The sequence below is a fragment of the Phasianus colchicus genome, chromosome Z (assembly GCF_987193195.1).
Source record: "Phasianus colchicus chromosome Z, bPhaCol1.hap1.1, whole genome shotgun sequence".
Lineage (NCBI taxonomy): Eukaryota > Metazoa > Chordata > Aves > Galliformes > Phasianidae > Phasianus > Phasianus colchicus.
Window position 1 is genome coordinate 2,371,992 of NC_143476.1, and position 141,211 is coordinate 2,513,202.

The window sequence follows — 141,211 nt, forward strand, 5'->3', positions numbered from 1 at the left end:
AGACAGGGGCTGCAGTGTGAGCAGGCCTACACAGACAAGGCTGTGCCCACACAGAGTGACAGCAGCTTTCGCTGTGAGCAGATTCCCAGGGGGCCTGAGCCATGGCAGTTCTTGATGGCAGCATGTTCCAATCAGCCCTGGAAGTCTTCTCTGGACGTCTGTCGCATTCTGGAATCCACACTGAGGACGCAGTCGCTGTGTCAGAGCAGCTGGCAGAGTCACGGGGAACCGTGACGTAGTTGGCCCAGGGAGCAACAACAAGGCCTGCACTGCTCAGCCAGCCCAGGGCAAAGGGGAGCACGAGAGAGAGCAGAGGAGAGAGGGGGGAAAGAGGGCCAGGAAGGAAAGGCCTGTGCCTGAATGGACGTGTAGCAGCAGCTGCTGACAGCAAACTCGGTGATGGCAGGGGCACAGCAGAGCAGTGCAATGCTGGCAGCTTCCTGTGTCTTTCACACAGGCACTGCAGACATGGCCAGCACTGGGAGATCAGCAGAACTGCTGCACACCTCTGCCAGCCCAGGCCAGAGGAGTGCAGAACAGTGAGCTGCTGCTGAGGGGAGAGAGGATGGCCTGAGAGCTGACCTGAGAGGCAGGGCTGGCTGTGTGACAGCAGCCTCTGTGTCCTCCTCCTGTGTCTGTGAGGGCCAGAGGGCCAGAAGAGAACATGCCCAGACAACAAAGCCCTGCTGTCCTCTGCTGCTCAGCTGGAGAGATGTTCCGCCTTCCTGAAGGACGCTGATCCAAAGGGAAGGAATCAAAGGAAGTCCAGGCTGGCTGTCCTTGTGGGCATCAGCTGCTGGCAGCTGCCTCTGTGCTGCCATGGGCAGGGCACAGCACACACAGTGTTTGCAGTTCCCTGTGTGACACTGGCCCTGGTGACCTGACAGCCATAGGGAGACAAGAGAAAGAGCTGCCTCCCTCTGCCAGATGAGGCAAAGGTGAGAATCCCAGAATCACAGCATGGCCCGGGTTGGAAAGGAGCTCAAGGTTCATCAATCTCCAACCCTTGGCTCTCCAAGGGTGCACAGGGGGCTTTGTTCTCCCTGTGGTGCAGCTTCAGTGCCAACTCACAGCTGAGCTGGTTGGCACACTGTGACAGCCTGCCGCTCTGAAGCTCTTGGGGCAGTGCTCAGTTCTTTCTGAAGTACTCTGGAAAATGCTGCTTCTCCTTCACCAAGTCTGTTTCCAGACAGACGTCTTTTTCTCCTCTGTACACACAAACAGTATCTTGTAACTCCCTGGCACAGTGCTCAGAAGTGATACTTCTGGAAGCACGTCAGAGAAAAGTGGCCTTGTCCCAGTGGACTTTCAGAGCAGATGAGAACAAGTCTTGGTTGACGGCTTTCTTCTGCTTCTGGAACTGCACAGGCAGGTTGTGTGTTGTCATACTTTATGCCAGAGTGCCAAACTGAAGCAGTTTCTGCAACCTCTTTTTTTCATACTTGTCACTCTTTGCTATTTCTGAGACCTTAACTTAGTCATTTTTAATGCGCTCTCATCTAAACTACTGTGTCCTCCAGTGTCAGTGTTGTATGAATCAGGACTGTGGGATTTCATCAGTGAAAGGATTCTGCTCTAATGACTGTCATTCTAAAGCTGATATTGTTTCTACCGCATCAGGCTTGCAGGAAGCATCTCTGATCAACAGAGAAATCAGAAAAATTGCTTTTCCTATTGCAGTTTCCTTTTAACTAGTGATGAAAGCTGTCAGTTTATTTTTGGCACCAGAAATCCTGGGATGCAACCAGGTTAGATAAGAAGTGACACTGAGTCAACAGTAAAGGAACATAGATGAGATAGCATCACACAGCTCTGGAAAAGATGTTCCAGCTCTGTGTCTACCTACACCTTCAGGAGATGAAAAGTACTGGCTTACTGAGGTGTCCTGGGTTGCAGGTTCTGTTAATCTCCATTTTTGGAAGAGCTGCTTGCAATAAATACCTTGTAAGGTGAATGAGCTTGATAGAAGTAGGGTGTGAAAGAGATGGATTTGCTGTTTCCCTGAAGGTGCAGGAGTATTGCTGTGCCTACAGTCAGTAAACAAGGCAGAAATCACTGTGTTCCTCAGAATGAAAAACAAAAGAATAAAAATCTTTTGGTGAGTGACAGCATGCCTGAATGAAGCACAAATCTAAACATTTAAAATAAGGGTTAGTGTCAAAGGGACTTGCAGTATTTCTCGTGAAGAAATATTTGATGCTTCTTCATGAAAGTCATCATAACAAAAGTGTCCTGATGTCTTTGCTGAGGATTTCCTTGGTTCCAGCCTGAAGGTGTGCGCAGGCATGAGCAGGCAGTGCTGAGCTGCAGGTGAGTGCCTGTGTCCCACAGCAGGAAACCCGTGGATGTCTTCAAGGGTTTGAAATGGGCAGAGCTGTGAAACCTGTAGGCTTTCACTGACATTGTCCTCTGCTTTATTTTGTAATCTTAGTTTCACCAATGCTTTCCAATATGATTTTCGTATGAATGCAGATACATGGGATAGGATTTAAAGTTTTTATGGTGCTGCTGTATAATTTTCTGTGGTCATCATAAGCCAATAAAAAAAATAAATGGTAATCAGGCAATCTATTAACAACCTGTGGCACGTGTCAAAACAAGGAAAATCCTTGCAGGAAGACAATATTGCTATATAATAATGTGGCTATCCAAAACTGTTAATTATACTTGATGAGCTGCAGATAATCCTGAAATGAAGGACTTTGATCTTAGCCAAGAATAATAAACCTTGTTATCATTCTTAAATTGGCAGCTGCTATCAAAAGCCTGTGTCTTATTTCCCTTTTGGTAACACTGGCTAAATCAGAGAAACTGATAAAAGAATTTCATGATTGCAGCTTAGGAATTCTTTCCCACTTGACAAGAAGTAATCTATGTCCAGAAATGTCTGTAAATACTTTTTCTATATTCTTTGGCCAGATGTATTGATATTTGAGATGAATGGCAAAAACATTTTGCGTACATAGATAAGCAATGCAAATTTCCTGGATTGTTTTAGAGAAAAAAGCTCTGGTTATCTGATCGTTTACATACAGAAATAAGATTTACAGTAAAATTCTCATTATTATTATTCATGCATGAATAAGTTCAAAAAAGAGATGTGGGGGATGTTGCTTCAATTCCAAGTGATTGTAGGAAGGACTGTCAGGATGGAAAGGCTAGTGTCTGCCATGGGCAAAGAAACACTTCTGGTTTTCATGTTCCCTTTGTCTTTGAGTGCAAGGGGCCATGAGGAGAGAGTGCCCTAAACTTGGACCCTTTTTGACCATTGCAGCAGAGATGGAGAAGTGTTCAACCTTCTAGAAGGACTTCAGGACAAAGATATGTAATGAAAATAAGTCCAGGCTGGCTGTCCTTGTGGGCATCAGCTGCTGACATCTGCATTGCTGCTGCCATGAGCATGGCACAGCAGGTAAAAGATTGCTTTTCCTTGTGTGATACAGGAGCTCTTGACTTGACAGCTAGAGGGATGTAATAGAAACAGCTGCAACCTCTGCCAGACATGGCAAAGGTGAGTGGGATGTTGTTTCAATTAGTGCTGATGTCAGGAAGGACTGTAAGGATGGAAAGTCTGGTGTTTGCCATGGGCAGGGAAACACATCTGGTTTTCATTTTCTCTTTCTCTTTGAGTGCCAGATAAACATGGGAGAGTGTGTCCTCACCTTGGAACTCTCCTGCCCTCTGCTGCTCAGAGGGAGAAATGTCCCAGCTTCTAGAAGGACATCAGGACAAAGATATGTAATGAAAATAAGTCCAGGCTGGCTGTCCTTGTGGGCATCAGCTGCTGGCATCTGCATTGCTGCTGCCATGAGCATGGCACAGCAGGTAAAAGATTGCTTTTCCTTGTGTGACACAGGAGCTCTTGACTTGACAGCTAGAGGGATGTAATAGAAACAGCTGCAACCTTTGCCAGACATGGCAAAGGTGAGTGGCATGTTGTTTCAGTTGCTGCTGATGTCAGGAAGGACTGTAAGGATGGAAAGGCTGGTGTTTGCCATGGGCAGGGAAACACATCTGGTTTTCATCATCTCTTTGTGTTCCAGAAAAAGAGGAGAGTTTGCCTGCAACTAAGACCCCTCCTGCCCTCTGCTGCTCATAGGGAGAAATGTCCAAGCTTCCAGAAGGACATCAGGAGAACGATATGAAATGAAAATAAGTCCAGGCTGTCTTTCCTTGTGGGCATCAGCTGCTGGCATCTGCATTGCTGCTACCGTGAGCATGGCACAGCAGGTAAAAGATTGCTTTTCCTTGTGTGACAGAGGAGCTCTTGACTTGAAAGCTAGAGGGATGCAATAGAAAGAGCTGCAGCCTCTGCCAGACATGGCAAAGGTGAGTGGGATGTTGTTTCAATTAGTGCTGATGTCAGGAAGGACTGTAAGGATGGAAAGGCTGGTGTTTGCCATGGGCAGGGAAACACAGCTGATTTTCATTGTCTCTTTCTCTTTGAGTGCCAGTTAAAGAGCAGAGTGTGCCCTCACCTTGGACCCATCCTGCCCTCTGCTGCTCAGAGGGAGAAATGTGCCAGCTTCTAGAAGGACATCAGGACAAAGATATGTAATGAAAATAAGTCCTGGCTGGCTGTCCTTGTGGGCATCAGCTGCTGGCATCTGGACTTCTGCTGCCATGAGCATGGCACAGCAGGTAAAAGATTGCTTTTCCTTGTGTGACACAGGAGCTCTTGACTTGAAAGCTAGAGGGATGCAATAGAAAGAGCTGCAACCTCTGCCAGACATGGCAAAGGTGAGTGGGATGTTGTTTCAATTAGTGCTGATGTCAGGAAGACTGTAAGGATGGAAAGGCTGGTGTTTGCCATGGGCAGGGAAACAATGCTGGTTTTCATCTTCTCTTTCTCTTTGAGTGCCAGAAAAATAGAGGAGAGTGTGCGTGCTTTCTACCCCTCATGTCCTCCTCTGCTGAGATGGAGAAATGTCCCAGGTTCTACAAGGACATCAGGACAAAGATATGTAGTGAAAATAAGTCCAGGCTGGCTGTCCTTGTGGGCATCAGCTGCTGGCTTCTGCATTGGTGTTGCCATGAGCATGTCACAGCAGGTAAGGGATTGCTTTTCCTTGTGGGACAGCTGTTAAGCCATTCTGATTCACCCTTTGCATCCACAGCATACAGTTTTTTCCCACACTGCTGTTTCTATGCAGCAATGTGCATATGTGCAGTGGTACAGAGGTTGGTGGCCCTGCCTGTGGCAGGGGGTTGGAGATTCCTGATCCTTGAGGTCCCTTCCAACCCGGGCCATTCTGTGTGTGTGTGTGTGACTGGCTAAACACCAATTGTTGCTAGCTCAGCAGGTATACTGCTAATTATTGAACGTCTGACAGCTGCTTATCAACACTTGGCCACTATTTCTGGACAGCTGCTCATCCCTGAAGAGAGAGAAGTTTGGAAGGAGGACAGAGGGGAGTCTCTTGATGCCTGCCTGTTGCATCCCAACCTGCCCACAGAGTGAGTCAGTTCGGCCTTGTGTGGAGGCCCTGGCTTCTTTGGAGTCTGTTTTTCTTTTGCTGAGCTTCTCCTATCCAAACAGAATGGCCTTACAACATGCTTTCTGGTCCTTAATACTATACCCATGCAATTTGTAACTATTACAGTTCTGTAAGTGAGAATTGATCACATGATTGAACAACTGTATTTCTAAAACATGTTATGAAATAGCTTCTTTTTACTAATACTAATAAAGTCTTTCTACTTTTTCAAACTGTTTCTAAGGGCAAATTACAAAACACATGGTGCTGTAATGCTTCAGAGCAATCCTACATTTGATAGCCAGTGCAGAAACAACATTCCATCCTACAGCATTAGCTAGTTCAGAGGTACCAGGCGTGTATCTGGATGTGGCTGTTGTGCGTAACTGGGGCTGAGGGATCAGAAATGACAGCTCCACTCTTGGAGACCACAGAACTAAAATGGAAAGATAAAATAGTTGCAGGGCAATTGTTCTCTGTGCCTGAAGCAGGGACCGATTTATGGGGGAGAGATTTAACAGTTAAATGAGGATTACAGCTGCAAGTCTGTGAAAAAGATGTCAGGTGTCAGTGAATGTGTTAACAGCTGGTGATGAAGAAGAAATGAATCCAAAGCTGTGGGCAGGGGTAGGAAATCGGGGTGGACTCACAATTTTCCCTTACAAATAACTGTCCAAGGAGGGAGTGGAGCTGTGAAACAGCAACAATATCCCATAGCCTTAGAAGGGAGAGTGGGTCTAAAAGCTGTAACACAGACAGTGCTTAAGGATGGTCTTCTGGAACCTTGTCTGTGGCCTTATAACACCCCAATCCTGTCGGCACGGAAGGCAGACGGCACGTATCGGCTGGTGCAAGATGTAAGGAAATGACTGAACCCGTTCTCAAAAGACAGCCTGTGGTTCCTAACCCCTATACCCTAATGAGTCAGATCCCACACGGACAGCAGTGGTTTGGTGTGAGAGACCTCAAAGATGCTTTCCGGACAGCCTTTGGACTCCGCGAGAAATGGCTGCGTTTGTATGAGGACACATTGTAATCCTATCGTGATTCGTGATGATACTGTAGATACTGGAACTCGTGCTAATCCTTGTCTTTGCAGCATTTGAAGCAAGCAGCTGGTGCTGCTGTCATGCAGAAAGCTCCCTTCCAACCACTCAGCAAGCATTTGGATGAGACAGCTTCCTGCTGGGAGCCCTCCGACATCACTGCTGCCTCCTCCAGAACCATACCTGCAGATGCTTCAGAGCTCTTCAGCATGGACTTCCTTCCTCCCATCAGCAGCTGCTCCTGCACTGACCTTCATTCACACTGGGATACCATCTGCTTCCAGCAGGAGCTGACCTGCGAGACAGAGAAAGGAAACGTGGGATGAGCACCAATGCAGAAGCACAAGGCTGTGTCACCACCACGTCTTGCAGCCTTGGGAAGTCAGCTGCAACTGCAGCCTTGGTCAGAATTACAACGGGCACCGTAAATTAAGTGTGACCTCTGAAGTTGTTGCCATGATCAGAAATAGACGCTGAAATCGCTCACATAACTGTCGGTGGTTCCCTCCAAATTCTTTTGCTTTGGGGAACAGATGGACTCGGAATGGAAGGACACGAGAAAAATGACATCTGTTTGAGCTCAGCAGACTTGAGAGGTGGGCCTGGGTGAACCTCATGAGGTTCAGCACAGCCAAGTGCAAGGTTTGGCATTTGGGCCGGAGGAATCCCAGGCATTCTTTTGTCATCGTGGTGGTTTCCAATAGACCCCAACAATGAGACATCAGGTCGCCGTGTGGGCTCCTGGGTGACACTGCCATTTCCCAGCCATTGCAGCCTCGGGGCAAATAAAGTAACTTACTTTGAAAAGATCTCACACTGATTGCATATTTTACTGTTCTTTTACACAAAACAGAAGGGGAGGGCAGCAGATGCATGCAGGTGCATCAACACCCAGGCGGCTAAAGGAATGGAAAGACAGAAACATCAAATATCAATACGTAATTCTAATGCAAGGAGGGAAGCTTCTATCAATGTTACTTTTTATCATTTAAAATAAGCAGTTGGCACTCTTAAAGGAAAATCCTAGGCCCCAGGTTCTGACAGTGTGGCAATCTGGCACGGACTCAGCTGTGAATGATCCAATCAGTCTGTTCCAGATTTTAACATCCCTTCTATGCATTCACAAGCTTTCTCTCTTGACTTCCCCTTACAGCCGTTAGATGCCAGCAAAACATCCCACAAACACTCCTTACCTCTGTGCACACAGGCACCCATCCAACCAGAGCCATCAGTCATTCCCAGCCATGCGCTCTTCCTCCAATCATGGTCAGCATCACACAGCCGTCACGCAGCTCACTTGACTCAGTTTTTCTCTTCTTTCTGGAGGTGTCCTTGCTTCTCAGCCTTACCTTCTCGTGATGTTTATCTCGCTCTGCAGCTCCTGCTCTGAATAGGCTTTCTTGGATTCCCGCATGACAGGCACAAAATGCAGCCACAGCCCCTGCCACCAAGGTCAGCTCTTCAGCACACATTACCTGAGGAGCACTTGGCAACTCCTGCAACCTGAGCAGTGCCAGGAAGACTGTTTCACTTCTGCTTCTCCTGGCTCAGAAATTCATTTTCCTACCTAGAAAATGGAAAAAGAAAGAAAAAAAATCCTGACATAAAGCAGACACAAGGGTTACTATGGAATTCTGGAAGGCAAGGGATTTGCCCCCTATGATGAGAAGTTGAGTGCAAAGAACTCAGAAGAGCCATGAGCAGGTTGTGAACTTGTGGGTAAAATCAGGAACTGCAGCAGTGCAGGGCTTCTGGAGGTGAGGGTCTGCTACAGCCGCCTGGAAAGAGAGCCTGTTGGTGGGAGCTGCTTACTGCAGCCAGCAGAAGCATCGCACTCACTGACTCTCATCCTGATGGGGGATTCCAGTCAGTCTGGGAAATCAGCATGGCTGGCTGCAAGCAATCTGACAGACTCCTGGAGTGCAGTGAGAATCACTCTGTGGTGCAGGCATTGGGCACAGCAAGCAGAAGGGAAGCATTGCTGGACATGGTGCACACCAGGGGTTACGACAGGAGGCGGTCAGGGCTGCAGTGACCATGCCCTCCTTGAGTTGGTGATCTCAAGGAATGCGGGCCTGGCAGGAAGCAAAGGCAGGAGCCTGAACTTCAGGAGAGCCAGCTGCAGGCTGTTCCAGGAATTCTTGGACGAGATGCTCTGGACAACTGTTTGTAGGGGCAAAGGGATGGAAAAGAGCTGGTCACTTTCTCAGAAAAAAACGTGCTCAGGTTGCACGCTGAGCTGCAGGAGAGGAAGGGGAGGAGGTGCCAGCACGGCTCTGCACGATGCTCTGCCACACTGGGCAGCTTGATCATGGCTCAGCAGTGGGATCCGACGTGGAGAAGGGGAGAAGGAAATCAAGGATGGGAGGGAGCCATCAGACACAGTGGGTGAGTGTCTGTGCAGTCTTGCAGACCCAGAGATTCCCAGGTTGTTTCTGCTTTTGTAGCATTTGTGTGCTGCAGGGTGAGCAAAAGGTTCTGCTTCTTGATTCTTCTGCAGGAGCCGCCTAAAAGGGAAATGGCCACTGAGCTGCAGACCAAGCAGTACTGCCTGACGTTGGCCAGGGGGAGCTTCTCCTGCCGCAGTGTGCTGATGACAGGTCTGGAGATGATCTGCACGGCCAGCTCGTAGGTGGGAGCCAGGAAAGGACATGATGGGAGGAGGGAGGTGTTAAGCAACATCCAAGGCATCAAAATGCATCAGAAAGCCCTGAAAAGCATCACAAAGCCACAGCCAGGAAGCTTGGGAGTATCATGAGCAGCATCCAGGATGCGAGAGATTATTTGCTACCATGCCAAATGGTAGCAGAGCTCCCCCTGCAGACATCCCAAAGCAAGACAAAACAGGAACAAACCCAGAGCTGTGCTGCACGCACCCCACAGCCACAGCATTGCAAGCTGAGGTGCCTTGCTGTGTGCTGCATTCATCCCAGTCCGTGTGAATGAAGACTCTGGAGGCAGTCAAGGCGTTGATTGAGCACGAGTGTGCTTTTATTATTATATAAAGGACAGGAGGGTGTGAGAGGTCCACGGTGATGATGGGACTCATCCTGTCTTGTCATGGAGAGAGTGGCTCAGAGCTCTCAGTGCTGCTGTCCGGTGCCTGGGACTGGAGGCCTGATTGAAAGTCCCCCTGCAAGAGGCTCTGCTCCTCCTCACTGATGCTGACCTGCTCCTGCATGGAGGTGCTGCTGTTGGGGCACTCACACTGTGCTTCAGATGGGCTGCACTGCAGAGACTCCTGGTTAAAATCCACACTTGTGACTGTGGTGTCTGGGAGGCACAGGTCAGCAACTTCAGCAGAGCCAGGTGTAATGAGAGCATGGACTTCGATGAGCTCCTTCTCTCCATTAATGTTGTTAGATGGAAGGCTGCTGTTGGAACTGCAGCAATTTGTGCTTCCTATGAGCTCTCCACTGATAGAAGCACAGAGAGCATCCTCGCTACTTGCCCTGGATCTTGTGGGTTGGCAAGGGCTCGATTCACCTAGAAAGGATACACAGGGGTTAGTGTCAAACTTTCACAAGCTGAATTACGACAGTGGTACTTGATCAGGGGTGAAGATTTAGGCACGGGATTGAACGCTAGAAAGAGATACATGTGCAGAGCAAGCTTGAATTCTATGCTCCTGAAAAGCAGGGATTTGGAAGCTGCATTTGCACCCTTACCTGCCAGGACTACCACTGCTGTTTCTGAGGGCTGCCTGGCATTGCGCTGCAGTTGGCGTTTGCTGCCAGAGGATGGCTTCCTGAGGCTGAAGCAGCAACACCAACTGCTAGCTGGTGATTCCTCAGTCTTGCTGGGTGGATTTTGTCTGGAGAGAGAAAACAGCCAATGCTGTGAGTCGTGCGTGGTGCAGGGTGAGGGAAGAGCTGCACTGAGCTCTTGGCAGCAGTTGCTTGTTCCTAGCACTGCCTGGTTTCTGCAGGAAAACACAAAAACCCACCCAAACAATGATGCTAGGTGCTGGAAAAGAAAGTCCTCTTTACCTGTCAGATGGAAAGTCAACGACGGTGTGGAATTTGCCCTGCCCAGCTGCAGGGCTTTCTTCCACTTCAATGTCCCTGCTGCTCTCTGTTACCACAGGAGAGCTGCTGTGGCCTCGCCTCTGTGCCTGTGCCTCCTCCAGGCTGAGCAGCTTTGTGGCAGCAGAAGAGACCCCCACAGACTTGGGCCCTGGGAGAGAACTGTGCCCTGTCAGGGAAAACCACAGGTAAGAGCGAGGATCAGAAAGCAGCAGCACAGCCACCACAGTTCTGGGGGAGGTGCTGTACTTTTCTCAGGCTTGCTTATCCGAGCCACTGGAAGAAGAGGAGCCCAAAATAACCATGTGGGAAGAGGTGTGTTTATGGCAAAGGACACGGTCATAATGAAGAGCAGCTTACTGTATCAAAATAGGCAAGGAAAAACCCAAGGAAATGGGGGCAGGGAACTGAGAAAGCTTCGCTGCCACACTTGCATCAATCTTCTCCTGCGTGCAAACATAATAATGACAGTTTCCTCCTTGTGAAGTTTGGGCTTGGACATTCTCAGCATCCAGCAACAGGATGCCATACCCTAATGGAAGCCCAGAGGTCTGCTGTCCCCTTGATGGTAAAAGAGTATCTCAAAGGTCCCGGAGAAGGCCTGCATTTGGTCAAGGTGTCAGGTCAAGATCAAGCTAATGGAGGAAGACACTTACCTGCTGCATCTGTGATGTCTGCTCTGGATTTGGAGCCGAAGAGGACGTCTGTGTGGTTGATGAGAAATTCCACCACATCTGACTGTGTCTGCAGCTCCATGCAGGCAGCTCTTCCGCTGGCGCAGGCAGACTCGTTCTGCTGTGATCTGTAGAAAAGGCAGATTTTAGAAGTCATTTCTCCAAGACCGTTTCCCCGAGTCTGAATTGTTGCAGCCAAAAGCTGTCAGCTGAGGCTCTGGAGACTTCCGCAGTGGGCAATCAGTGATGCCACTGCAGAAATGCCCCTGGATGATCAAGGACACGTCAGTCCCATCTCAACAAGACTGCAGAAATTGTCACCTACACATTGTGCCCGTGGGGTTGGAGAACAGCCCAGGCTCCTGCTCTTCTGTCAGCCACAGATTTTACAGGAGAAGAGCACATTTGATGGAGAAAAAGAGAGGACTGTTTTTCTTAACTGGAGAACAGAGGAAGTGTTGAAACAGAACCAGAAGTTTACCTTAAGAGGTTTGGAGCCCACACAATGGCTAGGTTCTTGGCATGCATGTTTGTGATGGTGGAGCTCCCAGCCAGACACGCCAAGTGTCTCATCAGGAACTCCAGTGTCCTGGAAAACAAGAGAGGCAAACGTTCAGCAACAACGAGCATGCCGTGCTGCAATTCAGAAAGACAAAGTCTGGAACCGCATCGTTGCCCTCTGCAATGCAGCAGGGCTGAGCTCAGCAGGCTGAGGGCAGCACTGACCTGTAGTGAGGAGCGGGCAGCTGCTGGATGACGTCCTGCATTCTGAGCAGCCGCTCCTCCTCTGTAGCGGCACCAACAGCATCCTGGAGTAGTGCAGAAAGGGAGCGAGACACCAATCAGGCTAGTACACCACTGCGAGTAAACCTCGTGGGGCTGACAGCAAAAGGGCCTCCGAGCTGGGGCACTGCTGCAGCCATCTGCCAAGAGGCCCAGGAAGAGGGAAATGAAAGACGTGGCCTTGTGCTTACCGAGAACTTGCCGTACAGCTGGTGGGTGAGCAGAGGGTTCGGGAGCTCCCTGAAGTACATCTTGCAGAGGGAGCTCACGCTGTGAATGTCACGGACGGTGAGCTCAGGAATCTGCTCCGACTCAAATTCCTGCCTGGAGAGAGGGACGCAAACCCGGTTGAGCGAGAGGAAGGCAAGCCCAAAGCCACACCAGATGCACTCAGGCTGTGTCAGTCGCAGCACTCTTACCGCAGTCTCTGGATGTTGGACGCGACGCCGGACAGGCGGTATATCCCCTGCACCACGCCGTGCTGCTCAATGAACTCAGCGCAGCTCTGGAGGACCTGGGGGACTGAAGAACACGTGCCAGCCGTCAGTGGAGCTCCTGATTCAATCGTGCTGCAGGCTGTGCTTCACATCCCATCCACTAAGCCCAGCCAGGCTTGGCTGAAGCAAATACAGATGTGCTTGTCTCTTAGGAGCATCCGCCTCACTTTATCCTTCAGCCATCAACTCCCATTACACGTGCCTCCACGGCTATCAGCCTGCCCCCTGCTAGATATGAGCTCCCTTTCATCTTCTTTAGATGCCCAGCAGAGGAAGATCTCAGGAATGGGCTGCTCCTTACCATCACGACCGGAGTGGAGAAGATGCTCTCCCAGGTCACAGCCAAACACCCTTTCCTTCTCCACCTCCCGCTCGGTCGGCTTCTTTGGGCGGGCCTTCACCAAGGAACGAAGGAAGGTGAGGATCTTGCTGCGTTTCTTGGGCTCTGCACAACAAAAGGAAGAAACCAGGTCATTTCAGGTTTGGCTCCGTTGGACGAGGCCGAGCACAGCACATTCTACAGAGCACGTCAGAACGGGAAGAACATTACCAACCAGTACATACAAAAAGGGATTTTCCCCATCTCTAGAGGAGCCCAAGGCCAGGTTAGATGGGGCCCTCGGCAGCCTGATCTAGTCTCACATTAAATGTGGGGGCTGGGAGACCATCCTGAGGAGGGTTGGAGCATGATGATCCCTGAGGTTCCTTCCATCCCAAGCCATTCTATGAAGATTCTATACTTTCCCCAAGTCCAATCATAAACACAGGAGGATTGGGCCAAATCTCTGCCCCATGGTGTGCATGAAGAATCATCAACCCAGAGAACAATGTGGGATGGATAAAGGAGGTACTAAACATGGAACACACCCCAAAAAAGACTTCATTTTGCTTCCCCACACCATCAACTGCAACATCCATACCTGGCTTTGGCACTGAGTTGATGAGTGCCTCAGGAATGTTCTTATTAATGAGTTCTACACACTCCCCTGGGAAAAATCCAACCTGTAACAAGAAGAAAAGAGAGGCCAACTATTGCATGCAGCACTTCTCAGATCTGAACTGTTAAACCAAAAGCCACATAACATTTCCTTCGGAACGTGCTTGCCTGACGTTCCATAAGACTATCCAGCAGAAAATGGCCATAGTTCACAGCATAAAGGTAATAATTTTTCAACATTTGCAGCCAAAGGCAAGGTCCTCTGACACCGACACAGGGAAACTGTTTATGTCCACTAGGCATCCTGAGCAGGCAGAGCAGCTCTAAGCTGAGATTCCTGCCTCTACTGAACTTGCACTCTCCAGTCTGAAGCTTGTGCCTACCTGGAAGCCGAGCTTGCCTCTCCACCAGGGGGTCAGCTCCTTTGGTGGCATGTCGATGACACACACGATGTCTCCCACCTGCAAGAGATTGCAACGTCAATCCCAGCTTCAGCACGGCTGGGAGGAAAGCACAGCTCAAATGACTGCATTCTTCTGCACTGCCAAACATCGCCGAGCATGAGAGCACTTGCACCAGTGCAGCTCTGAAGACATTTGCCATTGTAAAATTGAGCAACAAGGAACGCCTTGAACTGCTTACGTCAAAGGAGAGTTCATCCACTGCCTGGGCAACGTATCTCTTAATAGCATGGGCAGCAGCAATAGCTGGAACATTCACAGGTGCCACCTCATGGTCCAGCAGGGGCTTCCCCTTGTTCTCAGTCTGAAACAGAGAGCACAGGCCACAGTGAGGAGCTGGGAACCAACAAGGAGGATTTCAAGGTGAGGAGCACATCTGCAGAGAAAGCTGCAGGAAATGCACTCGGTCCTTATCGTGGGCACTTCAGAAGGAACTGCAAGTCTAATAACGGCTGTTTCTCTCCCTGGTGTGCAGCAGGCACACGCCAGCAAAGATGCATCTCTCCCCACCCAGACTAATAAGCAATGGCACTGACGCAGACAGGTGGCCTTGTCCATTTTGCCCCCTCCTTTCCTGCGCTCTTTGTGCAGGAAGGCTGACTGTTTCAGATGCTAGGAGACCGTGAAGAGGGAAACCAAAGCTACGGCTGCAGTTACAAGGTGCAAACAGTGCCATTGCAAGCACCAAGCAGCTCTCTTGAGCAGTCCAACCAACAGCGAGGCCAAACAGAGCAGAGAATGATTGTTGTTTCTGCAGCCATTTCAAGGGAAAAGTCAGTAGAGGACAAACACAACAGCCGAGATGGCTCTGGTACTTTGATAAACTTGCCACGCTTGCACTACTGTCTTGCCACAGAGGAGCTCTCTTGGAAAGCAGGAGAGCACATCTGCGGCTCACTCTGCTGGCTGCAGTCAGGGAACAAAGACCAATCAGAGCTTCATACTCTACCTCTGTCCATGCCAGGTCAGGCCCACAGCTGATCTCGCTGCACGCCACAGCCATCAGCGTAGGTGTGACAAGCTGGAACTGAAAAGAAACACACTTTTATCTTCTCTGTTCACATCTCTGCTGTGCTCCCTACAGCTGTCGGGCACACTCACACAGCCCAAGCACGCCTGCTGGTGTCCCTGGTGATGCTGTGCAGCTCTGCACAAGCTGGGGCTGGGACTCTTTGCCTAAGGGATTGGTTTCCTGTAGACCAGCTGGTCACAGCACCACAGACAGCATCCTTCTGAGGGCTGAGCTGCAGAGCACGTGGAGAAAACCCACACGTGACCAGCGTCCCATCAAAGCTGGATGAGGCTGTGTTACTAAACACGGGGCGTCACGGGCTGCTAAAGCATGTGGGGGGACAAACCATGGCAGGTACCTGGCAAGAGATCAGAACGAGGGAGAGAAATCTCACGAATCCGCAGCCGTTCCTTGTCACTTTGCTCTGATCTTCCACGAGCAAAAGCTGCAGCAGGGAAGCAGGCAGAGGGTGGAGAGAGGAGAGAGAAAGAGCAGGTCAGTTTGCTTCCACGGTTTAGCAAAGATTACAAGGGAAAAAACAAAATCTGCCCTCCCTCAACTTGAAAACTTAAGTTTTCAACTTAAAACCATTTCCCCTTGTCCTGCTGTTATCTACCCTTTCAAAGAGTTGATTCCCCTCCTCTTTTTAGGCTCCCTTTAGGTACTGAAGGCTGCCATGAGGTCACCCCGCAGCCTTCATTTCTCCAGGCTGAACAAGCCCAGCTCCCTCAGCCTGTCTTTGCAGGGGAGGTGCTCCTGTCCCCTGATCATCTCTGTGGCTTGCCTCTGGACCCTCTCCAACAGCTCCCTGTCTTTCTGGACACTGTACTGCAGCTGGGGCCTCACAAGAGCAGAGCAGGGGGGGACGATCACCTCCCTGTCCCTCATGGCCACCCCTCTGCTGATGGAGATAATGTGATCCTATGAGCTCCGCCAGCCAGCAGTTCTCAGCACTCACTGTCCCCCCGTCTCTCCCACACTGTCTCAGCTTACCTACAAGGTGCTGCACAGGACGGTGTGAAGACAAAGGGACGCAGTCGGTGCACAAGTGCAACAAGCGAGCTGCTCAGTCAGAGCTCCAGCGCTCCAATGAAGGGACGCAGCACGCACTGCTCCTCCCCTCATTCTAGCCCTTATGACATCACTGAGGGCCACCAGGCTGCTCCACCACGACGGACAGGGTGGGGAGGCAAGACCAGTCACAAGGGCAGAAGATTCCAACAGCCCAGCCCAACGTTCTGGAATCAGGGGCTGCTTGGAATTCTAGCCCAGCCAAATCCTGGAGAAGCTGGCACGGGGTCGTCATGACCAAAGCGCAGGACCTGGCGCTTGCTCTTGTTGAGCCTCGCACAACTGGCCTCAGTGCATCCCTCTGGAGGGCCTTCCTGCCCTCAGCCAGATGGACGCTTCCTCCCAGCAGCGTACCTTGCAGTGCTGGGCCCATGTCAAATCCACACTAGAGTGGCTTTTGTTACATTCAAGGGCATGTTGCAGCACCCATCTATTTCACCTGGAAGGAAATAAAGGAGGAGATGGGAGAAACACAGAACTGCTGCCAGACTGCTTTATCCCTTTCTCAGCCCAACTTCCCTTGCCTCATCCCCTACCCCAACTCCTGGATGATGCCCACAGGCTGATAGTTGGATCTCAAGTCCATAGGGCTCCTTTCACAGGGCTCCATCAAAAAGGCTGTCACACTTGTTCCGTACACTCACACTGACCCAGCAGTGGTATCACAGTCACTTAACACACACACAGCAACCAAACCCCGAGCATGCACATCCCTTCCTGCGTGACTGCAGCCCACAGCTCCCCTTCACACCTCCGTGGATCTCTGGTGTTTTACACTGATGCAGCCTCGCTGCAGCTCCGTGGCTGTCACACAAGGCCTGCAGGACCTCTTTCTCTGCAAACCCCGTCTGCAGGCATTGGTTCACGAGGTTCACCTCCTGCCCTCCTGAGCAAAAACAAGCACTAAGAACAAGAGCAAAGCACACTGGACTCGACCTGGCTGGATCCCCAACCCTCAGTCCTGTCAGACGGACCCTGGTGTGGAGACTCATCCCCAAAGCAGGCTGGACATCAGCACAGGCATCATTCTTCAAACGCCCCATCCAAGCAGCAAGGGATCAAAGCGTTGGCACAGCTGAAACAGAAATGCTGTGTGAGTTTCCTGTTAGCACTGAGCAGGAACAAATCTACCGCTGAGCAGCAGGATGTGAGACAAGCAGCAGAAGACACCCAACCTGCAGAACCAGCTCGTTTGGGGTCGGTCCAGATGTTTGTCTGCTCCCTTCCCTGGCCCAGGCCAAGCTTGTGAGCTGCTCCTCCTTTGTGCAGGGGGAAATGGTGCAGATGCCATGTGGTGGCTATGCACAGCATGCCTTGCACTTGCTTTTCCTCTCTCCATCTTCCATTAAAAAACAGCATCTCAAACCTTTCCTTGCTAAAAAAAAATCACTTAGTTAAAAAAGAACTGGCAGGCTTGCTTTTTAAACTACCTTACTTATGCAGCTTGATCCTTTAAAGCAGAAGCTCCCCAAGCAAGGAGCTACCTTAGACAAGCTCAGCCTGCAGGGAAAAGTGATTCCTCTGCGTCTGCAGACTTTGCACACATTTCCAGGTGCAGCAGTCAGCCCAGTTCTCAGCACAGCTTTACCAACCACAGAAATCCAGCTGATTTTTTCTCTCTTCTGAAACACTGCACTGCTGCAAGAAGCAAGGATTAAAACCACAGAATCACAGCACTGGGCTTGGAAGGGACCTCCAGAGATCACTGAGTCCAACCCCTGCACAACGGGCTCCCTACAGCAGGCTGCACAGCTGGGCGTCCAGGCGGCTCTGGAACATCTCCAGAGAAGGAGAACCCACAGCCTCCCTGGGCAGCCTGTTCCATGCTCACCGTGAAGAAGTTCCTGTTCTTACAAAGAAGGAAAATAGGACACCTGTTGGGAGTGAGGTCACAGAAATCTCCAACCAACAAACATTGCCCTCCAAACATTTCAGATATTTGGACGTATAAGAACAATGTAAGAGTTCTTTCTTATTGGTATCTGATACCCCGAGTTTAGGATATTTTCCTAAGAATAGTGACAAAAAAAGATATGATAAGGGGTACTTAAAGCACAGCATCTGTAATCAGATCAGACTCCTGCATTGTGAAGACTTCCATGAGTATTCCTGCAGAGTGCATCACTTAGTCTCTCTTTAGCCTTGTGTTCATGGTTTTCCTGTAAGAGCTTGTCTAAACACTGCCTGTAATCGTGGTTATGCTAGAAGCATTTGGATTTCTTGATCCTCAGTGTGATTTCAATAACAAATGCAGATGTTTTTTTGTTAGGGACAGCTTTCAATTTCTCAACTGAAATTTCAATATTGCATTAGGTGTTGACAACCACGGGGCTGCAGTACAGAGAATTACAGGAAGATTAATTTCTCCATCTCCATGCTCCTAGACATTTATGATTACAGTGATGTAGTTATATACAAAGTTGCAAGATACCAAAGCTAGAATAACCTCTTGGTGCAGCAGGATGTCTGGAGCCCAAGTGCAGAGTCTCAGTGTTCCAAAGCCTTGAAGAGGTGCACCGTATGTGCTGGGGCTGATGACACAGACACTGGAGCAAGGCCAGTGTGATGTTAGAAACTTGACCAGCAGCTGATCTGTTGTCAGCCATTTCTGGACACAAACGGGATCTGGTCGACTTAGGACATGACCTTTGGACTGGAGAGCAACTCCCCGAGGAATCACACAGCCACTGCAGACCGTTGGCAAGAACCCCATACCAAAACAGCTCATCTGCAATCAGTTTTTAATCTGTGCAGCAGTGATTGGAACAGGCGCACGCTCTCTGGAAGTGCAGGAATGCTCACAAGTGGAATGTACATCACCTGTGTGCTCCAGCTCTTCTGTGTGCATGCTAGGAGCAGTGATCCCCCTGCACCCAGGGCTGCAATAAAGTCCTGTTGGGTTTCTAACCTGCCAGCCAGCAGCCCAGGCTGCCCAGAGCCACATCCAGCCTGGCCTTGGTTGCCTGCAGGGATGGGGCATCCACAGCCTCCCTGGGCAACCTGTTCCAGTGCCTCACCACCCTCTGGCTGAAAAACTTCCTCCTCACATCCAACCTAAACCTCAACACCCCCCGTCTCAGTTTAAAGCCATTCCCCACTTGTCCCATCACTATCCACCCTCCAAAACAAAACACCTCGGCTGTTCAACACTGAAAGAGCAAAATAACCCACAGCTCTTACTTCCACTGTATGCAGTTAATTCCAAACTTAAGGTCACAGGTTAATTACTCATGTGATCCTTCCTGACAGAAGAACTACTCGTAGTGATGTGTAGGAGTAAGGAACAGTTTGAAAAGGTCATGGACATATTAGAACTTGCAGCATTTATCTTAATAGATGCCTACATTGCAAAGCATTTTGTAAAACACACGTTACAAGTACTGTGCATTGGATTACACTATATCAAACTCTAAGTAACAATACAGGTTGCTTTTAAATCTACACTTACATGTTTTCTTCTAACTCCTTGATAAAATTCCTTACTACCTTCAGTTTTATAGCCAAAGCAGTGTTTGAGCTGGTAATGTACTCTTGAACAGCACTGCTGCCTTTAACATTTGTATGTTTAGATCTGAAAAGAGAAGTTGGTCATTACTTCATGATGAGAGAATCTTATATGACAAAACAGAATTACAAAAATCTGACAATACTGTAAAATGCCAGCGTAAGAATGTGGCTTTGATTTTTTTTTTCTTTTCTTTCTTTTTTTTTTGAAATGGTGAGTGTACCATTAATTCAAGACAAGAATTTTGTTTGTAAGTCGATCTCTATAACTGTTCTTGGCATCATTCTGTAGGATGAACTAGATACATGGAATTTGGCACTGACTCCCCAGGGCAGTGGTTTGGCACTGAGCTGACAAAGGCCAAAGAGCATTTGCACAATGCTCTCAGACACAGGGCTTGACCCAGAGGAGGTCCGGTGTGGAACCAGGAGGTGGAATACATGATCCTCGAGGTCCCTTCCAAATACAGATATTCCATGATCCTCTAATACTTATATTCCCAAGTCCTGTACACAGTGCTCAGGTGCTGAATTGAAAGGTTCCATGAAACAGTGAGGTATCTATGTCCCTTTACCACTCAGTTAGTCAATTTGCCACATGGATCTTTTATCCAGTCACATTAAAAAAACACTCAAAGTATTTCCTTCAGTCTTCCATTCTGATAGAGCTTTCTAGAGCAAATAAAGAGTTGCAACTCAGAATGTCCACACCTCCCTTCCTGCACCCTGCATACTTTTTTCATTGCACTGTGATTACGTACCATTCTATTGTCACCCTCATTCTGTCCTTATCTAGGCAGTTTACTGACATTAAATTTTCCAACAACAGATGCCCACGAGTACAGCCAGCCTGGAAATATTTTGATTACTTACCTTTGTCCTGATGTCCTTGTAGGAGGTGGGACATTTCTCCATCTCAGCAGCAGAGGGCAGGAGGGGTCCAAGGTGAGGGCACGCTCTCCTCTGTTTTTCTGGCACTCAGAGACAAAGGGAACAAGAAAACCAGATGTGTTTCCCTGCCCATGGCAAACACCAGCCTTTCCATCCTTACAGTCCTTCCTGCCATCAGCAGAGATATTTTGCTTTCTTGTGCCACTTCATCCCTTTAGCATCTGGCATTCTAACAAAAAAGTACTGTAACACAAGAATTTTAATATTTTCATATTAAATGTCAGAATTAGAACCATTATGTTTACCAAATATTTAAAACGTTCAACCCAGTGAGAAGTGAATTGATGTTGTATTTAGCATTCAGATAAGAACTTGTAAAGGAAGTAAAAAGTGCTGCTTTCATAAACTATAGTCTCATTGTCAAGCCTTGCGCTGTCTCAGCAGATTATTACAGAATGTTCATTCAAGCAGGAATTCAGAGATGCGTCTGAATTGATAACAACAACGAATAATTAAGAAAGCTTGACTGCAGTCTGCTTGAGGATTCCAGTCTGAAGTGTGTTCCACCTGATGACAACTGGGAATGTCTTTCTCTCACCATTAGAACCATTGCACCTCTGACTAAACACATAGCTAATCACCACTGAAAACCTAGATGCAATTTCTGCAGTGCACAGACCAACTGCATGTTGATTAACATTCAGAGAGATTGTGCAGGTGTCCTTTTAGGAACTGGCCTACAGTATGCTAAGAGGGATGGATGTGGGGACATTAGGATAACGTGCCCTCTGCCTGTTAAGACAGCCCCAGCAGAGCAGGTCAGCAGGCTGAAGAGCTGCGTGGGTCACCAGGGCTCAGAGACTTCACTCGGCCATCTGAAAGTGGAGGGACTTCAGCCCAAGCTGCCCTTTTCCATGCAGGCAAGGAGGCCAAGAGAAGGTGGATCGGCACGGTTCTGGTGCAGACAGGGGCTGCAGTGTGAGCAGGCCTACACAGACAAGGCTGTGCCCACACAGAGTGACAGCAGCTTTCGCTGTGAGCAGATTCCCAGGGGGCCTGAGCCATGGCAGTTCTTGATGGCAGCATGTTCCAATCAGCCCTGGAAGTCTTCTCTGGACGTCTGTCGCATTCTGGAATCCACACTGAGGACGCAGTCGCTGTGTCAGAGCAGCTGGCAGAGTCACGGGGAACCGTGACGTAGTTGGCCCAGGGAGCAACAACAAGGCCTGCACTGCTCAGCCAGCCCAGGCCAAAGGGGAGCACGAGAGAGAGCAGAGGAGAGAGGGGGGGAAAGAGGGCCAGGAAGGAAAGGCCTGTGCCTGAATGGACGTGTAGCAGCAGCTGCTGACAGCAAACTCGGTGATGGCAGGGGCACAGCAGAGCAGTGCAATGCTGGCAGCTTCCTGTGTCTTTCACACAGGCACTGCAGACATGGCCAGCACTGGGAGATCAGCAGAACTGCTGCACACCTCTGCCAGCCCAGGCCAGAGGAGTGCAGAACAGTGAGCTGCTGCTGAGGGGAGAGAGGATGGCCTGAGAGCTGACCTGAGAGGCAGGGCTGGCTGTGTTACAGCAGCCTCTGTGTCCTCCTCCTGTGTCTGTGAGGGCCAGAGGGCCAGAAGAGAACATGCCCAGACAACGAAGCCCTGCTGTCCTCTGCTGCTCAGCTGGAGAGATGTTCCGCCTTCCTGAAGGACGCTGATCCAAAGGGAAGGAATCAAAGGAAGTCCAGGCTGGCTGTCCTTGTGGGCATCAGCTGCTGGCAGCTGCCTCTGTGCTGCCATGGGCAGGGCACAGCACACACAGTGTTTGCAGTTCCCTGTGTGACACTGGCCCTGGTGACCTGACAGCCATAGGGAGACAAGAGAAAGAGCTGCCTCCCTCTGCCAGATGAGGCAAAGGTGAGAATCCCAGAATCACAGCATGGCCCGGGTTGGAAAGGAGCTCAAGGTTCATGAATCTCCAACCCTTGGCTCTCCAAGGGTGCACAGGGGGCTTTGTTCTCCCTGTGGTGCAGCTTCAGTGCCAACTCACAGCTGAGCTGGTTGGCACACTGTGACAGCCTGCCGCTCTGAAGCTCTTGGGGCAGTGCTCAGTTCTTTCTGAAGTACTCTGCAAAATGCTGCTTCTCCTTCACCAAGTCTGTTTCCAGACAGACGTCTTTTTCTCCTCTGTACACACAAACAGTATCTTGTAACTCCTTGGCACAGTGCTCAGAAGTGATACTTCTGGAAGCACGTCAGAGAAAAGTGGCCTTGTCCCAGTGGACTTTCAGAGCAGATGAGAACAAGTCTTGGTTGACGGCTTTCTTCTGCTTCTGGAACTGCACAGGCAGGTTGTGTGTTGTCATACTTTATGCCAGAGTGCCAAACTGAAGCAGTTTCTGCCACTTCTTTTTTTCATACTTGTCACTCTTTGCTATTTCTGAGAGCTTAACTTAGTCATTTTTAATGCGCTCTCATCTAAACTACTGTGTCCTCCAGTGTCAGTGTTGTATGAATCAGGACTGTGGGATTTCATCAGTGAAAGGATTCTGCTCTAATGACTGTCATTCTAAAGCTGATATTGTTTCTACCGCATCAGGCTTGCATGAAGCATCTTTGATCAACAGAGAAATCAGAAAAATTGCTTTTCCTATTGCAGTTTCCTTTTAACTAGTGATGAAAGCTGTCAGTTTATTTTTGGCACCAGAAATCCTGGGATGCAACCAGGTTAGATAAGAAGTGACACTGAGTCAACAGTAAAGGAGCAGAGATGAGACAGCATCACACAGCTCTGGAAAAGATGTTCCAGCTCTGTGTCTACCTACACCTTCAGGAGATGAAAAGTACTGGCTTACTGAGGTGTCCTGGGTTGCAGGCTCTGTTAATCTCCATTTCTGGAAGAGCTGCTTGCAATAAATACCTTTTAAGGTGAATGAGCTTGATAGAAGTAGGGTGTGAAAGAGATGGATTTGCTGTTTCCCCGAAGGTGCAGGAGTATTGCTGTGCCTACAGTCAGTAATCAAGGCAGAAATCACTGTGTTCCTCAGAATGAAAAGCAAAAGAATAAAAATCTTTTTGGGAGTGACAGCACGCCTGAATGAAGCACAAATCTAAACATTTAAAATAAGGGCTAGTGTCAAAGGGACTTGCAGTATTTCTCGTGAAGAAATATTTGATGCTTCTTTATGAAAGTCATCCTAACAAAAGTGTACTGATGTCTTTGCTGAGGATTTGCTTGGTTCCAGCCTGAAGGTGTGCACAGGCATGAGCAGGCAGTGCTGAGCTGCAGGTGAGTGCCTGTGTCCCACAGCAGGAAACCCGTGGATGTCTTCAGGGGTTTGAAATGGGCAGAGCTGTGAAACCTGCAGGCTTTCACTGAAATTGTCCTCTGCTTTATTTTGTAATCTTAGTTTCACCAATGCTTTCCAATATGATTTTCGTATGAGTGCAGATACATGGGATAGGATTTAAAGTTTTTATGGTGCTGCTGTATAATTTTCTGTAGTCATCATAAGCCAATAAAAAAAATAAATGGCAATCAGTCAATCTATTAACAACCTGTGGCACGTGTCAAAACAATGAAATTTCTTGCAGGAAGACAATATTGCTATATAATAATGTGGCTATCCAAAACTGTTAATTATACTTTCGGAGCTGGAGATAATCCTGAAATGCGGGACTTTGATCTTAGCCAAGAATAATAAAAGTTATTATCGTTCTTAAATTGGCAGCTGCTATCAAAAGCCTGTGTCTTATTTCCCTTTTAGTAACACTGGCTAAATCAGAGAAAATGATAAAAGAATTTCATGATTGCAGCTTAGGGAATCTTTCCCACATGACCAGAAGTAATCTATGTCCAAAAATGTCTGTAAATATATTTTCTATATTATTTTGCTATATGAATTGATATTTGAGATGAAAGGACAAAACATTTTGCGTACATAGATAAGCAATGCAAATTTCCTGGATTGTTTTAGAGAAAAAAGCTCCGGTTATCAGATTGTTTCCATGCAGAAATAAGATTTACAGAAAAATTCTCATTATTCTCATTCATGAATGAATAAGTTCAAAAAAGAGATGTGGGGGATGTTGTTTCAATTCCAGGTGATTGTAGGAAGGACTGTCAGGATGGAAAGGCTAGTGTCTGCCATGGGCAAAGAAACACTTCTGGTTTTCATGTTCCCTTTGTCTTTGAGTGCAAGAGGCTATGAGGAGAGTGTGCCCTAAACTTGGACCCTTTTTGACCATTTCAGCAGAGATGGAGAAGTGTTCAACCTTCTAGAAAGACTTCAGGACAAAGATATGTAATGAAAATAAGTCCAGGTTGGCTGTCCTTGTGGGCATCAGCTGCTGACATCTGCATAGTTGTTGCTATGGGAATGGCAGAACAGGTGGAATCTTGCATATCCTTGTGTGACACAAGCACTGGTGAATTCAAAGCCAGAGGGGTATAATAGAAAGAGTATCACCCTCCCTGGAAAGGCTGGTGTTTGCCATGGGCAGGGAAACACATCTGGTTTTCATTTTCTCTTTCTCTTTGAGAGCCAGATAAACAGGGGAGAGTGTGCCCTCACCTTGTAACTCCCCTGCCCTCTGCTGCTGAGATGGTGAAATGTCCCAGCTTCTAGAAGGACATCAGGACAAAGATATGTAATGAAAATAAGTCCAGGCTGGCTGTCCTTGTGGGCATCAGCTGCTGCCATCTGCATTGCTGCTGCCATGAGCATGGCACAGCAGGTAACAGACTGCTTTTCCTTGTGTGACACAGGAGCTCTTGACTTGAAAGAAAGAAGGATGCAATAGAAAGACCTGCAACCTCTGCCAGACTTCACAAAGGTGAGTGGGATGTTGTTTCAATTAGTGCTGATGTCAGGAAGGACTGTAAGGATGGAAAGGCTGGTGTTTGCCATGGGCAGGGAAACACATCTGGTTTTCATTTTCTCTTTCTCTTTGAGTGCCAGATAAACAGGGGAGAGTGTGCCCTCACCCTGCAACTCTCCTGCCCTCAGCTGCTGAGAGGGAGAAATGTCCCAGCTCCTGGAAGGACATCAGGACAAAGGTATGTAATGAAAATAAGTCCAGGCTGGCTGTCCTTGTGGGCATCAGCTGCTGGCATCTGCATTGCTGCTGCCATGAGCATGGCAAAGGAGGTAAAAGATTGCTTTTCCTTGTGTGACACAGGAGCTCTTGACTTGACAGTTAGAGGGATGCAATAGATAGAGCTGCAACCTCTGCCAGACATGGCAGAGGTGAGTGGGATGTTGTTTCAATTAGTGCTGATGTCAGGAAGGACTGTAAGGATGGAAAGGCTGGTGTTTGCCATGGGCAGAAAAACACATCTGGTTTTCATTTTCTCTTTCTCTTTGAGTGCCAGATAAACAGGGGAGAGTGTGCCCTCACCTTGCAAGTCTCCTGCCCTCTGCTGCTGAGAGGGAGAAATGTCCCAGCTTCTGGAAGGACATCAGGACAAAGATATGTTATAAAAATAAGTCCAGGCTGGCAGTCCTTGTGGGCATCAGCTGCTGGCATCTGCATTGCTGCTGACATGAGCATGGCACAGCAGGTAACAGATTGCTTTTCCTGGTGTGACACAGGAGCTCTTGACTTGAAAGCTAGAGGGATGCAATAGAAAGAGCTGCAACCTCTGCCAGACATGGCAAAGGTGAGTGGGATGTTGTTTCAATTAGTGCTGATGTCAGGAAGGACTGTAAGGATGGAAAGGCTGGTGTTTGCCATGGGCAGGGAAACACATCTGGATTTCATTTTCTCTTTCTCTTTGAGTGCCAGATAAACAGGGGAGAGTGTGCCCTCACCTTGTAACTCCCCTGCCTTCTTCTGCTGAGATGGTGAAATGTCCCAGCTTCTAGAAGCACATCAGGACAAAGATATGTAATGAAAATAAGTCCAGGCTGGCTGTCCTTGTGGGCATCAGCTGCTGGCATCTGCATTGCTGCTGACATGAGCATGGCACAGCAGGTAACAGATTGCTTTTCTTTGTGTGACACAGGAGCTCTTGACTTGAAAGCTAGAGGGATGCAATAGACAGAGCTGCAACCTCTGCCAGACATGGCAAAGGTGAGTGGGATGTTGTTTCAATTAGTGCTGATGTCAGGAAGGACTGTAAGGATGGAAAGGCTGGTGTTTGCCATGGGCAGGGAAACACATCTGGTTTTCATTTTCTCTTTCTCTTTGAGTGCCAGATAAACAGGGGAGAGTGTGCCCTCACCTTGCAACTCTCCTGCCCTCTGCTGCTGAGAGGGAGAAATGTCCCAGCTCCTGGAAGGACATCAGGACAAAGGTATGTAATGAAAATAAGTCCAGGCTGGCAGTCCTTGTGGGCATCAGCTGCTGGCATCTGCATTGCTGCTGACATGAGCATGGCACAGCAGGTAACAGATTGCTTTTCCTGGTGTGTCACAGGAGCTCTTGACTTGAAAGCTAGAGGGATGCAATAGACAGAGCTGCAACCTCTGCCAGACATGGAAAGGTGAGTGGGATGTTGTTTCAATTAGTGCTGATGTCAGGAAGGACTGTAAGGATGGAAAGGCTGGTGTTTGCCATGGGCAGGGAAACACATCTGGTTTTCATTTTCTCTTTCTCTTTGAGTGCCAGATAAACAGGGGAGAGTGTGCCCTCACCTTGTAACTCCCCTGCCTTCTTCTGCTGAGATGGTGAAATGTCCCAGCTTCTAGAAGCACATCAGGACAAAGGTATGTAATGAAAATAAGTCCAGGCTGGCAGTCCTTGTGGGCATCAGCTGCTGGCATCTGCATTGCTGCTGACATGAGCATGGCACAGCAGGTAACAGATTGCTTTTCCTAGTGTGACACAGGAGCTCTTGACTTGACAGCTAGAGGGATGCAATAGATAGAGCTGCAACCTCTGCCAGACATGGCAAAGGTGAGTGGGATGTTGTTTCAATTAGTGCTGATGTCAGGAAGGACTGTAAGGATGGAAAGGCTGGTGTTTGCCATGGGCAGAAAAACACATCTGGTTTTCATTTTCTCTTTCTCTTTGTGTGCCAGATAAACAGGGGAGAGTGTGTCCTCACCTTGCAACTCTCCTGCCCTCTGCTGCTGAGATGGTGAAATGTCCCAGCTTCTAGAAGGACATCAGGACAAAGATATGTAATGAAAATAAGTCCAGGCTGGCTGTCCTTGTGGGCATCAGCTGCTGGCATCTGCATTGCTGCTGCCATGAGCATGGCAAAGCAGGTAAAAGATTGCTTTTCCTTGTGTGAAACAGCAGCTTTTGAGTTGAAAGCGAGAGGGATGCAATAGATAGAGCTGCAACCTCTGCCAGACATGGCAAAGGTGAGTGGGATGTTGTTTCAATTAGTGCTGATGTCAGGAAGGACTGTAAGGATGGAAAAGCTGGTGTTTGCCATGGGCAGGGAAACACATCTGGTTTTCATTTTCTCTTTCTCTTTCAGTGCCAGATAAACAGGGGAGAGTGTGCCCTCACCTTGCAACTCTCCTGCCCTCTGCTGCTGAGAGGGAGAAATGTCCCAGCTTCTGGAAGGACATCAGGACAAAGATATGTTATAAAAATAAGTCCAGGCTGGCAGTCCTTGTGGGCATCACCTGCTGGCATCTGCATTGCTGCTGACATGAGCATGGCACAGCAGGTAACAGATTGCTTTTCCTGGTGTGACACAGGAGCTCTTGACTTGACAGCTAGAGGGATGCAATAGCAAGAGCTGCAACCTCTGCCAGAAATGGCAAAGGTGAGTGGGATGTTGTTTCAATTAGTGCTGATGTCAGGAAGGACTGTATGGATGGAAAGGCTGGTGTTTGCCATGGGCAGAAAAACACATCTGGTTTTCATTTTCTCTTTCTCTTTGAGTGCCAGATAAACAGGGGAGAGTGTGCCCTCACCTTGCAACTCTCCTGCCCTCTGCTGCTGAGAGGGAGAAATGTCCCAGCTTCTGGAAGGATATCAGGACAAAGATATTTTATAAAAATAAGTCCAGGCTGGCTGTCCTTGTGGGCATCACCTGCTGGCATCTGCATTGCTGCTGACATGAGCATGGCACAGCAGGTAACAGATTGCTTTTCTTTGTGTGACACAGGAGCTCTTGACTTGAAAGCTAGAGGGATGCAATAGACAGAGCTGCAACCTCTGCCAGACATGGCAAAGGTGAGTGGGATGTTGTTTCCATTGCTGCTGATGTCAAGAAGGACTGTAAGGATGAAAAGGCTGGTGTTTGCCATGGGCAGGGAAACACATCTGGTTTTCATTTTCTCTTTCACTTTGAGTGCCAGATAAACAGGGGAGAGTGTGCCCTCACCTTGTAACTCCCCTGCCCTCTTCTGCTGAGATGGTGAAATGTCCCAGCTTCTAGAAGGACATCAGGACAAAGATATGTAATGAAAATAAGTCCAGGCTGGCAGTCGTGGGCATCAGCTGCTGGCATCTGCATTGCTGCTGACATGAGCATGGCACAGCAGGTAACAGATTGCTTTTCCTGGTGTGACACAGGAGCTCTTGACTTGACAGCTAGAGGGATGCAATAGACAGAGCTGCAACCTCTGCCAGACATGGCAAAGGTGAGTGGGATGTTGTTTCAATTAGTGCTGATGTCAGGAAGGACTGTAAGGATGGAAAGGCTGGTGTTTGCCATGGGCAGGGAAACACATCTGGTTTTCATTTTCTCTTTCTCTTTGAGTGCCAGATAAACAGGGGAGAGTGTGCCCTCACCTTGCAACTCTCCTGCCCTCTGCTGCTGAGAGGGAGAAATGTCCCAGCTTCTGGAAGGACATCAGGACAAAGGTATGTAATGAAAATAAGTCCAGGCTGGCTGTCCTTGTGGGCATCAGCTGCTGGCATCTGCATTGCTGCTGACATGAGCATGGCACAGCAGGTAACAGATTGCTTTTCCTGGTGTGACACAGGAGCTCTTGACTTGACAGCTAGAGGGATGCAATAGACAGAGTTGCAACCTCTGCCAGACATGGCAAAGGTGAGTGGGATGTTGTTTCAATTAGTGCTGATGTCAGGAAGGACTGTAAGGATGGAAAGGCTGGTGTTTGCCATGGGCAGGGAAACACATCTGGTTTTCATTTTCTCTTTCTCTTTGAGTGCCAGATAAACAGGGGAGAGTGTGCCCTCACCTTGCAACTCCCCTGCCCTCTTCTGCTGAGATGGTGAAATGTCCCAGCTTCTAGAAGGACATCAGGACAAAGGTATGTAATGAAAATAAGTCCAGGCTGGCTGTCCTTGTGGGTATCAGCTGCTGGCATCTGCATTTCTGCTGCCATGAGCATGGCACAGCAGGTAAGGGATTGCTTTTCCTTGTGGGACAACTGTTAAGCCATTCTGATTCACCCTTTTCATCCACAGCATACAGATTTTTCCCACACTGCTGTTTCTGTCCAGCAATGTTCATATGTGCAATGGTACAGAGGTTGGTGGCCCTGCCTGTGGGAGGGAGTTGGAGATTCCTGATCCTTGAGGTCCCTTCCAACCCGGGCCATTCTGTGTGTGTGTGTGTGACTGGCTAAACACCAATTGTTGCTAGCTCAGCAGGTATACTGCTAATTATTGAACGTCTGACAGCTGCTTATCAACACTTGGCCACTATTTCTGGACAGCTGCTCATCCCTGAAGAGAGAGAAGTTTGGAAGGAGGACAGAGGGGAGTCTCTTGATGCCTGCCTGTTGCATCCCAACCTGCCCACAGAGTGAGTCAGTTCGGCCTTGTGTGGAGGCCCTGGCTTCTTTGGAGTCTGTTTTTCTTTTGCTGAGCTTCTCCTATCCAAACAGAATGGCCTTACAACATGCTTTCTGGTCCTTAATACTATACCCATGCAATTTGTAACTATTACAGTTCTGTAAGTGAGAATTGATCACATGATTGAACAACTGTATTTCTAAAACATGTTATGAAATAGCTTCTTTTTACTAATACTAATAAAGTCTTTCTACTTTTTCAAACTGTTTCTAAGGGCAAATTACAAAACACATGGTGCTGTACTGCTTCAGAGCAATCCCACATTTGATAGCCAGTGCAGAAACAACATTCCATCCTACAGCATTAGCTAGTTCAGAGGTACCAGACATGTATCTGGATGTGGCTGTTGTGCGTAACTGGGGCTGAGGGATCAGAAATGACAGCTCCACTCTTGGAGACCACAGAACTAAAATGGAAAGATAAAATAGTTGCAGGGCAATTGTTCTCTGTGCCTGAAGCAGGGACCGATTTATGGGGGAGAGATTTAACAGTTAAATGAGGATTACAGCTGCAAGTCTGTTAAACACATATCAGGGGTCAATGAATGTGTTAACAGCTGGTGATGAGAAGAAATGAATCCAAAGGTGTGGGCAGGGGAAGGAAATCGGGGTGGACTCACAATTTTCTTTTACAAAGAACTGCCCAAGGAGGGAGTGGAGCTGTGAAACAGCAACAATATCCCATAGCCTTAGAAGGGAGAGTGGGTCTAAAAGCTGTAACACAGACACTGGTTAAGGATGTCTTCTGGAACCTTGTCTGTTGCCTTATAACACCCCAGTCCTGTCGGCACGGAAGGCAGACGGCACGTATCGGCTGGTGCAAGATGTAAGGAAATGACTGAACCCGTTCTCAAAAGACAGCCTGTGGTTCCTAACCCCTACACCCTAATGAGTCAGATCCCACACGGGCAGCAGTGGTTTGGTGTGAGAGACCTCAAAGATGCTTTCTGGACAGCCTTTGGACTCAGAGAGAAGTGGCTGCGTTTGTATGAGGACACATTGTAATCCTATCGTGATTCGTGATGATACTGTAGATACTGGAACTCGTGCTAATCCTTGTCTTTGCAGCATGTGAAGCAAGCAGCTGGTGCTGCTGTCATGCAGAAAGCTCCCTTCCAACCACTCAGCAAGCATTTGGATGAGACAGCTTCCTGCTGGGGAGCCCTCCGACATCACTGCTGCCTCCTCCAGAACCATACCTGCAGATGCTTCAGAGCTCTTCAGCATGGACTTCCTTCCTCCCATCAGCAGCTGCTCCTGCACTGACCTTCATTCACACTGGGATACCATCTGCTTCCAGCAGGAGCTGACCTGCGAGACAGAGAAAGGAAACGTGGGATGAGCACCAATGCAGAAGCACAAGGCTGTGTCACCACCACGTCTTGCAGCCTTGGGAAGTCAGCTGCAACTGCAGCCTTGGTCAGAATTACAACGGGCACCGTAAATTAAGTGTGACCTCTGAAGTTGTTGCCATGATCAGAAATAGACGCTGAAATCGCTCACATAACTGTCGGTGGTTCCCTCCAAATTCTTTTGCTTTGGGGAACAGATGGACTCGGAATGGAAGGACACGAGAAAAATGACATCTGTTTGAGCTCAGCAGACTTGAGAGGTGGGCCTGGGTGAACCTCATGAGGTTCAGCACAGCCAAGTGCAAGGTTTGGCATTTGGGCCGGAGGAATCCCAGGCATTCTTTTGTCATCGTGGTGGTTTCCAATAGACCCCAACAATGAGACATCAGGTCGCCGTGTGGGCTCCTGGGTGACACTGCCATTTCCCAGCCATTGCAGCCTAGGGGCAAATAAAGTAAAATACTTCAGAAAGATCTCACACTGATTGCATATTTTACTGTTCTTTTACACAAAACAGAAGGGGAGGGCAGCAGATGCATGCAGCTGCATCAACACCCAGGCTGCTAAAGGAATGGAAAGACAGAAACATCAAATATCAATGCGTTATTCTAATGCAAGGAGGGAAGCTTTTTTCAATGTTACTTTTTATCATTTAAAATGAGCAGTTGGCACTCTTAAAGGAAAATCCTAGGCCCCAGGTTCTGACAGTGTGGCAATCTGGCACGGACTCAGCTGTGAATGATGCAAACAGTCTGTTCCAGATTTTAACATCCCTTATATGCATTCACAAGCTTTCTCTCTTGACTTCCCCTTACAGCCGTTAGATGCCAGCAAAACATCCCACAAACACTCCTTACCTCTGTGCACACAGGCACCCATCCAACCAGAGCCATCAGTCATTCCCAGCCATGCGCTCTTCCTCCAATCATGGTCAGCATCACACGGCCGTCACGCAGCTCACTTGACTCAGTTTTTCTCTTCTTTCTGGAGGTGTCCTTGCTTCTCAGCCTTACCTTCTCGTGATGTTTATCTCGCTCTGCAGCTCCTGCTCTGAATAGGCTTTCTTGGATTCCCGCATGACAGGCACAAAATGCAGCCACAGCCCCTGCCACCAAGGTCAGCTCTTCAGCACACATTACCTGAGGAGCACTTGGCAACTCCTGCAACCTGAGCAGTGCCAGGAAGACTGTTTCACTTCTGCTTCTCCTGGCTCAGAAATTCATTTTCCTACCTAGAAAATGGAAAAAGAAAAGAAAGAAAAAAAATCCTGACATTAGCAGACACAATTGATACTATGGAATTCTGGAAGGCAAGGGATTTGCCTTCTATGATGAGAAGTTGAGTGCAAAGAACTAAGAAGAGCCATGAGCAGGTTGTGAACTTGTGGGTAAAATTAGGAAGTGCAGCAGTGCAGGGCTTCTGGAGGTGAGGGTCTGCTACAGCCGCCTGGAAAGAGAGCCTGTTGGTGGGAGCTGCTTACTGCAGCCAGCAGAAGCATCGCACTCACTGACTCTCATCCTGATGGGGGATTCCAGTCAGTCTGGGAAATCAGCATGGCTGGCTGCAAGCAATCTGACAGACTCCTGGAGTGCAGTGAGAATCACTCTGTGGTGCAGGCATTGGGCACAGCAAGCAGAAGGGAAGCATTGCTGGACATGGTGCACACCAGGGGTTACGACAGGAGGCGGTCAGGGCTGCCGTGACCATGCCCTCCTTGAGCTTGTGATCTCAAGGAATGTGGGCCTGGCAGGAAGCAAAGGCAGGAGCCTGAACTTCAGGAGAGCCAGCTGCAGGCTGTTCCAGGAATTCTTGGACGAGATCCTCTGGACAACTATTTGTAGGGGCAAAGGGATGGAAAAGAGCTGGTCACTTTCTCAGAAAAAAACTTGCTCAGAGCTGAAGAGCTCTCCATCCCTGCCACATGAAATCAAGCAGAGGAGGCAGAAAACCTGTTTAATTTTTCTTGGGAGGGTGGGAAGGAGCTTTGGGTTAGGGGCACATCCTGTGCCAGAGCATCCCGATGGGACGCGTGGGATCAGCAGGTCTGTCAGAGAAGCGGGTGAGGTTGCAGGAGAGGAAGGGGAGGAGGTGCCAGCACGGTTCTGCACGATGCTCTGCCACACTGGGCAGCTTGATCATGGCTCAGCAGTGGGATCCGATGTGGAGAAGGGGAGACGGAAATCAAGGATGGGAGGGAACCATCAGACACAGTCGGTGAGTGTCTGTGAAGTCTTGCAGACCCAGAGATTCCCAGGTTGTTTCTGCTTTCGTAGCATTTGTGTGCTGCAGGGTGAGCAAATTCTTCTGCTGCCTGATTCTTCTGCAGGAGCCGCCTAAAGGGGAAATGGCCACTGAGCTGCAGACCAAGCAGTACTGCCTGACGTTGGCCAGGGGGAGCTTCTCCTGCCGCAGTGTGCTGATGACAGGTCTGGAGATGATCTGCAGGGCCAGTTCGTAGATGGGAGCCAGGAAAGGACATGATGGGAGGAGGGAGGTGTTAAGCAACATCCAAGGCATCAAAATGCATCAGAAAGCCCTGAAAAGCATCACAAAGCCACAGCCAGGAAGCTTGGGAGTATCATGAGCAGCATCCAGGATGCGAGAGATTATTTGCTACCATGCCAAATGGTTGCAGAGCTCCCCCTGCAGACATCCCAAAGCCAGACAAAACAGGAACAAACCCGGAGCTGTGCTGCACGCACCCCACAGCCACAGCATTGCAAGCTGGGGTGCCTTGCTGTGTGCTGCATTCATCCCAGTCCATGTGAATGAAGACTCTGGAGGCAGTCAAGGCGTTGCTTGAGCACAAGTGTGCTTTTATTATTATATAAAGGACAGGAGGGTGTGAGAGGTCCACGGTGAAGATGGGACTCATCCTGTCTTGTCATGGAGAGAGTGGCTCAGAGCTCTCAGTGCTGCTCTCTGATGCCTGGGACTGGAGGCCTGATTGAAAGTCCTCCTGCAAGAGGCTCTGCTCCTCCTCACTGACACTGACCTGCTCCTGCATGGAGGTGCTGCTGTCGGGGCACTCACACTGCTCTTGGGATGGCCTGCACTGCAGAGACTCCTGGTTACAATCCAGGCTGGTGACTGTGGTTTCTGGCAGGCCCAGGTCAGCATTTTGAGCAGAGCCAGGTGTAATGAGGGCATGAACTTCGATGAGCTCCTTCTCTCCATTAATGTTGTCAGACGGAAGGCTGCTGTTGGAACTGCAGCAATTTGTGCTTCCTAAGAGCTCTCCACTGATGGAAGCACAGAGAGCATCCTCGCTACTTGCCCTGGATCTTGTGGGTTGGCAAGGGCTCGATTCACCTAGAAAGGATACACAGGGGTTAGTGTCAAACTTTCACAAGCTGAATTACGACAGTGGTTCTTGATCAGGGGTGAACTGAAGATGTTGGGCAGGGGCTGGAACGCCAGAAAGAGATACAAGTGCAGAGCAAGCTTGAATTCTATGCTCCTGAAAAGCAGGGATTTGGAAGCTGCATTTGCACCCTTACCTGCCAGGACTACCACTGCTGTTTCTGAGGGCTGCCTGGCATTGCGCTGCAGTTGGCGTTTGCTGCCAGAGGATGGCTTTCTGAGGCTGAAGCAGCAACACCAACTGCTAGCTGGTGATTCCTCCTTCTTGCTGTGTGGATTTTGTCTGGAGAGAGAAAACAGCCAACGCTGTGAGTCGTGCGTGGTGAAGGGTGAGGGAAGAGCTGCACTGAGCTCTTGGCAGCAGTTGCTTGTTCCTAGCACTGCCTGGTTTCTGCAGGAAAACACAAAAACCCACCCAAACAATGATGCTAGGTGCTGGAAAAGAAAGTCCTCTTTACCTGTCAGATGGAAAGTCGATGACAGTGTGGAATTTGCCCTGCCCAGCTGCAGGGCTTTCTTCCACTTCAATGTCCCTGCTGCTCTCTGTTACCACAGAAGAGGTGCTGTGGCCTCGCCTCTGTGCCTGTGCCTCCTCCAGGCTGAGCAGCTTTGTGGCAGCAGAAGAGACCCCCACAGACTTGGGCCCTGGGAGAGAATTGTGCCCTGTCAGGGAAAAGCACAGGTAAGAGTGAGGATCAGAAAGCAGCAGCACAGCCACCACGGTTCTGGGGGAGGTGCTGTATTTTTCTCAGGCTTGCTTATCCGAGCCACTGGAAGAAGAGGAGCCCAAAATAACCATGTGGGCAGAGGTCTGTTTATGGCAAAGGACATGGTCATCATTAAGAGAGCTCACCCCTAGATAAAAGGGGCAGGGAACTGAGAAAGCTTCGCTGCAACGCTTGCATCAAGCTTCTCCTGCGTGCAAACATAATAATGACAGTTTCCTCCTTGTGAAGTTTGGGCTTGGACATTCTCAGCATCCAGCAACAGGATGCCATACCCTAATGGAAGCCCAGAGGTCTGTAGTCCCCTTGATGGTAAAAGAGTATCTCAGAGGTCCTGGAGAAGGCCTGCATTTGATCAAGGTGTCAGGTCAAGATCAAGCTAATGGAGGAAGACACTCACCTGCTGCATCTGCAATGTCTGCTCCGGATTTGGAGCAGAAGAGGACGTCTGTGTGGTTGATGATGAATTCCACCACATCCGACTGCATCTGCAGCTCCATGCAGGCAGCTCTTCCGCTGGCGCAGGCAGACTCGTTCTGCTGTGATCTGTAGAAAAGGCAGATTTTAGAAGTCATTTCTCCAAGACCGTTTCCCCGAGTCTGAATTGTTGCAGCCAAAAGCTGTCAGCTGAGGCTCTGGAGACTTCCGCAGTGGGCAATCAGTGATGCCACTGCAGAAATTCCCCTGGATGATCAAGGACACGTCAGTCCCATCTCAACAAGACTGCAGAAATTGTCACCTAGACATTGTGCCCATGGGGATGGAGAACAGCCCAGGCTCCTGCACTTCTGTCAGCCACAGATTTTACAGAAGAGCACATTTGATGGAGAAAAAGGGAAGACTGCTTTTCTTAACTGGAGAACAGAGGAAGTGTTGAAACAGAACCAGAAGTTTACCTTAAGAGGTTTGGAGCCCACACAATGGCTAGGTTCTTGGCATGCATGTTTGTTACCGTGGAGCTCCCAGCCAGACACGCCAAGTGTCTCATCAGGAACTCCAGTGTCCTGGAAAACAAGAGAAGCAAACGTTCAGCACCAACGAGCATGCTGTGCTGCAATTCAGAAAGCAAACCTCCATTCATGCTACTTCTTGTGATTGCTACTGTCACAGAAGATGAAGTAGATCCAACTTGACTGAGTGCCACGCTGCAGCACCAAGCCCCAGCACAGCACAGCCGCAGCCATCAGCTGCACCAAGCGTGCCCCCGTGCCCAGGAACTGACCCCATAAAGTAACCCCATGGAGCCTTCAACCCTTCAGCATACACAGGCATCGTGTTGCCGGCGTGAGACAGAGCCTGGAACCGCATCGTTGCCCTCTGCAATGCAGCAGGGCTGAGCTCAGCAGGCTGAGGGCAGCACTGACCTGTAGTGAGGAGCGGGCAGCTGCTGGATGACGTCCTGCATTCTGAGCAGCCGCTCCTCCTCTGTAGCGGCACCAACAGCATCCTGGAGTAGTGCAGAAAGGGAGCGAGACACCAATCAGGCTAGTACACCACTGCGAGTAAACCTCGTGGGGCTGACAGCAAAAGGGCCTCCGAGCTGGGGCACTGCTGCAGCCATCTGCCAAGAGGCCCAGGAAGAGGGAAATGAAAGACGTGGCCTTGTGCTTACCGAGAACTTGCCGTACAGCTGGTGGGTGAGCAGAGGGTTCGGGAGCTCCCTGAAGTACATCTTGCAGAGGGAGCTCACGCTGTGAATGTCATGGACGGTGAGCTCAGGAATCTGCTCCGACTCAAATTCCTGCCTGGAGAGAGGGACGCAAACCCGGTTGAGCGAGAGGAAGGCAAGCCCAAAGCCACACCAGATGCACTCAGGCTGTGTCAGTCGCAGCACTCTTACCGCAGTCTCTGGATGTTGGACGCGACGCCGGACAGGCGGTATATCCCCTGCACCACGCCGTGCTGCTCAATGAACTCAGCGCAGCTCTGGAGGACCTGGGGGACTGAAGAACACGTGCCAGCCGTCAGTGGAGCTCCTGATTCAAGTCCTGCTGCAGCTTGTGCTTCCGGGAGTCACATCCCATCCACTAAGCCCAGCCAGGCTTGGCTGAAGCAAATACAGATGTGCTTGTCTCTTAGGAGCATCCGCCTCACTTTATCCTTCAGCCATCAACTCCCATTACACGTGTCTCCACGGCTATCAGCCTGCCCCCTGCTAGATATGAGCTCCCTTTCATCTTCTTTAGATGCCCAGCAGAGGAAGATCTCAGGAATGGGCAGCTCCTTACCATCACGACCGGAGTGGAGAAGATGCTCTCCCAGGTCACCGCCAAACACCCTTTCCTTCTCCACCTCCCGCTCGGTCGGTTTCTTTGGGCGGGCCTTCACCAAGGAACGAAGGAAGGTGAGGATCTTGCTGCGTTTCTTGGGCACTGCACAACAAAAGGAAGAAACCAGGTCATTTCAGGTTTGGCTCCGTTGGACGAGGCCGAGCACAGCACATTCTACAGAGCACGTCAGAACGGGAAGAACATTACCAACCAGTACATACAAAAAGTGATTTTCCCCATGCCTGGAAGAGCCCAAGGCCAAGATGGTGGGGCCCTGGGCAGCCTGGTCTAATCTGACAATAAATGTGGGGGCTGGCAGTACAGCCTGATGCAGGAGGGTTGGAGCATGATGATCCCTGAGGTCCCTTCCGTCACAAGCCATTCTATGAAGATTCTATAGTTTTGCCAAGTCCAATCATAAAATCAGGAGGATTGGGCCAAATCTCTGCCCCATGGTGTGCATGAAGAATCATCAACACAGAGGACAATGTGGCATGGATAAAGGAGGTATTAAACATGGAACACACCCCAATAAAGACTTCATTTTGCTTCCCCACACCATCAAATGTAACATCCGTACCTGGCTTTGGCACAGAGTTGATGAGTGCCTCAGGAATGTTCTTATTAATGAGTTCCACACACTCCCCTGGGAAAAATCCAACCTGTAACAAGAAGAGAGGCCAACTATTGCATGCAGCACTTCTCAGATCTGAACTGTTAAACCAAAAGGCACGTAACATTTCCCTCGGAACGTGCTTGCCTGACGTTCCATAAGACTATCCAGCAGAAAATGGCCATAGTTCACAGCATAAAGGTAATAATTTTTCAACATTTGCAGCCAAAGGCAAGGTCCTCTGACACCGACACAGGGAAACTGTTTATGTCCACTAGGCGTCCTGTGCAGGCAGAGCAGCTCTAAGCTGAGATTCCTGCCTTTACTGAAGTTGCACTCTCCAGTCTGAAGCTTGTGCCTACCTGGAAGCCGAGCTTGCCTCTCCACCAGGGGGTCAGCTCCTTTGGTGGCATGTCGATGACACACACGATGTCTCCCACCTGCAAGAGAGTGCAGTGTCAATCCCAGCTTCAGCACAGCTGGGAGGAAAGCACAGCTCAAATGACTGCATTCTTCTGCACTGCCAAACATCGCCGAGCATTAAAGCACTTGCACCAGTGCAGCTCTGAAGGCATTTGCCATTGTAAAATTGAGCAACAAGGAACGCCTTGAACTGCTTACCTCAAAGGAGAGTTCATCCGCTGCCTGGGCAACGTATCTCTTAATAGCATGGGCAGCAGCAATAGCTGGAACATTCACAGGTGCCACCTCATGGTCCAGCAGGGGCTTCCCCTTGTTCTCAGCCTGAAACAGAGAGCACAGGCCACGGTGAGGAGCTGGGAACCAACAAGGAGGACTTCAAGGTGAGGAGCACATCTGCAGAGAAAGCTGCAGGAAATGCACTCGGTCCTTATCATGGGCACTTCAGAAGGAACTGCAAGTCTAATAACGGCTGTTTCTCTCCCTGGTGTGCAGCAGGCACACGCCAGGCAATGCAAAGATGCATCTCTCCCCACCCAGACTAATCAGCAATGGCACTGACGCAGACAGGTGGCCTTGTCCATTTTGCCCCCTCCTTTCCTGCGCTCTTTGTGCAGGAAGGCTGGCTGTTTAAGATGCTAGGAGACCGTGAAGAGGGAAACCAAAGCTACGGCTGCAGTTACAAGGTGCAAACAGTGCCATTGCAAGCACCAAGCAGCTCTCTTGAGCAGTCCAACCAACAGCGAGGCCAAACAGAGCAGAGAATGATTGTTGATTCTGCAGCCATTTCAAGGGAAAAGTCAGTAGAGGACAAACACCACAGCCGAGATGGCTCTGGTACTTTTATAAACTTGCCACGCTTGCACTACTGTCTTGCCACAGAGGAGCTCTCTTGGAAAGCAGGAGAGCACATCTGCGGCTCACTCTGCTGGCTGCAGTCAGGGAACAAAGACCAATCAGAGCTTCATACTCTACCTCTGTCCATGCCAGGTCAGGCCCACAGCTGATCTCGCTGCACGCCACGGCCATCAGCGTAGGTGTGACAAGCTGGAACTGAAAAGAAACACACTTTTATTTTCTCTGTTCACATCTCTGCTGTGCTCCCTACAGCTGTCGGGCACACTCACACAGCCCAAGCACGCCTGCTGGTGTCCCTGGTGATGCTGTGCAGCTCTGCACAAGCTGGGGCTGGGACTCTTTGCCTAAGGGATTGGTTTCCTGTAGACCAGCTGGTCACAGCACCACAGACAGCATCCTTCTGAGGGCTGAGCTGCAGAGCACGTGGAGAAAACCCACACGTGACCAGCGTCCCATCAAAGCTGGATGAGGCTGTGTTACTAAACACGGGGCGTCACGGGCTGCTAAAGCATGTGGGGGGACAAACCATGGCAGGTACCTGGCAAGAGATCAGAACGAGGAAGAGAAATCTCACGAATCCGCAGCCGTTCCTTGTCACTTTGCTCTGATCTTCCACGAGCAAAAGCTGCAGCAGGGAAGCAGGCAGAGGGTGGAGAGAGGAGAGAGAAAGAGCAGGTCAGTTTGCTTCCACGGTTTAGCAAAGACTACGACGGAAAATCCAAAATCTGCCCTCCCTCAACTTAAAAACTTAAGTTTTCAACTTAAAACCATTTCCCCTTGTCCTGCTGTTATCTACCCTTTCAAAGAGTTGATTCCCCTCCTCTTTTTAGGCTCCCTTTAGGTACTGAAGGCTGCCATGAGGTCACCCCGCAGCCTTCATTTCTCCAGGCTGAACAAGCCCAGCTCCCTCAGCCTGTCTTTGCAGGGGAGGTGCTCCTGTCCCCATATCATCTCTGTGGCTCGCCTCTGGACCCTCTCCAACAGCTCCCTGTCTTTCTGGACACTGTACTGCAGCTGGGGCCTCACAAGAGCAGAGCAGGGGGGGACGATCACCTCCCTGTCCCTCATGGCCACCCCTCTGCTGATGGAGATAATGTGATCCTATGAGCTCCGCCAGCCAGCAGTTCTCAGCACTCACTGTCCCCCCGTCTCTCCCACACTGTCTCAGCTTACCTACAAGGTGCTGCACAGGACGGTGTGAAGACAAAGGGACGCAGTCGGTGCACAAGTGCACAAGTGCTCAGTCAGAGCTCCAGAGCTCCAATGAAGGGACGCAGCACGCACTGCTCCTCCCCTCATTCTAGCCCTTATGACATCACTGAGGGCCACCAGGCTGCTCCACCACGACGGACAGGGTGGGGAGGCAAGACCAGTCACAAGGGCAGAAGATTCCAACAGCCCAGCCCAACGTTCTGGAATCAGGGGCTGCTTGGAATTCTACCCCAGCCAAATCCTGGAGAAGCTGGCACAGGGTCGTCATAACCAAAGCGCAGGACCTGGCGCTTGCTCTTGTTGAGCCTCGCACAACTGGCCTCAGTGCATCCCTCTGGAGGGCCTTCCTGCCCTCAGCCAGATGGACGCTTCCTCCCAGCAGCGTACCTTGCAGTGCTGGGCCCATGTCAAATCCACACTAGAGTGGCTTTTGTTACATTCAAGGGCATGTTGCAGCACCCATCTCTTTCACCTGGAAGGAAATAAAGCAGGAGATGGGAGAAACACAGAACTGCTGCCAGACTGCTTTATCCCTTTCTCAGCCCAACTTCCCTTGCCTCATCCCCTACCCCAACTCCTAAATGATGCCCACAGGCTGATAGTTGGATCTCAAGTCCATAGGACTCCTTTCACAGGGCTCCATCAAAAAGGCTGTCACACTTGTTCCGTACGCTCACACTGACCCAGCAGTGGTATCACAGTCACTTAACACACACACAACAACCAAACCCCGAGCATGCACATCCCTTCCTGCGTGACTGCAGCCCACAGCTCCCCTTCACACCTCCGTGGATCTCTGGTGTTTTACACTGATGCAGCCTCGCTGCAGCTCCGTGGCTGTCACACAAGGCCTGCAGGACCTCTTTCTCTGCAAACCCCGTCTGCAGGCATTGGTTCACGAGGTTCACCTCCTGCCCTCCTGAGCAAAAACAAGCACTAAGAACAAGAGCAAAGCACGCTGGACTCGACCTGGCTGGATCCCCAACCCTCAGTCCTGTCAGACGGACCCTGGTGTGGAGACTCATCCCCAAAGCCTGGCTGGACATCAGCACAGGCATCATTCTTCAAACGCCCCATCCAAGCAGCAAGGGATCAAAGTGTTGGCACAGCTGAAACAGAAATGCTGTGTGAGTTTCCTGTTAGCACTGAGCAGGAACAAATCTACCGCTGAGCAGCAGGATGTGAGACAAGCAGCAGAAGACACCCAACCTGCAGAACCAGCTCGTTTGGGGTCGGTCCAGATGTTTGTCTGCTCCCTTCCCTGGCCCAGGCCAAGCTTGTGAGATGCTCCTCCTTTGTGCAGGGGGAAATGGTGCAGATGCCATGTGGTGGCTATGCACAGCATGCCTTGCACTTGCTTTTCCTCTCTCCATCTGCCATTAGCAAACAGCATCTCCAGCCTGCAGAGATCACTGAGTCCAAGCCCTGCACAACAGTGAAAAAAAAGATATGATAAGGGGTACTTAAAGCACAGCATCTGTAATCAGATCAGACTCCTGCACTGTGAAGACTTCCATGAGTATTCCTGCAGAGTGCATCACTTAGTCTCTCTTTAGCCTTGTGTTCATGGTTTTCCTGTAAGAGCTTGTCTAAACACTGCCTATAATCGTGGTTATGCTAGAAGCAATCTGACAGACTCCTGGAGTGCAGTGAGAATCACTCTGTGGTGCAGGCATTGGGCACAGCAAGCAGAAGGGAAGCATTGCTGGACATGGTGCACACCAGGGGTTACGACAGGAGGCGGTCAGGGCTGCAGTGACCATGCCCTCCTTGAGTTGGTGATCTCAAGGAATGCGGGCCTGGCAGGAAGCAAAGGCAGGAGCCTGAACTTCAGGAGAGCCAGCTGCAGGCTGTTCCGGGAATTCTTGGACGAGATCCTCTGGACAACTGTTTGTAGGGGCAAAGGGATGGAAAAGAGCTGGTCACTTTCTCAGAAAAAAACTTGCTCAGGTTGCAGGCTGAGCTGCAGGAGAGGAAGGGGAGGAGGTGCCAGCACGGCTCTGCACGATGCTCTGCCACACTGGGCAGCTTGATCATGGCTCAGCAGTGGGATCCGACGTGGAGAAGGGGAGAAGGAAATCAAGGATGGGAGGGAACCATCAGACAGAGTCGGTGAGTGTCTGTGAAGTCTTGCAGACCCAGAGATTCCCAGGTTGTTTCTGCTTTCGTAGCATTTGTGTGGTGCAGGGTGAGCAAAAGGTTCTGCTGCTTGATTCTTCTGCAGGAGCCGCCTAAAAGGGAAATGGCCACTGAGCTGCAGACCAAGCAGTACTGCCTGACGTTGGCCAGGGGGAGCTTCTCCTGCCGCAGTGTGCTGATGACAGGTCTGGAGATGATCTGCAGGGCCAGTTCGTAGATGGGAGCCAGGAAAGGACATGATGGGAGGAGGGAGGTGTTAAGCAACAGCCAAGGCATGGAAATGCATCAGAAAGCCCTGAAAAGCGTCACAAAGCCACAGCCAGGAAGCTTGGGAGTATCGTGAGCAGCATCCAGGATGCGAGAGATTATTTGCTACCATGCCAAATGGTAGCAGAGCTCCCCCTGCAGACATCCCAAAGCCAGACAAAACAGGAACAAACCCGGAGCTGTGCTGCACGCACCGCACAGCTACAGCATTGCAAGCTGGGGTGCCTTGCTGTGTGCTGCATTCATCCCAGTCCGTGTGAATGAAGACTCTGGAGGCAGTCAAGGCGTTGATTGAGCACGAGTGTGCTTTTATTATTGTATAAAAGACAGGAGGGTGTGAGAGGTCCACGGTGAAGATGGGACTCATCCTGTCTTGTCATGGAGAGAGTGGCTCAGAGCTCTCAGTGCTGCTGTCTGGTGCCTGGGACTGGAGGCCTGATTGACAGTCCCCCTGCAAGAGGCTCTGCTCCTCCTCACTGACACTGACCTGCTCCTGCATGGAGGTGCTGCTGTCGGGGCACTCACACTGCTCTTGGGATGGGCTGCACTGCAGAGACACTGGGTGACAGACCACACTTGTGACTGTGGTGTCTGGCAGGCCCAGGTCAGCATTTTCAGCAGAGCCAGGTGTAATGATAGCATGAACTTCGATGAGCTCCTTCTCTCCATCACTGTTGTCGTGTGTAAGGCTGCTTTTGGAACTGCAGCGATTCGTGCTTCCTATGAGCTCTCCACTGATGGAAGCAGAGAGAGCATCATTGCTACTTGCCCTGGATCTTATGGCTTGGCAAGGGCTCGATTCACCTAGAAAGGATACACAGGGGTTAGTGTCAAACTTTCACAAGCTGAATTACGACAGTGGTTCTTGATCAGGGGTGAACTGAAGATGCTAGGCAGGGGCTGGAATGCCAGAAGGAGATAGAAGTGCAGAGCAAGCTTGAATTCTATGTTCCTGAATAGCAGGGATTTGGAAGCTGCATTTGCACCCTTACCTGCCAGGAATACCACTGCTGTTTCTGAGGGCTGCCTGGCATTGCGCTGCAGTTGGCGTTTGCTGCCAGAGGATGGCTTCCTGAGGCTGAAGCAGCAACACCAACTGCTAGCTGGTGATTCCTCATTCTTGCTGGGTGGATTTTGCCTGGAGAGAGAAAACAGCCAATGCTGTGAGTCGTGCGTGGTTCAGGGTGAGGGAAGAGCTGCACTGAGCTCTTGGCAGCAGTTGCTTGTTCCTAGCACTGCCTGGTTTCTGCAGGAAAACACAAAAACCCACCCAAACAATGATGCTAGGTGCTGGAAAAGAAAGTCCTCTTTACCTTTCAGATGGAAAGTCGATGACTGTGTGGAATTTGCCCTGCCCAGCTGCAGGGCTTTCTTCCACTTCAATGTCCTGGCAGCTCTCTGTCACAGGGGGAGAGCTGCTGTGGCCTCGCTTCTGTGCCTGTGCCTCCTCCAGGCTGAGCAGCTTTGTGGCAGCAGAAGAGACCCCCACAGACTTGGGCCCTGGGAGAGAATTGTGCCCTGTCAGGGAAAACCACAGGTAAGAGCGAGGATCAGAAAGCAGTAGCACAGCCACCACAGTTCTGGGGGAGGTGCTGTATTTTTCTCAGGCTTGCTTATCCGTGCCACTGGAAGAAGAGGAGCCCAACATAACCATGTGGGCAGAGGTGTGTTTATGGCAAAGGACACTGTCATCATTAAGAGCAGCTTACTGTATCAAAACAGGCAAGGAAAAACCCAAGGAAATGGGGGCAGGGAACTGAGAAAGCTTCGCTGCCACATTTGCATCAAGCTTTTCCTGCATGCAAACATAATAATTACGGTTTCCTCCTTGTGAAGTTTGGGCTTGGACATTCTCAGCATCCAGCAACAGGATGTCAGATTCTAATGGAAGTCCAGAGGTCTGCTGTCCCCTTGATGGTAAAAGAGTATCTCAAAGGTCCCGGAGAAGGCCTGCATTTGATCAAGGTGTCAGGTCAAGATCAAGCTAATGGAGGAAGACACTCACCTGCTGCATCTGCGATGTCTGCTCCGGATTTGGAGCAGAAGAGGACGTCTGTGTGGTTGATGAGAAATTCCACCACATCTGACTGTGTCTGCAGCTCCATGCAGGCAGCTCTTCCTCTGGCGCAGGCAGACTCGTTCTGCTGTGATCTGTAGAAAAGGCAGATTTTAGAAGTCATTTCTCCAAGACCGTTTCCCCGAGTCTGAATTGTTGCAGCCAAAAGCTGTCAGCTGAGGCTCTGGAGACTTCCGCAGTGGGCAATCAGTGATGCCACTGCAGAAATTCCCCTGGATGATCAAGGACATGTCAGTCCCATCTAAAGAACAGAGCACAACTGTCACCTAGACATTGTGCCTGTGGGGATGGAGAACAGCCCAGGCTCCTGCTCTTCTGTCAGCCACAGATTTTACAGGAGAAGAGCACATTTGATGGAGAAAAAGAGAGGACTGCTTTTCTTAACTGGAGAACAGAGGAAGTGTTGAAACAGAACCAGAAGTTTACCTTAAGAGGTTTGGAGCCCACACAATGGCTAGGTTCTTGGCATGCATGTTTGTTATACTGGAGCTCCCAGCCAGACACGCCAAGTGTCTCATCAGGAACTCCAGTGTCCTGGAAAACAAGAGAGGCAAACGTTCAGCACCAACGAGCATGCCGTGCTGCAATTCAGAAAGCAAACCTCCATTCATGCTACTTCTTGTGATTGCTACTGTCACCGAAGGTGAAGTAGATCCAACTTGACTGAGTGCCACGCTGCAGCACCAAGCCCCAGCACAGCACAGCCGCAGCCATCAGCTGCACCAAGCGTGCCCCCGTGCCCAGGAACTGACCCCATAAAGTAAGCCCATGGAGCCTTCAACCCTTCAGCATACACAGGCATCGTGTTGCCGGCATGAGACAGAGCCTGGAACCGCATCGTTGCCCTCTGCAATGCAGCAGGGCTGAGCTCAGCAGGCTGAGGGCAGCACTGACCTGTAGTGAGGAGCGGGCAGCTGCTGGATGACGTCCTGCATTCTGAGCAGCCGCTCCTCCTCTGTAGCGGCACCAACAGCATCCTGGAGTAGTGCAGAAAGGGAGCGAGACACCAATCAGGCTAGTACACCACTGCGAGTAAACCTCGTGGGGCTGACAGCAAAAGGGCCTCCGAGCTGGGGCACTGCTGCAGCCATCTGCCAAGAGGCCCAGGAAGAGGGAAATGAAAGACGTGGCCTTGTGCTTACCGAGAACTTGCCGTACAGCTGGTGGGTGAGCAGAGGGTTCGGGAGCTCCCTGAAGTACATCTTGCAGAGGGAGCTCACGCTGTGAATGTCACGGACGGTGAGCTCAGGAATCTGCTCCGACTCAAATTCCTGCCTGGAGAGAGGGACGCAAACCCGGTTGAGCGAGAGGAAGGCAAGCCCAAAGCCACACCAGATGCACTCAGGCTGTGTCAGTCGCAGCACTCTTACCGCAGTCTCTGGATGTTGGACGCGACGCCGGACAGGCGGTATATCCCCTGCACCACGCCGTGCTGCTCAATGAACTCAGCGCAGCTCTGGAGGACCTGGGGGACTGAAGAACACGTGCCAGCCGTCAGTGGAGCTCCTGATTCAAGTCCTGCTGCAGGCTGTGCTTCACATCCCATCCACTAAGCCCAGCCAGGCTTGGCTGAAGCAAATACAGATGTGCTTGTCTCTTAGGAGCATCCGCCTCACTTGATCCTTCAGCCATCAACTCCCATTACACGTGTCTCCACTGCTATCAGCCTGCCCCCTGCTAGATATGAGCTCCCTTTCATCTTCTTTAGATGCCCAGCAGAGGAAGATCTCAGGAATGGGCAGCTCCTTACCATCACGACCGGAGTGGAGAAGATGCTCTCCCAGGTCACCGCCAAACACCCTTTCCTTCTCCACCTCCCGCTCGGTCGGTTTCTTTGGGCGGGCCTTCACCAAGGAACGAAGGAAGGTGAGGATCTTGCTGCGTTTCTTGGGCACTGCACAACAAAAGGAAGAAACCAGGTCATTTCAGGTCTGGCTCCGTTGGACGAGGCCAAGCACAGCACATTCTACAGAGCACGTCAGAACGGGAAGAACATTACCAACCAGTACATACAAAAAGGGATTTTCCCCATCTCTGGAGGAGCACAAGGCCAGGCTGGATGGGGCCCTGGGCAGCCTGATCTAGTCTCACATTAAATGTGGGGGCTGGGAGACCACCCTGAGGCGGGAGGGTTGGAGCATGATGATCCCTGAGGTCCCTTCCATCCCAAGCCATTCTATGAAGATTCTATAGTTTCCCCAAGTCCAATCATAAACACAGGAGGATTGGGCCAAATCTCTGCCCCATGGTGTGCATGAAGAATCATCAACACAGAGGACAATGTGGCATGGATAAAGGAGGTACTAAACATGGAACACACCCCAAAAAAGACTTCATTTTGCTTCCCCACACCATCAAATGTAACATCCATACCTGGCTTTGGCACTGAGTTGATGAGTGCCTCAGGAATGTTCTTATTAATGAGTTCCACACACTCCCCTGGGAAAAATCCAACCTGTAACAAGAAGAAAAGAGAGGCCAACTATTGCATGCAGCACTTCTCAGATCTGAACTGTTAAACCAAAAGCCACATAACATTTCCCTCGGAACGTGCTTGCCTGACGTTCCATAAGACTATCCAGCAGAAAATGGCCATAGTTCACAGCATAAAGGTAATAATTTTTCAACATTTGCAGCCAAAGGCAAGGTCCTCTGATACCGACACAGGGAAACTGTTTATGTCCTTTAGGCATCCTGAGCAGGCAGAGCAGCTCTAAGCTGATATTCCTGCCTTTACTGAAGTTGCACTCTCCAGTCTGAAGCTTGTGCCTACCTGGAAGCCGAGCTTGCCTCTCCACCAGGGGGTCAGCTCCTTTGGTGGCATGTCGATGACACACACGATGTCTCCCACCTGCAAGAGATTGCAGCGTCAATCCCAGCTTCAGCACGGCTGGGAGGAAAGCACAGCTCAAATGACTGCATTCTTCTGCACTGCCAAACATCGCCGAGCATGAGAGCACTTGCACCAGTGCAGCTCTGAAGGCATTTGCCACTGTAAAATTGAACAACAAGGAATGCCTTGAACTGCTTACCTCAAAGGAGAGTTCATCCGCTGCCTGGGCAACGTATCTCTTAATAGCATGGGCAGCAGCAATAGCTGGAACATTCACAGGTGCCACCTCATTGTCCAGCAGGGGCTTCCCCTTGTTCTCAGTCTGAAACAGAGAGCACAGGCCACGGTGAGGAGCTGGGAACCAACAAGGAGGACTTCAAGGTGAGGAGCACATGTGCAGAGAAAGCTGCAGGAAATGCACTCGGTCCTTATCGTGGGCACTTCAGAAGGAACTGCAAGTCTAATAACGGCTGTTTCTCTCCCTGGTGTGCAGCAGGCACACGCCAGGCAATGCAAAGATGCATCTCTCCCCACCCAGACTAATCAGCAATGGCACTGACGCAGACAGGTGGCCTTGTCCATTTTGCCCCCACCTTTCCTGCGCTCTTTGTGCAGGAAGGCTGGCTGTTTCAGATGCTAGGAGACCGTGAAGAGGGAAACCAAAGCTACGGCTGCAGTTACAAGGTGCAAACAGTGCCATTGCAAGCACCAAGCAGCTCTCTTGAGCAGTCCAACCAACAGCGAGGCCAAACAGAGCAGAGAATGATTGTTGTTTCTGCAGCCATTTCAAGGGAAAAGTCAGTAGAGGACAAACACAACAGCCGAGATGGCTCTGGTACTTTTATAAACTTGCCACGCTTGCACTACTGTCTTGCCACAGAGGAGCTCTCTTGGAAAGCAGGAGAGCACATCTGCGGCTCACTCTGCTGGCTGCAGTCAGGGAACAAAGACCAATCAGAGCTTCATACTCTACCTCTGTCCATGCCAGGTCAGGCCCACAGCTGATCTCGCTGCACGCCACAGCCATCAGCGTAGGTGTGACAAGCTGGAACTGAAAAGAAACACACTTTTATTTTCTCTGTTCACATCTCTGCTGTGCTCCCTACAGCTGTCGGGCACACTCACACAGCCCAAGCACGCCTGCTGGTGTCCCTGGTGATGCTGTGCAGCTCTGCACAAGCTGGGGCTGGGACTCTTTGCCTAAGGGATTGCTTTCCATAAAACCAGCTGGTCACAGCACCACAGACAGCATCCTTCTGAGGGCTGAGCTGCAGAGCACGTGGAGAAAACCCACACGTGACCAGCGTCCCATCAAAGCTGGATGAGGCTGTGTTACTAAACACGGGGCGTCACGGGCTGCTAAAGCATGTGGGGGGACAAAGCATGGCAGGTACCTGGCAAGAGATCAGAACGAGGGAGAGAAATCTCACGAATCCGCAGCCGTTCCTTGTCACTTTGCTCTGATCTTCCACGAGCAAAAGCTGCAGCAGGGAAGCAGGCAGAGGGTGGAGAGAGGAGAGAGAAAGAGCAGGTCAGTTTGCTTCCACGGTTTAGCAAAGACTACGACGGAAAATCCAAAATCTGCCCTCCCTCAACTTAAAAACTTAAGTTTTCAACTTAAAACCATTTCCCCTTGTCCTGCTGATATCTACCCTTTCAAAGAGTTGATTCCCTTCCTCTTTTTAGGCTCCCTTTAGGTACTGAAGGCTGCCATGAGGTCACCCCACTGCCTTCTTTTCTCCAGGCTGAACAAGCCCAGCTCCCTCAGCCTGTCTTTGCAGGGGAGGTGCTCCAGTCCCCTGATCATCTCTGTGGCTCGCCTCTGGACCCTCTCCAACAGCTCCCTGTCTTTCTGGACACTGTACTGCAGCTGGGGCCTCACAAGAGCAGAGCAGGGGGGGACGATCACCTCCCTGTCCCTCATGGCCACCCCTCTGCTGATGGAGATAATGTGAGCCTATGAGCTCCGCCAGCCAGCAGTTCTCAGCACTCACTGTCCCCCCGTCTCTCCCACACTGTCTCAGCTTACCTACAAGGTGCTGCACAGGACGGTGTGAAGACAAAGGGACGCAGTCGGTGCACAAGTGCAACAAGCGAGCTGCTCAGTCAGAGCTCCAGCGCTCCAATGAAGGGACGCAGCACGCACTGCTCCTCCCCTCATTCTAGCCCTTATGACATCACTGAGGGCCACCAGGCTGCTCCACCACGACGGACAGGGTGGGGAGGCAAGACCAGTCACAAGGGCAGAAGATTCCAACAGCCCAGCCCAACGTTCTGGAATCAGGGGCTGCTTGGAATTCTACCCCAGCCAAATCCTGGAGAAGCTGGCACGGGGTCGTCATGACCAAAGCGCAGGACCTGGCGCTTGCTCTTGTTGAGCCTCGCACAACTGGCCTCAGTGCATCCCTCTGGAGGGCCTTCCTGCCCTCAGCCAGATGGACGCTTCCTCCCAGCAGCGTACCTTGCAGTGCTGGGCCCATGTCAAATCCACACTAGAGTGGCTTTTGTTACATTCAAGGGCATGTTGCAGCACCCATCTATTTCACCTGGAAGGAAATAAAGCAGGAGATGGGAGAAACACAGAACTACTGCCAGACTGCTTTATCCCTTTCTCAGCCCAACTTCCCTTGCCTCATCCCCTACCCCAACTCCTGGATGATGCCCACGGGCTGGATCTCAAGTCCATAGGACTCCTTTCACAGGGCTCCATCAAAAAGGCTGTCACACTTGTTCCGTACACTCACACTGACCCAGCAGTGGTATCACAGTCACTTAACACACACACAACAACCAAACCCCGAGCATGCACATCCCTTCCTGCGTGACTGCAGCCCACAGCTCCCCTTCACACCTCCGTGGATCTCTGGTGTTTTACACTGATGCAGCCTCGCTGCAGCTCCGTGGCTGTCACACAAGGCCTGCAGGACCTCTTTCTCTGCAAACCCCGTCTGCAGGCATTGGTTCACGAGGTTCACCTCCTGCCCTCCTGAGCAAAAACAAGCACTAAGAACAAGAGCAAAGCACACTGGACTCGACCTGGCTGGATCCCCAACCCTCAGTCCTGTCAGACGGACCCTGGTGTGGAGACTCATCCCCAAAGCCTGGCTGGACATCAGCACAGGCATCATTCTTCAAACGCCCCATCCAAGCAGCAAGGGATCAAAGCGTTGGCACAGCTGAAACAGAAATGCTGTGTGAGTTTCCTGTTAGCACTGAGCAGGAACAAATCTACCGCTGAGCAGCAGGATGTGAGACAAGCAGCAGAAGACACCCAACCTGCAGAACCAGCTCGTTTGGGGTCGGTCCAGATGTTTGTCTGCTCCCTTCCCTGGCCCAGGCCAAGCTTGTGAGATGCTCCTCCTTTGTGCAGGGGGAAATGGTGCAGATGCCATGTGGTGGCTATGCACAGCATGCCTTGCACTTGCTTTTCCTCTCTCCATCTGCCATTAGCAAACAGCATCTCCAGCCTGCAGAGATCACTGAGTCCAACCCCTGCACAACAGTGAAAAAAAAGATATGATAAGGGGTACTTAAAGCACAGCATCTGTAATCAGATCAGACTCCTGCACTGTGAAGACTTCCATGAGTATTCCTGCAGAGTGCATCACTTAGTCTCTCTTTAGCCTTGTGTTCATGGTTTTCCTGTAAGAGCTTGTCTAAACACTGCCTGTAATCGTGGTTATGCTAGAAGCATTTGGATTTATTGATCCTCAGTGTGATTTCAATAACAAATGCAGATGTTTTTTTGTTAGGGACAGCTTTCAATTTCTCAACTGAAATTTCAATATTGCATTAGTTGTTGACAACCACGGGGCTGCAGTACAGAGAATTACAGGAAGATGAATTTCTCCATCTCCATGCTCCTAGACATTTATGATTACAGTGATGTAGTTATATACAAAGTTGCAAGATACCAAAGCTAGAATAACCTCTTGGTGCAGCAGGATGTCTGGAGCCCAAGAGCAGAGTCTCAGTGTTGCAAAGCCTTGAAGAGGTGCACCGTATGTGCTGGGGCTGATGACACAGACACTGGAGCAAGGCCAGTGTGCTGTTAGAAACTTGACCAGCAGCTGATCTGCTGTCAGCCATTTCTGGACACAAACGGGATCTGGTCGACTTAGGACATGACCTTTGGGCTGGAGAGCAACTCCCCGAGGAATCACACAGCCACTGCAGACCGTTGGCAAGAACCCTATACCAAAACAGCTCATCTGCAATCAGTTTTTAATCTGTGCAGCAGTGATTGGAACAGGCGCACGCTCTCTGCAATTGCAGGAATGTTCACAAGTGGAATGTACATCACCTGTGTGCTCCAGCTCTTCTGTGTGCATGCTAGGAGCAGTGATCCCCCTGCACCCAGGGCTGCAATAAAGTCCTGTGGGCTTTCTAACCTGCCCACCAGCAGCCCAGGCTGCCCAGAGCCACATCCAGCCTGGCCTTGGATGCCTGCAGGGATGGGGCATCCACAGCCTCCCTGGGCAACCTGTTCCAGTGCCTCACCACCCTCTGGCTGAAAAACTTCCTCCTCACATCCAACCTAAACCTCAACACCCCCCGTCTCAGTTTAAAGCCATTCCCCACGTGTCCCATCACTATCCACCCTCCAAAGCAAAACACCTCGGCTGTTCAACACTGAAAGATCAAAATAAACCACAGCTCTTACTTCCACTGTATGCAGTTAATTCCAAACTTAAGGTCACAGGTTAATTACTCATGTGATCCTTCCTGACAGAAGAACTACTCGTAGTGATGTGTAGGAGTAAGGAACAGTTTGAAAAGGTCATGGACATATTAGAACTTGCAGCATTTATCTTAATAGATGCCTACATTGCACAGCATTTTGTAAAACACACGTTACAAGTACTGTGCATTGGATTACACTATATCAAACTCTAAGCAACAATACAGGTTGCTTTTAAATCTACACTTACATGTTTTCTTCTAACTCCTTTTTTTTTTTTTAAATGGTGAGTGTACCATTAATTCAAGACAAGAATTTTGTTTGTAAGTCGATCTCTATAACTGTTCTTGGCATCATTCTGTAGGATGAACTAGATACATGGAATTTGGCACTGGCTCCCCAGACAGTGGTTTGGCACTGAGCTGACAAAGGCCAAAGAGCATTTGCACAATGCTCTCAGACACAGGGCTTGACCCATAGGAGGTCCGGTGTGGAACCAGGAGGTGGAATACATGATCCTCGAGGTCCCTTCCAAATAAAGATATTCCATGATCCTCTAATACTTATATTCCCAAGTCCTGTACACAGTGCTCAGATGCTTAATTGAAAGGTTCCATGAAACAGTGAGGTATCTATGTCCCTTTACCACCCAGTTATTCAATTTGCCACGTGGATCTTTTATCCAGTCACATTAAAAAACCCCTCAAAGTATTTCCTTCAGTCTTCCATTCTGATAGAGCTTTCTGGAGCAACTAAAGAGTTGCAACTCAGAATGTCCACACCTCCCTTCCTGCACCCTGCATACTTTTTTAATTGTACTGTGATTACGTACCATTCTATTGTCACCCTCATTCTGTCATTATCTAGGCAGTTTACTGACATTAAATTTTCCAGCAACAGATGCCCACAAGTACAGCCAGCCTGGACTTATTTCCAATCCTTACCTTTGTCCTGATGTCCTTGTAGGAGGTGGGACATTTCTCCATCTCAGCAGCAGAGGGCAGGAGGGGTCCAAGGTGAGGGCACGCTCTCCTCTATTTTTCTGGCACTCAAAGACAAAGGGAACAAGAAAACCAGATGTGTTTCCCTGCCCATGGCAAACACCAGCCTTTCCATCCTTACAGTCCTTCCTGCCATCAGCAGAGACATTTTGCTTTCTTGTGCCACTTCATCCCTTTAGCATCTGGCATTCTAACAAAAAAGTACTTACAAGGAATTTTAATATTTTCATATTAAATGTCAGAATTAGAACCATTATGTTTACCAAATATTTAAAACGTTCAACCCAGTGAGAAGTGAATTGATGTGGTATTTAGCATTCAGATAAGAACTTGTAAAGGAAGAAAAAAGTGCTGCTTTCATAAACTATGGTCTCATTGTCAAGCCTTGCACTTTCTCAGCAGATTATTACAGAATGTTCATTCAAGCAGGAATTCAGAGATGCGTCTGAATTTAATAACAACAACGAGTAATTAAGAAAGCTTGACTGCAGTCTGCTTGAGGATTCCAGTCTGAAGTGTGTTCCACCTGGTGACAACTGGGAATTTCTTTCTCTCACCATTAGAACCATTGCACCTCTGACTAAACACATAGCTAATCACCACTGAAAACCTAGGTGCAATTTCTGCAGTGCACAGACCAACTACGTGCTGATTAACATTCAGAGAGATTGTGCAGGTGTCCTTTTAGGAACTGGCCATCAGTATGCTAAGAGGGATGGATGTGGGGACATGAGGATAACGTGCCCTCTGCCTGTTAAGACAGCCCCAGCAGAGCAGGTCAGCAGGCTGAAGAGCTGAGTGGGTCACCAGGGCTCAGAGACTTCACTCGGCCATCGGAAAGTTGAGGGACTTCAGCCCAAGCTGCCCTTTTCCATGCAGGCAAGGAGGCCAAGAGAAGGTGGATCGGCACGGTTCTGGTGCAGACAGGGGCTGCAGTGTGAGCAGGCCTACACAGACAAGGCTGTGCCCACACAGAGTGACAGCAGCTTTCGCTGTGAGCAGATTCCCAGGGGGCCTGAGCCATGGCAGTTCTTGATGGCAGCATGTTCCAATCAGCCCTGGAAGTCTTCTCTGGACGTCTGTCGCATTCTGGAATCCACACTGAGGACGCAGTCGCTGTGTCAGAGCAGCTGGCAGAGTCACGGGGAACCGTGACGTAGTTGGCCCAGGGAGCAACAACAAGGCCTGCACTGCTCAGCCAGCCCAGGCCAAAGGGGAGCACGAGAGAGAGCAGAGGAGAGAGGGGGGGAAAGAGGGCCAGGAAGGAAAGGCCTGTGCCTGAATGGACGTGTAGCAGCAGCTGCTGACAGCAAACTCGGTGATGGCAGGGGCACAGCAGAGCAGTGCAATGCTGGCAGCTTCCTGTGTCTTTCACACAGGCACTGCAGACATGGCCAGCACTGGGAGATCAGCAGAACTGCTGCACACCTCTGCCAGCCCAGGCCAGAGGAGTGCAGAACAGTGAGCTGCTGCTGAGGGGAGAGAGGATGGCCTGAGAGCTGACCTGAGAGGCAGGGCTGGCTGTGTTACAGCAGCCTCTGTGTCCTCCTCCTGTGTCTGTGAGGGCCAGAGGGCCAGAAGAGAACATGCCCAGACAACGAAGCCCTGCTGTCCTCTGCTGCTCAGCTGGAGAGATGTTCCGCCTTCCTGAAGGACGCTGATCCAAAGGGAAGGAATCAAAGGAAGTCCAGGCTGGCTGTCCTTGTGGGCATCAGCTGCTGGCAGCTGCCTCTGTGCTGCCATGGGCAGGGCACAGCACACACAGTGTTTGCAGTTCCCTGTGTGACACTGGCCCTGGTGACCTGACAGCCATAGGGAGACAAGAGAAAGAGCTGCCTCCCTCTGCCAGATGAGGCAAAGGTGAGAATCCCAGAATCACAGCATGGCCCGGGTTGGAAAGGAGCTCAAGGTTCATCAATCTCCAACCCCCCTGCCATAGGCAGGGCCCCAGCTTCTACATTTAATACGAGGCCAGGCTGCCCAGGGCTCCAGTGCTCATGTCAGCTCTGCATTTTCAAGTGAAAAGAGTGTGACTGTCATTGTAAACAAGACCGATGTGCAAAAAAAAGCACGGTGAGCCCAAGTGCTTTGTGGCTTCAGAGATGAGCCCTTGGCTCTCCAAGGGTGCACAGGGGGCTTTGTTCTCCCTGTGGTGCAGCTTCAGTGCCAACTCACAGCTGAGCTGGTTGGCACACTGTGACAGCCTGCCGCTCTGAAGCTCTTGGGGCAGTGCTCAGTTCTTTCTGAAGTACTCTGGAAAATGCTGCTTCTCCTTCACCAAGTCTGTTTCCAGACAGACGTCTTTTTCTCCTCTGTACACACAAACAGTATCTTGTAACTCCCTGGCACAGTGCTCAGAAGTGATACTTCTGGAAGCACGTCAGAGAAAAGTGGCCTTGTCCCAGTGGACTTTCAGAGCAGATGAGAACAAGTCTTGGTTGACGGCTTTCTTCTGCTTCTGGAACTGCACAGGCAGGTTGTGTGTTGTCATACTTTATGCCAGAGTGCCAAACTGAAGCAGTTTCTGCAGCCTCTTTTTTTCATACTTGTCACTCTTTGCTGAGACCTTAACTTAGTCATTTTTAATGCGCTCTCATCTAAACTACTGTGTCCTCCAGTGTCAGTGTTGTATGAATCAGGACTGTGGGATTTCATCAGTGAAAGGATTCTGCTCTAATGACTGTCATTCTAAAGCTGATATTGTTTCTACCGCATCAGGCTTGCATGAAGCATCTTTGATCAACAGGGAAATCAGAAAAATTGCTTTTCCTATTGCAGTTTCCTTTTAACTAGTGATGAAAGCTGTCAGTTTATTTTTGGCACCAGAAATCCTGGGATGCAACCAGGTTAGATAAGAAGTGAAACTGAGTGCACAGTAAAGGAACACAGATGAGATAGCATCAGACAGCTCTGGAAAAGATGTTCCAGCTCTGTGTCTACCTACACCTTCAGGAGATGAAAAGTACTGGCTTACTGAGGTGTCCTGGGTTGCAGGTTCTGTTAATCTCCATTTTTGGAAGAGCTGCTTGCAATAAATACCTTGTAAGGTGAATGAGCTTGATAGAAGTAGGGTGTGAAAGAGATGGATTTGCTGTTTCCCGGAAGGTGCAGGAGTATTGCTGTGCCTACAGTCAGTAAACAAGGCAGAAATCACTGTGTTCCTCAGAATGAAAAAGAATAAAAATATTTTTGTGAGTGACAGCATGCCTGAATGAAGCACAAATCTAAACATTTAAAATAAGGGCTAGTGTCAAAGGGACTTGCAGTATTTCTCGAGAAGAAATATTTGATGCTTCTTTATGAAAGTCATCATAACAAAAGTGTACTGATGTCTCTGCTGAGGATTTCCTTGGTTCCAGCCTGAAGGTGTGCGCAGGCATGAGCAGGCAGTGCTGAGCTGCAGGTGAGTGCCTGTGTCCCACAGCAGGAAACCCGTGGATGTCTTCAAGGGTTTGAAATGGGCAGAGCTGTAAAACCTGTAGGCTTTCACTGAAATTGTCCTCTGCTTTAATTTGTAATCTTAGTTTCACCAATGCTTTCCAATATAATTTTCGTATGAATGCAGATACATGGGATAGGATTTACAGTTTTTATGGTGCTGCTGTATAATTTTCTGTGGTCATCGTAAGCCAATAAAAAAAATAAATGGTAATCAGGCAATCTATTAACAACCTGTGGCACGTGTCAAAACAATGAAATTCCTTGCAGGAAGACAATATTGCTATACAATAATGTGGCTATCCAAAACTGTTAATTATACTTGATGAGCTGGAGATAATCCTGAAATGCGGGACTTTGATCTTAGCCAAGAATAATAAAAGTTATTATCGTAGTTAAATTGGCAGCTGCTATCAAAAGCCTGTGTCTTATTTCCCTTTTAGTAACAATGGCTAAATCAGAGAAAGTGATAAAAGAATTTCATGATTGCAGCTTAGGGATTCTTACCCACTTGACCAGAAGTAATCAATGTCCAAAAATGTCTGTAAATACTTCTTCTGTCTTATTTGGCCACATGTATTGATATTTGAGATGAATGGCAAAAACATTTTGCGTACATAGATAAGCAATGCAAATTTCCTGGATTGTTTTAGAGAAAAAAGCTCCGGTTATCAGATCGTTTCCATGCAGAAATAAGATTTACAGAAAAATTCTCATTATTATTATTCATGCATGAATAAGTTCAAAAAAGAGATGGGGGGGATGTTGTTTCAATTCCAGGTGATTGTAGGAAGGACTGTCAGGATGGAAAGGCTAGTGTCTGCCATGGGCAAAGAAACACTTCTGGTCTTCATGTTGCCTTTGTCTTTGACTGCAAGAGGCCATGAGGAGAGTGTGCCCTAAACTTGGACCGTTTTTGACCATTGCAGCAGAGATGGAGAAGTGTTGAACCTTCTAGAAGGACATCAGGACAAAGATATGTAATGAAAATAAGTCCAGGTTGGCTGTCCTTGTGGGCATCAGCTGCTGACATCTGCATAGTTGTTGCTATGGGAATGGCAGAACAGCTGGAATGTTGCATTTCCTTGTGTGACACAAGCACTGGTGAATTCAAAGCCAGAGGGGTATATTAGAAAGAGCATCACCTCCCTGCCAGATTAGGCAAAGGTGAGTGGGATGTTGATTCAATCAGTTCTGATGTCAGGAGGGACTATAATGATGGAAAGGCTGGTGTTTGCCATGGGCAGGGAAACACATCTGGTTTTCATCTTCTCTTTCTCTTTGAGTGCCAGAAAAGGTGGAGAGGGTGCCCTAACCTTGGACCACTCCTGCCCTCTTCTGCTGAGATAGTGAAATGTTCCAGCTCCTGGAAGGACATCAGGACAAAGATATGTAATGAAAATAAGTCCAGGCTGGCTGTCCTTGTGGGCATCAGCTGCTGGCATCTGCATTGCTGCTGCCATGAGCATGGCACAGCAGGTAAAAGATTGCTTTTCCTTGTGTGACACAGGAGCTCTTGAGTTGACAGCTAGAGGGATGCAATAGGAAGAGCTGCAACTACTGGCAGACATGGCAAAGGTTAGAGGGATGTTGTTTCAATTAGTGCTGATGTCAGGAGGACGGTAAGGATGGAAAGGCTGGTGTTTGCACTGGGCTGGGAAACACATCTGGTTATCATCTTCTCTTTGTATTTGTGTGCCAGATAAACAGGGGAGAGTGTGCCCTCAGCTTGGAACTCTCCTGCCCTCTTCTGCTGAGATGGAGAAATGTTCCAGCTCATAGAAGGACATCAGGACAAAGATATGTAATGAAAATAAGTCCAGGCTGGCTGTCCTTGTGGGCATCAGCTGCTGCCATCTGCATTGCTGCTGCCATGAGCATGGCAAAGCAGGTAAAAGATTGCTTTTCCTTGTGTGACACAGGAGCTCTTGACTTGAAAGCTAGAGGGATGCAATAGAAAGAGCTGCAACCTCTGCCAGACATGGCAAAGGTGAGTGGGATTTTGTTTCCATTGCTACTGATGTCAGGAAGGACTATAAGTAAGGATAGTCTAGTGTTTGCCCTGGGTAGGGATACACATCTGGTTTTCATCTTCTCTTTCTCTTTGTGTGCCAGAAAAGGAGGAGAGTGTGCCCTAACCTTGGACCCCTCCTGCCCTATGCTGCTCAGAGGGAGAAATGTTCCAGCTTCTAGAAGGACATCAGGACAAAGATATGTAATGAAAATAAGTCCAGGCTGGCTGTCCTTGTGGGCATCAGCTGCTGGCATCTGCATTGCTGCTGCCATGAGCATGGCACAGCAGGTAAAAGGTTGCTTTTCCATGTGTGACACAGGAGCTCTTGACTTGAAAGCTAGATGGATGTAATAGAAAGAGCTGCAACCTCTGCCAGACATGGCATACTTCAGTGGGATGTTGTTTCAGTTGCTGCTGATGTCAGGAAGGACTCTAAGGATGGAAAGGCTGGTGTTTGCCATGGGCAGGGAAACAAATCTGGTTTTCGTCTTCTCTTTGTATTTGTGTGCCAGAAAAATAGGAGAGTGTGCCCTCACCTTGGAACTGTCCTGCCCTCTGCTGCTCAGAGGGAGAAATGTCCAAGCTGCTAGAAGGAGATCAGGACAAAGATATGTAATGAAAATAAGTCCAGGCTGGCTGTCCTTGTGGGCATTAGCTGCTGGCATCTGCATTGCTGCTGCCATGAGCATGGCACAGCAGGTAACAGATTGCTTTTCCTGGTGTGACACAGGAGCTCTTGACTTGAAACTAGAGGGATGCAATAGAAAGAGCTGTCACCTCTGCTGGACATGGCAAATGTGAGTCGGATTTTGTTTCAGTTGCTGCTGATGTCAGAAGGACTGAACGGGTGGAAAGGCTGGTGATTGCCATGGGCAGGGAAACACATCTGGTTTTCATTTTCTCTTTCTGTTTGAGTGCCAGATAAACAGGGGAGAGTGTGCCCTCACCTTGGACCCCTCCTGCCCTCTGCTGCTCAGATGGAGAAATGTTCCAGCTTGTAGAAGGACATCAGGACAAAGATATGTAATGAAAATAAGTCCAGGCTGGCTGTGCTTGTGGGCATCAGCTGCTGGCATCTGCATTGCTGCTGCCATGAGCATGGCAAACCAGGTAAAATGTTGCTTTTCCTTGTGTGACACAGGAGCTCTTGACTTGAAAGCTAGAGGGATGCAATAGAAAGAGCTGCAACCTCTGGCAGACATGGCAAGGGTGAGTGGGATGTTGTTTCAGTTAGTGCTGATGTCAGGAGGACTGTAAGGATGGAAAGGCTGGTGTTTGCCATGGGCAGGGAAACACATCTGGTTTTCATTTTCTCTTTCTCTTTGAGTGCCAGATAAAGAGCAGAGTGTGCCCTCACCTTGGACCCCTCCTGCCCACTTCTGCTGAGATGTAGAAATGTTCCAGCTTGTAGAAGGACATCAGAACAAAGATATGTAATGAAAATAAGTCCATGCTGGCTGTCCTTGTGGGCATCAGCTGCTGGCATCTGCATGTCTGCTGCCATGAGCATGGCACAGCAGGTAAAAGATTGCTTTTCCTTGTGTGACACAGGAGCTCTTGACTTGAAAGCTAGAGGGATGCAATAGAAAGAGCTGCAACCTCTGCCAGACATGGCAAAGGTGAGTGGGATTTTGTTTCCATTGCTACTGATGTCAGGAAGGACTATAAGTAAGGATAGTCTAGTGTTTGCCCTGGGTAGGGATACACATCTGGTTTTCATCTTCTCTTTCTCTTTGTGTGCCAGAAAAGGAGGAGAGTGTGCCCTAACCTTGGACCCCTCCTGCCCTATGCTGCTCAGAGGGAGAAATGTTCCAGCTTCTAGAAGGACATCAGGACAAAGATATGTAATGAAAATAAGTCCAGGCTGGCTGTCCTTGTGGGCATCAGCTGCTGGCATCTGCATTGCTGCTGCCATGAGCATGGCACAGCAGGTAAAAGGTTGCTTTTCCATGTGTGACACAGGAGCTCTTGACTTGAAAGCTAGAGCGATGCAATAGAAAGAGCTGCAACCTCTGCCAGACATGGCAAAGGTGAGTGGGATGTTGTTTCAGTTGCTGCTGATGTCAGGAAGGACTGTAAGGATGGAAAGGCTGGTGTTTGCCATGGGCAGAAAAACACATCTGGTTTTCATTTTCTCTTTGTGTGGCGGAAAATGAGGAGAGTGTGCCTGCAACTTGGAACTCTCATGCCCTCTGCTGATCAGAGGGAGAAATGTCCCAGCTTATAGAAGGACATCAGGACAAAGATATGTAATGAAAATAAGTCCAGGCTGGCTGTCCTTGTGGGCATCAGCTGCTGGCATCTGCTTTGCTGCTGCCATGAGCATGGCACAGCAGGTAAGAGATTGCTTTTCCTTGTGTGACACAGGAGCTCTTGACTTGAAAGCTAGAGCGATGCAATAGAAAGAGCTGCAACCTCTGCCAGACATGGCAAAGGTGAGTGGGATGTTGTTTCAGTTGCTGCTGATGTCAGGAAGGACTGTAAGGATGGAAAGGCTGGTGTTTGCCATGGGCAGAAAAACACATCTGGTTTTCATTTTCTCTTTCTCTTTGAGTGCCAGATAAAGAGCAGAGTGTGCCCTCACCTTCGACCCCTCCTGCCCACTTCTTCTGAGATGGAGAAATGTCCAAGCTTCTAGAAGGACATCAGGACAAGGATATGTGATGAAAATAAGTCCAGGCTGGCTGTCCTTGTGGGCATCAGCTGCTGGCATCTGCATTGCTGCTGCCATGAGCATGGCAAAGCAGGTAAAAGATTGCTTTTCCTTGTGTGACACAGGAGCTCTTGACTTGATAGCTAGAGGGATGCAATAGAAAGAGCTGCAACCTCTGCCAGACATGGCAAAGGTGAGTGGGATGTTGTTTCAATTATTGCTGAAGTCAGGAAGACTGTAAGGATGGAAAGGCTGGTGTTTGCCATGGGCAGGGAAACACATCTGGTTTTCATTTTCTCTTTCTCTTTGAGTGCCAGATAAACATGGGATAGTTTGCCATCAACTTGGAACTCTCTTGCCCTCTGCTGCTGAGAGGGAGAAATGTCCAAGCTTCTAGAATGACATCAGGACAAAGATATGTAATGAAAATAAGTCCAGGCTGGCTGTCCTTGTGGGCATCAGCTGCTGGCATCTGCATTGCTGCTGCCATGAGCATGGCAAAGCAGGTAAAAGATTGCTTTTCCTTGTGTGACATAGGAGCTCTTGACTTGAAAGCTAGAGGGATGCAATAGAAAGAGCTGCAACCTCTGGCAGACATGGCAAGGGTGAGTGGGATGTTGTTTCAGTTAGTGCTGATGTCAGGAGGACTGTAAGGATGGAAAGGCTGGTGTTTGCCATGGGCAGGGAAACACATCTGGTTTTCATTTTCTCTTTCTCTTTGAGTGCCAGATAAAGAGCAGAGTGTGCCCTCACCTTGGACCCCTCCTGCCCACTTCTGCTGAGATGTAGAAATGTTCCAGCTTGTAGAAGGACATCAGAACAAAGATATGTAATGAAAATAAGTCCATGCTGGCTGTCCTTGTGGGCATCAGCTGCTGGCATCTGCATGTCTGCTGCCATGAGCATGGCACAGCAGGTAAAAGATTGCTTTTCCTTGTGTGACACAGGAGCTCTTGACTTGAAAGCTAGAGGGATGCAATAGAAAGAGCTGCAACCTCTGCCAGACATGGCAAAGGTGAGTGGGATGTTGTTTCAGTTAGTGCTGATGTCAGGAGGACTGTAAGGATGGAAAGGCTGGTGTTTGCCATGGGCAGGGAAACACATCTGGTTTTCATTTTCTCTTTCTCTTTGAGTGCCAGATAAAGAGCAGAGTGTGCCCTCACCTTGGACCCCTCCTGCCCACTTCTGCTGAGATGGAGAAATGTCCAAGCTTCTAGAAGGACATCAGGGCAAAGATATGTAATGAAAATAAGTCCAGGCTGGCTGTCCTTGTGGGCATCAGCTGCTGGCATCTGCATTGCTGCTGCCATGAGCATGGCACAGCAGGTAAAAGATTGCTTTTCCTTGTGTGACACAGGAGCTCTTGACTTGAAAGCTAGAGGGATGCAATAGAAAGAGCTGCAACCTCTGCCAGACATGGCAAAGGTGAGTGGGATGTTGTTTCAATTAGTGCTGATGTCAGGAAGGACTGTAAGGATGGAAAGGCTGGTGTTTGCCATGGGCAGGGAAACACATCTGGTTTCCATTTTCTCTTTCTCTTTGAGTGCCAGATAAACATGGGATAGTTTGCCCTCAACTTGGAACTCTCTTGCCCTCTGCTGCTGAGAGGTAGAAATGTCCAAGCTTCTAGAAGGACATCAGGACAAAGATGTGTAATGAAAATAAGTCCAGGCTGGCTGTCCTTGTGGGCATCAGCTGCTGGCATCTGCATTGCTGCTGCCATGAGCATGGCAAAGCAGGTAAAAGGTTGCTTTTCCTTGTGTGACACAGGAGCTCTTGACTTGAAAGCTAGAGGGATGCAATAGAAAGAGCTGCAACCTCTGCCAGACATGGCAAGGGTGAGTGGGATGTTGTTTCAATTAGTGCTGAAGTCAGGAAGACTGTAAGGATGGAAAGGCTGGTGTTTGCCATGGGCAGGGAAACACATCTGGTTTTCATTTTCTCTTTCTCTTTGAGTGCCAGATAAAGAGCAGAGTGTGCCCTCACCTTGGACCCCTCCTGCCCACTTCTGCTGAGATGGAGAAATGTCCAAGCTTCTAGAAGGACATCAGGACAAAAATATGGAATGAAAATAAGTCCAGGCTGGCTGTCGTTGTGGGCATCAGCTGCTGGCATCTGCATTGCTGCTGCCATGAGCATGGCACAGCAGGTAAAAGATTGCTTTTCCTTGTGTGACACAGGAGCTCTTGACTTGAAAGCTAGAGGGATGCAATAGAAAGAGCTGCAACCTCTGCCAGACATGGCAAAGGTGAGTGGGATGTTGTTTCAATTATTGCTGAAGTCAGGAAGACTGTAAGGATGGAAAGGCTGGTGTTTGCCATGGGCAGGGAAACACATCTGGTTTTCATTTTCTCCTTCTCTTTGAGTGCCAGATAAACATGGGATAGTTTGCCATCAACTTGGATCTCTCTTGCCCTCTGCTGCTGAGAGGGAGAAATGTCCAAGCTTCTAGAAGGACATCAAGACAAAGATATGTAATGAAAATAAGTCCAGGCTGGCTGTCCTTGTGGGCATCAGCTGCTGGCATCTGCATTGCTGCTGCCATGAGCATGGCAAAGCAGGTAAAAGATTGCTTTTCCTTGTGTGACACAGGAGCTCTTGACTTGAAAGCTAGAGGGATGCAATAGAAAGAGCTGCAACCTCTGGCAGACATGGCAAGGGTGAGTGGGATGTTGTTTCAATTAGTGCTGATGTCAGGAGGACTGTCAGGATGGAAAGGCTGGTGTTTGCCATGGGCAGGGAAACACATCTGGTTTTCATTTTCTCTTTCTCTTTGAGTGCCAGATAAAGAGCAGAGTGTGCCCTCACCTTGGACCCCTCCTGCCCACTTCTGCTGAGATGGAGAAATGTTCCAGCTTGTAGAAGGACATCAGGACAAAGATATGTAATGAAAATAAGTCCAGGCTGGCTGTGCTTGTGGGCATCAGCTGCTGGCATCTGCATTGCTGCTGCCATGAGCATGGCACAGCAGGTAAAAGATTGCTTTTCCTTGTGTGACACAGGAGCTCTTGACTTGAAAGCTAGAGGGATGCAATAGAAAGAGCTGCAACCTCTGCCAGACATGGCAAAGGTGAGTGGGATGTTGTTTCCATTGCTGCTGATGTCAGGAAGGACTGTAAGGATGGAAAGGCTGGTGTTTGCCATGGGCTGGGAAACACATCTTGTTTTCATTTTCTCTTTCTCTTTGAGTGCCAGATAAAGAGGAGAGTGTGCCCTCACCTTGGACCCCTCCTGCCCTCTTCTGCTGAGATGGAGAAATGTTCCAGCTTGTAGAAGGACATCAGGACAAAGATAAGTAATGAAAATAAGTGCAGGCTGGCTGTCCTTGTGGGCATCAGCTGCTGGCATCTTCATGTCTGCTGCCATGAGCATGGCACAGCAGGTAAAAGATTGCTTTTCCTTGTGTGACACAGGAGCTCTTGACTTGAAAGCTAGAGGGATGCAATAGAAAGAGCTGCAACCTCTGCCAGACATGGCAAAGGTGAGTGGGATGTTGTTTCAATTAGTGCTGATATCAGGAGGACTGTAAAGATGGAAAGGCTGGTGTTTGCCATGGGCAGGGAAACACATCTGGTTTTCATTTTCTCTTTCTCTTTGAGTGCCAGATAAACATGGGATAGTTTGCCATCAACTTGGAACTCTCTTGCCCTCTGCTGCTGAGAGGGAGAAATGTCCAAGCTTCTAGAAGGACATCAGGACAAAGATATGTAATGAAAATAAGTCCAGGCTGGCTGTCCTTGTGGGCATCAGCTGCTGGCATCTGCATTGCTGCTGCCATGAGCATGGCACAGCAGGTAAAAGATTGCTTTTCCTTGTGTGACACAGGAGCTCTTGACTTGACAGCTAGAGGGATGCAATAGAAAGAGCTGCAACCTCTGCCAGACATGGCAAAGGTGAGTGGGATGTTGTTTCAATTAGTGCTGATGTCAGGAAGGACTGTAAGGATGGAAAGGCTGGTGTTTGCCATGGGCAGGGAAACACATCTTGTTTTCATTTTCTCTTTTTATTCCAGAAAAAGAGTAGAGTGTGCCCTCACCTTGGACCCCTCCTGCCCTCTTCTGCTGAGATGGAGAAATGTTCCAGCTTGTAGAAGGACATCAGGACAAGGATATGTAATGAAAATAAGTCCAGGCTGGCTGTCCTTGTGGGCATCAGCTGCTGGCATCTGCATTGCTGCTGCCATGAGCATGGCACAGCAGGTAAAAGATTGCTTTTCCTTGTGTGACACAGGAGCTCTTGACTTGACAGCTAGAGGGATGCAATAGAAAGAGCTGCAACCTCTGCCAGACATGGCAAAGGTGAGTGTGATGTTGTTTCATTTAGTGCTGATGTCAGGAAGGACTGTAAAGATGGAATGTCTGTTGTTTGCCATGGGCAGGGAAACACATCTGGTTTTCATTTTCTCTTTCTCTTTGAGTGCCAGATAAAGAGCAGAGTGTGCCCTCACCTTGGACCCCTCCTGCCCTCTTCTGCTGAGATGGAAAAATGTTCCAGCTTTTTGAAGGACATCAGGACAAGGATATGTAATGAAAATAAGTCCAGGCTGGCTGTCCTTGTGGGCATCAGCTGCTGGCATCTGCATTGCTGCTGCCATGAGCATGGCAAAGCAGGTAAAAGATTGCTTTTCCTTGTGTGACACAGGAGCTCTTGACTTGAAAGCTAGAGGGATGCAATAGAAAGAGCTGCAACCTCTGCCAGACATGGCAAAGGTGAGTGGGATGTTGTTTCAATTAGTGCAGATGTCAGGAAGGACTGTAAGGATGGAAAGGCTGGTGTTTGCCATGGGCAGGGAAACACATCTGGTTTTCATTTTCTCTTTCTCTTTGAGTGCCAGTTAAAGAGCAGAGTGTGCCCTCACCTTGGACCCATCCTGCCCTCTGCTGCTCAGAAGGAGAAATGTCCCAGCTTCTAGAAGGACATCAGGACAAAGATATGTAGTGAAAATAAGTCCAGGCTGGCTGTCCTTGTGGGCATCAGCTGCTGGCATCTGCATTGGTGTTGCCATGAGCATGTCACAGCAGGTAAAGGATTGCTTTTCCTTGTATGACAGCTGTTATGCCATTCTGATTCACCCTTTGCATCCACAGCATACAGTTTTTTCCCACACTGCTGTTTCTATCCAGCAGTATGCATATGTGCACTGCTACAGATGTTGGTGGTCCTGCCTGTGGCAGGGGGTTGGAGATTCGTGATCCTTGAGGTCCCTTCCAACCCGGGCCATTCTGTGTGTGTGTGTGTGACTGGCTAAACACCAATTGTTGCTAGCTCAGCAGGTATACTGCTAATTATTGAACGCCTGACAGCTGCTTATCAACACTTGGCCACTATTTCTGGACACCTGCTCATCCCTGAAGAGAGAGAAGTTTGGAAGGAGGACAGAGGGGAGTCTCTTGATGCCTGCCTGTTGCATCCCAACCTGCCCACAGAGTGAGTCAGTTTGGCGTTGTGTGGAGGCCCTGGCTTCTTTGGAGTCTGTTTTTCTTTTGCTGAGCTTCTCCTATCCAAACAGAATGGCCTTACAACATGCTTTCTGGTCCTTAATGCTATACCCATGCAATTTGTAACTATTACAGTTCTGTAAGTGAGAATTGATCACATGATTGAACAACTGTATTTCTAAAATATGTTATGAAATAACTTCTTTTTACTAATACTAATACTAATAAAGTCTTTCTACTTTTTCAAACTGTTTCTAAGGGCAAATTACAAAACACATGGTGCTGTACTGCTTCAGAGCAATCCCACATTTGATAGCCAGTGCAGAAACAACATTCCATCCTACAGCATTAGCTAGTTCAGAGGTACCAGACGTGTATCTGGATGTGGCTGTTGTGCATAACTGGGGCTGAGGGATCAGAAGTGACAGCTCCACTCTTGGAGACCACAGAACTAAAATGGAAAGATAAAATAGTTGCAGGGCAATTGTTCTGTGTGCCTGAAGCAGGGACCGATTTATGGGGGAGAGATTTAACAGTTAAATGAGGATTACAGCTGCAAGTCTGTGAAACAGATATCAGGGGTCAATGAATGTGTTAACAGCTGTGATGAAGAAGAAATGAATCCAAAGGTGTGGGCAGGGGAAGGAAATCGGGGTGGACTCACAATTTTCCCTTACAAAGAACTGCCCAAGGAGGGAGTGGAGCTGTGAAACAGCAACAATATCCCATAGCCTTAGAAGGGAGAGTGGGTCTAAAAGCTGTAACACAGACAGTGCTTAAGGATGGTCTTCTGGAACCTTGTCTGTGGCCTTATAACACCCCAATCCTGTCGGCACGGAAGGCAGACGGCACGTATCGGCTGGTGCAAGATGTAAGGAAATGACTGAACCCGTTCTCAAAAGACAGCCTGTGGTTCCTAACCCCTATACCCTAATGAGTCAGATCCCACACGGACAGCAGTGGTTTGGTGTGAGAGACCTCAAAGATGCTTTCCGGACAGCCTTTGGACTCAGGGAGAAATGGCTGCGTTTGTATGAGGACACATTGTAATCCTATCGTGATTCGTGATGATACTGTAGATACTGGAACTCGTGCTAATCCTTGTCTTGGCAGCATTTGAAGCAAGCAGCTGGTGCTGCTGTCATGCAGAAAGCTCCCTTCCAACCACTCAGCAAGCATTTGGATGAGACAGCTTCCTGCTGGGAGCCCTCCGACATCACTGCTGCCTCCTCCAGAACCATACCTGCAGATGCTTCAGAGCTCTTCAGCATGGACTTCCTTCCTCCCATCAGCAGCTGCTCCTGCACTGACCTTCATTCACACTGGGATACCATCTGCTTCCAGCAGGAGCTGACCTGCGAGACAGAGAAAGGAAACGTGGGATGAGCACCAATGCAGAAGCACAAGGCTGTGTCACCACCACGTCTTGCAGCCTTGGGAAGTCAGCTGCAACTGCAGCCTTGGTCAGAATTACAACGGGCACCGTAAATTAAGTGTGACCTCTGAAGTTGTTGCCATGATCGGAAATAGACGCTGAAATCGCTCACATAACTGTCGGTGGTTCCCTCCAAATTCTTTTGCTTTGGGGAACAGATGGACTCGGAATGGAAGGACACGAGAAAAATGACATCTGTTTGAGCTCAGCAGACTTGAGAGGTGGGCCTGGGTGAACCTGATGAGGTTCAGCACAGCCAAGTGCAAGGTTTGGCATTTGGGCCGGAGGAATCCCAGGCATTCTTTTGTCATCGTGGTGGTTTCCAATAGACCCCAACAATGAGACATCAGGTCGCCGTGTGGGCTCCTGGGTGACACTGCCATTTCCCAGCCATTGCAGCCTAGGGGCAAATAAAGTAAAATACTTCAGAAAGATCTCACACTGATTGCATATTTTACTGTTCTTTTACACAAAATAGAAGGAGAGGGCAGCAGATGCATACAGCTGCATCAACACCCAGGCTGCTAAAGGAATGGAAAGACAGAAACATCAAATATCAATGCCTTATTCTAATGCAAGGAGGGAAGCTTCTATCAATGTTACTTTTTATCATTTAAAATAAGCAGTTGGCACTCTTAAAGGAAAATCCTAGGCCCCAGGTTCTGACAGTGTGGCAATCTGGACTCAGCTGTGACTGATCCAAAAAGTCTGTTCCAGATTTTAACATCCCTTCTATGCATTCACAAGTTTTCTCTCTTGACTTCCCCTTACAGCCGTTAGATGCCAGCAAAACATCCCACAAACACTCCTTACCTCTGTGCACACAGGCACCCATCCAACCAGAGCCATCAGTCATTCCCAGCCATGCGCTCTTCCTCCAATCATGGTCAGCAACACACGGCCGTCACGCAGCTCACTTGACTCAGTTTTTCTCTTCTTTCTGGAGGTGTCCTTGCTTCTCAGCCTTACCTTCTCGTGATGTTTATCTCGCTCTGCAGCTCCTGCTCTGAATAGGCTTTCTTGGATTCCCGCATGACAGGCACAAAATGCAGCCACAGCCCCTGCCACCAAGGTCAGCTCTTCAGCACACATTACCTGAGGAGCACTTGGCAACTCCTGCAACCTGAGCAGTGCCAGGAAGACTGTTTCACTTCTGCTTCTCCTGGCTCAGAAATTCATTTTCCTACCTAGAAAATGGAAAAAGAAAAGAAAGAAAAAAAATCCTGACATTAGCAGACACAATTGATACTATGGAATTCTGGAAGGCAAGGGATTTGCCCTCTATGATGAGAAGTTGAGTGCAAAGAACTAAGAAGAGCCATGAGCAGGTTGTGAACTTGTGGGTAAAATTAGGAAGTGCAGCAGTGCAGGGCTTCTGGAGGTGAGGGTCTGCTACAGCCGCCTGGAAAGAGAGCCTGTTGGTGGGAGCTGCTTACTGCAGCCAGCAGAAGCATCGCACTCACTGACTCTCATCCTGATGGGGGATTCCAGTCAGTCTGGGAAATCAGCATGGCTGGCTGCAAGCAATCTGACAGACTCCTGGAGTGCAGTGAGAATCACTCTGTGGTGCAGGCATTGGGCACAGCAAGCAGAAGGGAAGCATTGCTGGACATGGTGCACACCAGGGGTTACGACAGGAGGCGGTCAGGGCTGCAGTGACCATGCCCTCCTTGAGTTGGTGATCTCAAGGAATGCGGGCCTGGCAGGAAGCAAAGGCAGGAGCCTGAACTTCAGGAGAGCCAGCTGCAGGCTGTTCCAGGAATCCTTGGACGAGATCCTCTGGACAACTGTTTGTAGGGGCAAAGGGATGGAAAAGAGCTGGTCACTTTCTCAGAAAAAAACTTGCTCAGGTTGCAGGCTGAGCTGCAGGAGAGGAAGGGGAGGAGGTGCCAGCACGGCTCTGCACGATGCTCTGCCACACTGGGCAGCTTGATCATGGCTCAGCAGTGGGATCAGACGAGGAGAAGGGGAGAAGGAAATCAAGGATGGGAGGGAACCATCAGACACAGTCAATAAGTGTCTGTGAAGTCTTGCAAACCAGAGATTCCCAGGTTGTTTCTGCTTTTGCAGCATTTGCGTGGTGCAGGGTGAGCAAAAGGTTCTGCTGCTTGATTCTTCTGCAGGAGCCGCCTAAAAGGGAAATAGCCACTGAGCTGCAGACCAAGCAGTACTGCCTGACGTTGGCCAGGGGAGCTTCTCCTGCCGCAGTGTGCTGATGACAGGTCTGGAGATGATCTGCAGGGCCAGTTCGTAGATGGGAGCCAGGAAAGGACATGATGGGAGGAGGGAGGTGTTAAGCAACATCCAAGGCATCAAAATGCATCAGAAGGCCCTGAAAAGCGTCACAAAGCCACAGCCAGGAAGCTTGGGAGTATCATGAGCAGCATCCAGGATGCGAGAGATTATTTGCTACCATGCCAAATGGTAGCAGAGCTCCCCCTGCAGACATCCCAAAGCCAGACAAAACAGGAACAAACCCGGAGCTGAGCTGCATGCACCCCACAGCCACAGCATTGCAAGCTGGGGTGCCTTGCTGTGTGCTGCATTCATCCCAGTCCGTGTGAATGAAGACTCTGGAGGCAGTCAAGGCGTTGGTTGAGCACGAGTGTGCTTTTATTATTATATAAAGGACAGGAGGGTGTGAGAGGTCCACGGTGAAGATGGGACTCATCCTGTCTTGTCATGGCAAGAGTGGCTCAGAGCTCTCAGTGCTGCTGTCCGGTGCCTGGGACTGGAGGTCTGATTGAAAGTCCCCTTGCAAAAGGCTCTGCTCCTCTTCACTGATGCTGACCTGCTCCTGCATGGAGGTACTGCTGTCGGGGCACTCACACTGTGCTTCAGATGGGCTGCACTGCAGAGACTCTGGGTTAAAATCCACACTTGTGACTGTGGTGTCTGGGAGGCACAGGTCAGCAACTTCAGCAGAGCCAGGTGTAATGAGAGCATGGACTTCGATGAGCTCCTTCTCCCCATTAATGTTGTTAGATGGTAGGCTGCTATTAGAACTGCAGCAATTTGTGCTTCCTATGAGCTCTCCACTGATGGAAGCACACAGAGCATCCTCGCTACTTGCCCTGGATCTTATGGCTTGGCAAGGGCTCGATTCACCTAGAAAGGATACACAGGGGTTAGTGTCAAACTTTCACAAGCTGAATTACGACAGTGGTACTTGATCAGGGGTGAAGATTTAGGCACGGGATTGAACGCTAGAAAGAGATACATGTGCAGAGCAAGCTTGAATTGTATGTTCCTGAAAAGCAGGGATTTGGAAGCTGCATTTGCACCCTTACCTGCCAGGACTACCACTGCTGTTTCTGAGGGCTGCCTGGCATTGCGCTGCAGTTGGCGTTTGCTGCCAGAGGATGGCTTCCTGAGGCTGAAGCAGCACCACCAACTGCTAGCTGGTGATTCCTCATTCTTGCTGGGTGGATTTTGTCTGGAGAGAGAAAACAGCCAATGCTGTGAGTCGTGCGTGGTGCAGGGTGAGGGAAGAGCAGCACTGAGCTCTTGGCAGCAGTTGCTTGTTCCTAGCACTGCCTGGTTTCTGCAGGAAAACACAAAAACCCACCCAAACAATGATGCTAGGTGCTGGAAAAGAAAGTCCTCTTTACCTGTCAGATGGAAAGTCAACGACGGTGTGGAATTTGCCCTGCCCAGCTGCAGGGCTTTCTTCCACTTCAATGTCCCTGCTGCTCTCTGTTACCACAGAAGAGGTGCTGTGGCCTCGCCTCTGTGCCTGTGCCTCCTCCAGGCTGAGCAGCTTTGTGGCAGCAGAAGAGACCCCCACAGACTTGGGCCCTGGGAGAGAATTGTGCCCTGTCAGGGAAAACCACAGGTAAGAGCGAGGATCAGAAAGCAGCAGCACAGCCACCACAGTTCTGGGGGAGGTGCTGTATTTTTCACAGGCTTGCTTATCCGAGCCACTGGAAGAAGAGGAGCTCAAAATAACCATGTGGGAAGAGGTGTGTTTATGGCAAAGGACACGGTCATCATTAAGAGCAGCTTACTGTATCAAAATAGGCAAGGAAAAACCCAAGGAAATGGGGGCAGGGAACTGAGAAAGCTCCGCTGCCACACTTGCATCAAGCTTTTCCTGCGTGCAAACCATAATAATGATGGTTTCCTCCTTGTGAAGTTTGGGCTTGGACATTCTCAGCATCCAGCAACAGGATGTCAGATTCTAATGGAAGTCCAGAGGTCTGCTGTCCCCTTGATGGTAAAAGAGTATCTCAAACATCCTGGAGAAGGCCTGCATTTGGTCAAGGTGTCAGGTCAAGATCAAGCTAATGGAGGAAGACACTCACCTGCTGCATCTGCAATGTCTGCTCCGGATTTGGAGCAGAAGAGGACGTCTGTGTGGTTGATGATGAATTCCACCACATCCGACTGCGTCTGCAGCTCCATGCAGGCAGCTCTTCCGCTGGCGCAGGCAGACTCGTTCTGCTGTGATCTGTAGAAAAGGCAGATTTTAGAAGTCATTTCTCCAAGACCGTTTCCCCGAGTCTGAATTGTTGCAGCCAAAAGCTGTCAGCTGAGGCTCTGGAGACTTCCGCAGTGGGCAATCAGTGATGCCACTGCAGAAATTCCCCTGGATGATCAAGGACACGTCAGTCCCATCTCAACAAGACTGCAGAAATTGTCACCTAGACATTGTGCCCGTGGGGATGGAGAACAGCTCAGGCTCCTGCTCTTCTCTCAGCCACAGATTTTACAGGAGAAGAGCACATTTGATGGAGAAAAAGGGAGCACTGTTTTTTTTTTTAATGGAGAACAGATGTAAGCGTTGTGTTGAAACAGAACCAGCAGTTTACCTTAAGAGGTTTGGAGCCCACACAATGGCTAGGTTCTTGGCATGCATGTTTGTGATGGTGGAGCTCCCAGCCAGACACGCCAAGTGTCTCATCAGGAACTCCAGTGTCCTGGAAAACAAGAGAGGCAAACGTTCAGCACCAACGAGCATGCCGTGCTGCAATTCAGAAAGCAAACCTCCATTCATGCTACTTCTTGTGATTGCTACTGTCACAGAAGATGAAGTAGATCCAACTTGACTGAGTGCCACGCTGCAGCACCAAGCCCCAGCACAGCACAGCCGCAGCCATCAGCTGCACCAAGCGTGCCCCCGTGCCCAGGAACTGACCCCATAAAGTAACCCCATGGAGCCTTCAACCCTTCAGCATACACAGGCATCGTGTTGCTGGCGTGAGACAGAGCCTGGAACCGCATCGTTGCCCTCTGCAATGCAGCAGGGCTGAGCTCAGCAGGCTGAGGGCAGCACTGACCTGTAGTGAGGAGCGGGCAGCTGCTGGATGACGTCCTGCATTCTGAGCAGCCGCTCCTCCTCTGTAGCGGCACCAACAGCATCCTGGAGTAGTGCAGAAAGGGAGCGAGACACCAATCAGGCTAGTACACCACTGCGAGTAAACCTCGTGGGGCTGACAGCAAAAGGGCCTCCGAGCTGGGGCACTGCTGCAGCCATCTGCCAAGAGGCCCAGGAAGAGGGAAATGAAAGACGTGGCCTTGTGCTTACCGAGAACTTGCCGTACAGCTGGTGGGTGAGCAGAGGGTTCGGGAGCTCCCTGAAGTACATCTTGCAGAGGGAGCTCACGCTGTGAATGTCACGGACGGTGAGCTCAGGAATCTGCTCCGACTCAAATTCCTGCCTGGAGAGAGGGACGCAAACCCGGTTGAGCGAGAGGAAGGCAAGCCCAAAGCCACACCAGATGCACTCAGGCTGTGTCAGTCGCAGCACTCTTACCGCAGTCTCTGGATGTTGGACGCGACGCCGGACAGGCGGTATATCCCCTGCACCACGCCGTGCTGCTCAATGAACTCAGCGCAGCTCTGGAGGACCTGGGGGACTGAAGAACACGTGCCAGCCGTCAGTGGAGCTCCTGATTCAAGTCCTGCTGCAGCTTGTGCTTCCGGGAGTCACATCCCATCCACTAAGCCCAGCCAGGCTTGGCTGAAGCAAATACAGATGTGCTTGTCTCTTAGGAGCATCCGCCTCACTTTATCCTTCAGCCATCAACTCCCATTACACGTGTCTCCACGGCTATCAGCCTGCCCCCTGCTAGATATGAGCTCCCTTTCATCTTCTTTAGATGCCCAGCAGAGGAAGATCTCAGGAATGGGCAGCTCCTTACCATCACGACCGGAGTGGAGAAGATGCTCTCCCAGGTCACCGCCAAACACCCTTTCCTTCTCCACCTCCCGCTCGGTCGGTTTCTTTGGGCGGGCCTTCACCAAGGAACGAAGGAAGGTGAGGATCTTGCTGCGTTTCTTGGGCACTGCACAACAAAAGGAAGAAACCAGGTCATTTCAGGTCTGGCTCCGTTGGACGAGGCCGAGCACAGCACATTCTACAGAGCACGTCAGAACGGGAAGAACATTACCAACCAGTACATACAAAAAGGGATTTTCCCCATCTCTGGAGGAGCCCAAGGCCAGGTTGGATGGGGCCCTGGGCAGCCTGGTCTAATCTGACATTAAATGTGGGGGCTGGCAGCACAGCCTGATGCAAGGAAGTGGAAGCTTGAGGATCCTTAAGGACCCTACTATCCCAAGCCATTCTATGAAGATTCTATAGTTTTGCCAAGTCCAATCATAAACACAGGAGGATTGGGCCAAATCTCTGCCCCATGGTGTGCATGAAGAATCATCAACCCAGAGGACAATGTGGGATGGATAAAGGAGGTACTAAACATGGAACACACCCCCAAAAAGACTTCATTTTGCTTCCCCACACCATCAACTGTAACATCCGTACCTGGCTTTGGCACAGAATTGATGAGTGCCTCAGGAATGTTCTTATTAATGAGTTCCACACACTCCCCTGGGAAAAAACCAACCTGTAACAAGAAGAAAAGAGAGGCCAACTATTGCATGCAGCACTTCTCAGAAATGAACTGTTAAACCAAAAGCCACATAACATTTCCCTCGAAATGGCCATAGTTCACAGCATAATGGTAATAATTTTTCACATTTGCAGCCAAAGGCAAGGTCCTCTGACACCGACACAGTGAAACTGTTTATGTCCACTAGGCATCCTGTGCAGGCAGAGCAGCTCTAAGCTGAGATTCCTGCCTTTACTGAAGTTGCACTCTCCAGTCTGAAGCTTTTGCCTACCTGGAAGCCGAGCTTGCCTCTCCACCAGGGGGTCAGCTCCTTTGGTGGCATGTCGATGACACACACGATGTCTCCCACCTGCAAGAGATTGCAACGTCAATCCCAGCTTCAGCACAGCTGGGAGGAAAGCACAGCTCAAATGACTGCATTCTTCTGCACTGCCAAACATCGCCGAGCATGAGAGCACTTGCACAAGTGCAGCTCTGAAGGCATTTGCCATTGTAAAATTGAACAACAAGGAACGCCTTGAACTGCTTACCTCAAAGGAGAGTTCATCCGCTGCCTGGGCAACGTATCTCTTAATAGCATGGGCAGCAGCAATAGCTGGAATGTTCACAGCTGACTCCCCATGGTCCAGCAGGGGTTTCCCCTTGTTCTCAGTCTGAAACAGAGAGCACAGGCCACGGTGAGGAGCCAGGAACCAACAAGGAGGATTTCAAGGTGAGGAGCACATCTGCAGAGAAAGCTGCAGGAAATGCACTCGGTCCTTATCATGGGCACTTCAGAAGGAACTGCAAGTCTAATAACGGCTGTTTCTCTCCCTGGTGTGCAGCAGGCACACGCCAGGCAATGCAAAGATGCATCTCTCCCCACCCAGACTAATCAGCAATGGCACTGACGCAGACAGGTGGCCTTGTCCATTTTGCCCCCTCCTTTCCTGCGCTCTTTGTGCAGGAAGGCTGACTGTTTCAGATGCTAAGAGACCGTACAGAGGGAAACCAAAGCTACGGCTGCAGTTACAAGGTGCAAACAGTGCCACTGCAAGCACCAAGCAGCTCTCTTGAGCAGTCCAACCAACAGCGAGGCCAAACAGAGCAGAGAATGATTGTTGTTTCTGCAGCCATTTCAAGGGAAAAGTCAGTAGAGGACAAACACAACAGCCGAGACGGCTCTGGTACTTTTATAAACTTGCCACGCTTGCACTACTGTCTTGCCACAGAGGAGCTCTCTTGGAAAGCAGGAGAGCACATCTGCGGCTCACTCTGCTGGCTGCAGTCAGGGAACAAAGACCAATCAGAGCTTCATACTCTACCTCTGTCCATGCCAGGTCAGGCCCACAGCTGATCTCGCTGCACGCCACAGCCATCAGCGTAGGTGTGACAAGCTGGAACTGAAAAGAAACACACTTTTATCTTCTCTGTTCACATCTCTGCTGTGCTCCCTACAGCTGTCGGGCACACTCACACAGCCCAAGCACGCCTGCTGGTGTCCCTGGTGATGCTGTGCAGCTCTGCACAAGCTGGGGCTGGGACTCTTTGCCTAAGGGATTGCTTTCCATAAAACCAGCTGGTCACAGCACCACAGACAGCATCCTTCTGAGGGCTGAGCTGCAGAGCACGTGGAGAAAACCCACACGTGACCAGCGTCCCATCAAAGCTGGATGAGGCTGTGTTACTAAACACGGGGCGTCACGGGCTGCTAAAGCATGTGGGGGGACAAAGCATGGCAGGTACCTGGCAAGAGATCAGAACGAGGGAGAGAAATCTCACGAATCCGCAGCCGTTCCTTGTCACTTTGCTCTGATCTTCCACGAGCAAAAGCTGCAGCAGGGAAGCAGGCAGAGGGTGGAGAGAGGAGAGAGAAAGAGCAGGTCAGTTTGCTTCCACGGTTTAGCAAAGACTACGACGGAAAATCCAAAGTCTGCCCTCCCTCAACTTAAAAACTCAAGTTTTCAACTTAAAACCGTTTCCCCTTGTCCTGCTGTTATCTACCCTTTCAAAGAGTTGATTCCCCTCCTCTTTTTAGGCTCCCTTTAGGTACTGAAGGCTGCCATGAGGTCACCCCACAGCCTTCTTTTCTCCAGGCTGAACAAGCCCAGCTCCCTCAGCCTGTCTTTGCAGGGGAGGTGCTCCTGTCCCCTGATCATCTCTGTGGCTCGCCTCTGGACCCTCTCCAACAGCTCCCTGTCTTTCTGGACACTGTAGTGCAGCTGGGGCCTCACAAGAGCAGAGCAGGGGGGGACGATCACCTCCCTGTCCCTGCTGACCACCCCTCTGCTGATGGAGATAATGTGATCCTATGAGCTCCGCCAGCCAGCAGTTCTCAGCACTCACTGTCCCCCCGTCTCTCCCACACTGTCTCAGCTTACCTACAAGGTGCTGCACAGGACGGTGTGAAGACAAAGGGACGCAGTCGGTGCACAAGTGCAACAAGCGAGCTGCTCAGTCAGAGCTCCAGCGCTCCAATGAAGGGACGCAGCACGCACTGCTCCTCCCCTCATTCTAGCCCTTATGACATCACTGAGGGCCACCAGGCTGCTCCACCACGACGCACAGGGTGGGGAGGCAAGACCAGTCACAAGGGCAGAAGATTCCAACAGCCCAGCCCAACGTTCTGGAATCAGGGGCTGCTTGGAATTCTACCCCAGCCAAATCCTGGAGAAGCTGGCACGGGGTCGTCATGACCAAAGCGCAGGACCTGGCGCTTGCTCTTGTTGAGCCTCGCACAACTGGCCTCAGTGCATCCCTCTGGAGGGCCTTCCTGCCCTCAGCCAGATGGACGCTTCCTCCCAGCAGCGTACCTTGCAGTGCTGGGCCCATGTCAAATCCACACTAGAGTGGCTTTTGTTACATTCAAGGGCATGTTGCAGCACCCATCTATTTCACCTGGAAGGAAATAAAGCAGGAGATGGGAGAAACACAGAACTGCTGCCAGACTGCTTTATCCCTTTCTCAGCCCAACTTCCCTTGCCTCATCCCCTACCCCAACTCCTGGATGATGCCCACGGGCTGATAGTTGGATCTCAAGTCCGTAGGACTCCTTTCACAGGGCTCCATCAAAAAGGCTGTCACACTTGTTCCGTACACTCACACTGACCCAGCAGTGGTATCACAGTCACTTAACACACACACAACAACCAAACCCCAAGCATGCACATCCCTTCCTGCGTGACTGCAGCCCACAGCTCCCCTTCACACCTCCGTGGATCTCTGGTGTTTTACACTGATGCAGCCTCGCTGCAGCTCCGTGGCTGTCACACAAGGCCTGCAAGACCTCTTTCTCTGCAAACCCCGTCTGCAGGCATTGGTTCACGAGGTTCACCTCCTGCCCTCCTGAGCAAAAACAAGCACTAAGAACAAGAGCAAAGCACACTGGACTCGACCTGGCTGGATCCCCAACCCTCAGTCCTGTCAGACGGACCCTGGTGTGGAGACTCATCCCCAAAGCCTGGCTGGACATCAGCACAGGCATCCTTCTTCAAACACCCCATCCAAGCAGCAAGGGATCAAAGCGTTGGCACAGCTGAAACAGAAATGCTGTGTGAGTTTCCTGTTAGCACTGAGCAGGAACAAATCTACCGCTGAGCAGCAGGATGTGAGACAAGCAGCAGAAGACACCCAACCTGCAGAACCAGCTCGTTTGGGGTCGGTCCAGATGTTTGTCTGCTCCCTTCCCTGGCCCAGGCCAAGCTTGTGAGCTGCTCCTCCTTTGTGCAGGGGGAAATGGTGCAGATGCCATGTGGTGGCTATGCACAGCATGCCTTGCACTTGCTTTTCCTCTCTCCATCTGCCATCTGCCATTAGGAAACAGCATCTCCAGCCTCCAGAGATCACTGAGTCCAACCCCTGCACAACAGTGAAAAAAAAGATATGATAAGGGGTACTTAAAGCACAGCATCTGTAATCAGATCTCCTGCAGTGTGAATACTTCCATGAGTATTCCTGCAGAGTGCAGAACCCACAGCCTCCCTGGGCAGCCTGTTCCATGCTCACCATGAAAAAGTTCATTCTCTTACAAAGAAGGCAAATAGGACACTTGTTGGGAGGGAGGTCACAGAAATCTCCAACCAACATCCATTGCCCTCCAAACATTTTAGATCTTTAGACGTATAAGAACGATGTAAGAGTTCTTTCTTATTGGTATCTGATACCCCGAGTTTAGGATATTTTCCTAAGAATAGTGACAAAAAAAGATATGATAAGGGGTACTTAAAGCACAGCATCTGTAATCAGATCAGACTCCTGCACTGTGAATACTTCCATGAGTATTCCTGCAGAGTGCATCACTTAGTCTCTCTTTAGCCTTGTGTTCATGGTTTTCCTGTAAGAGCTTGTCTAAACACTGCCTATAATTGTGGTTATGCTAGAAGCATTTGGATTTCTTGATCCTTAGTGTGATTTCAATAACAAATGCAGATGTTTTTTTTTAGGGACAGCTTTCAATTTCTCAACTGAAATTTCAATATTGCATTAGGTGTTGACAACCACGGGGCTGCAGTACAGAGAATTACAGGAAGATGAATTTCTCCATCTCCATGCTCCTAGACATCTATGGTTACAGTGATGTAGTTATATACAAAGTTGCAAGATACCAAAGCTAGAATAACCTCTTGGTGCAGCAGGATGTCTGGAGCCCAAGTGCAGAGTCTCAGTGTTGCAAAGCCTTGAAGAGGTGCACCGTATGTGCTGGGGCTGATGACACAGACACTGGAGCAAGGCCAGTGTGATGTTAGAAACTTGACCAGCAGCTGATCTGCTGTCAGCCATTTCTGGACACAAACGGGATCTGGTCGACTTAGGACATGACCTTTGGGCTGGAGAGCAACTCCCCGAGGAATCACACAGCCACTGCAGACCGTTGGCAAGAACCCCATACCAAAACAGCTCATCTGCAATCAGTTTTTAATCTGTGCAGCAGTGATTGGAACAGGCGCACGCTCTCTGCAATTGCAGGAATGTTCACAAGTGGAATGTACATCACCTGTGTGCTCCAGCTCTTCTGTGTGCATGCTAGGAGCAGTGATCCCCCTGCACCCAGGGCTGCAATAAAGTCCTGTGGGCTTTCTGACCTGCCAACCAGCAGCCCAGGCTGCCCAGAGCCACATCCAGCCTGGCCTTGGATGCCTGCAGGGATGGGGCATCCACAGCCTCCCTGGGCAACCTGTTCCAGTGCCTCACCACCCTCTGGCTGAAAAACTTCCTCCTCACATCCAACCTAAACCTCAACACCCCCCCGTCTCAGTTTAAAGCCGTTCCCCACGTGTCCCATCACTATCCACCCTCCAAAGCAAAACACCTCGGCTGTTCAACACTGAAAGATCAAAATAAACCACAGCTCTTACTTCCACTGTATGCATTTAATTCCAGACTTAAGGTCACAGGTTAATTACTCATGTGATCCTTCCTGACAGAAGAACTACTCGTAGTGATGTGTAGGAGTAAGGAACAGTTTGAAAAGGTCATGGACATATCAGAACTTGCAGCATTTATCTTAATAGATGCCTACATTGCAAAGCATTTTGTAAAACACACGTTACAAGTACTGTGCATTGGATTACACTATATCAAACTCTAAGTAACAATACAGGTTGCTTTTAAATCTACACTTACATGTTTTCTTCTAACTCCTTGATAAAATTCCTTACTACCTTCAGTTTTACAGCCAAAGCAGTGTTTGAGCTGGTAATGTACTCTTGAACAGCACTGCTGCCTTTAACATTTGTATGTTTAGATCTGAAAAGAGAACTTGATCATTATTTCACGATGAGAGAACCTTGATCTGACACAACAGAATTACAAAAACCTGACAATACTGTAAAATGCCAGTGTAAGAATGTGGCTTTGATTTTTTATTTATTTATTTATTTATTTTTAAAATGGTGAGTGTACCATTAATTCAAGACAAGAATTTTGTTTGTAAGTCGATCTCTATAACTGTTCTTGGCATCATTCTGTAGGATGAACTAGATACATGGAATTTGGCACTGGCTCCCCAGGGTAGTGGTTTGGCACTGAGCTGACAAAGGCCAAAGAGCATTTGCACAATGCTCTCAGACACAGGGCTTGACCCAGAGGAGGTCCGGTGTGGAACCAGGAGGTGGAATACATGATCCTCGAGGTCCCTTCCAAATACAGATATTCCATCATCCTCTAATACTTATATTCCCAAGTCCTGTACACAGTGCTCAGGTGCTTAACTGAGAGGTTCCATGAAACAGTGAGGTATCTATGTCCCTTTACCACTCAGTTATTCAATTTGCCACATGGATCTTTCATCCAGTCACATTAGAAAACACTCAAAGTATTTCCTTCAGTCTTCCATTCTGATAGAGCTTTCTGGAGCAAATAAAGAGTTGCAACTCAGAATGTCCACACCTCCCTTCCTGCACCCTGCATACTTTTTTCATTGTACTGTGATTACGTACCATTCTATTGTCACCCTCATTCTGTCATTATCTAGGCAGTTTACTGACATTAAATTTTCCAGCAACAGATGCCCACAAGTACAGCCAGCCTGGACTTATTTTCATTACATATCTTTGTCCTGATGTCCTTCTACAAGCTGGAACATTTCTCCATCTCAGCAGCAGAGGGCAGGAGGGGTCCAAGGTGAGGGCACGCTCTCCTCTGTTTTTCTGGCACTCAAAGACAAAGGGAACAAGAAAACCAGATGTGTTTCCCTGCCCATGGCAAACACCAGCCTTTCCATCCTTACAGTCCTTCCTGCCATCAGCAAAGATATTTTGCTTTCTTGTGCCACTTCATCCCTTTAGCATCTGGCATTCTAACAAAAAAGTACTTACAAGGAATTTTAATATTTTCATATTAAATGTCAGAATTAGAACCATTATGTTTACCAAATATTTAAAACGTTCAACCCAGTGAGAAGTGAATTGATGTTGTATTTAGCATTCAGATAAGAACTTGTAAAGGAAGTAAAAAGTGCTGCTTTCATAAACTATAGTCTCATTGTCAAGCCTTGCGCTGTCTCAGCAGATTATTACAGAATGTTCATTCAAGCAGGAATTAAGAGATGCGTCTGAATTGATAAGAACAACGAATAATTAAGAAAGCTTGACTGCAGTCTGCTTGAGGATTCCAGTCTGAAGTGTGTTCCACCTGATGACAACTGGGAATGTCTTTCTCTCACCATTAGAACCATTGCACCTCTGACTAAACACATAGCTAATCACCACTGAAAACTAACTACATGTTGATTAACATTCAGAGAGATTGTGCAGGTGTCCTTTTAGGAACTGGCCTACAGTATGCTAAGAGGGATGGATGTGGGGACATTAGGATAATGTGCCCTCTGCCTTTTAAGACAGCCCCAGCAGAGCAGGTCAGCAGGCTGAAGAGCTGAGTGGGTCACCAGGGCTCAGAGACTTCACTCGGCCATCTGAAAGTTGAGGGACTTCAGCCCAAGCTGCCCTTTTCCATGCAGGCAAGGAGGCCAAGAGAAGGTGGATCGGCACGGTTCTGGTGCAGACAGGGGCTGCAGTGTGAGCAGGCCTACACAGACAAGGCTGTGCCCACACAGAGTGACAGCAGCTTTCGCTGTGAGCAGATTCCCAGGGGGCCTGAGCCATGGCAGTTCTTGATGGCAGCATGTTCCAATCAGCCCTGGAAGTCTTCTCTGGACGTCTGTCGCATTCTGGAATCCACACTGAGGACGCAGTCGCTGTGTCAGAGCAGCTGGCAGAGTCACGGGGAACCGTGACGTAGTTGGCCCAGGGAGCAACAACAAGGCCTGCACTGCTCAGCCAGCCCAGGCCAAAGGGGAGCACGAGAGAGAGCAGAGGAGAGAGGGGGGGAAAGAGGGCCAGGAAGGAAAGGCCTGTGCCTGAATGGATGTGTAGCAGCAGCTGCTGACAGCAAACTCGGTGATGGCAGGGGCACAGCAGAGCAGTGCAATGCTGGCAGCTTCCTGTGTCTTTCACACAGGCACTGCAGACATGGCCAGCACTGGGAGATCAGCAGAACTGCTGCACACCTCTGCCAGCCCAGGCCAGAGGAGTGCAGAACAGTGAGCTGCTGCTGAGGGGAGAGAGGATGGCCTGAGAGCTGACCTGAGAGGCAGGGCTGGCTGTGTGACAGCAGCCTCTGTGTCCTCCTCCTGTGTCTGTGAGGGCCAGAGGGCCAGAAGAGAACATGCCCAGACAACGAAGCCCTGCTGTCCTCTGCTGCTCAGCTGGAGAGATGTTCCGCCTTCCTGAAGGACGCTGATCCAAAGGGAAGGAATCAAAGGAAGTCCAGGCTGGCTGTCCTTGTGGGCATCAGCTGCTGGCAGCTGCCTCTGTGCTGCCATGGGCAGGGCACAGCACACACAGTGTTTGCAGTTCCCTGTGTGACACTGGCCCTGGTGACCTGACAGCCAGAGGGAGACAAGAGAAAGAGCTGCCTCCCTCTGCCAGATGAGGCAAAGGTGAGAATCCCAGAATCACAGCATGGCCCGGCTTGGAAAGGAGCTCAAGGTTCATGAATCTCCAACCCTTGGCTCTCCAAGGGTGCACAGGGGGCTTTGTTCTCCCTGTGGTGCAGCTTCAGTGCCAACTCACAGCTGAGCTGGTTGGCACACTGTGACAGCCTGCCGCTCTGAAGCTCTTGGGGCAGTGCTCAGTTCTTTCTGAAGTACTCTGGAAAATGCTGCTTCTCCTTCACCAAGTCTGTTTCCAGACAGACGTCTTTTTCTCCTCTGTACACACAAACAGTATCTTGTAACTCCCTGGCACAGTGCTCAGAAGTGATACTTCTGGAAGCACGTCAGAGAAAAGTGGCCTTGTCCCAGTGGACTTTCAGAGCAGATGAGAACAAGTCTTGGTTGACGGCTTTCTTCTGCTTCTGGAACTGCACAGGCAGGTTGTGTGTTGTCATACTTTATGCCAGAGTGCCAAACTGAAGCAGTTTCTGCAACTTCTTTTTTTCATACTTGTCACTCTTTGCTGAGACCTTAACTTAGTCATTTTTAATGCGCTCTCATCTAAACTACTGTGTCCTCCAGTGTCAGTGTTGTATGAATCAGGACTGTGGGATTTCATCAGTGAAAGGATTCTGCTCTAATGACTGTCATTCTAAAGCTGATATTGTTTCTACCGCATCAGGCTTGCATGAAGCATCTTTGATCAACAGGGAAATCAGAAAAATTGCTTTTCCTATTGCAGTTTCCTTTTAACTAGTGATGAAAGCTGTCAGTTTATTTTTGGCACCAGAAATCCTGGGATGCAACCAGGTTAGATAAGAAGTGACACTGAGTCAACAGTAAGGGAACACAGATGAGATAGCATCACACAGCTCTGGAAAAGATGTTCCAGCTCTGTGTCTACCTACACCTTCAGGAGATGAAAAGTACTGGCTTACTGAGGTGTCCTGGGTTGCAGGCTCTGTTAATCTCCATTTCTGGAAGAGCTGCTTGCAATAAATACCTTGTAAGGTGAATGAGCTTGATAGAAGTAGGGTGTGAAAGAGATGGATTTGCTGTTTCCCGGAAGGTGCAGGAGTATTGCCGTGCCTACAGTCAGTAAACAAGGCAGAAATCACTGTGTTCCTCAGAATGAAAAACAAAAGAATAAAAATCTTTTTGTGAGTGACAGCACGCCTGAATGAAGCACAAATCTAAACATTTAAAATAAGGGCTAGTGTCAAAGGGACTTGCAGTATTTCTCGTGAAGAAATATTTGATGCTTCTTTATGAAAGTCATCATAACAAAAGTGTACTGATGTCTTTGCTGAGGATTTCCTTGGTTCCAGCCTGAAGGTGTGCACAGGCATGAGCAGGCAGTGCTGAGCTGCAGGTGAGTGCCTGTGTCCCACAGCAGGAAACCCGTGGATGTCTTCAGGGGTTTGAAATGGGCAGAGCTGTGAAACCTGCAGGCTTTCACTGAAATTGTCCTCTGCTTTATTTTGTAATCTTAGTTTCACCAATGCTTTCCAATATTATTTTCGTATGAGTGCAGATACGTGGGATAGGATTTAAAGTTTTTATGGTGCTGCTGTATAATTTTCTGTAGTCATCATAAGCCAATATAAAAAATAAATGGTAATCAGGCAATCTATTAACAACCTGTGGCACGTGTCAAAACAATGAAATTCATTGCAGGAAGACAATATTGCTATATAATATTGTGGCAATCCAAAACTGTTAATTATACTTGATGAGCTGGAGATAATCCTGAAATGCGGGACTTTGATCTTAGCCAAGAATAATAAAACTTATTATCATTCTTAAATTGGCAGCTGCTTTAAAAAGCCTGTGTCTTATTTCCCTTTTAGTAACACTGGCTAAATCAGAGAAAGTGATAAAAGTATTTCATGATTGCAGCTTAGGGATTCTTTCCCACTTGACCAGAAGTAATCTATGTCCAAAAATGTCTGTAAATACTTTTTCTATCTTATTTTGCCAGATGTATTGATATTTGAGATGAATGGCAAAAACATTTTGCGTACATAGATAAGCAATGCAAATTCGCTGGATTGTTTTAGAGAAAAAAGCTCCGGTTATCAGATCGTTTCCATGCAGAAATAAGATTTACAGAAAAATTCTCATTATTATTATTCATGCATGAATAAGTTCAAAAAAGAGATGTGGGGGATGTTGTTTCAATTCCAGGTGATTGTAGGAAGGACTGTCAGGATGGAAAGGCTAGTGTCTGCCATGGGCAAAGAAAAACTTCTGGTTTTCATGTTCCCTTTGTCTTTGAGTGGAAGAGGCCATGAGGCGAGTGTGCCCTAAACTTGGACCCTTTTTGACCATTGCAGCAGAGATGGAGAAGTGTTCAACCTTCTAGAGGGACTACAGGACAAAGATATGTAATGAAAATAAGTCCAGGTTGGCTGTCCTTGTGGGCATCAGCTGCTCGCATCTGCATAGTTGTTGCTATGGGAATGGCAGAACAGCTGGAATGTTGCATTTCCTTGTGTGACACAAGCACTGGTGAATTCAAAGCAAGAGGGGTATATTAGAAAGAGCATCACCTCCCTGCCAGATTAGGCAAAGGTGAGTGGGATGTTGTTTCAATTAGTGCTGATGGCAGGAAGGACTGTAAGGATGGAAAGGCTGGTGTTTGCCATGGGCAGGGAAACACATTTGGTTTTCATTTTCTCTTTCTCTTTGAGTGCCAGATAAACAGGGGAGAGTGTGCCCTCACGTTGGAACCATCCTGCCCTCTTCTGCTGAGATGGAGAAATGTTCCAGCTTGTAGAAGGACATCAGGACATAGTTATGTAATGAAAATAAGTCCAGGCTGTCTGTCCTTGTGGGCATCAGCTGCTGGCATCTGCATTGCTGCTGCCATGAGCATGGCACAGCAGGTAAAAGATTGCTTTTCCTTGTGTGACACAGGAGCTCTTGACTTGAAAGCTAGAGGGATGCAATAGAAAGAGTTGCAACCTCTGCCAGACATGGCAAGGGTGAGTGGGATGTTGTTTCAGTTAGTGCTGATGTCAGGAAGGACTGTAAGGATGGAATGGCTGGTGTTTGCCATGGGCAGGGAAACACATCTGGTTTTCATTTTCTCTTTCTCTTTGAGTGCCAGATAAAGAGCAGAGTGTGCCCTCACCTTGGACCCCTCCTGCCCACTTCTGCTGAGATGGAGAAATGTCCAAGCTTCTAGAAGGACATCAGGACAAAGATATGTAATGAAAATAAGTCCAGGCTGGCTGTCCTTGTGGGCATCTGCTGCTGGCATCTGCATTGCTGCTGCCATGAGCATGGCACAGCAGGTAAAAGATTGCTTTTCCTTGTGTGACACAGGAGCTCTTGACTTGAAAGCTAGAGGGATGCAATAGAAAGAGCTGCAACCTCTACCAGACATGGCAAAGGTGAGTGGGATGTTGTTTCCATTGCTGCTGATGTCAGGAAGGACAGTAAGGATGGAAAGGCTGGTGTTTGCCATGGGCAGGGAAACACATCTGGTTTTCATTTTCTCTTTCTCTTTGAGTGCCAGATAAACAGGGGAGAGTGTGCCCTCACCTTGGAACCCTCCTGCCCTCTGCTGCTCAGAGGGAGAAATGTTCCATCTTCTGGAAGGACATCAGGACAAAGATATGTAATGAAAATAAATCCAGGGTGGCTGTCCCTTTGGGCATCAGCTGCAGGGATCTGCATTGCTGCTGCCATGAGCATGGCAAAGCAGGTAAAAGATTGCTTTTCCTTGTGTGACACAGGAGCTCTTGACTTGAAAGCTAGAGGGATGCAATAGAAAGAGCAGTAACCTCTGCCAGACATGGCAAAGGTGGGTGGGATGTTGTTACAATTAGTGCTGATGACAGGAAGACTGTAAGGATGGAAAGGCTGGTGTTTGCCATGGTCTGGGAAACACATCTGGTTTTCATTTTCTCTTTCTCTTTGAGTGCCAGATAAACAGGGGAGAGTGTGCCCTCACCTTGGACCCATCCTGCCCTCTTCTGCTGAGATGGAGAAATGTTCCAGCTTCTAGAAGGACATCAGGACAAAGATATGTAATGAAAATATGTCCAGGCTGGCTGTCCCTGTGGGCATCACCTGCAGGCATCTGCATTACTGCTGCCATGAGCATGGCAAAGCAGGTAAAAGATTGCTTTTCCTTGTGTGACACAGGAGCTCTTGACTTGAAAGCAAGAGGGATGCAATAGAAAGAGCTGCAAACTCTGCCAGACATGGCAAAGGTGAGTGGGATGTTGTTTCAATTATTGCTGATGTCAGGAAGACTGTAAGGATGGAAAGGCTGGTGTTTGCCATGGGCTGGGGAAAACATCTGGTTTTCATTTTCTCTTTCTCTTTGAGTGCCAGATAAACAGGGGAGAGTGTGCCCTCACCTTGGACCCATCCTGACTTCTTCTGCTGAGATGGAGAAATGTCCCAGCTTCTAGAAGGACATCAGGACAAAGATATGTAATGAAAATAAGTCCAGGCTGGCTGTCCTTGTGGGCATCAGCTGCTGGCATCTGCATTGCTGCTGCCATGAGCATGGCACAGCAGGTAAAAGTTTGCTTTTCCTTGTGTGACACAGGAGCTCTTGACTTGAAAGCAAGAGGGATGCAATAGAAAGAGCTGCAACCTCTGCCAGACATGGCAAAGGTGAGTGGGATGTTGTTTCAATTCGTGCTGATGTAAGGATAGACTGTAAGAATGGAATGGCTGGTGCTTGCCTTGGGCAGGGAAACACATCTGGTTTTCATTTTCTCTTTCTCTTTGAGTGCCAGATAAACAGGGGAGTGTGCCCTCACCTTGGAACTGCCCTGCCCTCTGCTGCTGAGAGGGAGATATGTCCAAGCTTCTAGAAGGACATCAGGACAAAGATATGTAATGAAAATACGTCCAGGCTGGCTGTCCTTGTGGGCATCAGCTGCTGGCATCTGCATTGCTGCTGCCATGAGCATGGCACAGCAGGTAAAAGATTGCTTTTCCTTGTGTGACACAGGAACTCTTGACTTGAAAGCTAGAGGGATGCAATAGAAAGAGCTGCAACCTCTGCCAGACATGGCAAAGGTGAGTGGGATGTTGTTTCAATTCGTGCTGATGTCAGGAAGGACTGTAAGGATGGAATGGCTGGTGTTTGCCATGGGGAGGGAAACACATCTGGTTTTCATTTTCTCTTTCTCTTTGAGTGCCAGATAAACAGGCGAGAGTGTGCCCTCACTGTGTAACTCCCCTGCCCTCTGCTGCTGAGAGGGAGATATGTCCCAGCTTCTAGGAGGACATCAGGACAAAGATATGTAATGAAAATAAGTCCAGGCTGGCTGTCCTTGTGGGCATCAGCTGCTGGCATCTGCATTGCTGCTGCCATGAGCATGGCACAGCAGGTAAAAGATTGCTTTTCCTTGTGTGACACAGGAACTCTTGACTTGAAAGCTAGAGGGATGCAATAGAAAGAGCTGCAACCTCTGCCAGACATGCCAAGGGTGAGTGGGATGTTGTTTCAATTCGTGCTGATGTCAGGAGGACTGTAAGGATGGAAAGGCTGGTGTTTGCCATGAGCAGGGAAACACACCTGGTTTTCATTTTCTCTTTCTCTTTGAGTGCCAGATAAACAGGCGAGAGTGTGCCCTCAACTTGTAACTCCCCTGCCCTCTGCTGCTGAGAGGGAGATATGTCCCAGCTTCTAGAAGGACATCAGGACAAAGATATGTAATGAAAATACGTCCAGGCTGGCTGTCCTTGTGGGCATCAGCTGCTGGCATCTGCATTGCTGCTGCCATGAGCATGGCACAGCAGGTAAAAGTTTGCTTTTCCTTGTGTGACACAGGAGCTCTTGACTTGAAAGCTAGAGGGATGCAATCGAAAGAGCTGCAACCTCTGCCAGACATGGCAAAGGTGAGTGGGATGTTGTTTCAATTCGTGCTGATGTAAGGATAGACTGTAAGAATGGAATGGCTGGTGTTTGCCATGGGCAGGGAAACACAGCTGATTTTCATTTTCTCTTTCTCTTTGAGTGCCAGATAAACAGGGGAGAGTGTTCCCTCACCTTGGACCCATCCTTCCCTCTGCTGCTCAGAGGGAGAAATGTCCAAGCTTCTAGAAGGACATCAGGACAAAGATATGTAATGAAAATAAGTCCAGGCTGGCTGTCCTTGTGAGCATCAGCTGCTGGCATCTGGACTTCTGCTGCCATGAGCATGGCACAGCAGGTAAAAGATTGCTTTTCCTTAGGTGACACAGGCTCTGTTGACTTGAAAGCAAAAGGGATGCAATAGAAAGTGCTGCAACCTGTGGCAGACAAGGCAAAGGTGAGTGGGATGTTGTTTCAATTAGTGCTGATGTCAGGAAGACTGTAAGGATGGAAAGGCTGGTGTTTGGCATGGGCAGGGAAACACATCTGGTTTTCATCTTCTCTTTGTGTGCCTGAAAAAGAGCAGAGTGTGCCTGTAACTTGGACCCCTCCTGCACTCTTCTGCTGAGATGGAGAAATGTTCCGGCTTGTAGAAGGACATCAGGACAAAGATATGTAATGAAAATAAGTCCAGGCTGGCTGTCCTTCTGGGCATCAGCTGCTGGCATCTGCATTGCTGCTGCCATGAGCATGGCACAGCAGGTAAAAGATTGCTTTTCCTTGTGTGACACAGGAGCTCTTGACTTGAAAGCTAGAGGGATGCAATGGAAAGGGCTGCAACCTCTGCCAGACATGGCAAAGGTGAGTGGGATGTTGTTTCAATTATTGCTGAAGTCAGGAAGACTGTAAGGATGGAAAGTCTGGTGTTTGCCATAGGCAGGGAAACAATGCTGGTTTTCATCTTCTCTTTCTCTTTTAGTGCCAGAAAAATCGAGGAGAGTGTGCGTGCTTTCTACCCCTCTTGCCCTCTTCTGCTGAGATGGAGAAATCTCCCAGGTTCTACAAGGACATCAGGACAAAGATATGTAGTGAAAATAAGTCCAGGCTGGCTGTCCTTGTGGGCATCAGCTGCTGGCGTGAAGCATTGGTGTTGCCATGAGCATGTCACAGCAGGTAAGGGATTGCTTTTCCTTGTGGGACAGCTGTTAAGCCATTCTGATTCACCCTTTGCATCCACAGCATACAGTTTTTTCCCACACTGCTGTTTCTATCCAGCAATGTGCATATGTGCAGTGCTACAGATGTTGGTGGCCCTGCCTGTGGCAGGGGGTTGGAGATTCCTGATCCTTGAGGTCCCTTCCAACCCGGGCCATTCTGTGTGTGTGTGTGTGACTGGCTAAACACCAATTGTTGCTAGCTCAGCAGGTATACTGCTAATTATTGAACGCCTGACAGCTGCTTATCAACACTTGGCCACTATTTCTGGACACCTGCTCATCCCTGAAGAGAGAGAAGTTTGGAAGGAGGACAGAGGGGAGTCTCTTGATGCCTGCCTGTTGCATCCCAACCTGCCCACAGAGTGAGTCAGTTCGGCCTTGTGTGGAGGCCCTGGCTTCTTTGGAGTCTGTTTTTCTTTTGCTGAGCTTCTCCTATCCAAACAGAATGGCCTTACAACATGCTTTCTGGTCCTTAATACTAAACCCATGCAATTTGTAACTATTACAGTTCTGTAAGTGAGAATTGATCACATGATTGAACAACTGTATTTCTAAAATATGTTATGAAATAACTTCTTTTTACTAATACTAATACTAATAAAGTCTTTCTACTTTTTCAAACTGTTTCTAAGGGCAAATTACAAAACACATTGTGCTGTACTGCTTCAGAGCAATCCCACATTTGATAGCCAGTGCAGAAACAACATTCCATCCTACAGCATTAGCTAGTTCAGAGGTACCAGACGTGTATCTGGATGTGGCTGTTGTGCATAACTGGGGCTGAGGGATCAGAAATGACAGCTCCACTCTTGGAGACCACAGAACTAAAATGGAAAGATAAAATAGTTGCAGGGCAATTGTTCTCTGTGCCTGAAGCAGGGACCGATTTATGGGGGAGAGATTTAACAGTTAAATGAGGATTACAGCTGCAAGTCTGTGAAACAGATATCAGGGGTCAATGAATGTGTTAACAGCTGTGATGAAGAAGAAATGAATCCAAAGGTGTGGGCAGGGGAAGGAAATCGGGGTGGACTCACAATTTTCCCTTACAAAGAACTGCCCAAGGAGGGAGTGGAGCTGTGAAACAGCAACAATATCCCATAGCCTTAGAAGGGAGAGTGGGTCTAAAAGCTGTAACACAGACAGTGCTTAAGGATGGTCTTCTGGAACCTTGTCTGTGGCCTTATAACACCCCAATCCTGTCGGCACGGAAGGCAGACGGCACGTATCGGCTGGTGCAAGATGTAAGGAAATGACTGAACCCGTTCTCAAAAGACAGCCTGTGGTTCCTAACCCCTATACCCTAATGAGTCAGATCCCACACGGACAGCAGTGGTTTGGTGTGAGAGACCTCACAGATGCTTTCCGGACAGCCTCTGGACTCAGAGAGAAATGGCTGCGTTTGTATGAGGACACATTGTAATCCTATCGTGATTCGTGATGATACTGTAGATACTGGAACTCCTGCTAGTCCTTTGCAATATGTGAAGCAAGCAACTGGTGCTGCTGTCATGCAGAAAGCTCCCTTCCAACCACTCAGCAAGCATTTGGATGAGACAGCTTCCTGCTGGGGAGCCCCACAACATCACTGCTGCCTCCTCCAGAACCATACCTGCAGATGCTTCAGAGCTCTTCAGCATGGACTTCCTTCCTCCCATCAGCAGCTGCTCCTGCACTGACCTTCATTCACACTGGGATACCATCTGCTTCCAGCAGGAGCTGACCTGCGAGACAGAGAAAGGAAACGTGGGATGAGCACCAATGCAGAAGCACAAGGCTGTGTCACCACCACGTCTTGCAGCCTTGGGAAGTCAGGTGCAACTGCAACCTTGGTCAGAATTCTTTTGCTTTGGGGAACAGATGGACTCGGAATGGAAGGACACGAGAAAAATGACATCTGTTTGAGCTCAGCAGACTTGAGAGGTGGGCCTGGGTGAACCTCATGAGGTTCAGCACAGCCAAGTGCAAGGTTTGGCATTTGGGCCGGAGGAATCCCAGGCATTCTTTTGTCATCGTGGTGGTTTCCAATAGACCCCAGCTCCTGCTCTGAATAGGCTTTCTTGGATTCCCGCATGACAGGCACAAAATGCAGCCACAGCCCCTGCCACCAAGGTCAGCTCTTCAGCACACATTACCTGAGGAGCACTTGGCAACTCCTGCAACCTGAGCAGTGCCAGGAAGACTGTTTCACTTCTGCTTCTCCTGGCTCAGAAATTCATTTTCCTACCTAGAAAATGGGAAAAGAAAAGAAAGAAAAAAAATCCTGACATAAAGCAGACACAATTGATACTATGGAATTCTGGAAGGCAAGGGATTTGCCCTCTATGATGAGAAGTTGACTGCAAAGAACTAAGAAGAGCCATGAGCAGGTTGTGAACTTGTGGGTAAAATTAGGAACTGCAGCAGTGCAGGGCTTCTGGAGGTGAGGGTCTGCTACAGCCGCCTGGAAAGAGAGCCTGTTGGTGGGAGCTGCTTACTGCAGCCAGCAGAAGCATCGCACTCACTGACTCTCATCCTGATGGGGGATTCCAGTCAGTCTGGGAAATCAGCATGGCTGGCTGCAAGCAATCTGACAGACTCCTGGAGTGCAGTGAGAATCACTCTGTGGTGCAGGCATTGGGCACAGCAAGCAGAAGGGAAGCATTGCTGGACATGGTGCACACCAGGGGTTACGACAGGAGGCAGTCAGGGCTGCAGTGACCATGCCCTCCTTGAGTTTGTGATCTCAAGGAATGCGGGCCTGGCAGGAAGCAAAGGCAGGAGCCTGAACTTCAGGAGAGCCAGCTGCAGGCTGTTCCAGGAATTCTTGGACGAGATCCTCTGGACAACTGTTTGTAGGGGCAAAGGGATGGAAAAGAGCTGGTCACTTTCTCAGAAAAAAACTTGCTCAGGTTGCACGCTGAGCTGCAGGAGAGGAAAAGGAGGAGGTGCCAGCACGGCTCTGCACGATGCTCTGCCACACTGGGCAGCTTGATCATGGCTCAGCAGTGGGATCAGACGAGGAGAAGGGGAGAAGGAAATCAAGGATGGGAGGGAGCCATCAGACACAGTCAATAAGTGTCTGTGAAGTCTTGCAGACCCAGAGATTCCCAGGTTGTTTCTGCTTTCGTAGCATTTGTGTGCTGCAGGGTGAGCAAATTCTTCTGCTGCTTGATTCTTCTGCAGGAGCCGCCTAAAAGGGAAATGGCCACTGAGCTGCAGACCAAGCAGTACTGCCTGACGTTGGCCAGGGGGAGCTTCTCCTGCCGCAGTGTGCTGATGACAGGTCTGGAGATGATCTGCAGGGCCAGTTCGTAGATGGGAGCCAGGAAAGGACATGATGGGAGGAGAGAGGTGTTAAAGAACAGCCAAGGCATGGAAATGCATCAGAAAGCCCTGAAAAGCATCACAAAGCCACAGCCAGGAAGCTTGGGAGTATCATGAGCAGCATCCAGGATGCGAGAGATTATTTGCTACCATGCCAAATGGTTGCAGAGCTCCCCCTGCAGACATCCCAAAGCCAGACAAAACAGGAACAAACCCGGAGCTGTGCTGCACGCACCCCACGGCCACAGCATTGCAAGCTGGGGTGCCTTGCTGTGTGCTGCATTCATCCCAGTCCGTGTGAATGAAGACTCTGGAGGCAGTCAAGGCGTTGATTGAGCACGAGTGTGCTTTTATTATTAAATAAAGGACAGGAGGGTGTGAGAGGTCCACGGTGAAGATGGGACTCATCCTGTCTTGTCATGGAGAGAGTGGCTCAGAGCTCTCAGTGCTGCTGTCCTGTGCCTGAGACTGGAGGCCTGATTGAAAGTCCCCCTGCAAGAGGCTCTGCTCCTCCTCACTGATGCTGACCTGCTCCTGCATGGAGGTGCTGCTGTCGGGGCACTCACACTGTGCTTGGGATGGGCTGCACTGCATGGACTCCTGGTTACAATCCAGGCTGGCGACTGTGGTGTCTTGCAGGCCCAGGTCAGCAACTTCAGCAGAGCCAGGTGTAATGAGGGCATGGACTTCGATGAGCTCCTTCTCTCCATCACTGTTTTCATGTGGAAGGCTGCTGTTGGAACTGCAGCAATTTGTGCTTCCTAAGAGCTCTCCACTGATGGAAGCACACAGAGCTTCCTCGCTACTTGCCCTGGATCTTGTGGGTTGGCAAGGGCTCGATTCACCTAGAAAGGATACACAGGGGTTAGTGTCAAACTTTCACAAGCTGAATTATGACAGTGGTTGATCAGAGGTGTACTGAAGACATTAGGCAGGGGCTGGAATGGCAGAAGGAGATACAAGTGCAGAGCAAGCTTGAATTGTATGTTCCTGAAAAGCAGGGATTTGGAAGCTGCATTTGCACCCTTACCTGCCAGGACTACCACTGCTGTTTCTGAGGGCTGCCTGGCATTGCGCTGCAGTTGGCGTTTGCTGCCAGAGGATGGCTTCCTGAGGCTGAAGCAGCAACACCAACTGCTAGCTGGTGATTCCTCATTCTTGCTGGGTGGATTTTGCCTGGAGAGAGAAAACAGCCAATGCTGTTAGTCGTGCGTGGTGCAGGGTGAGGGAAGAGCAGCACTGAGCTCTTGGCAGCAGTTGCTTGTTCCTAGCACTGCCTGGTTTCTGCAGAAAAAAACAGAAAAACCCACCCAAACAATGATGCTAGGTGCTGGAAAAGAAAGTCCTCTTTACCTTTCAGATGGAAAGTCGATGACGGTGTGGAATTTGCCCTGCCCAGCTGCAGGGCTTTCTTCCACCTCAATGTCCTGGCTGCTCTCTGTCACAACAGGAGAGCTGCTGTGGCCTCGCCTCTGTGCCTGTGCCTCCTCCAGGCTGAGCAGCTTTGTGGCAGCAGAAGAGACTCCCACAGACTTGGGCCCTGGGAGAGAATTGTGCCCTGTCAGGGAAAACCACAGGTAAGAGCGAGGATCAGAAAGCAGCAGCACAGCCACCACAGTTCTGGGGGAGGTGCTGTATTTTTCTCAGGCTTGCTTATCCGAGCCACTGGAAGAAGAGGAGCTCAAAATAACCATGTGGGCAGAAGTCTGTTTATGGCAAAGGACATGGTCATCATTAAGAGATCTCACCCCTAGATAAAAGGGGCAGGGAACTGAGAAAGCTTCGCTGCCACACTTGCATCAAGCTTTTCCTGCGTGCAAACCATAATAATGACGGTTTCCTCCTTGTGAAGTTTGGGCTTGGACATTCTCAGCATCCAGCAACAGGATGCCACACCCTAATGAAAGCCCAGAGGTCTGCTTTCCCCTTGATGGTAAAAGAGTATCTCAAAGGTCCTGGAGAAGGCCTGCATTTGGTCAAGGTGTCGGGTCAAGATCAAGCTAATGGAGGAAGACACTCACCTGCTGCATCTGCGATGTCTGCTCCGGATTTGGAGCCGAAGAGGACGTCTGTGTGGTTGATGATGAATTCCACCACATCCGACTGCGTCTGCAGCTCCATGCAGGCAGCTCTTCCGCTGGCGCAGGCAGACTCGTTCTGCTGTGATCTGTAGAAAAGGCAGATTTTAGAAGTCATTTCTCCAAGACCGTTTCCCCGAGTCTGAATTGTTGCAGCCAAAAGCTGTCAGCTGAGGCTCTGGAGACTTCCGCAGTGGGCAATCAGTGATGCCACTGCAGAAATTCCCCTGGATGATCAAGGACACGTCAGTCCCATCTCAACAAGACTGCAGAAATTGTCACCTAGACATTGTGCCCGTGGGGTTGGAGAACAGCCCAGGCTCCTGCGCTTCTGTCAGCCACAGATTTTACAGGAGAAGAGCACATTTGATGGAGAAAAAGGGAGGACTGTTTTTCTTAACTGGAGAACAGAGGAAGTGTTGAAACAGAACCAGAAGTTTACCTTAAGAGGTTTGGAGCCCACACAATGGCTAGGTTCTTGGAATGCATGTTTGTTATCGTGGAGCTCCCAGCCAGACACGCCAAGTGTCTCATCAGGAACTCCAGAGTCCTGGAAAACAAGAGAGGCAAACGTTCAGCACCAACGAGCATGCCGTGCTGCAATTCAGAAAGCAAACCTCCATTCATGCTACTTCTTGTGATTGCTACTGTCACCGAAGATGAAGTAGATCCAACTTGACTGAGTGCCACGCTGCAGCACCAAGCCCCAGCACAGCACAGCCGCAGCCATCAGCTGCACCAAGCGTGCCCCCGTGCCCAGGAACTGACCCCATAAAGTAAGCCCATGGAGCCTTCAACCCTTCAGCATACACAGGCATCGTGTTGCCGGCGTGAGACAAAGCCTGGAACCGCATCGTTGCCCTCTGCAATGCAGCAGGGCTGAGCTCAGCAGGCTGAGGGCAGCACTGACCTGTAGTGAGGAGCGGGCAGCTGCTGGATGACGTCCTGCATTCTGAGCAGCCGCTCCTCCTCTGTAGCGGCACCAACAGCATCCTGGAGTAGTGCAGAAAGGGAGCGAGACACCAATCAGGCTAGTACACCACTGCGAGTAAACCTCGTGGGGCTGACAGCAAAAGGGCCTCCGAGCTGGGGCACTGCTGCAGCCATCTGCCAAGAGGCCCAGGAAGAGGGAAATGAAAGACGTGGCCTTGTGCTTACCGAGAACTTGCCGTACAGCTGGTGGGTGAGCAGAGGGTTCGGGAGCTCCCTGAAGTACATCTTGCAGAGGGAGCTCACGCTGTGAATGTCACGGACGGTGAGCTCAGGAATCTGCTCCGACTCAAATTCCTGCCTGGAGAGAGGGACGCAAACCCGGTTGAGCGAGAGGAAGGCAAGCCCAAAGCCACACCAGATGCACTCAGGCTGTGTCAGTCGCAGCACTCTTACCGCAGTCTCTGGATGTTGGACGCGACGCCGGACAGGCGGTATATCCCCTGCACCACGCCGTGCTGCTCAATGAACTCAGCGCAGCTCTGGAGGACCTGGGGGACTGAAGAACACGTGCCAGCCGTCAGTGGAGCTCCTGATTCAAGTCCTGCTGCAGGCTGTGCTTCACATCCCATCCACCAAGCCCAGCCAGGCTTGGCTGAAGCAAATACAGATGTGCTTGTCTCTTAGGAGCATCCGCCTCACTTTATCCTTCAGCCATCAACTCCCTTTACACGTGTCTCCACTGCTATCAGCCTGCCCCCTGCTAGATATGAGCTCCCTTTCATCTTCTTTAGATGCCCAGCAGAGGAAGATCTCAGGAATGGGCAGCTCCTTACCATCACGACCGGAGTGGAGAAGATGCTCTCCCAGGTCACCGCCAAACACCCTTTCCTTCTCCACCTCCCGCTCGGTCGGTTTCTTTGGGCGGGCCTTCACCAAGGAACGAAGGAAGGTGAGGATCTTGCTGCGTTTCTTGGGCACTGCACAACAAAAGGAAGAAACCAGGTCATTTCAGGTCTGGCTCCGTTGGACGAGGCCGAGCACAGCACATTCTACAGAGCACGTCAGAACGGGAAGAACATTACCAACCAGTACATACAAAAAGGGATTTTCCCCATCTCTGGAGGAGCACAAGGCCAGGTTGGATGGGGCCCTGGGCAGCCTGATCTAGTCTCACATTAAATGTGGGGGCTGGGAGACCATCCTGAGGCGGGAGGGTTGGAGCATGATGATCCCTGAGGTCCCTTCCATCCCAAGCCATTCTATGAAGATTCTATACATTCCCCAAGTCCAATAATAAACACAGGAGGATTGGGCCAAATCTCTGACCCATGGTGTGCATAAAGAATCATCAACCCAGAGGACAGTGTGGCATGGATAAAGGAGGTATTAAACATGGAACCACCCCAAAAAAGACTTCATTTTGCTTCCCCACACCATCAAATGTAACATCCCTACCTGGCTTTGGCACAGAATTGATGAGTGCCTCAGGAATGTTCTTATTAATGAGTTCCACACACTCCCCGGGGAAAAATCCAACCTGTAACAAGAAGAGAGGCCAACTATTGCATGCAGCACTTCTCAGATCTGAACTGTTAAACCTAAAGCCACGTAACATTTCCCTCGGAACGTGCTTGCCTGATGCTTTCTAAGACTATCCAGCAGAAAATGGCCATAGTTCACAGCATAAAGGTAATAATTTTTCAACATTTGCAGCCAAAGGCAAGGTCCTCTGACACCGACAGAGGGAAACTGTTTACGTCCATTAGGCATCCTATGCAGGCAGAGCAGCTCTAAGCTGAGATTCCTGCCTTTACTGAAGTTGCACTCTCCAGTCTGAAGCTTGTGCCTACCTGGAAGCCGAGCTTGCCTCTCCACCAGGGGGTCAGCTCCTTTGGTGGCATGTCGATGACACAGATGATGTCTCCCACCTGCAAGAGAGTGCAACGTCAATCCCAGCTTCAGCACGGCTGGGAGGAAAGCACAGCTCAAATGACTGCATTCTTCTGCACTGCCAAACATCGCCGAGCATGAGAGCACTTGCACCAGTGCAGCTCTGAAGGCATTTGCCATTGTAAAATTGAACAACAAGGAACGCCTTGAACTGCTTACCTCAAAGGAGAGTTCATCTGTTGCCTGGGCAACGTATCTCTTAATAGCGTGGGCAGCAGCAACAGCTGGAACATTCACAGGTGCCACCTCATGGTCCAGCAGGGGCTTCCCCTTGTTCTCAGTCTGAAACAGAGAGCACAGGCCACAGTGAGGAGCAGAGAACAATCGAGGAGGATTTCAAGGTGAGGAGCACATCTGCAGAGAAAGCTGCAGGAAATGCACTCGGTCCTTATCATGGGCACTTCAGAAGGAACTGCAAGTCTAATAACGGCTGTTTCTCTCCCTGGTGTGCAGCAGGCACACGCCAGGCAATGCAAGGTTGCATCTCTCCCCGCCCAGACTAATCAGCAATGGCACTAACGCAGACAGGTGGCCTTGTCCATTTTGCCCCCTCCTTTCCTGCGCTCTTTGTGCAGGAAGGCTGACTGTTTCAGATGCTAGGAGACCGTGAAGAGGGAAACCAAAGCTACGGCTGCAGTTACAAGGTGCAAACAGTGCCATTGCAAGCACCAAGCAGCTCTCTTGAGCAGTCCAACCAACAGCGAGGCCAAACAGAGCAGAGAATGATTGTTGTTTCTGCAGCCATTTCAAGGGAAAAGTCAGTAGAGGACAAACACAACAGCCGAGATGGCTCTGGTACTTTTATAAACTTGCCACGCTTGCACTACTGTCTTGCCACAGAGGAGCTCTCTTGGAAAGCAGGAGAGCACATCTGCGGCTCACTCTGCTGGCTGCAGTCAGGGAACAAAGACCAATCAGAGCTTCATACTCTACCTCTGTCCATGCCAGGTCAGGCCCACAGCTGATCTCGCTGCACGCCACAGCCATCAGCGTAGGTGTGACAAGCTGGAACTGAAAAGAAACACACTTTTATCTTCTCTGTTCACATCTCTGCTGTGCTCCCTACAGCTGTCGGGCACACTCACACAGCCCAAGCACGCCTGCTGGTGTCCCTGGTGATGCTGTGCAGCTCTGCACAAGCTGGGGCTGGGACTCTTTGCCTAAGGGATTGGTTTCCTTAAGACCAGCTGGTCACAGGACCACAGACAGCATCCTTCTGAGGGCTGAGCTGCAGAGCATGTGGAGAAAACCCACACGTGACCAGCGTCCCATCAAAGCTGGATGAGGCTGTGTTACTAAACACGGGGCGTCACGGGCTGCTAAAGCATGTGGGGGGACAAACCATGGCAGGTACCTGGCAAGAGATCAGAACGAGGGAGAGAAATCTCACGAATCCGCAGCCGTTCCTTGTCACTTTGCTCTGATCTTCCACGAGCAAAAGCTGCAGCAGGGAAGCAGGCAGAGGGTGGAGAGAGGAGAGAGAAAGAGCAGGTCAGTTTGCTTCCACGGTTTAGCAAAGAATACGAGGGAAAATCCAAAATCTGCCCTCCCTCAACTTAAAAACTTAAGTTTTCAACTTAAAACCATTTCCCCTTGTTCTGCTGTTATCTACCCTTTCAAAGAGTTGATTCCCCTCCTCTTTTTAGGCTCCCTTTAGGTACTGAAGGCTGCCATGAGGTCACCCCACAGCCTTCATTTCTCCAGGCTGAACAAGCCCAGCTCCCTCAGCCTGTCTTTTCAGGGGAGGTGCTCCAGTCCCCTGATCATCTTTGTGGCTCGCCTCTGGACCCTCTCCAACAGCTCCCTGTCTTTCTGGACACTGTACTGCAGCTGGGGCCTCACAAGAGCAGAGCAGGGGGGGACGATCACCTCCCTGTCCCTCATGGCCACCCCTCTGCTGATGGAGATAATGTGATCCTATGAGCTCTGCCAGCCAGCAGTTCTCAGCACTCACTGTCCCCCCGTCTCTCCCACACTGTCTCAGCTTACCTACAAGGTGCTGCACAGGACGGTGTGAAGACAAAGGGACGCAGTCGGTGCACAAGTGCAACAAGCGAGCTGCTCAGTCAGAGCTCCAGCGCTCCAATGAAGGGACGCAGCACGCACTGCTCCTCCCCTCATTCTAGCCCTTATGACATCACTGAGGGCCACCAGGCTGCTCCACCACGACGGACAGGGTGGGGAGGCAAGACCAGTCACAAGGGCAGAAGATTCCAACAGCCCAGCCCAACGTTCTGGAATCAGGGGCTGCTTGGAATTCTACCCCAGCCAAATCCTGGAGAAGCTGGCACGGGGTCGTCATGACCAAAGCGCAGGACCTGGCGCTTGCTCTTGTTGAGCCTCGCACAACTGGCCTCAGTGCATCCCTCTGGAGGGCCTTCCTGCCCTCAGCCAGATGGACGCTTCCTCCCAGCAGCGTACCTTGCAGTGCTGGGCCCATGTCAAATCCACACTAGAGTGGCTTTTGTTACATTCAAGGGCATGTTGCAGCACCCATCTATTTCACCTGGAAGGAAATAAAGCAGGAGATGGGAGAAACACAGAACTACTGCCAGACTGCTTTATCCCTTTCTCAGCCCAACTTCCCTTGCCTCATCCCCTACCCCAACTCCTGGATGATGCCCACGGGCTGACAGTTGGATCTCAAGTCCATAGGACTCCTTTCACAGGGCTCCATCAAAAAGGCTGTCACACTTGTTCCGTACACTCACACTGACCCAGCAGTGGTATCACAGTCACTTAACACACACACAACAACCAAACCCCGAGCATGCACATCCCTTCCTGCGTGACTGCAGCCCACAGCTCCCCTTCACACCTCCGTGGATCTCTGGTGTTTTACACTGATGCAGCCTCGCTGCAGCTCCGTGGCTGTCACACAAGGCCTGCAGGACCTCTTTCTCTGCAAACCCCGTCTGCAGGCATTGGTTCACGAGGTTCACCTCCTGCCCTCCTGAGCAAAAACAAGCACTAAGAACAAGAGCAAAGCACACTGGACTCGACCTGGCTGGATCCCCAACCCTCAGTCCTGTCAGACGGACCCTGGTGTGGAGACTCATCCCCAAAGCCTGGCTGGACATCAGCACAGGCATCCTTCTTCAAACACCCCATCCAAGCAGCAAGGGATCAAAGCGTTGGCACAGCTGAAACAGAAATGCTGTGTGAGTTTCCTGTTAGCACTGAGCAGGAACAAATCTACCGCTGAGCAGCAGGATGTGAGACAAGCAGCAGAAGACACCCAACCTGCAGAACCAGCTCGTTTGGGGTCGGTCCAGATGTTTGTCTGCTCCCTTCCCTGGCCCAGGCCAAGCTTGTGAGCTGCTCCTCCTTTGTGCAGGGGGAAATGGGGCAGATGCCATGTGGTGGCTATGCACAGCATGCCTTGCACTTGCTTTTCCTCTCTCCATCTGCCATCTGCCATTAGGAAACAGCATCTCCAGCCTCCAGAGATCACTGAGTCCAACCCCTGCACAACAGTGAAAAAAAAGATATGATAAGGGGTACTTAAAGCACAGCATCTGTAATCAGATCTCCTGCAGTGTGAATACTTCCATGAGTATTCCTGCAGAGTGCAGAACCCACAGCCTCCCTGGGCAGCCTGTTCCATGCTCACCATGAAAAAGTTCATTCTCTTACAAAGAAGGCAAATAGGACACTTGTTGGGAGGGAGGTCACAGAAATCTCCAACCAACATCCATTGCCCTCCAAACATTTTAGATCTTTAGACGTATAAGAACGATGTAAGAGTTCTTTCTTATTGGTATCTGATACCCCGAGTTTAGGATATTTTCCTAAGAATAGTGACAAAAAAAGATATGATAAGGGGTACTTAAAGCACAGCATCTGTAATCAGATCAGACTCCTGCACTGTGAAGACTTCCATGAGTATTCCTGCAGAGTGCATCACTTAGTCTCTCTTTAGCCTTGTGTTCATGGTTTTCCTGTAAGAGCTTGTCTAAACACTGCCTATAATCGTGGTTATGCTAGAAGCATTTGGATTTCTTGATCCTTAGTGTGATTTCAATAACAAATGCAGATGTTTTTTTTTAGGGACAGCTTTCAATTTCTCAACTGAAATTTCAATATTGCATTAGGTGTTGACAACCACGGGGCTGCAGTACAGAGAATTACAGGAAGATTAATTTCTCCATCTCCATGCTCCTAGACATCTATGGTTACAGTGATGTAGTTATATACAAAGTTGCAAGATACCAAAGCTAGAATAACCTCTTGGTGCAGCAGGATGTCTGGAGCCCAAGTGCAGAGTCTCAGTGTTGCAAAGCCTTGAAGAGGTGCACCGTATGTGCTGGGGCTGATGACACAGACACTGGAGCAAGGCCAGTGTGATGTTAGAAACTTGACCAGCAGCTGATCTGCTGTCAGCCATTTCTGGACACAAACGGGATCTGGTCGACTTAGGACATGACCTTTGGGCTGGAGAGCAACTCCCCGAGGAATCACACAGCCACTGCAGACCGTTGGCAAGAACCCCATACCAAAACAGCTCATCTGCAATCAGTTTTTAATCTGTGCAGCAGTGATTGGAACAGGCGCACGCTCTCTGCAATTGCAGGAATGTTCACAAGTGGAATGTACATCACCTGTGTGCTCCAGCTCTTCTGTGTGCATGCTAGGAGCAGTGATCCCCCTGCACCCAGGGCTGCAATAAAGTCCTGTGGGCTTTCTGACCTGCCAACCAGCAGCCCAGGCTGCCCAGAGCCACATCCAGCCTGGCCTTGGATGCCTGCAGGGATGGGGCATCCACAGCCTCCCTGGGCAACCTGTTCCAGTGCCTCACCACCCTCTGGCTGAAAAACTTCCTCCTCACATCCAACCTAAACCTCAACACCCCCCCGTCTCAGTTTAAAGCCGTTCCCCACGTGTCCCATCACTATCCACCCTCCAAAGCAAAACACCTCGGCTGTTCAACACTGAAAGATCAAAATAAACCACAGCTCTTACTTCCACTGTATGCATTTAATTCCAGACTTAAGGTCACAGGTTAATTACTCATGTGATCCTTCCTGACAGAAGAACTACTCGTAGTGATGTGTAGGAGTAAGGAACAGTTTGAAAAGGTCATGGACATATTAGAACTTGCAGCATTTATCTTAATAGATGCCTACATTGCAAAGCATTTTGTAAAACACACGTTACAAGTACTGTGCATTGGATTACACTATATCAAACTCTAAGTAACAATACAGGTTGCTTTTAAATCTACACTTACATGTTTTCTTCTAACTCCTTGATAAAATTCCTTACTACCTTCAGTTTTACAGCCAAAGCAGTGTTTGAGCTGGTAATGTACTCTTGAACAGCACTGCTGCCTTTAACATTTGTATGTTTAGATCTGAAAAGAGAACTTGATCATTATTTCACGATGAGAGAACCTTGATCTGACACAACAGAATTACAAAAACCTGACAATACTGTAAAATGCCAGTGTAAGAATGTGGCTTTGATTTTTTATTTATTTATTTATTTATTTTTAAAATGGTGAGTGTACCATTAATTCAAGACAAGAATTTTGTTTGTAAGTCGATCTCTATAACTGTTCTTGGCATCATTCTGGAGGATGAACTAGATACATGGAATTTGGCACTGGCTCCCCAGGGCAGTGGTTTGGCACTGAGCTGACAAAGGCCAAAGAGCATTTGCACAATGCTCTCAGACACAGGGCTTGACCCAGAGGAGGTCCGGTGTGGAACCAGGAGGTGGAATACATGATCCTCGAGGTCCCTTCCAAATACAGATATTCCATCATCCTCTAATACTTATATTCCCAAGTCCTGTACACAGTGCTCAGGTGCTTAACTGAGAGGTTCCATGAAACAGTGAGGTATCTATGTCCCTTTACCACTCAGTTATTCAATTTGCCACATGGATCTTTCATCCAGTCACATTAGAAAACACTCAAAGTATTTCCTTCAGTCTTCCATTCTGATAGAGCTTTCTGGAGCAAATAAAGAGTTGCAACTCAGAATGTCCACACCTCTCTTCCTGCACCCTGCATACTTTTTTCATTGTACTGTGATTACGTACCATTCTATTGTCACCCTCATTCTGTCATTATCTAGGCAGTTTACTGACATTAAATTTTCCAGCAACAGATGCCCACAAGTACAGCCAGCCTGGACTTATTTTCATTACATATCTTTGTCCTGATGTCCTTCTACAAGCTGGAACATTTCTCCATCTCAGCAGCAGAGGGCAGGAGGGGTCCAAGGTGAGGGCACGCTCTCCTCTGTTTTTCTGGCACTCAAAGACAAAGGGAACAAGAAAACCAGATGTGTTTCCCTGCCCATGGCAAACACCAGCCTTTCCATCCTTACAGTCCTTCCTGCCATCAGCAAAGATATTTTGCTTTCTTGTGCCACTTCATCCCTTTAGCATCTGGCATTCTAACAAAAAAGTACTTACAAGGAATTTTAATATTTTCATATTAAATGTCAGAATTAGAACCATTATGTTTACCAAATATTTAAAACGTTCAACCCAGTGAGAAGTGAATTGATGTTGTATTTAGCATTCAGATAAGAACTTGTAAAGGAAGTAAAAAGTGCTGCTTTCATAAACTATAGTCTCATTGTCAAGCCTTGCGCTGTCTCAGCAGATTATTACAGAATGTTCATTCAAGCAGGAATTAAGAGATGCGTCTGAATTGATAAGAACAACGAATAATTAAGAAAGCTTGACTGCAGTCTGCTTGAGGATTCCAGTCTGAAGTGTGTTCCACCTGATGACAACTGGGAATGTCTTTCTCTCACCATTAGAACCATTGCACCTCTGACTAAACACATAGCTAATCACCACTGAAAACTAACTACATGTTGATTAACATTCAGAGAGATTGTGCAGGTGTCCTTTTAGGAACTGGCCTACAGTATGCTAAGAGGGATGGATGTGGGGACATTAGGATAACGTGCCCTCTGCCTTTTAAGACAGCCCCAGCAGAGCAGGTCAGCAGGCTGAAGAGCTGAGTGGGTCACCAGGGCTCAGAGACTTCACTCGGCCATCTGAAAGTTGAGGGACTTCAGCCCAAGCTGCCCTTTTCCATGCAGGCAAGGAGGCCAAGAGAAGGTGGATCGGCACGGTTCTGGTGCAGACAGGGGCTGCAGTGTGAGCAGGCCTACACAGACAAGGCTGTGCCCACACAGAGTGACAGCAGCTTTCGCTGTGAGCAGATTCCCAGGGGGCCTGAGCCATGGCAGTTCTTGATGGCAGCATGTTCCAATCAGCCCTGGAAGTCTTCTCTGGACGTCTGTCGCATTCTGGAATCCACACTGAGGACGCAGTCGCTGTGTCAGAGCAGCTGGCAGAGTCACGGGGAACCGTGACGTAGTTGGCCCAGGGAGCAACAACAAGGCCTGCACTGCTCAGCCAGCCCAGGCCAAAGGGGAGCACGAGAGAGAGCAGAGGAGAGAGGGGGGGAAAGAGGGCCAGGAAGGAAAGGCCTGTGCCTGAATGGACGTGTAGCAGCAGCTGCTGACAGCAAACTCGGTGATGGCAGGGGCACAGCAGAGCAGTGCAATGCTGGCAGCTTCCTGTGTCTTTCACACAGGCACTGCAGACATGGCCAGCACTGGGAGATCAGCAGAACTGCTGCACACCTCTGCCAGCCCAGGCCAGAGGAGTGCAGAACAGTGAGCTGCTGCTGAGGGGAGAGAGGATGGCCTGAGAGCTGACCTGAGAGGCAGGGCTGGCTGTGTTACAGCAGCCTCTGTGTCCTCCTCCTGTGTCTGTGAGGGCCAGAGGGCCAGAAGAGAACATGCCCAGACAACGAAGCCCTGCTGTCCTCTGCTGCTCAGCTGGAGAGATGTTCCGCCTTCCTGAAGGACGCTGATCCAAAGGGAAGGAATCAAAGGAAGTCCAGGCTGGCTGTCCTTGTGGGCATCAGCTGCTGGCAGCTGCCTCTGTGCTGCCATGGGCAGGGCACAGCACACACAGTGTTTGCAGTTCCCTGTGTGACACTGGCCCTGGTGACCTGACAGCCATAGGGAGACAAGAGAAAGAGCTGCCTCCCTCTGCCAGATGAGGCAAAGGTGAGAATCCCAGAATCACAGCATGGCCCGGGTTGGAAAGGAGCTCAAGGTTCATGAATCTCCAACCCTTGGCTCTCCAAGGGTGCACAGGGGGCTTTGTTCTCCCTGTGGTGCAGCTTCAGTGCCAACTCACAGCTGAGCTGGTTGGCACACTGTGACAGCCTGCCGCTCTGAAGCTCTTGGGGCAGTGCTCAGTTCTTTCTGAAGTACTCTGGAAAATGCTGCTTCTCCTTCAAGTCAATGTCTGTTTCCAGACAGACGTCTTTTTCTCCTTTGTACACATAAACAGTATCTTGGTAACTCCCTGGCACAGTGCTCAGAAGTGATACTTCTGGAAGCACGTCAGAGAAAAGTGGCCTTGTCCCAGTGGACTTTCAGAGCAGATGAGAACAAGTCTTGGTTGACGGCTTTCTTCTGCTTCTGGAACTGCACAGGCAGGTTGTGTGTTGTCATACTTTATGCCAGAGTGCCAAACTGAAGCAGTTTCTGCCACTTCTTTTTTTCATACTTGTCACTCTTTGCTATTTCTGAGACCTTAACTTAGTCATTTTTAATGCGCTCTCATCTAAACTACTGAGTCCTCCAGTGTCAGTGTTGTATGAATCAGGACTGTGGGATTTCATCAGTGAAAGGATTCTGCTCTAATGACTGTCATTCTAAAGCTGATCTTGTTTCTACCGCATCAGGCTTGCATGAAGCATCTTTGATCAACAGAGAAATCAGAAAAATTGCTTTTCCTATTGCAGTTTCCTTTTAACTAGTGATGAAAGCTGTCAGTTTATTTTTGGCACCAGAAATCCTGGGATGCAACCAGGTTAGATAAGAAGTGAAACTGAGTGCACAGTAAAGGAACACAGATGAGATAGCATCACACAGCTCTGGAAAAGATGTTCCAGCTCTGTGTCTACCTACACCTTCAGGAGATGAAAAGTACTGGCTTACTGAGGTGTCCTGGGTTGCAGGCTCTGTTAATCTCCATTTTTGGAAGAGCTGCTTGCAGTAAATACCTTGTAAGGTGAATGAGCTTGATAGAATTAGGGTGTGAAAGAGATGGATTTGCTGTTTCCCTGAAGGTGCAGGAGTATTGCTGTGCCTACAGTCAGTAAACAAGGCAGAAATCACTGTGTTCCTCAGAATGAAAAACAAAAGAATAAAAATCTTTTTGTGAGTGACAGCACGCCTGAATGAAGCACAAATCTAAACATTTAAAATAAGGGCTAGTGTCAGAGGGACTTGCAGTATTTCTCGTGAAGAAATATTTGATGCTTCTTTAGGAAAGTCATCCTAACAAAAGTGTACTGATGTCTTTGCTGAGGATTTCCTTGGTTCCAGCCTGAAGGTGTGCGCAGGCATGAGCAGGCAGTGCTGAGCTGCAGGTGAGTGCCTGTGTCCCACAGCAGGAAACCCGTGGATGTCTTCAGGGGTTTGAAATGGGCAGAGCTGTGAAACCTGTAGGCTTTCACTGAAATTGTCCTCTGCTTTATTTTGTAATCTTAGTTTCACCAATGCTTTCCAATATAATTTTCGTATGAATGCAGATACATGGGATAGGATTTAAAGTTTTTATGGTGCTGCTGTATAATTTTCTGCAGTCATCATAAGCCAATAAAAAAAATAAATGGTAATCAGGCAATCTATTAACAACCTGTGGCACGTGTCAAAACAATGAAATTCCTTGCTGGAAGACAATATTGCTATACAATAATGTGGCTATCCAAAACTGTTAATTATACTTGATGAGCTGGAGATAAACCTGAAATGCAGGACTTTGATCTTAGCCAAGAATAATAAACCTTATTATAGTTCTTAAATTGGCAGCTGCTATCAAAAGCCTGTGTCTTATTTCCCTTTTAGTAACACTGGCTAAATCAGAGAAAGTGATAAAAGAATTTCATGATTGCAGCTTAGGGATTCTTTCCCACATGACCAGAAGTAATCTATGTCCAAAAATGTCTGTAAATACTTTTTCTATATTCTTTGGCCAGATGAATTGATATTTGAGATGAATGGCAAAAACATTTTGCGTACATAGATAAGAAATGCAAATTTGCTGGATTGTTTTAGAGAAAAAAGCTCCGGTTATCTGATAGTTTCCAAGCAGAAATAAGATTTACAGAAAAATTCTCATTATTATTATTCATGCATGAATAAGTACAAAAAAGAGATGTGGGGGATGTTGTTTCAATTCCAGCTGATGGCAGGAAGGACTGTAAGGATGGAAAGGCTGGTGTTTGTCATGGGGAGGGAAACACATCTGGTTTTCATCTTCTCTTTCTCTCTGTGTGCCAGAAAAAGAGGAGAGTGTGCCCTCTCCTTGGACCCCTCCTGCCCTCTTCTGCTGAGATGGAGAAATGTTCCAGCTTGTAGAAGGACATCACGATAAAGATATGTAATGAAAAAAAGTCCAGGCTGGCTGTTCTTGTGGGCATCAGCTCCTGGCATCTGCATTGCTGCTGCCATGAGCATGGCACAGTAGGTAAAACATTGCTTTTCCTTGTGTGACATAAGCTGTTGATTTGACAGCTAAAGGGATGTAATAGAAAGAGCTGCAACCTCTGCCAGATATGGCAAAGGTGACTGGGATGTTGTTTCAATTAGTGCTGATGTCAGGGAGGACTGTAAGGATGGAAAGGCTGGTGTTTGCCATGGGCAGGGAAACACATCTGGTTTTCATTTTCTCTTTGTGTGCCAGAAAGAGGAGAGTGTGCCTGCAACTTGGACCCCTCCTGCCCTCTTCTGCTGAGGTGGAGAACTGTCCCAGCTTCTAGAAGGACATCAGGACAAAGATATGTAATGAAAATAAGTCCAGGCTGGCTGTCCTTGTGGGCATCAGCTGCTGGCATCTGCATTGCTGCTGCCAAGAGCATGGCACAGCAGGTAACAATTGCTTTTCCTTGTGTGACACAGGAGCTCTTGACTTGAAAGCAAGAGGGATGCAATAGAAAGAGCTGTCACCTCTGCCAGACATGGCAATAGTGAGTTGGATGTTGTTTCCATTGCTGCTGATTTCAGGAAGGACTGTAAGGATGGAAAGGCTGGTGTTTGCCATGGGCAGGGAAACACATCTGGTTTTCATCTTCTCTTTCTCTTTGAGTGCCAGATAAAGAGGAGAGTGTGCCCTCACCTTGGTCCCCTCCTGCCCTCTTCTGCTGAGATGGAGAAATGTTCCAGCTTCTAGAAGGACATCAGGACAGAGATTTGTAATGAAAATAAGTCCAGGCTGGCTGTCCTTGTGGGCATCAGCTGCTGGCATCTGCATTGCTGCTGCCATGAGCATGGCAAAGCAGGTAAAAGATTGCTTTTCCTTGTGTGACACAGGAGCTCTTGACTTGAAAGCTAGAGGGATGCAATAGAAAGAGCTGGAACCTCTGCCAGACATGGCAAAGGTGAGTGGGATGTTGTTTCAATTAGTGCTGCTGATGTCAGGAAGGACTGTAAGGATGGAAAGGCTGGTGTTTGCCATGGGCAGGGAAATACATCTGTTTTTCTTTTTCTCGTTCTCTTTGTGTGCCAGAAAGAGGAGAGTGTGCCTGCAACTTGGACCCCTCCTGCCCTCTTCTGCTGAGGTGGAGAACTGTCCCAGCTTCTAGAAGGACATCAGGACAAAGATATGTAATGAAAATAAGTCCAGGCTGGCTGTCCTTGTGGGCATCAGCTGCTGGCATCTGCATTGCTGCTGCCATGAGCATGGCACAGCAGGTAAAAGATTGCTTTTCCTTGTGTGACACAGGAGCTCTTGACTTGACAGCTAGAGGGATGTAATAGAAAGAGCTGCAACCTCTGCCAGACATGGCAAACGTGAGTTGGATGTTGTTTCAGTTGCTGCTGATGTCAGGAAGGACTGTAAGGATGGAAATGCTGGTGTTTGCCCTGGGCAGGGAAACACATCTGGTTTTCATCTTCTCTTTCTGTTTGTGTGCCAGAAAAAGAGGAGAGTGTGCCCTCACCTTGGTCCCCTCCTGACCTCTTCTGCTGAGATGGAGAAATGTTCCAGCTTGTAGAAGGACATCAGGACAAAGATGTGTAATGAAAATAAGTCCAGGCTGGCTGTCCTTGTGGGCATCAGCTGCTGGCATCTGCATTGCTGCTGCCATGAGCATGGCACAGCAGGTAAAAGATTGCTTTTCCTTCTGTGACACAGGAGCTCTTGACTTGACAGCTAGAGGGATGCAATAGAAAGAGCTGCAACCTCTGCCAGATATGGCAAAGGTGAGTGGGATGTTGTTTCAATTAGTGCTGATGTCAGGGAGGACTGTAAGGATGGAAAGGCTGGTGTTTGCCATGGGCAGGGAAACACATCTGGTTGTCATCTTCTCTTTGTGTGCCAGAAAGAGGAGAGTGTGCCTGCAACTTGGACCCCTCCTGCCCTCTTCTGCTGAGGTGGAGAACTGTCCCAGCTTCTAGAAGGACATCAGGACAAAGATATGTAATGAAAATAAGTCCAGGCTGGCTGTCCTTGTGGGCATCAGCTGCTGGCATCTGCATTGCTGCTGCCAAGAGCATGGCACAGCAGGTAACAATTGCTTTTCCTTGTGTGACACAGGAGCTCTTGACTTGAAAGCAAGAGGGATGCAATAGAAAGAGCTGTCACCTCTGCCAGACATGGCAATAGTGAGTTGGATGTTGTTTCCATTGCTGCTGATGTCAGGAAGGACTGTAAGGATGGAAAGGCTGGTGTTTGCCATGGGCAGGGAAACACATCTGGTTTTCATCTTCTCTTTCTCTCTGTGTGCCAGAAAAAGAGGAGAGTGTGCCCTCACCTTGGTCCCCTCCTGCCCTCTTCTGCTGAGATGGAGAAATGTTCCAGCTTCTAGAAGGACATCAGGACAAAGATATGTAATGAAAATAAGTCCAGGCTGGCTGTCCTTGTGGGCATCAGCTGCTGACATCTGCATTGGTGTTGCCTTGAGCATGGCACAGCAGGTAAATGATTGCTTTTCCTTGTGTGACACAGGAGCTCTTGAGTTGACAGCTAGAGGGATGCAATAGAAAGAGCTGCAACCTCTGCCAGACATGGCAACGGTGAGTGGGATGTTGTTTCAATTAGTGCTGATGTCAGGAAGGACTGTAAGGATGGAAAGGCTGGTGTTTGTCATCGGCAGGGAAACACATCTGGTTTACATCTTCTCTTTGTGTGCCAGAAAAATAGGAGAGTGTGCCTGCAACTTGGAACCCTCCTGCCCTCTTCTGCTGACATGGTGAAATGTCCAAGCTTCTAGAAGGACATCAGGACAAAGATATGTAATGACAATAATTCCAGGCTGGCTGTCCTTGTGGGCATCAGCTGCTGGCATCTGCATTTCTGCTGCCATGAGCATGGCACAGCAGGTAAAAGATTGCTTCTCCTTGTGTGACACAGGAGCTCTTGACTTGACAGCTAGAGGGATGTAATAGGAAGAGCTGTCACCTCTGCCAGACATGGCAAAGGTGAGTGGGATGTTGTTTCAATTAGTGCTGATGTCAGGAAGGACTGTAAGGATGGAAAGGCTGGTGTTTGCCCTGGGGAGGGAAACACATCTGGTTTTCATCTTCTCTTTGTGTGCCAGAAAAAGAGGAGAGTGTGCCTGCAACTTGGAACCCTCCTGACCTCTTCTGCTGACATGGTGAAATGTTCTAGCTTGTAGAAGGACATCAGGACAAAGATATGTAATGACAATAATTCCAGGCTGGCTATCCTTGTGTGCATCAGCTGCTGACATCTGCATTGGTGTTGCCTTGAGCATGGCACAGCAGGTAAATGATTGCTTTTCCTTGTGTGACACAGGAGCTCTTGACTTGACAGCTAGAGGGATGCAATAGAAAGAGCTGCAACCTCTGCCAGACATGGCAAAGGTGAGTGGGATGTTGTTTCAGTTAGTGGTGATGTCAGGAAGGATTGTAAGGATGGAAAGGCTGTTGTTTGCCATGGGCAGGGAAACACATCTGGATTTCATCTTCCCTTTGTGTTTGTGTGCCAGAAATATAGGAGAGTGTGCCCTAACCTTAGACACCTCCTGCCCCCCTCTGCTGAGATGGAGAAATGTTCGAGCTTCTAGAAGGACATCAGGACAAAGATATGTCATGAAAATAAGTCCAGGCTGGCTGTCCTTGTGGGCATCAGCTGCTGGCATCTGCATTGCTGCTGCCATGAGCATGGCACAGCAGGTAAAAGATTGCTTTTCCTTGTGTGACACAGGAGCTCTTGACTTGACAGCTAGAGGGATGCAATAGAAAGAGCTGCAAACTCTGCCAGACATGGCAAAGGTGAGTGGGATGTTGTTTCAATTAGTGCTGATGTCAGGAAGGACTGGAAGGATGGAAAGGCTGGTGTTTGCCATAAGCAGGGAAACACATCTGGTTTTCATCTTCTCTTTGTGTTCCAGAAAAACAGGAGAGTGTGCCTGCAAGTTGGACCCCTCCTGCCCTCTGCTGCTCAGAGGGAGAAATGTGCCTGCTTCTACATGGACATCAGGACAAAGATATGTAATGAAAATAAGTCCAGGCTGGCTGTCCTTGTGGGCATCAGCTGCTGGCATCTGCATTGCTGTTGCCATGAGCATGGCAGAGGAGGTAAGGGTTTGCTTTTCCTTGTGGGACAGCTGTTAAGCCATTCTGATTCACCCTTTGCATCCACAGTATACAATTTTTCCCACACTGCTCTTTCTATCCAGCAATGTGCATATGTGCACTGGTACAGAGGTTGGTGTCCCTGCCTGTGGCAGGGAGTTGGAGATTCCTGATCCTTGAGGTCCCTTCCAACCTGGGCCATTCTGTGTGTGTGTGTGTGACTGGCTAAACACCAATTGTTGCTAGCTCAGCAGGTATACTGCTAATTATTGAATGTCTGACAGCTGCTTATCAACACTTGGCCACTATTTCTGGACACCTGCTCATCCCTGAATAGAGAGAAGTTTGGAAGGAGGACAGAGGGGAGTCTCTTGATGCCTGCCTGTTGCATCCCAACCTGCCCACAGAGTGAGTCAGTTCGGCCTTGTGTGGAGGCCCTGGCTTCTTTGGAGTCTGTTTTTCTTTTGCTGAGCTTCTCCTATCCAAACAGAATGGCCTTACAACATGCTTTCTGGTCCTTAATACTATACCCATGCAATTTGTAACTATTACAGTTCTGTAGGTGAGAATTGATCACATGATTGAACAACTGTATTTCTAAAATATGTTATGAAATAACTTCTTTTTACTAATACTAATAAAGTCTTTCTACTTTTTCAAACTGTTTCTAAGGGCAAATTACAAAACACATCGTGCTGTACTGCTTCAGAGCAATCCCACATTTGATAGCCAGTGCAGAAACAACATTCCATCCTACAGCATTAGCTAGTTCAGAGGTACCAGCCGTGTATCTGGATATGGCTGTTGTGCATAACTGGGGCTGAGGGATCAGAAATGACAGCTCCACTCTTGGAGACCACAGAACTAAAATGGAAAGATAAAATAGTTGCAGGGCAATTGTTCTCTGTGCCTGAAGCAGGGACCGATTTATGGGGGAGAGATTTAACAGTCAAATGAGGATTACAGCTGCAAGTCTGTGAAACAGGTATCAGGTGTCAATGAATGTGTTATCAGCTGTGATGAAGAAGAAATGAATCCAAAGGTGTGGGCAGGGGAAGGAAATCGGGGTGGACTCACAATTTTCCCTTACAAAGAACTGCCCAAGGAGGGAGTGGAGCTGTGAAACAGCAACAATATCCCATAGCCTTAGAAGGGAGAGTGGGTCTAAAAGCTGTAACACAGACAGTGCTTAAGGATGGTCTTCTGGAACCTTGTCTGTGGCCTTATAACACCCCAATCCTGTCGGCACGGAAGGCAGACGGCACGTATCGGCTGGTGCAAGATGTAAGGAAATGACTGAACCCGTTCTCAAAAGACAGCCTGTGGTTCCTAACCCCTATACCCTAATGAGTCAGATCCCACACGGACAGCAGTGGTTTGGTGTGAGAGACCTCACAGATGCTTTCCGGACAGCCTCTGGACTCAGAGAGAAATGGCTGCGTTTGTATGAGGACACATTGTAATCCTATCGTGATTCGTGATGATACTGTAGATACTGGAACTCCTGCTAATCCTTGTCTTTGCAGCATTTGAAGCAAGCAGCTGGTGCTGCTGTCATGCAGAAAGCTCCCTTCCAACCACTCAGCAAGCATTTGGATGAGACAGCTTCCTGCTGGGGAGCCCTCCGACATCACTGCTGCCTCCTCCAGAACCATACCTGCAGATGCTTCAGAGCTCTTCAGCATGGACTTCCTTCCTCCCATCAGCAGCTGCTCCTGCACTGACCTTCATTCACACTGGGATACCATCTGCTTCCAGCAGGAGCTGACCTGCGAGACAGAGAAAGGAAACGTGGGATGAGCACCAATGCAGAAGCACAAGGCTGTGTCACCACCACGTCTTGCAGCCTTGGGAAGTCAGCTGCAACTGCAGCCTTGGTCAGAATTACAACGGGCACCGTAAATTAAGTGTGACCTCTGAAGTTGTTGCCATGATCAGAAATAGACGCTGAAATCGCTCACATAACTGTCGGTGGTTCCCTCCAAATTCTTTTGCTTTGGGGAACAGATGGACTCGGAATGGAAGGACACGAGAAAAATGACATCTGTTTGAGCTCAGCAGACTTGAGAGGTGGGCCTGGGTGAACCTGATGAGGTTCAGCACAGCCAAGTGCAAGGTTTGGCATTTGGGCCGGAGGAATCCCAGGCATTCTTTTGTCATCGTGGTGGTTTCCAATAGACCCCAACAATGAGACATCAGGTCGCCGTGTGGGCTCCTGGGTGACACTGCCATTTCCCAGCCATTGCAGCCTAGGGGCAAATAAAGTAAAATACTTCAGAAAGATCTCACACTGATTGCATATTTTACTGTTCTTTTACACAAAACAGAAGGGGAGGGCAGCAGATGCATGCAGCTGCATCAACAGCCAGGCTGCTAAAGGAATGGAAAGACAGAAACATCAAATATCAATGCCTTATTCTAATGCAAGGAGGGATGCTTTTTTCAGTATTACTTTTTATCATTTAAAATAAGCAGTTGGCACTCTAAGGAAAATCCTAGGCCCCAAGTTCTGGCAGTGTGGCAATCTGGACTCAGCTGTGAATGATCCAAACAGTCTGTTCCAGATTTTAACATCCCTTCTATGCATTCACAAGTTTTCTCTCTTGACTTCCCCTTACAGCCGTTAGATGCCAGCAAAACATCCCACAAACACTCCTTACCTCTGTGCACACAGGCACCCATCCAACCAGAGCCATCAGTCATTCCCAGCCATGCGCTCTTCCTCCAATCATGGTCAGCATCACACGGCCGTCACGCAGCTCACTTGACTCAGTTTTTCTCTTCTTTCTGGAGGTGTCCTTGCTTCTCAGCCTTACCTTCTCGTGATGTTTATCTCGCTCTGCAGCTCCTGCTCTGAATAGGCTTTCTTGGATTCCCGCATGACAGGCACAAAATGCAGCCACAGCCCCTGCCACCAAGGTCAGCTCTTCAGCACACATTACCTGAGGAGCACTTGGCAACTCCTGCAACCTGAGCAGTGCCAGGAAGACTGTTTCACTTCTGCTTCTCCTGGCTCAGAAATTCATTTTCCTACCTAGAAAATGGGAAAAGAAAGAAAAAAAATCCTGACATAAAGCAGACACAATTGATACTACGGAATTCTGGAAGGCAAGGGATTTGCCCTCTGTGATGAGAAGTTGAGTGCAAAGAACTAAGAAGAGCCATGAGCAGGTTGTGAACTTGTGGGTAAAATCAGGAAGTGCAGCAGTGCAGGGCTTCTGGAGGTGAGGGTCTGCTACAGCCGCCTGGAAAGAGAGCCTGTTGGTGGGAGCTGCTTACTGCAGCCAGCAGAAGCATCGCACTCACTGACTCTCATCCTGATGGGGGATTCCAGTCAGTCTGGGAAATCAGCATGGCTGGCTGCAAGCAATCTGACAGACTCCTGGAGTGCAGTGAGAATCACTCTGTGGTGCAGGCATTGGGCACAGCAAGCAGAAGGGAAGCATTGCTGGACATGGTGCACACCAGGGGTTACGACAGGAGGCGGTCAGGGCTGCAGTGACCATGCCCTCCTTGAGCTTGTGATCTCAAGGAATGTGGGCCTGGCAGGAAGCAAAGGCAGGAGCCTGAACTTCAGGAGAGCCAGCTGCAGGCTGTTCCAGGAATTCTTGGACGAGATCCTCTGGACAACTGTTTGTAGGGGCAAAGGGATGGAAAAGAGCTGGTCACTTTTTCAGGAAAACTTGCTCAGGTTGCACGCTGAGATGCAGGAGAGGAAGGGGAGGAGGTGCCAGCACAGCTCTGCACGATGCTCTGCCACACTGGGCAGCTTGATCATGGCTCAGCAGTGGGATCCGACGTGGAGAAGGGGAGAAGGAAATCAAGGATGGGAGGGAACCATCAGACACAGTCGGTGAGTGTCTGTGAAGTCTTGCAGACCCAGAGATTCCCAGGTTGTTTCTGCTTTCGTAGCATTTGTGTGCTGCAGGGTGAGCAAATTCTTCTGCTGCTTGATTCTTCTGCAGGAGCCGCCTAAAAGGGAAATGGCCACTGAGCTGCAGACCAAGCAGTACTGCCTGACGTTGGCCAGGGGGAGCTTCTCCTGCCGCAGTGTGCTGATGACAGGTCTGGAGATGATCTGCAGGGCCAGTTCGTAGATGGGAGCCAGGAAAGGACATGATGGGAGGAGGGAGGTGTTAAGCAACATCCAAGGCATGGAAATGCATCAGAAAGCCCTGAAAAGCATCACAAAGCCACAGCCAGGAAGCTTGGGAGTATCATGAGCAGCATCCAGGATGCGAGAGATTATTTGCTACCATGCCAAATGGTAGCAGAGCTCCCCCTGCAGACATCCCAAAGCCAGACAAAACAGGAACAAACCCGGAGCTGTGCTGCACGCACCCCACAGCCACAGCATTGCAAGCTGGGGTGCCTTGCTGTGTGCTGCATTCATCCCAGTCCGTGTGAATGAAGACTCTGGAGGCAGTCAAGGCGTTGATTGAGCACGAGTGTGCTTTTATTATTATATAAAGGACAGGAGGGTGTGAGAGGTCCACGGTGAAGATGGGACTCATCCTGTCTTGTCATGGAGAGAGTGGCTCAGAGCTCTCAGTGCTGCTGTCCGGTGCCTGGGACTGGAGGCCTGATTGAAAGTCCCCCTGCAAGAGGCTCTGCTCCTCCTCACTGACACTGACCTGCTCCTGCATGGAGGTGCTGCTGTCGGGGCACTCACACTGTGCTTCAGATGGGCTGCACTGCAGAGACTCCTGGTTACAATCCAGGCTGGTGACTGTGGTGTCTGGCAGGCCCAGGTCAGCAACTTCAGCAGAGCCAGGTGTAATCAGAGCATGCACTTCGATGAGCTCCTTCTCTCCATCACTGTTGTTAGATGGAAGGCTGCTATTAGAACTGCAGCAATTTGTGCTTCCTATGAGCTCTCCACTGATGGAAGCACAGAGAGCATCCTCGCTACTTGCCCTGGATCTTGTGGGTTGGCAAGGGCTCGATTCACCTAGAAAGGATACACAGGGGTTAGTGTCAAACTTTCACAAGCTGAATTACGACAGTGGTTCTTGATCAGGGGTGAACTGAAGATGTTAGGAAGGGGCTGGAATGCTAGAAGGAGATAGAAGTGCAGAGCAAGCTTGAATTCTATGTTCCTGAAAAGCAGGGATTTGGAAGCTGCATTTGCACCCTTACCTGCCAGGACTACCACTGCTGTTTCTGAGGGCTGCCTGGCATTGCGCTGCAGTTGGCGTTTGCTCCCAGAGGATGGCTTTCTGAGGCTAAAGCAGCAACACCAACTGCTAGCTGGTGATTCCTCAGTCTTTCTGGGTGGATTTTGCCTGGAGAGAGAAAACAGCCAACGCTGTGAGTCGTGCGTGGTGCAGGGTGAGGGAAGAGCTGCACTGAGCTCTTGGCAGCAGTTGCTTGTTCCTGGGACTGCCTGGTTTCTGCAGAAACACAGCTTAGAAACTCGCTCTGTTTCCAACAGTTGAGGATGGCTCCGTTCTACAGCTCAGCCCTGAAGTCTTGCTGGCTAAATTCCCCTCAACTCTGTCAAGCAAGATGCAGAGCATGTGAGCAAAGGCTCCACAGCTGTACAGCACAGCATCTGAGGGATGGCTTTGATGGAGCTGGCAGGCATAACTGCTTTCTGAGGAACCGTGCAGCCATAAAGGAAGTTCAGAAGCAGAAGCATCTCAGACTCTTTCATTAGCACCTCATCGGCCTCATCTCACTGCCATGTTTAATTTCTAGTGCCAGCAAGTCTGACCAACTGCTCTGCTTAGAGGAGAACTGCAATTGGTTTCAGGTACGTGGCCCTGACATCTAAAAAACCCACCAGTAGCATAACTTAGTTTCAGCAAGTTTTGGCACTAGAAATCATGGAGAGAAAAACAGAAAAACCCACCCAAACAATGATGCTAGGTGCTGGAAAAGAAAGTCCTCTTTACCTGTCAGATGGAAAGTCGATGACGGTGTGGAATTTGCCCTGCCCAGCTGCAGGGCTTTCTTCCACCTCAATGTCCCTGCTGCTCTCTGTCACAACAGGGGGATAGCTGCTGTGGCCTCGCCTCTGTGCCTGTGCCTCCTCCAGGCTTAGCAGCTTTGTGGCAGCAGAAGAGACCCCCACAGACTTGGGCCCTGGGAGAGAATTGTGCCCTGTCAGGGAAAACCACAGGTAAGAGCGAGGATCAGAAAGCAGCAGCACAGCCACTACAGTTCTGGGGGAGGTGCTGTATTTTTCTCAGGCTTGCTTATCCGAGTTACTGGAAGAAGAGGAGCTCAAAATAACTATGTGGGCAGTGGTGTGTTTATGGCAAAGGACACGGTCATCATTAAGAGCAGCTTACTGTATCAAAATAGGCAAGGAAAAACCCAAGGAAATGGTGGCAGGAACTGAGAAAACTTCGCTGCCACACTTGCATCAAGCTTCTCCTGTGTGCAAACCATAATAATGTCAGTTTCCTCCTTGTGAAGTTTGTGCTTGGACATTCTCAGCATCCAGCAACAGGATGCCAAATTCTAATGGAAGCCCAGAGGTCTGCTGTCCTCTTGATGGTAAAAGAGTATCTCAAAGGTACTGGAGAAGGCCTGCATTTGATCAAGGTGTCAGGTCATGATCAAGCTAATGGAGGAAGAAACTCACCTGCTGCATCTGCGATGTCTGCTCTGGATTTGGAGCCGAAGAGGACGTCTGTGTGGTTGATGATAAATTCCACCACATCTGACTGTGTCTGCAGCTCCATGCAGGCAGCTCTTCCGCTGGCGCAGGCAGACTCGTTCTGCTGTGATCTGTAGAAAAGGCAGATTTTAGAAGTCATTTCTCCAAGACCGTTTCCCCGAGTCTGAATTGTTGCAGCCAAAAGCTGTCAGCTGAGGCTCTGGAGACTTCCGCAGTGGGCAATCAGTGATGCCACTGCAGAAATTCCCCTGGATGATCAAGGACACGTCAGTCCCATCTCAACAAGACTGCAGTAATTGTCACCTAGACATTGTGCCCGTGGGGTTGGAGAATAGCCCAGGCTCCTGCGCTTCTGTCAGCCACAGATTTTACAGGAGAAGAGCACATTTGATGGAGAAAAAGAGAGGACTGCTTTTCTTAACTGGAGAACAGAGGAAGCGTTGAAACAGAACCAGAAGTTTACCTTAAGAGGTTTGGAGCCCACACAATGGCTAGGTTCTTGGCATGCATGTTTGTGGTGGTAGAGCTCGCAGCCAGACACGCCAAGTGTCTCATCAGGAACTCCAGTGTCCTGGAAAACAAGAGAGGCAAACGTTCAGCACCAACGAGCATGCCGTGCTGCAATTCAGAAAGCAAACCTCCATTCATGCTACTTCTTGTGATTGCTACTGTCACCGAAGATGAAGTAGATCCAACTTGACTGAGTGCCACGCTGCAGCACCAAGCCCCAGCACAGCACAGCCGCAGCCATCAGCTGCACCAAGCGTGCCCCCGTGCCCAGGAACTGACCCCATAAAGTAAGCCCATGGAGCCTTCAACCCTTCAGCATACACAGGCATCGTGTTGCCGGCGTGAGACAGAGCCTGGAACCGCATCGTTGCCCTCTGCAATGCAGCAGGGCTGAGCTCAGCAGGCTGAGGGCAGCACTGACCTGTAGTGAGGAGCGGGCAGCTGCTGGATGACGTCCTGCATTCTGAGCAGCCGCTCCTCCTCTGTAGCGGCACCAACAGCATCCTGGAGTAGTGCAGAAAGGGAGCGAGACACCAATCAGGCTAGTACACCACTGCGAGTAAACCTCGTGGGGCTGACAGCAAAAGGGCCTCCGAGCTGGGGCACTGCTGCAGCCATCTGCCAAGAGGCCCAGGAAGAGGGAAATGAAAGACGTGGCCTTGTGCTTACCGAGAACTTGCCGTACAGCTGGTGGGTGAGCAGAGGGTTCGGGAGCTCCCTGAAGTACATCTTGCAGAGGGAGCTCACGCTGTGAATGTCACGGACGGTGAGCTCAGGAATCTGCTCCGACTCAAATTCCTGCCTGGAGAGAGGGACGCAAACCCGGTTGAGCGAGAGGAAGGCAAGCCCAAAGCCACACCAGATGCACTCAGGCTGTGTCAGTCGCAGCACTCTTACCGCAGTCTCTGGATGTTGGACGCGACGCCGGACAGGCGGTATATCCCCTGCACCACGCCGTGCTGCTCAATGAACTCAGCGCAGCTCTGGAGGACCTGGGGGACTGAAGAACACGTGCCAGCCGTCAGTGGAGCTCCTGATTCAATCATGCTGCAGGCTGTGCTTCACATCCCATCCACTAAGCCCAGCCAGGCTTGGCTGAAGCAAATACAGATGTGCTTGTCTCTTAGGAGCATCCGCCTCACTTTATCCTTCAGCCATCAACTCCCATTACACGTGTCTCCACGGCTATCAGCCTGCCCCCTGCTAGATATGAGCTCCCTTTCATCTTCTTCAGATGCCCAGCAGAGGAAGATCTCAGGAATGGGCTGCTCCTTACCATCACGACCGGAGTGGAGAAGATGCTCTCCCAGGTCACCGCCAAACACCCTTTCCTTCTCCACCTCCCGCTCGGTCGGTTTCTTTGGGCGGGCCTTCACCAAGGAACGAAGGAAGGTGAGGATCTTGCTGCGTTTCTTGGGCACTGCACAACAAAAGGAAGAAACCAGGTCATTTCAGGTCTGGCTCCGTTGGACGAGGCCGAGCACAGCACATTCTACAGAGCACGTCAGAACGGGAAGAACGTTACCAACCAGTACATACAAAAAGGGATTTTCTCCATGCCTGGAGGAGCCCAAGGCCAGGTTGGATGGGGCCCTGGGCAGCCTGATCTAGTCTCACATTAAATGTGGGGGCTGGCAGCACAGCCTGATGCAGGGAAGTGGAAGCTTGAGGATCCTTGAGGACCCTTGCATCCCAAGCCATTCTATGAAGATTCTATAGTTTCCCCAAGTCCAGTCATAAACACAGGAGGATTGGGCCAAATCTCTGCCCCAGGGTGTGCATGAAGGATCATCAACCCAGAGGACAATGTGGGATGGATAAAGGAGGTACTAAACATGGAACGCACCCCAAATAATACTTCATTTTGCTTCCCCACACCATCAAATGTAACATCCGTACCTGGCTTTGGCACAGAGTTGATGAGTGCCTCAGGAATGTTCTTATTAATGAGTTCCACACACTCCCCTGGGAAAAATCCAACCTGTAACAAGAAGAGAAGAAGAGAGGCCAACTATTGCATACAGCACTTCTCAGATCTGAACTCTTAAACCTAAAGCCACGTAACATTTCCCTCGGAACGTGCTTGCCTGACGTTCCATAAGACTATCCAGCAGAAAATGGCCATAGTTCACAGCATAAAGGTAATAATTTTTCAACATTAGCAGCCAAAGGCAAGGTCCCTTGACACCGACACAGGGAAACTGTTTATGTCCACTAGGCATCCTGAGCAGGCAGAGCAGCTCTAAGCTGAGATTCCTGCCTTTACTGAAGTTGCACTCTCCAGTCTGAAGCTTGTGCCTACCTGGAAGCCGAGCTTGCCTCTCCACCAGGGGGTCAGCTCCTTTGGTGGCATGTCGATGACACACACGATGTCTCCCACCTGCAAGAGATTGCAACGTCAATCCCAGCTTCAGCACGGCTGGGAGGAAAGCACAGCTCAAATGTCTGCATTCTTCTGCACTGCCAAACATCGCCGAGCCTGAGAGCACTTGCACCAGTGCAGCTCTGAAGGCATTTGCCATTGTAAAATTGAACAACAAGGAACGCCTTGAACTGCTTACCTCAAAGGAGAGTTCATCTGCTGCCTGGGCAACGTATCTCTTAATAGCATGGGCAGCAGCAATAGCTGGAACATTCACAGGTGCCACCTCATGGTCTAGCAGGGGCTTCCCCTTGTTCTCAGCCTGAAACAGAGAGCACAGGCCACGGTGAGGAGCTGGGAACCAACAAGGAGGACTTCAAGGTGAGGAGCACATCTGCAGAGAAAGCTGCAGGAAATGCACTCGGTCCTTATCATGGGCACTTCAGAAGGAACTGCAAGTCTAATAACGGCTGTTTCTCTCCCTGGTGTGCAGCAGGCACACGCCAGCAAAGATGCATCTCTCCCCATCCAGACTAATCAGCAATGGCACTGACACAGACAGGTGGCCTTGTGCATTTTGCCACATCCTTTCCTGCGCTGTTTGTGCAGGAAGGCTGACTGTTTAAGATGCTAGGAGACCGTGAAGAGGGAAACCAAAGCTACGGCTGCAGTTACAAGGTGCAAACAGTGCCATTGCAAGCACCAAGCAGCTCTCTTGAGCAGTCCAACCAACAGCGAGGCCAAACAGAGCAGAGAATGATTGTTGTTTCTGCAGCCATTTCAAGGGAAAAGTCAGTAGAGGACAAACACAACAGCCGAGATGGCTCTGGTACTTTTATAAACTTGCCACGCTTGCACTACTGTCTTGCCACAGAGGAGCTCTCTTGGAAAGCAGGAGAGCACATCTGCGGCTCACTCTGCTGGCTGCAGTCAGGGAACAAAGACCAATCAGAGCTTCATACTCTACCTCTGTCCATGCCAGGTCACGCCCACAGCTGATCTCGCTGCACGCCACAGCCATCAGCGTAGGTGTGACAAGCTGGAACTGAAAAGAAACACACTTTTATTTTCTCTGTTCACATCTCTGCTGTGCTCCCTACAGCTGTCGGGCACACTCACACAGCCCAAGCACGCCTGCTGGTGTCCCTGGTGATGCTGTGCAGCTCTGCACAAGCTGGGGCTGGGACTCTTTGCCTAAGGGATTGCTTTCCATAAAACCAGCTGGTCACAGCACCACAGACAGCATCCTTCTGAGGGCTGAGCTGCAGAGCACGTGGAGAAAACCCACACGTGACCAGCGTCCCATCAAAGCTGGATGAGGCTGTGTTACTAAACACGGGGCGTCACGGGCTGCTAAAGCATGTGGGGGGACAAACCATGGCAGGTACCTGGCAAGAGATCAGAACGAGGAAGAGAAATCTCACGAATCCGCAGCCGTTCCTTGTCACTTTGCTCTGATCTTCCACGAGCAAAAGCTGCAGCAGGGAAGCAGGCAGAGGGTGGAGAGAGGAGAGAGAAAGAGCAGGTCAGTTTGCTTCCACGGTTTAGCAAAGACTACGACGGAAAATCCAAAATCTGCCCTCCCTCAACTTAAAAACTTAAGTTTTCAACTTAAAACCATTTCCCCTTGTCCTGCAGTTATCTACCCTTTCAAAGAGTTGATTCCCCTCCTCTTTTTAGGCTCCCTTTAGGTACTGAAGGCTGCCATGAGGTTACCCCACAGCCTTCATTTCTCCAGGCTGAACAAGCCCAGCTCCCTCAGCCTGTCTTTGCAGGGGAGGTGCTCCTGTCCCCTGACCATCTCTGTGGCTCGCCTCTGGACCCTCTCCAACAGCTCCCTGTCTTTCTGGACACTGTAGTGCAGCTGGGGCCTCACAAGAGCAGAGCAGGGGGGGACGATCACCTCCCTGTCCCTCATGGCCACCCCTCTGCTGATGGAGATAATGTGATCCTATGAGCTCCGCCAGCCAGCAGTTCTCAGCACTCACTGTCCCCCCGTCTCTCCCACACTGTCTCAGCTTACCTACAAGGTGCTGCACAGCACGGTGTGAAGACAAAGGTACGCAGTCGGTGCACAAGTGCAACAAGCGAGCTGCTCAGTCAGAGCTCCAGCGCTCCAATGAAGGGACGCAGCACGCACTGCTCCTCCCCTCATTCTAGCCCTTATGACATCACTGAGGGCCACCAGGCTGCTCCACCACGACGGACAGGGTGGGGAGGCAAGACCAGTCACAAGGGCAGAAGATTCCAACAGCCCAGCCCAACGTTCTGGAATCAGGGGCTGCTTGGAATTCTACCCCAGCCAAATCCTGGAGAAGCTGGCACGGGGTCGTCATGACCAAAGCGCAGGACCTGGCGCTTGCTCTTGTTGAGCCTCGCACAACTGGCCTCAGTGCATCCCTCTGGAGGGCCTTCCTGCCCTCAGCCAGATGGACGCTTCCTCCCAGCAGCGTACCTTGCAGTGCTGGGCCCATGTCAAATCCACACTAGAGTGGGTTTTGTTACATTCAAGGGCATGTTGCAGCACCCATCTATTTCACCTGGAAGGAAATAAAGCAGGAGATGGGAGAAACACAGAACTACTGCCAGACTGCTTTATCCCTTTCTCAGCCCAACTTCCCTTGCCTCATCCCCTACCCCAACTCCTGGATGATGCCCACGGGCTGACAGTTGGATCTCAAATCCATAGGACTCCTTTCACAGGGCTCCATCAAAAAGGCTGTCACACTTGTTCCGTACACTCACACTGACCCAGCAGTGGTATCACAGTCACTTAACACACACACAACAACCAAACCCCGAGCATGCACATCCATTCCTGCGTGACTGCAGCCCACAGCTCCCCTTCACACCTCCGAGGATCTCTGGTGTTTTACACGGATGCAGCCTCGCTGCAGCTCCGTGGCTGTCACACAAGGCCTGCAGGACCTCTTTCTCTGCAAACCCCGTCTGCAGGCATTGGTTCACGAGGTTCACCTCCTGCCCTCCTGAGCAAAAACAAGCACTAAGAACAAGAGCAAAGCACACTGGACTCGACCTGGCTGGATCCCCAACCCTCAGTCCTGTCAGACGGACCCTGGTGTGGAGACTCATCCCCAAAGCCTGGCTGGACATCAGCACAGGCATCCTTCTTCAAACGCCCCATCCAAGCAGCAAGGGATCAAAGCGTTGGCACAGCTGAAACAGAAATGCTGTGTGAGTTTCCTGTTAGCACTGAGCAGGAACAAATCTACCGCTGAGCAGCAGGATGTGAGACAAGCAGCAGAAGACACCCAACCTGCAGAACCAGCTCGTTTGGGGTCGGTCCAGATGTTTGTCTGCTCCCTTCCCTGGCCCAGGCCAAGCTTGTGAGCTGCTCCTCCTTTGTGCAGGGGGAAATGGTGCAGATGCCATGTGGTGGCTATGCACAGCATGCCTTGCACTTGCTTTTCCTCTCTCCATCTGCCATTAGCAAACAGCATCTCCAGCCTCCAGAGATCACTGAGTCCAACCCCTGCACAACAGTGAAAAAAAAGATATGATAAGGGGTACTTAAAGCACAGCATCTGTAATCAGATCAGACTCCTGCACTGTGAAGACTTCCATGAGTATTCCTGCAGAGTGCATCACTTAGTCTCTCTCTAGCCTTGTGTTCATGGTTTTCCTGTAAGAGCTTGTCTAAACACTGCCTGTAATCGTGGTTATGCTAGAAGCATTTGGATTTATTGATCCTCAGTGTGATTTCAATAACAAATGCAGATGTTTTTTTTTAGGGACAGCTTTCAATTTCTCAACTGAAATTTCAATACTGCATTGGGTGTTGAAACCACGGGGCTGCAGTACAGAGAATTACAGGAAGATTAATTTCTCCATCTCCATGCTCCTAGACATTTATGATTACAGTGATGTAGTTATATACAAAGTTGCAAGATACCAAAGCTAGAATAACCTCTTGGTGCAGCAGGATGTCTGGAGCCCAAGTGCAGAGTCTCAGTGTTGCAAAGCCTTGAAGAGGTGCACCGTATGTGCTGGGGCTGATGACACAGACACTGGAGCAAGGCCAGTGTGATGTTAGAAACTTGACCAGCAGCTGATCTGTTGTCAGCCATTTCTGGACACAAACGGGATCTGGTCGACTTAGGACATGACCTTTGGGCTGGAGAGCAACTCCCCGAGGAATCACACAGCCACTGCAGACCGTTGGCAAGAACCCCATACCAAAACAGCTCATCTGCAATCAGTTTTTGATCTGTGCAGCAGTGATTGGAACAGGCACACGCTCTCTGCAATTGCAGGAATGTTCACAAGTGGAATGTACATCACCTGTGTGCTCCAGCTCTTCTGTGTGCATGCTAGGAGCAGTGATCCCCCTGCACCCAGGGCTGCAATAAAGTCCTGTGGGCTTTCTGACCTGCCAACCAGCAGCCCAGGCTGCCCAGAGCCACATCCAGCCTGGCCTTGGATGCCTGCAGGGATGGGGCATCCACAGCCTCCCTGGGCAACCTGTTCCAGTGCCTCACCACCCTCTGGCTGAAAAACTTCCTCCTCACATCCAACCTAAACCTCAACACCCCCCGTCTCAGTTTAAAGCCATTCCCCACTTGTCCCATCACTGTCCACCCTCCAAAACAAAACACCTCGGCTGTTCAACACTGAAAGAGCAAAATAACCCACAGCTCTTACTTCCACTGTATGCATTTAATTCCAAACTTAAGGTCACAGGTTAATTACTCATGTGATCCTTCCTGACAGAAGAACTACTCGTAGTGATGTGTAGGAGTAAGGAACAGTTTGAAAAGGTCATGGACATATTAGAACTTGCAGCATTTATCTTAATAGATGCCTACATTGCACAGCATTTTGTAAAACACATGTTACAAGTACTGTGCATTGGATTACACTATATCAAACTCTAAGTAACAATACAGGTTGCTTTTAAATCTACACTTACATGTTTTCTTCTAACTCCTTGATAAAATTCTTTACTACCTTCAGTTTTATAGCCAAAGCAGTGTTTGAGCTGCTAATGTACTCTTGAACAGCAATGCTGCCTTTAGCATTTGTATGTTTAGATCTGAAAAGAGAATTTGGTCATTATTTCATGATGAGAGAACCTTGATCTGACACAACAGAATTACAAAAATCTGACAATACTGTAAAATGCCAGCGTAAGAATGTGGCTTTTTTTTTTTCTTTTTTCTTTTTCTTTTTCTTTTTTTTTTTTTTTTAATGGTGAGTGTACCATTAATTCAAGACAAGAATTTTGTTTGTAAGTCGATCTCTATAACTGTTCTTGGCATCATTCTGGAGGATGAACTAGATACATGGAATTTGGCACTGGCTCCCCAGGGCAGTGGTTTGGCACTGAGCTGACAAAGGCCAAAGAGCATTTGCACAATGCTCTCAGACACAGGGCTTGACCCAGAGGAGGTCCGGTGTGGAACCAGGAGGTGGAATACATGATCCTCGAGGTCCCTTCCAAATACAGATATTCCATCATCCTCTAATACTTATATTCCCAAGTCCTGTACACAGTGCTCAGGTGCTTAATTGAAAGGTTCCATGAAACAGTGAGGTATCTATGTCCCTTTACCACTCAGTTATTCAATTTGCCACATGGATCTTTTATCCAGTCACATTAAAAAAACACTCAAAGTATTTCCTTCAGTCTTCCATTCTGATAGAGCTTTCTGGAGCAAATAAAGAGTTGCAACTCAGAATGTCCACACCTCCCTTCCTGCACCCTGCATACTTTTTTCACTGTACTGTGATTACGTACCATTCTATTGTCACCCTCATTCTGTCATTATCTAGGCAGTTTACTGCCATTACATTTTCCAGCAACAGATGCCCACAAGTACAGCCAGCCTGGACTTATTTCCAATACTTATCTTTCTCCTGATGTCCTTGTAGGAGGTGGGACATTTCTCCATCTCAGCAGCAGAGGGCAGGAGGGGTCCAAGGTGAGGGCACGCTCTCCCCTATTTTTCTGGCACTCAAACACAAAGGGGACAAGAAAACCAGATGTGTTTCCCTGCCCATGGCAAACACCAGCCTTTCCATCCTTACAGTCCTTCCTGCCATCAGCAGAGATATTTTGCTTTCTTGTGCCACTTCATCCCTTTAGCATCTGGCATTCTAACAAAAAAGTACTTTCAAGGAATTTTAATATTTTCATATTAAATGTCAGAATTAGAACCATTATGTTTACCAAATATTTAAAACGTTCAACCCAGTGAGAAGTGAATTGATGTTGCATTTAGCATTCAGATAAGAACATGTAAAGGAAGTAAAAAGTGCTGCTTTCATAAACTATAGTCTCATTGTCAAGCCTTGCACTGTCTCAGCAGATTATTACAGAATGTTCATTCAAGCAGGAATTCAGAGATGCGTCTGAATTTAATAACAACAACGAGTAATTAAGAAAGCTTGACTGCAGTCTGCTTGAGGATTCCAGTCTGAAGTGTGTTCCACCTGATGACCACTGGGAATGTCTTTCTCTCACCATTAGAACCATTGCACCTCTGACTAAACACATAGCTAATCACCACTGAAAACTAACTACATGTTGATTAACATTCAGAGAGATTGTGCAGGTGTCCTTTTAGGAACTGGCCTACAGTATGCTAAGAGGGATGGATGTGGGGACATTAGGATAACGTGCCCTCTGCCTGTTAAGACAGCCCCAGCAGAGCAGGTCAGCAGGCTGAAGAGCTGCGTGGGTCACCAGGGCTCAGAGACTTCACTCGGCCATCTGAAAGTTGAGGGACTTCAGCCCAAGCTGCCCTTTTCCATGCAGGCAAGGAGGCCAAGAGAAGGTGGATCGGCACGGTTCTGGTGCAGACAGGGGCTGCAGTGTGAGCAGGCCTACACAGACAAGGCTGTGCCCACACAGAGTGACAGCAGCTTTCGCTGTGAGCAGATTCCCAGGGGGCCTGAGCCATGGCAGTTCTTGATGGCAGCATGTTCCAATCAGCCCTGGAAGTCTTCTCTGGACGTCTGTCGCATTCTGGAATCCACACTGAGGACGCAGTCGCTGTGTCAGAGCAGCTGGCAGAGTCACGGGGAACCGTGACGTAGTTGGCCCAGGGAGCAACAACAAGGCCTGCACTGCTCAGCCAGCCCAGGCCAAAGGGGAGCACGAGAGAGAGCAGAGGAGAGAGGGGGGGAAAGAGGGCCAGGAAGGAAAGGCCTGTGCCTGAATGGACGTGTAGCAGCAGCTGCTGACAGCAAACTCGGTGATGGCAGGGGCACAGCAGAGCAGTGCAATGCTGGCAGCTTCCTGTGTCTTTCACACAGGCACTGCAGACATGGCCAGCACTGGGAGATCAGCAGAACTGCTGCACACCTCTGCCAGCCCAGGCCAGAGGAGTGCAGAACAGTGAGCTGCTGCTGAGGGGAGAGAGGATGGCCTGAGAGCTGACCTGAGAGGCAGGGCTGGCTGTGTGACAGCAGCCTCTGTGTCCTCCTCCTGTGTCTGTGAGGGCCAGAGGGCCAGAAGAGAACATGCCCAGACAACGAAGCCCTGCTGTCCTCTGCTGCTCAGCTGGAGAGATGTTCCGCCTTCCTGAAGGACGCTGATCCAAAGGGAAGGAATCAAAGGAAGTCCAGGCTGGCTGTCCTTGTGGGCATCAGCTGCTGGCAGCTGCCTCTGTGCTGCCATGGGCAGGGCACAGCACACACAGTGTTTGCAGTTCCCTGTGTGACACTGGCCCTGGTGACCTGACAGCCATAGGGAGACAAGAGAAAGAGCTGCCTCCCTCTGCCAGATGAGGCAAAGGTGAGAATCCCAGAATCACAGCATGGCCCGGGTTGGAAAGGAGCTCAAGGTTCATGAATCTCCAACCCTTGGCTCTCCAAGGGTGCACAGGGGGCTTTGTTCTCCCTGTGGTGCAGCTTCAGTGCCAACTCACAGCTGAGCTGGTTGGCACACTGTGACAGCCTGCCGCTCTGAAGCTCTTGGGGCAGTGCTCAGTTCTTTCTGAAGTACTCTGGAAAATGCTGCTTCTCCTTCACCAAGTCTGTTTCCAGACAGACGTCTTTTTCTCCTCTGTACACACAAACAGTATCTTGTAACTCCCTGGCACAGTGCTCAGAAGTGATACTTCTGGAAGCACGTCAGAGAAAAGTGGCCTTGTCCCAGTGGACTTTCAGAGCAGATGAGAGCAAGTCTTGGTTGACGGCTTTCTTCTGCTTCTGGAACTGCACAGGCAGGTTGTGTGTTGTCATACTTTATGCCAGAGTGCCAAACTGAAGCAGTTTCTGCAACCTCTTTTTTTCATACTTGTCACTCTTTGCTGAGACCTTAACTTAGTCATTTTTAATGCGCTCTCATCTAAACTACTGTGTCCTCCAGTGTCAGTGTTGTATGAATCAGGACTGTGGGATTTCATCAGTGAAAGGATTCTGCTCTAATGACTGTCATTCTAAAGCTGATCTTGTTTCTACCGCATCAGGCTTGCATGAAGCATCTTTGATCAACAGAGAAATCAGAAAAATTGCTTTTCCTATTGCAGTTTCCTTTTAACTAGTGATGAAAGCTGTCAGTTTATTTTTGGCACCAGAAATCCTGGGATGCAAGCAGGTTAGATAAGAAGTGAAACTGAGTCAACAGTAAAGGAACGTAGATGAGATAGCATCACACAGCTCTGGAAAAGATGTTCCAGCTCTGTGTCTACCTACACCTTCAGGAGATGAAAAGTACTGGCTTACTGAGGTGTCCTGGGTTGCAGGTTCTGTTAATCTCCATTTTTGGAAGAGTTGCTTGCAATAAATACCTTGTAAGGTGAATGAGCTTGATAGAAGTAGGGTGTGAAAGAGATGGATTTGCTGTTTCCCTGAAGGTGCAGGAGTATTGCTGTGCCTACAGTCAGTAAACAAGGCAGAAATCACTGTGTTCCTCAGAATGAAAAACAAAAGAATAAAAATCTTTTTGTGAGTGACAGCACGCCTGAATGAAGCACAAATATAAACATTTAAAATAAGGGTTAGTGTCAAAGGGACTTGCAGTATTTCTCGTGAAGAAATATTTGATGCTTCTTTATGAAAGTCATCATAACAAAAGTGTACTGATGTCTCTGCTGAGGATTTCCTTGGTTCCAGCCTGAAGGTGTGCGCAGGCATGAGCAGGCAGTGCTGAGCTGCAGGTGAGTGCCTGTGTCCCACAGCAGGAAACCCGTGGATGTCTTCAGGGGGTTGAAATGGGCAGAGCTGTGAAACCTGTAGGCTTTCACTGACATTGTCCTCTGCTTTATTTTGTAATCTTAGTTTCACCAATGCTTTCCAATATAATTTTCGTATGAATGCAGATACATGGGATAGGATTTAAAGTTTTTATGGTGCTGCAGTATAATTTTCTGTGGTCATCATAAGCCAATAAAAAAAATAAATGGTAATCAGGCAATCTATTAACAACCTGTGGCACGTGTCAAAACAAGGAAACTCCTTGCAGGAAGACAATATTGCTATATAATAATGTGGCTATCCAAAACTGTTAATTATACTTGATGAGCTGCAGATAATCCTGAAATGAAGGACTTTGATCTTAGCCAAGAATAATAAACCTTGTTATCATTCTTAAATTGGCAGCTGCTATCAAAAGCCTGTGTCTTATTTCCCTTTTGGTAACACTGGCTAAATCAGAGAAACTGATAAAAGAATTTCATGATTGCAGCTTAGGGATTCTTTCCCACTTGACAAGAAGTAATCTATGTACAGAAATGTCTGTAAATACTTTTTCTATATTCTTTGGCCAGATGTATTGATATTTGAGATGAATGGCAAAAACATTTTGCGTACATAGATAAGAAATGCAAATTTGCTGGATTGTTTTAGAGAAAAAAGCTCCGGTTATCTGATAGTTTCCAAGCAGAAATAAGATTTACAGAAAAATTCTCATTATTATTATTCATGCATGAATAAGTACAAAAAAGAGATGTGGGGGATGTTGTTTCAATTCCAGCTGATGGCAGGAAGGACTGTAAGGATGGAAAGGCTGGTGTTTGCCATGCGCAGGGAAACACATCTGGTTTTCATCTTCTCTTTCTCTCTGTGTGCCAGAAAAAGAGGAGAGTGTGCCCTCTCCTTGGACCCCTCCTGCCCTCTTCTGCTGAGATGGAGAAATGTTCCAGCTTGTAGAAGGACATCAGGACAAAGATATGTAATGAAAATAAGTCCAGGCTGGCTGTCCTTGTGGGCATCAGCTGCTGGCATCTGCATTGCTGCTGCCATGAGCATGGCACAGTAGGTAAAAGATTGCTTTTCCTTGTGTGACACAGGAGCTCTTGACTTGAAAGCAAGAGGGATGCAATAGAAAGAGCTGTCACCTCTGCCAGACATGGCAATAGTGAGTTGGATGTTGTTTCCATTGCTGCTGATGGCAGGAAGGGCTGTAAGGATGGAAAGGCTGGTGTTTGCCCTGGGCAGGGAAACACATCTGGTTTTCATCTTCTCTTTCTCTCTGTGTGCCAGAAAAAGAGGAGAGTGTGCCCTAACCTTGGACCCCTCCTGCCCTCTTCTGCTGAGATGGAGAAATGTTCCAGCTTGTAGAAGGACATCACGATAAAGATATGTAATGAAAAAAAGTCCAGGCTGGCTGTTCTTGTGGGCATCAGCTCCTGGCATCTGCATTGCTGCTGCCATGAGCATGGCACAGTAGGTAAAACATTGCTTTTCCTTGTGTGACATAAGCTGTTGATTTGACAGCTAAAGGGATGCAATAGAAAGAGCTGCAACCTCTGCCAGACATGGCAAAGGTGAGTGGGATGTTGTTTCAATTAGTGCTGATGTCAGGGAGGACTGTAAGGATGGAAAGGCTGGTGTTTGCCATGGGCAGGGAAACACATCTGGTTTTCATCTTCTCTTTGTGTGCCAGAAAAAGAGGAGAGTGTGCCTGCAACTTGGACCCCTCCTGCCCTCTTCTGCTGAGGTGGAGAACTGTCCCAGCTTCTAGAAGGACATCAGGACAAAGATATGTAATGAAAATAAGTCCAGGCTGGCTGTCCTTGTGGGCATCAGCTGCTGGCATCTGCATTGCTGCTGCCAAGAGCATGGCACAGCAGGTAACAATTGCTTTTCCTTGTGTGACACAGGAGCTCTTGACTTGAAAGCAAGAGGGATGCAATAGAAAGAGCTGTCACCTCTGCCAGACATGGCAATAGTGAGTTGGATGTTGTTTCCATTGCTGCTGATTTCAGGAAGGACTGTAAGGATGGAAAGGCTGTTGTTTGCCATGGGCAGGGAAACACATCTGGTTTTCATCTTCTCTTTCTCTTTGAGTGCCAGATAAAGAGGAGAGTGTGCCCTCACCTTGGTCCCCTCCTGCCCTCTTCTGCTGAGATGGAGAAATGTTCCAGCTTCTAGAAGGACATCAGGACAGAGATTTGTAATGAAAATAAGTCCAGGCTGGCTGTCCTTGTGGGCATCAGCTGCTGGCATCTGCATTGCTGCTGCCATGAGCATGGCACAGCAGGTAAAAGATTGCTTTTCCTTGTGTGACAGAGGAGCTCTTGACTTGACAGCTAGAGGGATGTAATAGAAACAGCTGCAACCTCTGCCAGACATGGCAAAGGTGAGTGGCATGTTGTTTCAGTTGCTGCTGATGTCAGGAAGGACTGTAAGGATGGAAAGGCTGGTGTTTGCCATGGGCAGGGAAACACATCTGCTTTTCATCATCTCTTTGTGTTCCAGATAAAGAGGAGAGTTTGCCTGCAACTAGGACCCCTCCTGCCCTCTGCTGCTCATAGGGAGAAATGTCCAAGCTTCCAGAAGGACATCAGGACAGAGATTTGTAATGAAAATAAGTCCAGGCTGTCTTTCCTTGTGGGCATCAGCTGCTGGCATCTGCATTGCTGCTGCCGTGAGCATGGCACAGCAGGTAAAAGATTGCTTTTCCTTGTGTGACAGAGGAGCTCTTGACTTGACAGCTAGAGGGATGTAATAGAAAGAGCTGCAACCTCTGCCAGACATGGCAAAGGAGAGTGGGATGTTGTTTCAATTAGTGCTGATGTTAGGAAGGTCTGTAAGAATGGAAACGCTGGTGTTTGCCATGGGCAGGGAAACACATCTGGTTTTCATCTTCTCTTTGTGTTCCAGAAAAAGAGGAGAGTTTGCCTGCAACTAAGACCCCTCCTGCCCTCTGCTGCTCATAGGGAGAAATGTCCAAGCTTCCAGAAGGACATCAGGAGAACGATATGAAATGAAAATAAGTCCAGGCTGGCTGTCCTTGTGGGCATCAGCTGCTGGCATCTGCATTGCTGCTACCATGAGCATGGCACAGCAGGTAAAAGATTGCTTTTCCTTGTGTGACACAGGAGCTCTTGACTTGGCAGCTAGAGGGATGTAATAGAAACAGCTGCAACCTCTGCCAGACATGGCAAAGGTGAGTGGGATGTTGTTTCAGTTGCTGCTGATGTCAGGAAGGACTGTAAGGATGGAAAGGCTGGTGTTTGCCATGGGCAGGGAAAGACATCTGGTTTTCATTTTCCCTTTGTGTGCCAGAAAAAGAGCAGAGTGTGCCCTCACCTTGGACCCCTCCTGCCCTCTTCTGCTGAGATGGAGAAATGTTCCAGCTTGTAGAAGGACATCAGGACAAGGATATGTAGTGAAAATAAGTCCAGGCTGGCTGTCCTTGTGGGCATCAGCTGCTGGCATCTGCATTGCTGCTGCCATGAGCATGGCAAAGCAGGTAAAAGATTGCTTTTCCTTGTGTGACACAGGAGCTCTTGACTTGACAGCTAGAGGGATGCAATAGAAAGAGCTGCAACCTCTGCCAGACATGGCAAAGGTGAGTGGGATGTTGTTTCAATTAGTGCAGATGTCAGGAAGGACTGTAAGGATGGAAAGTCTGGTGTTTGCCATGGGCAGGGAAACACATCTGGTTTTCATTTTCTCTTTCTCTTTGAGTGCCAGATAAAGAGCAGAGTGTGCCCTCACCTTGGATCCCTCCTGCCCTCTTCTACTGAGATGGAGAAATGTTGCAGCTTGTAGAAGGACATCAGGACAAAGATATGTAATGAAAATAAGTCCAGGCTGGCTGTCCTTGTGGGCATCAGCTGCTGGCATCTGCATTGCTGCTGCCATGAGCATGGCAAAGCAGGTAAAAGATTGCGTTTCCTTGTTTGACACAGGAGCTCTTGACTTGAAAGCTAGAGGGATGCAATAGAAAGAGCTGCAACCTCTGCCAGACATGGCAAAGGTGAGTGGGATGTTGTTTCGATTAGTGCTGATGTCAGGAGGACTTTAAGGATGGAACGTCTGGTGTTTCCCATGGGCAGGGAAACTCATCTTGTTTTTATTTTCTCTTTGTGCGCCAGAAAAATAGCAGAGTGTGCCCTCACCTTGGACCCCTCCTGCCCTCCTCTGCTGCTGCTGAGAAATGTTAGAGCTTCTAGAAGGACATCAGGACAAAGATATGTAATGAAAATAAGTCCAGGCTGGATGTCCTTGTGGGCATCAGCTGCTGGCATCTGCATTGCTGCTGCCATGAGCATGGCACAGCAGGTAAAAGATGGCGTTCCCTTGTGTGACACAGGAGCTCTTGACTTGAAAGCAAGAGGGATGCAATAGAAAGAGCTGCAACCTCTGCCAGACATGGCAAAGGTGAGTCGGATGTTGCTTCCATTGCTGATGATTGCAGGAAGGACTGTAAGGATGGAAAGTCTGATGTTTGCCATGGGCAAGGAAACACAGCTGGTTTTCATTTTCTCTTTCTCTTTGAGTGCCAGATAAAGAGCAGAGTGTGCCCTCACCTTGGACCCATCCTGTCCTCTGCTGCTCAGAGGGAGAAATGTTCCAGCTTCTAGAAGGACATCAGGACAAATATATGTAATGAAAATAAGTCCAGGCTGGCTGTCCTTGTGGGCATCAGCTGCTGGCATCTGCATTGCTGCTGCCATGAGCATGGCAAAGAAGGTAAAAGATTGCTTTTCCTTGTGTGACACAGGAGCTCTTGACTTGAAAGCTAGAGGGATGCAATAGAAAGAGCTGCAACCTCTGCCAGACATTGCAAAGGTGAGTGGGATGTTGTTTCAATTAGTGCTGATGTCAGGAGGACTTTAAGGATGGAAAGTCTGGTGTTTGCCATGGGCAGGGAAACACATCTGGTTTTCATTTTCTCTTTGTGTGCCAGAAAAAGAGCAGATTGTGCCCTCACCTTGGACCCCTCCTGCCCTCTTCTGCTGAGATGGAGAAATGTTCCAGCTTGTAGAAGGACATCAGGACAAGGATATGTAATGAAAATAAGTCCAGGCTGGCAGTCCTTGTGGGCATCAGCTGCTGGCATCTGCATTGCTGCTGCCATGAGCATGGCAAAGCAGGTAAAAGATTGCTTTTCCTTGTGTGACACAGGAGCTCTTGACTTGAAAGCTAGAGGGATGCAATAGAAAGAGCTGCAACCTCTGCCAGACATGGCAAAGGTGAGTGGGATGTTGTTTCAGTTGCTGCTGATGTCAGGAAGGACTGTAAGGATGGAAAGGCTGGTGTTTGCCATGGGCAGGGAAACAGAGCTGGTTTTCATTTTCTCTTTCTCTTTGAGTGCCAGATAAAGAGCAGAGTGTGCCCTCACCTTGGACCCCTCCTGGCCTCTGCTGCTCAGAGGGAGAAATGTCCCAGCTTCTAGAAGGACATCAGGACAAAGATATGTAATGAAAATAAGTCCAGGCTGGCTGTCCTTGTGGGCATCAGCTGCTGGCATCTGCATTGCTGCTGCCATGAGCATGGCACAGCAGGTAAAAGATTGCTTTTCCTTGTGTGACACAGGAGCTCTTGACTTGAAAGCTAGAGGGATGCAATAGAAAGAGCTGCAACCTCTGCCAGACATGGCAAAGGTGAGTGGGATGTTGTTTCAATTATTGCTGAAGTCAGGAAGACTGTAAGGATGGAAAGTCTGGTGTTTGCCATAGGCAGTTAAACACATCTGGTTTTCATTTTCTCTTTGTGTGCCAGAAAAAGAGGAGAGTGTGCCTGTAACTTGGAGCCCTCCTGCACTCTTCTGCTGAGATGGTGAAATGTTCCAGCTTGTAGAAGGACATCAGGACAAAGATATGTAATGAAAATAAGTCCAGGCTGGCTGTCCTTGTGGGCATCAGCTGCTGGCATCTGCATTGCTGCTGCCATGAGCATGGCACAGCAGGTAAAAGATTGCTTTTCCTTGTGTGACACAGGAGCTCTTGACTTGAAAGCTAGAGGGATGCAATAGAAAGAGCTGCAACCTCTGCCAGACATGGCAAAGGTGAGTGGGATGTTGTTTCAATTAGTGCTGATGTCATGAAGGACTATAAGGATGGAAAGGCTGGTGTTTGCCATGGGCATGGAAACACAGCTGATTTTCATTTTCTCTTTCTCTTTGAGTGCCAGTTAAAGAGCAGAGTGTGCCCTCACCTTGGACGCATCCTGCCCTCTGCTGCTCAGAAGGAGAAATGTCCCAGCTTCTAGAAGGACATCAGGACAAAGATATGTAGTGAAAATAAGTCCAGGCTGGCTGTCCTTGTGGGCATCAGCTGCTGGCATCTGCATTGGTGTTGCCATGAGCATGTCACAGCAGGTAAAGGATTGCTTTTCCTTGTATGACAGCTGTTATGCCATTCTGATTCACCCTTTGCATCCACATCATACAGTTTTTTTCCACACTGGTGTTTCTATCCAGCAGTGTGCATATGTGCAGTGCTACAGATGTTGGTGGTCCTGCCTGTGGTAGGGGGTTGGAGATTCGTGATCCTTGAGGTCCCTTCCAACCCGGGCCATTCTGTGTGTGTGTGTGTGACTGGCTAAACACCAATTGTTGCTAGCTCAGCAGGTATACTGCTAATTATTGAACGCCTGACAGCTGCTTATCAACACTTGGCCACTATTTCTGGACACCTGCTCATCCCTGAAGAGAGAGAAGTTTGGAAGGAGGACAGAGGGGAGTCTCTTGATGCCTGCCTGTTGCATCCCAACCTGCCCACAGAGTGAGTCAGTTCGGCCTTGTGTGGAGGGCCTGGCTTCTTTGGAGTCTGTTTTTCTTTTGCTGAGCTTCTCCTATCCAAACAGAATGGCCTTACAACATGCTTTCTGGTCCTTAATGCTATACCCATGCAATTTGTAACTATTACAGTTCTGTAAGTGAGAATTGATCACATGATTGAACAACTGTATTTCTAAAATATGTTATGAAATAACTTCTTTTTACTAATACTAATACTAATAAAGTCTTTCTACTTTTTCAAACTGTTTCTAAGGGCAAATTACAAAACACATCGTGCTGTACTGCTTCAGAGCAATCCCACATTTGATAGCCAGTGCAGAAACAACATTCCATCCTACAGCATTAGCTAGTTCAGAGGTACCAGACGTGTATCTGGATGTGGCTGTTGTGCATAACTGGGGCTGAGGGATCAGAAGTGACAGCTCCACTCTTGGAGACCACAGAACTAAAATGGAAAGATAAAATAGTTGCAGGGCAATTGTTCTGTGTGCCTGAAGCAGGGACCGATTTATGGGGGAGAGATTTAACAGTTAAATGAGGATTACAGCTGCAAGTCTGTGAAACAGATATCAGGGGTCAATGAATGTGTTAACAGCTGTGATGAAGAAGAAATGAATCCAAAGGTGTGGGCAGGGGAAGGAAATCGGGGTGGACTCACAATTTTCCCTTACAAATAACTGCCCAAGGAGGGAGTGGAGCTGTGAAACAGCAACAATATCCCATAGCCTTAGAAGGGAGAGTGGGTCTAAAAGCTGTAACACAGACAGTGCTTAAGGATGGTCTTCTGGAACCTTTTCTGTGGCCTTATAACACCCCAATCCTGTCGGCACGGAAGGCAGACGGCACGTATCGGCTGGTGCAAGATGTAAGGAAATGACTGAACCCGTTCTCAAAAGACAGCCTGTGGTTCCTAACCCCTATACCCTAATGAGTCAGATCCCACACGGACAGCAGTGGTTTGGTGTGAGAGACCTCACAGATGCTTTCCGGACAGCCTCTGGACTCAGAGAGAAATGGCTGCGTTTGTATGAGGACACATTGTAATCCTATCGTGATTCGTGATGATACTGTAGATACTGGAACTCCTGCTAATCCTTGTCTTTGCAGCATGTGAAGCAAGCAGCTGGTGCTGCTGTCATGCAGAAAGCTCCCTTCCAACCACTCAGCAAGCATTTGGATGAGACAGCTTCCTGCTGGGAGCCCTCCGACATCACTGCTGCCTCCTCCAGAACCATACCTGCAGATGCTTCAGAGCTCTTCAGCATGGACTTCCTTCCTCCCATCAGCAGCTGCTCCTGCACTGACCTTCATTCACACTGGGATACCATCTGCTTCCAGCAGGAGCTGACCTGCGAGACAGAGAAAGGAAACGTGGGATGAGCACCAATGCAGAAGCACAAGGCTGTGTCACCACCACGTCTTGCAGCCTTGGGAAGTCAGCTGCAACTGCAGCCTTGGTCAGAATTGCAACGGGCACCGTAAATTAAGTGTGACCTCTGAAGTTGTTGCCATGATCAGAAATAGACGCTGAAATCGCTCACATAACTGTCGGTGGTTCCCTCCAAATTCTTTTGCTTTGGGGAACAGATGGATTCGGAATGGAAGGACACGAGAAAAATGACATCTGTTTGAGCTCAGCAGACTTGAGAGGTGGGCCTGGGTGAACCTCATGAGGTTCAGCACAGCCAAGTGCAAGGTTTGGCATTTGGGCCGGAGGAAT

The 141,211-nt window shown here is 49.3% G+C and overlaps 5 protein-coding genes and 1 long non-coding RNA gene across 6 annotated transcripts; all 6 read right to left on the bottom strand.

The window, feature by feature from the left end:
• Positions 1-9,545: 9,545 nt before the first annotated feature.
• Positions 9,546-120,419, bottom strand: LOC149912206 (rho GTPase-activating protein 32-like). Its single transcript, XM_090130944.1, has 4 exons — positions 120,401-120,419; positions 119,946-120,153; positions 10,192-10,337; positions 9,546-10,009 (listed from the first exon to the last, which is right to left on the bottom strand). The coding sequence occupies exons 1-4, from the start codon at positions 120,417-120,419 to the stop codon at positions 9,582-9,584; spliced, it is 801 nt and encodes a 266-aa protein (XP_089987070.1). The 3' UTR covers positions 9,546-9,581.
• LOC149912207 (rho GTPase-activating protein 32-like) lies at positions 34,330-38,151 on the bottom strand. Its single transcript, XM_090130705.1, has 4 exons — positions 38,126-38,151; positions 35,267-35,533; positions 34,946-35,091; positions 34,330-34,757 (listed from the first exon to the last, which is right to left on the bottom strand). The coding sequence occupies exons 1-4, from the start codon at positions 38,149-38,151 to the stop codon at positions 34,330-34,332; spliced, it is 867 nt and encodes a 288-aa protein (XP_089986831.1).
• LOC149912208 (uncharacterized) lies at positions 38,804-40,149 on the bottom strand. Its single transcript, XR_016462328.1, has 3 exons — positions 39,812-40,149; positions 39,038-39,160; positions 38,804-38,856 (listed from the first exon to the last, which is right to left on the bottom strand). It is a non-coding gene; the product is annotated as an uncharacterized LOC149912208 (long non-coding RNA).
• On the bottom strand, positions 43,686-73,418 carry LOC149912209 (rho GTPase-activating protein 32-like). The gene is made up of 4 exons (XM_090131759.1): positions 73,187-73,418; positions 72,494-72,698; positions 72,173-72,318; positions 43,686-44,116 (listed from the first exon to the last, which is right to left on the bottom strand). The coding sequence occupies exons 1-4, from the start codon at positions 73,359-73,361 to the stop codon at positions 43,689-43,691; spliced, it is 954 nt and encodes a 317-aa protein (XP_089987885.1). The 5' UTR covers positions 73,362-73,418; the 3' UTR covers positions 43,686-43,688.
• LOC149912210 (rho GTPase-activating protein 33-like) lies at positions 75,948-77,121 on the bottom strand. Its single transcript, XM_090130706.1, has 3 exons — positions 77,041-77,121; positions 76,267-76,389; positions 75,948-76,085 (listed from the first exon to the last, which is right to left on the bottom strand). The coding sequence occupies exons 1-3, from the start codon at positions 77,092-77,094 to the stop codon at positions 75,948-75,950; spliced, it is 315 nt and encodes a 104-aa protein (XP_089986832.1). The 5' UTR covers positions 77,095-77,121.
• On the bottom strand, positions 90,035-98,837 carry LOC149912211 (rho GTPase-activating protein 32-like). Its single transcript, XM_090130707.1, has 5 exons — positions 98,834-98,837; positions 95,850-96,138; positions 95,527-95,672; positions 95,063-95,341; positions 90,035-90,060 (listed from the first exon to the last, which is right to left on the bottom strand). Exons 1-5 carry the CDS (start codon positions 98,835-98,837, stop codon positions 90,035-90,037), a joined length of 744 nt encoding a protein of 247 aa, XP_089986833.1.
• Positions 120,420-141,211: the final 20,792 nt, after the last annotated feature.

Excerpts from the sequence above, each read along its gene's own strand:
- LOC149912207 (XM_090130705.1), bottom strand. The coding sequence starts at position 38,151 with ATGCTCCAACCCTCCTGCATCAGGCT. Across the intron at positions 35,534-38,125 it reads CAACCCTCCTGCATCAGGCT|AACCGTGGTGGCTGTGCTGC; the intron begins GTACTGCCAGCC and ends CACCTCCCCCAG. Across the intron at positions 35,092-35,266 it reads ATCGACTTTCCATCTGACAG|ACAAAATCCACACAGCAAGA; the intron begins GTAAAGAGGACT and ends TTCTCTCTCCAG.
- LOC149912209 (XM_090131759.1), bottom strand. The coding sequence starts at position 73,361 with ATGACTTCTAAAATCTGCCTTTTCTACAGATCACAGCAGAACGAGTCT. Across the intron at positions 72,699-73,186 it reads AGACATTGCAGATGCAGCAG|GGCACAATTCTCTCCCAGGG; the intron begins GTGAGTGTCTTC and ends TTTCCCTGACAG. Across the intron at positions 72,319-72,493 it reads GTTGACTTTCCATCTGACAG|ACAAAATCCACCCAGCAAGA; the intron begins GTAAAGAGGACT and ends TTCTCTCTCCAG.
- LOC149912210 (XM_090130706.1), bottom strand. The coding sequence starts at position 77,094 with ATGGCTGTGGCGTGCAGCGAGATCAGCTGTGGGCCTGACCTGGCATGG. Across the intron at positions 76,390-77,040 it reads CTGACCTGGCATGGACAGAG|ACTGAGAACAAGGGGAAACC; the intron begins GTAGAGTATGAA and ends TCTCTGTTTCAG. Across the intron at positions 76,086-76,266 it reads CGGATGAACTCTCCTTTGAG|GTGGGAGACATCGTGTGTGT; the intron begins GTAAGCAGTTCA and ends AATCTCTTGCAG.
- LOC149912211 (XM_090130707.1), bottom strand. Across the intron at positions 95,673-95,849 it reads ATCGACTTTCCATCTGAAAG|GCAAAATCCACCCAGCAAGA; the intron begins GTAAAGAGGACT and ends TTCTCTCTCCAG. Across the intron at positions 95,342-95,526 it reads AGCAGTGGTAGTCCTGGCAG|GTGAATCGAGCCCTTGCCAA; the intron begins GTAAGGGTGCAA and ends TATCCTTTCTAG.
- LOC149912206 (XM_090130944.1), bottom strand. Across the intron at positions 10,338-119,945 it reads ATCGACTTTCCATCTGACAG|ACAAAATCCACCCAGCAAGA; the intron begins GTAAAGAGGACT and ends TTCTCTCTCCAG. Across the intron at positions 10,010-10,191 it reads AGCAGTGGTAGTCCTGGCAG|GTGAATCGAGCCCTTGCCAA; the intron begins GTAAGGGTGCAA and ends TATCCTTTCTAG.